The 134,971-nt window shown below is 43.8% G+C and overlaps 3 protein-coding genes across 6 annotated transcripts in view; 2 read left to right on the top strand and 1 right to left on the bottom strand.

Annotated features, from left to right (window-relative positions):
• The window catches only part of LOC311224313 (transforming growth factor beta-1 proprotein-like), a gene marked incomplete at its 3' end in the record, with an annotated part of 8,022 nt that extends 4,528 nt beyond the window's left edge, over positions 1-3,494 (bottom strand). Inside the window, exon 1 of the mRNA XM_084309251.1 lies at positions 1,081-3,494. Coding sequence (XP_084165377.1) covers positions 1,081-1,411 — 331 coding nt within the window. The 5' untranslated portion in view covers positions 1,412-3,494. The remainder of the gene's footprint in view (positions 1-1,080) is intronic.
• A 23,817-nt stretch (positions 3,495-27,311) lies between these two features.
• Positions 27,312-78,718, top strand: cfap61 (cilia and flagella associated protein 61; the record flags this gene model as incomplete). The annotated part of the gene is made up of 24 exons (XM_084309239.1): positions 27,312-27,457; positions 42,955-43,105; positions 43,214-43,290; positions 46,853-46,920; positions 47,037-47,129; positions 47,765-47,853; positions 48,090-48,296; positions 50,027-50,130; positions 56,605-56,644; positions 56,773-56,912; positions 57,281-57,407; positions 59,542-59,619; positions 60,498-60,701; positions 62,826-62,954; positions 64,496-64,623; positions 65,001-65,093; positions 65,352-65,520; positions 69,574-69,808; positions 70,936-71,228; positions 73,715-74,042; positions 76,397-76,458; positions 76,648-76,853; positions 77,434-77,530; positions 78,521-78,718. 24 exons carry the CDS (start codon positions 27,312-27,314, stop codon positions 78,716-78,718), a joined length of 3,462 nt encoding a protein of 1,153 aa, XP_084165365.1.
• Positions 78,719-83,223: 4,505 nt separating this feature from the next.
• LOC311235064 (uncharacterized protein) lies at positions 83,224-124,691 on the top strand. Of its 4 annotated transcripts, none has more exons than XM_084322394.1 (12): positions 83,224-83,485; positions 87,592-87,763; positions 87,979-88,130; positions 89,652-89,982; positions 101,341-101,397; positions 108,106-108,168; positions 108,627-108,637; positions 113,653-113,710; positions 121,543-122,077; positions 122,501-122,739; positions 122,937-123,903; positions 124,082-124,691. In XM_084322394.1, the coding sequence occupies exons 1-12, from the start codon at positions 83,360-83,362 to the stop codon at positions 124,458-124,460; spliced, it is 3,090 nt and encodes a 1,029-aa protein (XP_084178520.1). In that variant the 5' UTR covers positions 83,224-83,359; the 3' UTR covers positions 124,461-124,691. The 4 variants fall into 4 exon arrangements, with proteins under 4 accessions (XP_084178520.1, XP_084178519.1, XP_084178521.1 ...); XM_084322393.1 differs by having other exon boundaries at positions 108,106-108,180; XM_084322395.1 differs by lacking the exons at positions 87,592-87,763; positions 87,979-88,130 and having other exon boundaries at positions 108,106-108,180.
• Positions 124,692-134,971: the final 10,280 nt, after the last annotated feature.

Below are 134,971 nucleotides of genomic sequence, written 5' to 3'. Positions count from 1 at the left end.
GGGGGGGGGGGTGCCCCGAGTCGTGAGAGAGAGGGCAGCGCAACGGAGCGGCGCAGAAATCAGTTATCATAACACATGGACAGCTCATTTCACAATTAAGAGCCAAGAGAAATAGCGCTTTGGCCCCGGCGTCGACGCTAGCCGAACAAACAACAGCGCAGTAAAAATGCCTTGGATACCAATTAAGACAGAGCATCATAACAGATGCAACGCATGCAAGTCCCGCTAACTTATTAAACCTGTGATCTTACAAGCTGCCTGGAGACGTTTGCCGGAGAAGGGAAGGGGTGCTGAGGGGATTTATGGGCATATGAGTTTGAGAGCAGTCAATCACTGTGGCTGAGACCGCTGGTTCAAATTACAGGTTGCCTTTCAGCATTTGGTTAACAGAGGAATTGACCCGTGACCACGTTTTTGGTTCAAGTACCGGTACGTGTGAGTGTGTGTGTGTGTGTGTGTGTGTGTGTGTGTGTGTGTGTGTGTGTGTGTGTGTGTGAGTGAGTCTTGAGCAGTGAGCCTTGATGTACTTCATATAGGGAAATACTTATTATTAGTTAGTAAATTAAATAGCTAATAGTAATATGGTTGTCCAACGCAGCTAAACCATCAGCTATTGAACCACAAACCACATGCATGACTCGACTGTGTGTGCGTGTTTGCATTCACGCCGTGTGGCTTTATGTGTAACGTATTTATAGCTTAAGACAAAACACATTATATCCTATATAATTTGATATGAATTCCGCTTGTTTCTTTACAGCTTGTTATTATGTTTTCTTTTGTGGCCATCTTTCTTGGTCTATATGATCACTTACTGTTTATGCGTCTTGTAAGCCCATATGGGCTACAGATACAAACATCTGTATGTAAGACACAAAAATATCAATCAATCAATCAATATATAGTACTATGTAGAGTACTATGTAGATAGCTATTAATATTTATTATCGTTATATTGTAGAAATGTGTGTGTTGAAATGTCTGTACAGTCTCGACTACATTGAAAATGAGGGTGACCTCAATTGTAATTTCGAGAATAAATAAAGGTTGATGATGATGATACATCTCTTCTCCACTCACCTCGCTTCATGAGGAACCGGTGCAGCTCCTTGGCGAAGTACTCCTCCTCCTCCTGCTGCGTGGAGATGGGCTGCGGCAGGGAGCGCTGCTCCTTCAGCATCTCCTCGGTGCTGTTGTAGAGCGACAGCAGCGGCGCCGGGATGTCCTCCTCCTCCCCGGCCTGCTCCGCCTCGGGCTCCTTGGGCAGCCGCAGCTTGCTGAGGATCTGGCCCCTGATGGCCTCGATGCGCTTCTTCTTCACCAGCTCCAGGTCCAGCGTCTTGCAGGTGGACATGCCGCGCGCGCCGCTCGCCACGCACAGAGCCGCCAGGGCCAAGCACAGCAGCCTCATGGTGCCTTCCGGGACGACCACTTACAGTATGCGGAGTGGTCGGCGAGTCCTTTCTCCCTCTCAGGTCTCCCTTCACTGGCTGCCTCCCTTAGGGAGGAGTGAATCACTCTGCGGAGAAGGTGCGACTGACGCAAGGTGTTTACAGTCTGCAGGACAGTTGGAACAGTGTGGAGAGAGTCCTGGAGGTTCAGTGCGCTCCGCTCAGCTGCTTCTGGCACTACTGCTGTCACTGCTGCTGTGAGAAACCAGCTAGTGCTATTGCTTGCTCTGCAGAAGAACAGGAAGGGAAAATCCCAAGGAGCCTCTAGACGGCCTGAGATGAGCCAGCCTCTGACTCAGCCACAGGTAACAACACAATGTCGTCCCAGACACCCAAAGCCACGGCAAAACAGAGCTGTCAAATGTAAACACAGCCTATACACAGCGCCCCCGACACCCAGGGGGCCGTCACGTCACGGTGCCCAGAGGCCCCCGAAAAACAATCCACCGCAATCCGTCCGCCGGCACCGCCGTGAGACCGCTCCGGTTTCGATATGATTTCGAGCCTAAAAGAAAATGACAGTATGATATCAATCCTCTCGGTCAATGTGCACAGTTCCACTTAAGATCGTGGAGCCGTTTCCCTTTACGCGGCTCCAGAGAGCGGCAGAGTGAGTGTGAGGGGAGCAGCCTCTGCACCAGAGTGTGTGTTGGCAGAGTCCGGCCTTCACCGACTAAATGACTCCAAGGCTTCTCTAACTGACACTACTTCCCTTCTTGTCTCAAGCCACTCCGGTGCCAGATTACTCTTTTGAGTTATTGCAGCCTCTTAACGTGTCCAAAACAAAACATATCCTGTGTGCATATGTGCTCTTAAAGTATGCCCTCTCGAAAAACGCTTTCCATCGGAGGGGAAATGAACTGGGCTGTGTCCTGTTCTCAAAGTGGAAAAAAGGGGGCCTTCCTATATCTTTGTCTCTGAAGTTTGATCAGATGACCTCTGGCTTCCTTTGCAGGCCAGATAAATCTCTCGGTGGACTTGAGTCGGCCCGGAGTGAATCAGATAGTGGAGGTAGAGGCGGACAAAGTACAGTAATTCTGACTCCCACTGACTCTGTCTTCCTATTCTACCACGGCACTCTCACAACACAAGACCCCACGGCAGTCAAGCAAGTGAGCGAGGAGTCGAAGGCGGAGATCGGAAAACATCTGACAAACATTTACAGTTCCCTGCTCTGACTACCTCTTTTTAACAATACCAGCATGTGATCCACACAGAGCGGTGCTTCAACAGAAATGCCCTTCAACGCCTTAGAACCGCACATTTACTAAAACACAATGCACAAAACATTGAACATCTCTCTCTCTGTAACTACGTCTCGGCTCTCTCACACACACATGAAAATGTTTAAAAGTCTATTGCCAGAGCCTGAGGTGAAAACAGTTCAAACAGGTATGCCATCAGGAAATACAACAACAACAACAACAACAACAACAACAACAACAACAACAACAATGCACTCCTTTAGTCACTAATAACTAAATGAAAGGAGCTTAACAGACTACGTCCATAAATGAGGGTACCAACCAGAGCCTCGCCTGACAGCCGCAGCAGTAACAACAGCAGTATCAGGAGTAACAAGTCCTCTCAACTCACACTGCCTTGGGGATCGGATTGCAGTCGCTTCTCTACACTCTCCTCTATCCATCCATCGGAATCTCCTTCTTTACGCCCTCGTGTCGTTTCCTTCACACCTTTCCTATCCTCCCTGATACAACTCTTCTCCCCACTGCCCCTCTATTTAACTGTCTCCCCTGTTCCCCTCTCTCTCTCTCCCTCTCGCTCTCTCTCTCACTCTTCTGTGAGCTCCCTCTCTCTCTTGGTGCTTGTCAGAGCTTGCTGGTGACAAAGTGATTTGTGGGAGCTCAGCTAACTTCTCTCTCTCTCTCTCTCTCTGTTTCTCTTTCACTCCCTCCCTCTCTCTTTCTCTCACTCTTCTTTTTTTCTCTGGTTCCTGTTACTCGTCTAATAGAGCCGAGAGCTCTCCGCCCAGGAAATGAGGGTAACGGCCGCAGTGTAAAACATCTGCTGTTAAACAGAGCTCTATACTGCCTGCTCTCTGGCCACAGCAGGAAGCCAGGAGCTCCGAGCACGCGGCTGAATGACTGACTTAGTGCCACCGGCTTCCCCCCCACGCTCTCCCTCTCTCTGGCCCGTCTGGCACTCTCCGGCTGCGATGACTGACGTGTGTCAACAAGCCCTTGCACGGCACCAGTGTCTCGCCGACTGACCGCCGCATTCACCTGGTGCCAGCTGAAGGTGAGCGGCTGCCAGGTGGAAAAGGAGCCCTGGTGCTCCGCTCCTCTGCTGGCAACGGCGGGTCTATAAGTAGAGCGGTGAATGTGACAGGATGGAGAGAGAGCCAACAGGGCCGTTCTGTGTACGGGATTCCTCTGTCTAAGGTTGGAGAGGTGGAACTGTGTTTTCATAAGGGAAGGGGGGGGGGGGGTAAATAAACTATATATAAACCATATAATTTATGTTTAAAGGATGACTCAACACCTGAGGAAGGAACGACGGTATGATGAGGTTGAAAATCCCCTGTAATACATTAGGGCCTGTGACTGCTTTATGGTTTACACGCAGATTAGTGCCTTGTATCTACAGTCTCTGTTCAGTGAGAAACTAATGACGTGCCAGACACTCATCAGGCCTCTCGAATGATCTGTCAAAGAGGAACAATAGAACTTTTAACTGTGACAGGCAGAGTAAAATCCCCTAAAATACCACATGACAGAGTTCTTTTTATTTATTTTTTTTTACAATTGTGCCATGATACCATAATATAATCCTCCAACCATCCACGACTATGCAATTCAGCACTGATTGACATGGATGGTTACATTTAAAGAGGGTGCTTATCAAATAACAACAGTTTACTTGTCTTGGCTTGTAAACTTGGCATTGAAGAGTTTTAATTGGTGTGCAGTGCCTCCTGGTGGTGAAAGATAATATACACTGCTATTATTGAGAAGGCGGGAATCTGAAGCGTTTCTAAATGAATGACACCCATTCTTTATTCTCAGCAGATGGGCATATTTGGGTCACCCATGTGATGGAGGGAAAAAAACTATTTATTTTATTGTACAATGTGTAGTAGCCTAAATGTCAAGTGGGGTAACCCATAATAATAATAATAATAATAAAGATGATAATTGTTACGAAGGATCAGATTAAACCGAATATATATATTTATTGATTGATATATATTGCATAATATTTGTATATCGTTTGATATCCCTTGTATATTCCTTGTACATATACACGGAATATCCCTTTAGCCTAGTACAGACCATAATATTTCATTCTCCTATTGGACAGCGGTCCACAGGCGCCATGGCCATACCTTCAAGGTCTGGTTCAAAGTCACCGCCGGGGACATGCCTGGACATGAACGGTACTGCGCAAGGATATGAGACAGGAATAAAGCTGGTACTAGTTTATTCATCTAAGCGTATAAATACGGTGCAGGTGAATACAGAAGTAGAGTTACCCAATAAGTTGAAGCCTCACCCACGATACGACGTGCGGTGCAGTATGGCCTGTTTGGCCCCAAATAGAGCATTGAGACCGCGTGCGAATTAATAACTGAAGTGTCAGAGTTTAACGCTGTACCGTCGAGTTCGACCTATTCTATTAAGTCAGTAATAGTCTATTCGTGTATAGTGTATCGTGCGGCTAAAGTTCTACAGTGACCAGCATCACCAACGTTTCCTCGTATCAGCTAGAGTGCTTATCCAGGCTGGGCTGCTTACCATGGCGCTTTCACCCGAGGGGCCCTAGACGAGGACCGTGTGGATTATGTACACTGGATAACCTACCGACGACTGCATAGCCCTTTTCGGCTGGATTATATTTGCCTTTGGTCCTGTAATTAATGGAGCGGAGAATCGCCGACACCCACAAGTGTGTGGGATTTAACCTGTGAGGAGCCACGTCGAGTCTGCCTCTCAGAAGTCTGAGGCCGGCTAGCTTTCTTCCATGTGGAGCTACATGCTACGGAGAACAGCTGTATTCGTCTGCGGATCAAGATCTTATTGCACCGTCTCCTGTACTTGGAGTCTCCTTATCATCGTTGACCCAGACTCTACTACCGACAAATCCTCTACCCTTGCTGGCTTACAACCGGGGGACCCTTCCAGTATCTCCCGCTATATTACTAGTGTACCATAGATATAATTCCCTAAGATTCAGGTTGTATGATTATCTCCTGCGTAATATGAGAATGGACATTCGTTATTGATTTGCCTACGCACATTCCTTTGCCTTATAAGCGCATCCAAAGTAAAGTAAAGTAAAGTATATTATGTACCTTTTGCTGCTAATAAATACTTAAATCCAGTTTTGTGTGGAACCGAGTCATTGTGGGAAATGTTCATCATTAGATACCTGTGTACTGTATGGCCAGTAGGAATGTACATAAGACGGTAGTGGTTTAATGATACCATACTTATCAATACAGTCAGGGAATTGTACCCCTCAGTTACAATTGGTCCTTCGAGCCGGAGGGTAACTAGCGTAATATTAATATAGTGGTATTAATATTGACATGGCCAATGATGAACACTCCACAAAACGGTTCTCCTAAAATAGATCGCCCGCAGTGTAGACGGCAGACACCTCAGTATTTAGAGGATTACGTTGCCAGTATACTACCTAGCTTTCTACAGACGGTAAACGCGGAAAAAGTAGATAGTAAAATTATGTCCGACCCTACCGACCAGGCTACCCCGCCAATAGAGACCCTAGTGGGTTCTAACGTAACTGACCAAGCTCACGGTGGGGACCAGGAGGGACCTGACATGACTTTACCCCCCGCCAAGACCGAAGAAGTAGTCCCCGGAGAGCTCCAGGATAAAGAAAGCCCTCCAGGGATGGAACTCGACCCACTACAAGAAGGGACGAGCACCCCGGAGATGGATCTCCTCGATTCGCCACAGGAGAACGGATCTCCAACGAGTACTACCAGGAGCGGATCACCTCAACCAGCGTCTTCCCCCAGCGAGGCGGACAAGATGCTGGCGCAGGCCTTCCTCGCCAGCCTGGCAGCCTCAACCGAGCGCGATCGACTCCAAGCACAGACGCTTAGTGAGTGCGAACATTCTTCCATGGAAAGAGAACGCCTTCAAGCGCAGCAACGGAGTGACGAAGACCGTATACGTCTAGAGATTAGACGCCTCCAGACGGAAGAGAATATGGGAAGAGACCGCGCCGAAGCCCAGCGTGCCGCCGCCGAAGCCCAAAGAGAAGCAGAGCGCGACCTCGCTCTCACCAAGCGCGAAGCCGAGCGCGACCGATTACAAGCGCAGATAATGGAGCAGCTGATTACCAGGGCAACCCCCCCTCCCTCCGCACGGGGCTCCAGGGCCTCGTCAAGACAAGGGTCAAGGGCACCCTCCCCTACCCGATCAAGCGACCCTGAGCCCGACCACCAGAGAGAGCCTATACCCCTCTCCGAACCCCTTCCCCGACTGGTCCAAGCGAGACCCAGCTACAGGGAAGAACCGGTCTATACCGCGGAGAGGCTAAATAGACGACTACAGGATCTAGATGACCTGCCAGAGGAAGAAGAAGAGGGAGAGGAGGAGAGTCAAGCCCAACAGCAGCACAGTACTCCACAGGACCAGGAGGTCCAGTACAGCCCAGGCTTTACCCCCGCGGCTCTGCGCTACAGACCCCCGACTCAATTCACGGGTGAGCTTGACGCACGACCAGCCCCGAGGAACAGCACCTGGGTACGCGGGCCATGGTACCCAGCAGGTACCAGCCCACGAAGACACGTAAGAGGAGACTCGCCTAGGAGGCCTCTCCTCCAACGCTCACCGATGTGCCAGCCATCCATGGCATCGTACCTTGGCACACCGACGTTCCCGGACTTCACACATGAGAACAGAGCACAGTACACAGAGCTACGAATGTGCTTAGAGACAATGATGTCCGATGTAGCTGATGAACCGTACAAATATGCTATCCTACTAAAGCACCTCAAGGTGCCCCGAGCGCACAATATAGCGCTGGCATATTCCACCTCTACTACCCCATACACCGCGGCTCTAGCAGCACTCGACCAAAGATATGGACGCATATGGGACTACGTAATACAAGAGATAAGGAATATTGACCGTCTACCCCCAGCCACAGACAATCGCTCACTAGATGACCTGTCTATCAAGGTACAATCCCTGGTAGGGATGCTGGGGGCGCAAAAGGAAAAGGGTATGCACGAACTGTACGTGAACTCTAATGTCGAGAGGATTTTAGAGAAGCTTCCGCCCGCCCGACAAGAGCGATTCAGGCGGCAAAGAGACCACCGTGATCCTAACGGTCCCGAGCCATCCCTCCTAGACCTAGCCGACTTCCTGGCGAGAGAAGTCAACAGCCTACGGTTGGATACGTTCGTGCGGAGCACACCAAGCTCCAGAGAGGGACCTAGGAGAGCAAACAATGGCCGCAGATTGGTGACCGTCATGCACCAATCAGAATCAGTACCGAGCAACAAGAACCACAGTACCCCCTCGATGAAAGAGAAGTGGAAGATGGTGTGCCCGTACTGCGAAAAGGAACACTGGCTGTCACACTGTGACACGTTCAAGAAGATGACCACCGACGAGGTGAGTCAATGGATAAAGTCCAACCGACGCTGTTACCGATGTGCGCGCAGTCACATGGCAGCCGATTGCCGCTTAAAGAAGAGGTGTAGTCGGTGTGACGGAGCCCACTTAGACGTTCTACACGACAGTAACAGAAGAAAGTCTGCACCCTCAAGCAGCACAAAGGCAAGTGTTATGTACATTGACCCCGCCAGCAGCGGGGGCGCCCGGGTGCTCTTAAAGGTGGTCCGCGTAACATTGAGTTACCAAGACAAGGTCATGGACACTTACGCCGTCCTTGACGACGGGTCAGAGAAGACCCTTCTCCTCGCGTCCGCTGCGGCCCAGCTGGGGCTGCGGGGGAGCGAAGACCAGATGACGATTCGGACAATAAGAAGAGATCTAAAGACGATAAAGGGCGAGAATGTCTCCTTCACTATCGCAGCAAGCGGGCAGCCAGAGAGACGGTATAGGATCACTAACGCTTTCACCAGCCAAGACATAGGCCTGTCGCAGTACACCTACCCCATCGCCAAGCTGATGGATAAATATGTGCACGTCCTACGTCAACTACCTATACCGCTCATAGATGGTGCCACCCCGACCCTGCTGATAGGCTCCGACCATGCAGACCTCATCGTCCCGATGGACCGGGTCCACACAGGGCCCAGAGGCTGTCCTGCAGCAGTCGAGACCCGCCTAGGATGGACACTACAAGGCCTCCTCGCTAGGTCTCTTAACCGAACAGCAGCCACTAGCTGCCTCCACTCCAGAGTGACAGAAGAAGACACCACCCTCCTACAGCATGTCGAGAGGCTATGGACACTAGAGACAATGCCCTTTAAGAACTAAAAGAAAGACATTCGTTCCAAGGAAGACATTTACGCTATAGCCCTCCTCGAGCGGGGGACAAAGAGAGTCAAAGTCAACGGAGTGATGAGATACGCAACTCCACTCCTGAGGCGAGAGGGTATGCCTACCTTCCACGCCCCAAAAGAAGCGACGGAGCGGTATCTATTGAACACAGAGCGGCGCCTAGCCAGAGACTCCGCTCAAGAGACTGTGTACCGCGCTGAGATTGACAAGCTAATCACAGCGGGACACATAAAGAAAATTGACATTAAAGAGGCCGATCAGACGACCGAATCATGGTACGTGCCGCACCACAAAGTCCACCACAACGGCAAGGATCGTATTGTGCTCAACTGCAGCTACCAGATCGGATCACAAAATCTGAATAAAGAGCTCTTGCCCGGCCCAACACTCGGCCCCTTTCTACTAGGCGTGTTACTACGTTTCCGCCAAGACAAGGTGGCCATCAGCGGCGACATCAAAGGGATGTTCCTGCAGGTGCGACTAGTGGAGGAGGACAAGCCCCTGCTGCGGTTCCTATGGAGAGAGAGGATCGGGGACGAGCAACCAGCCATCTATCAATGGGAAGTCCTCCCTTTCGGAACCACATGCAGCCCATGCTGTGCTACGTTTGCACTGCAAAAACACGTCGCAGAGGACCCAGCAGCTGATGAAGAGGTCCGACAAAGTGTAGGAAATAGTTTCTACGTGGACAACTGTCTGCAAAGTGTCTCGACGCCAGAAGAAGCCGAGGCCCTCCTACTCAAGCTCCGCGCCTCCCTGATCAAAGGCGGCTTTGATCTCAGGCAGTGGGCCAGCAGCGACCCTCAAGTATTACGCAGCCTCTCCCCCGAGGACAAGGCAGCAAGCAGCGAGACCTGGATGGCGACCATCCCAGGAGAAGCCCAAGAAATGACATTAGGACTAGTCTGGCGCTTCAAAACAGACTCGCTCCATTATAAACACACACCCCTGACCAAGGAGCAGGGAAGGTCGACTGCACTACCGACCACAAGACGGAGTGTATACAGAACACTCGCCAGACAATATGACCCGTTGGGATGTATTCTACCTTACACCACCAGGGCAAAGATGATTGTAAGAGCGTTATGGGACAAGGACAAGGGCTGGGACGACCCCATACCCGAACACCTTGCCTCCACATGGAGAGAGTGGGAGACAGAACTCAGCTCACTCCCAGGTGTCAACATACGCCGCAGCTACTTCCCACCCACAGTGAGGCCGGAGACGTGCCAGATGGACCTGCACGTCTTCAGCGACGCCTCCGAAGTAGCCTACGGTTCGGTGGCCTACTTGCGTGCCCGAGAGGAGGGAGGAGAAATACATACTGCTTTCATCCTGGCTCGCTCAAGAATAGCCCCACGCAAGCAACAATCTATCCCGCGTCTAGAGCTCTGCGCAGCCCTAGCAGCAGAGTCACAGAGATCCAAGATTTAACAGAAGCAGCAAGCTGGAGGTATGTGGACACAAAACACAACCCAGCTGACGTCATCACCCGGGGAATGTCCCTGGATGACCTCACCCGTCACAATCTATACAGTGACGGGCCAGAGTTCCTCAAGCTCCCGGAAGAAGAGTGGCCTACACCCACCCCACGGGAGGCGAGTAAAGAGGAGGCAGAGAACAAGAAATCTATGTTCTGTGGGTTGACCACACTCGTCTCCACAGACCCCAACATAGACGATTGCCTCACCCTTGAGAGTGCGCAGCTAAAGACATTCCTGTGGCACCACCCAGAGGTTCAGCTCACTACTGACATTACTGCAGCTAACTACGAAGAAGCAGAACTTCTTCTCCTACAGCGAGCCCAGAGAGACTCGTTTCCCGATGAGCTAGACTGTCTACAGGGAGCAAAGCCCGTCCCGTCAGACAGCAGATTGCTCCACCTAGCCCCCGAGAGCGACGCCCATAATCTCATCAGAGTGGGTGGTCGTCTGCGGAGAGCTCCAGACTTACCGGATGACGTCAAGTACCCGATAGTCTTAAACAGCCGACACAAGGTCACAGAGCTGATCATAAAGAAATACGATGAGGACGTGCATCACGCCGGGGCAGAGAGAGTCTTCGCGGAGATCAGACGTCGTTATTGGATACTGCAAGGGAGAGAAGCAGTACGACGTTTCCAGCGGACTTGTCTAGACTGTCGTAAATGGCGAGCACAGCCCAGTATACCCCGGATGGCTGACCTACCTCCCTGTCGCCTCCGACTCGGCGACAAGCCTTTTCACTCCACCGGTATGGACTGTTTCGGCCCGCTGTATGTAAAGAAAGGAAGAGGGACCGAGAAGCGGTGGGGTATTGTATTCAAATGCATGACCACCCGAGCGATGCACATAGAACTCCTTCCAACCATGAGCACAGACTCATTCCTTATGGCCTTCCGAAGATTCACATCGCGGAAAGGCAAACCGTCTATATTATTGTCTGATCACGGGACAAGCTTCAAAGGCGGAGAAAGAGAGCTGAGAGAGAGCTTCCAAGCTATGGGCCCAGAACTTAAGACCCACCTCGCTCCATACCAGATTGATTTCCAGTTTAATCCCCCGAATGCACCTCACTTCGGTGGAACTTGGGAACGAGAAGTACGTTCAATAAAGACAGCCCTGTACGCCGTGCTTGGGGCCCAGACCGTGGCGGAAGAAGTCCTAATGACAGTCCTCACGGAGATCGAGGGAGTATTGAACTCAAAGCCCCTCGGTTACGTCTCAAGTGATGTAGCAGATGTCGACCCAGTCACCCCCAACACTCTCTTGATGGGGCGGCTGGACCCCGCGCTACCACAGACAGTGTACAGGCCTGAAGAAGCGAACGGCCGAAGAATGTGGATGTACAGTCAAGTATTGGCTGACAAGTTTTGGAACAGCTTCCTACTCCACTATCTACCGTCTCTACAGACCCGCCAGAAATGGGTGAAAGAGAGGGACAATTTGACAGAAGGAACAGTCGTCATGATTATCGACCAGTCACTACCCCGAGCTATGTGGCCGGCTGGCCGCGTAAGCAAAGTGATCACCGGTGCCGACGGAAAGGTCAGAGCGGCCGAAGTGCTCGTCCAAGGGCGGATCTACACCCGACCCGTGGCGAGGCTAATAGAGTTGCCAAGGCTCCCCGATACTATTGATGACGACCATGACCCCATGACTTTGTGAACTGCCCTACCCTCACAACAGACATTGAGTAGTGGACAGTGCGGTTAATCTGTCTCTGCTTATCTAATTAGGTGGGACTAATTAGGAGGCGGCTGTTACGAAGGATCAGATTGCTTATCCAGGCTGGGCTGCTTACCATGGCGCTTTCACCCGAGGGGCCCTAGACGAGGACCGTGTGGATTATGTACACTGGATACGACGACTGCATAGCCCTTTTCGGCTGGATTATATTTGCCTTTGGTCCTGTAATTAATGGAGCGGAGAATCGCCGACACCCACAAGTGTGTGGGATTTAACCTGTGAGGAGCCACGTCGAGTCTGCCTTTCAGAAGTCTGAGGCCGGCTAGCTTTCTTCCATGTGGAGCTACATGCTACGGAGAACAGCTGTATTCGTCTGCGGATCAAGATCTTATTGCACCGTCTCCTGTACTTGGAGTCTCCTTATCATCGTTGACCCAGACTCTACTACCGACAAATCCTCTACCCTTGCTGGCTTACAACCGGGGGGACCCTACCAGTATCTCCCGCTATATTACTAGTGTACCATAGATATAATTCCCTAAGATTCAGGTTGTATGATTATCTCCTGCGTAATATGAGAATGGACATTCGTTATTGATTTGCCTACGCACATTCCTTTGCCTTATAAGCGCATCCAAAGTAAAGTAAAGTATATTATGTACCTTTTGCTGCTAATAAATACTTAAATCCAGTTTTGTGTGGAACCGAGTCATTGTGGGAAGTGTTCATCATTAGATACCTGTGTACTGTATGGCCAGTAGGAATGTACATAAGACGGTAGTGGTTTAATGATACCATACTTATCAATACAGTCAGGGAATTGTACCCCTCAGTTACAATAATAATAATAAAGATGATAATAATAATAAATGTCATTTATATAGCACCTTTCATACAAGAATTGCAGCCCAAAGTGCTTCACAGCAGTGATGTAGATACAAAATAGACATAGGCATAAAATTTGCATAAAGTTGGCATAATTATAGATGGGCACAAAATGAGCAAAGAATGAAGGTTTGAGAATGAGCAAACTCCCTGAAGGTTTGTAATATATTTCTGTCATTAAAATCTATGGGGGGGAAGGGGAAAAAAGTATGTATTAAGAAAAGATTGTAATAGATTAATGTCATTAATATCTATCAAAATGATTGTGATAGATTTTTTTTTTATCCACTTTTTCTCCCATTTTCTATATTTTCTCCCATCCCAATTTCGTATCATCCAATTCAACCCTCCCCTGTCACGAACGCTGTTTCTTGCCTCCCACAAGCCGGCTGCAATGTGGACTAAGTCATTCATAGCACAAGTCCCCTCCGGTACTTGAGGTAACAGCAGTCGCATCTTTTCACCTGCGCAGCTCGATCTCTCAGTGGCGAGGAGTAACGCGTGGGAGGCTCACGCTGCCCCCGACACTTCCTGATTCTACTGCGCAGGCGCACCAACCGACCTGTAGGAGTCGCTGTCCACAACGCCCGATCCCCACCCATCAGTTTCCCACCCCCTAATACGGCCAATGTGTATTAGTACGGACGACCAGCTAAACTGAAAGCAAATGTGGAGCGCTGGGCTCGAACAGGCAAGCCCAGCGTCTCCAGATTTCATGGCAAGCGCCTTGCCCACTACGCCATGTAGCCGCCCATGATTGTGATAGATTTATGTGTTAGAAATAAGCATTTCATATAAAGTATTCTGTATTTTGTTGTGACATAATAAACAAACTTGAAACTTGAACTTGAATGTCCAACCCCAAGAGGGGTTCCTGCACATGGTGGTATAACCCAAATGTTTACATTTAAATACTTCCCTTCTCAATACTGTTGCAAAATAACATACAAAAATAACTAACAGTTAATTTCCAAAGGCAAAACACATTAATGGAAGGTTTTGATTCTGCTCACCACAGGAAATTGACCAGTCTCAAACCCCACCCACGTTTCTTGATCTTCCAATCACAACTGTTGCTTTCCTTGGACAAACGAGCAACAGTTGTGATGGGAGGATCAAAGAAAGATGGCAGAGCTTGAGATAGGTCAAGTGTAGCAGGAAAATGTATATTATAATCACAATATGGTTATTATGTATTTTCTTTGACTTTTGTTTAACTCTGTGTTAATAAATAAATACAAATACAAATATCACTTGACAATTTTGTATGTGATGGAAACCACCACACCTCACAGAGGACATTATTGAACAAACAATATATATTTTAAATATTTAAAACCTTTAGAAAACTTTATTTCTCACTGAGCCATCTAGCCTACACACCGATTGGCTACCCCATCAATAACCTCAGACCATTGTGAACCATTCTGTCTGCTCACCATTTGCTAGCTTCTGGCCGCCAAGTGCACCATGCTACCTCCGCCTCCACGCCTTACCGCACCTGTTGTGCAGTAGCCTGCATCACCTTGTCTTCCGTGTCCATGATGGATTGTTTCATAAACTTCATCGCAGAGCCTCTATGTCAGTTCCTCGTGGATTCCACCAGCTTCTGAGGTTGAAAGGGCAACCTTGTCCACTTTCCCGTAGTTTACGGGAGAAGCTCAGTGTCAGTGATTCTACAGTTGTTAAACAGGGAACTGTGCCAACCCCCTCCCCCCCCCCCCCCCCCCCCCGGACTATTGTAACTGGAGCCAGAATAGCAGAAGGGTGAAATTGAGACAAAACACATTCACAGTCAACTGAGAAAATAGAGTATCCATTAATCAGCTTACCACTCCAGAGCTGGCTATACCTGTGTGTGTAGCGGGTTTCACTCTGTGCTGTGTTAGTTATTGTGTAGCAGGGTTCACTCTGTGCTGTGTTAGTTATTGTGTAGTAGGGTTCACTCTGTGCTGTGTTAGTTATTGTGTAGCGGGTTTCACTCTGTGCTGTGTTAGTTATTGTGTAGCGGGTTTCACTCTGTGCTGCGTTAGTTATTGTGTAGCAGGTTTCACTCTGTGCTGTGTTAGTTATTGTGTAGCGGGTTTCACTCTGTGCTGCGTTAGTTATTGTGTAGCAGGTTTCACTCTGTGCTGTGTTAGTTATTGTGTAGCAGGTTTCACTCTGTGCTGTGTAGTTCTTGCGTGCGAAAGATGATGCTGCAACGACCAGGTAAGCTGATCATTATATATATTTATAACAGACCCACATGCAAAACTTAAAGGAAGAAAGGACCAGAAAGTTACAGGTTGAAAAAACCCTCAGCTCAGAACTCGGCAGAATCTGCACCTGGCTCACTGATAACAAACTATCATTACACCTGGGTAAAACAGAGTCCATTCTCTTCGGATCAAATAACAAACTCAGCAAGACCGACGGCTTCTCAGTTACAGTGGGTGACAATATTGTCACAAGGAAAGATGAAATTACCTTACCTGGGTTCCATCCTAGAGGCAAATCTTTCCTGTGACAAAATGGCATCCAATGTAATCAAAAAAGTCAACCAACGAACTAGATTCTTGTACCGGATCTCCTCTCTGGTAAACAAGAACACCCCGAAGACTCTGGCAGGAGCACTCATTCAAGGGTACTACGACTATGCTTGCACCTCATGGTACCAAAGCACCTCAAAGGCACTAAAAACAAGATTACAAACATCACAAAACAAACTGGTCAGACTACTACTTGACCTTACTCCTAGAACCCACCTCACCCCTGCCCACAAATCATGTTAAACCCAGATTCGGCTCAAACAAGGGACTAAAAACGTTTAGCAATTATGCCACATCAATGTGGAACGCCCTACCCAAAGCTGTAAAGGAATGTGAATCACTACCCACTTTCAAAACTTCTCTAAAAGAACACCTACGGGAGACTGCAATTCGAAACTGGCCCCTGTAAATGTACAGTAAATGTCCTAACCCAATAATACATGTGTACAGTTTCTATGTCAAATGTATATACTCTCTTTTTTAGACTCTTTTTGTATCACAAACAGTAGTGTATTTGTAAATCTGGTATGTCATAAAATGTAGTACTGTCTATAATATATGTCATATATGTTATGATGAATTGAAAATGGGGGACCCTGATGTAAACAAGACGAAAGTCTTTCTCTGGTCTGCATCCCCTTAACAATTGTGTGTATTGGGCGGCTATGTGGCGTAGTGGGCAAGGCGCTCGCCACGAAATGCTGGAGACGCTGGGCTCGTCAGTTCGAGCCCAGCGCTCCACATTTGCTTTCAGTTTAGCTGGTCGTCCGTACTAATACACATTGGCCGTATTAGGGGGTGGGAAACTGATGGGTGGGGATCGGGCATTGTGGACAGCGACTCCTACAGGTCGGTTGGTGCGCCTGCGCAGTAGAATCAGGAAGTGTCGGGGGCAGCGTGAGCCTCCCACGCGTTACTCCTCGCCACTGAGAGATCGAGCTGCGCAGGTGAAAAGATGCGACTGCTGTTACCTCAAGTACCGGAGGGGACTTGTGCTATGTATGACTTAGTCCACATTGCATCCGGCTTCTGGGAGGCAAGAAACAGCGTCCGTGACAGGGGAGGGTTGAATTGGATGATACGAAATTGGGATGGGAGAAAATATAGAAAAATGGGAGAAAACGTGGATAAAAAAAAAACAATTGTGTGTATTGAGCTGTACTGTATTGTACCCATTCTGCAATCTGTTAATAAAGTTTTCAATCAATCAATCAATCTGAAGGTCAATTTATATTTTGTCCTCTGCCAGCATTAAAACAATCAAATAAAAACAGTGGTGAGCAACACAGGTCTCGCTCCACCACACCTTGTCACTCTCAACGTCTAGAAGCAGAGTGAACACATTATGGGAACACTCACACAGTGTAACAACTTTTACATTACATGTAATTTTCAATTAAAATAAATATGTACTATAAAATAGTGTGCAAAAAATAAATAAATAATGCAAATCCATATACCTGCATTGAAATATCAAGGCCTCGCTCCCGTAAGTGTGCTCCACTGCACCTGCCAACCACCAACACCACTTTCAACACATAACAGAGGTAGAAATCGATAGTTATTAACATAACACTAGTTATATGATTGCTGGCAAAGTCTTGCCCTTTGGCTGAAAGACTTTTATGCAGTGCACCTACAGTATCACTGACCAGGGCCACGCCCACACCTGTAGCACATAAGCACGTGCTGGCCCTGCACTCACCCTCCATAGCTTCTTTCACATAAAAAGAAAACTAGGGCCAACAGGGTGGTAAAAGAAAATGCTAAACACACTGCCAGCAATCATATAACTACAGTTATGTTAATAACTATCATTATATTTCATGCCAGCTGTGCTTCATCTATTGGATTATATGGTGAAGTGAACATGTAACCCTGATCCATGAACCATGAATGTACCCCCTCCAAATGACCAATTAAAGAGATAAAAAGCTCAAACCCTGCCACATTTGGAGGAATATTCAGTAGACAGAGCTGTATTACCATGCGTAATGCGCACCATGTGTAAAAACTCACCAGCCATACAACAAATACTGACAGAGTCAGAGGAAAAGGCTAAGAGAAAGGACACAAAGGGGATTCCAGTGCATAGTTTCCTCCTACACAGAAATTCTCTATTGGAAAACAAGGAACCCAGACAGCGTCCCCAGCTAGACGGAGATAGTCTGATGATGAGGGAGGGTTCCAGAAATGAGGACAGTGTGCGAGAGAGAGCTCCCAGGTTGACTGCGATGCTGGCATTCTACCACCAAACTGTGTCGGTGTTTATGACTGGCTGAGTGTTTATGGCAGCAGGGGAGTTTGGTTGGAAACCTTTGCTCTTTCGTGGACCATGTAACACCGTTCGGTCGAACAGACTTTATTTTTCTCTTTACTGAACACATCAACATATCTCACCGCAGCATCGACAGGGTGGAGGCGCGGGTGTAGCTGGCTCGATCTGCCAGTCACTTGCACCTCTTGGGCACTGATGGATGGCTCTAACCAGACTGACCTGAAGAACGTTGGTCGCCAGTGATCGGACCAGGCACACTGGAACCACTGGCCGGCGGGGGCTGAGACAGTAGCGGATGCCGCATCGGCGCTTGTGAGTCTGGCGGTGCTGAGTGAGCCTGTGGTGTCGGAAAAAACAAATGGCTTCAGAAAATAATGGAATAAAAATCAAGGGGAGTAGGTGGAACAAGATTAATAATTCGTATATAAATGAAATAAAACACATTTATAGCAATATATTTGTACCTATGTGTGAAGTTTTCTTGTTTCTGAACAAAATTGTGATGGGAAACAAAGAGTGAATGGACTGCATTTATATAGCGCTTTATCCAAAGCATTTAACAAGCCTCACATTCACACACAGACGACGGAGGCGACCATGCAAGGTGGCACCGACCTGCTCATCGAGAGCAGTTAGGGGTTAAGTGTCTTAAGGACACTTCGACACAATGCCCAGGAGGAGCTGGAATCGAACCAGGAACCTTCTGATCTTCTGATTACCAGATGACGGCTCTACCACTGTCGCCCTGTACTAAAATTATTATTATTATTTTCTTAAAACAGGAACGGGACGGAGAGGAGTCATTTTTGTAACTTACACCGGGATCGGGACGGAGGAATTTCTTTAATTGAATCACAGGGACAGGAGTGAAAATACACTGGCATGCAGTGGTCACCTCCTCAAGGGAAGAGACTGTCCTCAGAAATGGGAGCGCATATGAGAGCTTTTTTCCTAAACTCATCAAGGTTGGACTGACAGACAGCCATATGTTTCTCTAGGAAGCTAGAAAGAGCCATAACATTCCCCGCAGCGAAAAACCTGAACCTGAGGTGAAGAACGGCGCCTGAGGACTGAGCCAGGATTTCCATATCCTTTGGTTCCAGCTGAACTTTCCCAGCTGCCGCTTTGGACAGGAAAGATGAGAGAAGAGCGATATTACTTCTTGTAGCGGCGCTCTGTGCAGGAATATAGCTCGTCTGCTAACTCACACAGATGGCGATGGAGACGCTGTTTTGGTTTCAGTATCACACCCGGGTGCCAGATGGTATCAGGGCAGAGGAGGGAGGCCAACTGTTTATCCAGCCGCGGAATGCCGCCTCTCTGCTGCCTCGCACGGCCCTCTATCTGTGTGAAAGGTAGATAAGCCCTGGTATTGGGTTCGACACTGGACGTGTCCAAGCCTCAGCAGTGTAAGGACCAATGGAGGGAAACCGTGGGCACAGAAAGGACTGTCGCAGGACCGTGAAAATACTCGCCCACCATGGCACCGAGTGTGGGAATTGGAACCGCAGCTTTGATGAGCCTTGGGACTCGGTGACGTTTTGGCACATGCTTGGCTCTCTCATCCTGAACGCCGCCGTCCCGGGGACACAGGGGGAGGGGCCTCGCTCACCGGCGCTCGCCAGGGCCTGCATGGCACACTGGTCGTCCGCCTCCAGCTGAAGCGTCAAGGGTGATGGAGAGGGTAGGGCCGTTCCACATTAGTGAAGCGGTACTCCTACTCTGCTTCTTCAGCTTTTTCCAGGCGCTGAAAGTAGGTGTTGGTTTGGAGCGGTGGACGCCGCCAGGTCTCGCCTCGGTTAGTCTTGAAAAAGGACCGTTTTGGTGCTGGAATCTTGTCCATGTGCATCGAGGAGACGGTTTTCTGTTGTTTGAAGGTGTGCATAAGCTATCTTTACAGCGTGAAAGAAGCGAGAGGGAGAGTTCGGGGTCAGCACCTGTTTATATGCTGCAGATGGGGCCGTGGCCCTGGCTAGTGTGTTTTAAGGGACATTCTAGATCTAGAGCAATAGGTGAAGCTATTATCTTTATCTTTATTACGGATCCCCATTAGTCATCACCGCAGCAGCAACTAGTCTTCCTGGGGTCCACACACAACAAAAACAGTACATACATACATAACATTATAGTAGCATACATTTAAAAATATATTCCAATATTCCTACATATAAAAATAATTCAAAATAGCATTACAGTACACACACAGAGTATCAGATCACAGAAAATACAATAAAAGGGATTCAACTCTCAGACAGTCATATCTTTACAGTGTAAACTACAGTATCTGTGTTTTTCTTTAATGTAAACTAATTTCTTTTTCTCTCAATGCTCTTTTCAAATTATTTTTAAAGCTTATCTTACTGGTTATCTGAGTAAGATGTACTGGCAGTTTATTCCAATATGACATGGCTCTATATAACACAGTTTTCTTTGCTGCATTGGTTTTTGGTAGTAGCAGTGTGAACGTTTCCCTACAAGCATGCCTAGTATTATACTTATGTCGATCATGTGTACATGTTAGCTGTGAATACAAACAGTTCTCTTGAGATATATATATTCCTCATGAACAAGATCAGGCTGATATTTACCTTGGAATGAATACAGGACATCTCTTTTGGTAAATAAACAACAGGCAGAGCCTTAAATAAATGTAAAAACCAAGTTATCCCAATAAATGAGAAGTCAAACTTGCCCCCTTTCGCTCCTTCAAAATAAAGGCTATCAGCATATCTACTAGTTCAGGTCAAAATAAAGTTTGTGTTTATAATCTACTAAATCTAGTGTAACAATATTTCCCTGCTCAACATGCATGCCTGTAGAATATTGTCACTTGATGATGCTGTAGCATCTCCAAACAGATGGAGACAAAATGGAGGACAGACTTCAGAGATTTGGTCCAAAGTAGAACACCGGAGCATACTGCCTTCAAACGGAACTTGTGAGTTCGGGGTCTTAACATGGGAAGTACACAATGCTTGCAAGGAACCTATAAAAGAAGGAAGGGTCATCATCACGTCAGAATACCAGCATTCTATGCTCTCCTTGGTGCCAACCTTTGGTGCCAAGAACACTCATAAAATATAAAATTCTAAATATATAAACTAGCTGAAGAACCAATATATTAAATGTTAGCTAGTTAAGAATGCAACAAATGTCATGATTCTTACATCCGAGGTAATAACCTGTTTAAATGACTGGTCATAAGCAAACTGTCAGCTGAACTGAAAGTTTCCATACTTGGCACCAATATGCGTTCACACACTACTCGTTTTCTTCCTTCTTTTATAGTTTCCTTGGATGCTTGGTGTTCAATCGGTTGATGTCGTGACTTGTGAGGACACGGTTGCTAGGCAACAGGGCAATGCGTCTTGAAGCCACTGAGGCTAACGATGTAGCTAACTAAATGCAAAGTCATAATGACGGAGGAAAAAGATGAGACCAGTTGTAATATGTAACATTTTCCAAAAAGATATTATTAATTTTAACTTCCATTGGCTCACCACATCATCAAGTTGTGAACTCAGAGCTTTCAGAATGTTTCCACTTATTTATTTTCCTATGGTCTCTTGGGCCCTGGATGGGCCTACAGGGTTGGTTGGAGTGTGTTAAAATTTGTTTTAAAATATTCCGACAGTGTAGCCTACAGCAGTGGTTCCCAAAGTCGGGGTCGCGACCCAAAGGTGGGCCGCGAACAGCCACGGGTAGGCCGCGAGATGATTTAAAAAAAAAAAAAAAAAAAAAAAAATTGTCAGGCCACTGAACTTAGAAGCAGGCCAGGACAGTGTTTCTAGTTGTATTCTAAAATTCTATTCTATTGTATTCTAAAATGTGACTATATAGTTTTATATTAACTTAATAAATAAACAAAAACGAAAAATCTACTTATTTCAACGAACATTTCAAACTAAATAACAGATTATGCACATAAAACGCTGAAAACAACCGAAGCAACAATAGTATTTTAATGAGGCTATTATTATTATCATTATTATTTTGCAACAAGTTAGCCCTCTCATAAATAGCACATATAAATGAATAACTAACTTGAACTAACTTAATAGGATTGAAGTGATATTTGTTGGCTTAAAAAATCGGTCGCCTGGCAAAAAAAAAAAAAAAAGCCTGACGATGTGCATTGGGCCGCGGCTCTCTGACGCCTTATTTTCTGGGCCCTGGCCTGAAAAGTTTGGGAACCCCTGGCCTACAGTACATAATGTAGCAACTAATTGATTAATTTGGAGGTTGAGGTGGGGGTAACCGGTTTTAAATAAAAATGTACAGAATTAGGGGATTAGAATATATATTGTTTTTGTTGTTTTTTATACATCAAATGATCTTTCAGGATTCTGCCTCAAAGTTTCCAAGACCTTTGCTACTGATTGCAAATTCCGCCTGTTTTTTTTTACGCAGAAGTCAGAAGCCCATAGTTGCAAATGTTCAGGACCCTTTCTTCCCACAAAATGTAGCTCCTGAGACAATTTAGTTAAAAATAGCATTCTTAGGGCGGCTGGGTAGCGCAGTGGACCAAGGACTCGCCTACCACCGCAGAGACTCTGGGATCGAATCCAGCTGTCAGTGTCCTGGTTGTTCCTACTGGTCGGTCGGGCGCCTGTTCAGCAGGGAGGGGATCTGGGGGAAATAGCATGAACCTCTGCACGTGTTAAGTTCCCCCAGTGCAACTCCTCGCTGTCAGGTGAAAAGAAGTGACTGGCTACTCCACTGTACTTCAATTCTGTGACCTGTATGTCTTCTACTACCTGTACCTCCCCTCCCCCTCCCCCATGCTGCTATGATGCCTGAATTTCCCCAAGGGGATCAATAAAGGAATATCTTATCTTATCTTATGTATCGGAGGAGGCATGTGGTACAGTAGTTCTACACCCTCCCCAGGCCACCAACAGTCGGGCAATGCGCACAGCGACCAGGAAGGGAATTGGCATAACGACTAAATTGGGATGGGTGAAAAATACAGAAAGCTCAAAAATGTATGGAATAAAAAATAAAAAATAAATTACATATTAATGAGACAAAACAACAACTACATTTTAAGTGAGAGGTTTGCCTAAATCAAAATCCCCCCAAATCTGCGAAAGTTACATAATGCACCCAAAGACAGACCCTTGAGCACGTAGCAGGTCCATCACTGCCTAATGGCTGGCTGAACCTGCCTGAACCTGCCTGAGAAGTGGGTCACCGTAGCATCTGCCAAATGGAACAGTGCTGACACATGTGGTTCCTGCACTGGTCAAGATGCTGACTCAGTGATCAGTCGGTTGGGAAAAAATATTTTCTCACCACTGGGGCGACAGTGGTAGGGCGGTCGTCTGGTAATCAGAACGTTCCCGGTTAGATTCCGGCTCCTCCCGGGCAGCCTGTCAAAATGTCCTTGAGCAAAGACACTTAACCCCTAACTGCTCCCGATGAGCAGGTTGGCACTTTGAATGGTTACCATTCAAATGTGTGAGTGAATGGGTGAATGTGAGGCACAAGTTGTAAAGTGCTTTGGATACAAGCACTATATATCATAATGCAGTCCATTCACTGGGCAGATAGTGTCAAACCGCAAAAGAGCCTAATTAATAGTCTTTAGAGAATTGGACCCAATACTGGCTTTTGAAAATATAAGAGGGGTGGAGGCAGGGGCGGAGCTTCCTATAGTTTCAAGTTCAAGTTTATTTAATAGTTGTCATACAGAAGTACAGAATACTTTTATACAAAATGCTTCTTACTGTTACGCTCCAGAGACTGTGCTAGACAAGATAAGTATGAAATAAAATAAAGTAGCATGTAAAAAGAAGTAAAAATAGAGGTCCCAGTGTTCAGTATAGACATATGTACAATGTTCGATGCAGACTAGAAGTAACTGAGTTACCATACAATATACAATATACTATGCAATATACTAATATACAATACTATATAGTGCAAAGCAGAAATGGGATGAGGTACAATTTAGGTACAATTTACAGTAAGGTGTACGAGTTGTAGTGCAAATCCTTTACCAATAAATATAAAGTGTGTTTAGGTGATCTAAAGTGTGGAGAGTGGGTGCTGCAGTGTGTTGTTTGTTTAAAGTGAGTGTGTGCATGTGGATGTGTGTGCTGTGTGCATTTGATGGTTGTTGCATAGTGTTTATTGTTCGTTGAGCAGCCTGATGGCCTGGGGATAGAAGCTTCTTCTGAGTCTTTCTGTGCTTGCCTTGAGACTCCGGTATCGCTTGCCTGATCGCAGCAGTTCAAAGAGGCAGTTGTTCGGGTGGCTGGAGTCCTTGATGATTCTCTTAGCCTTACCCCTGCACCGCTTGTTGTAAATGTTCTGGAGGGTGGGAAGCCCCCCTCCAATTGTGCGTTCCGCTGAACGTGTCACTCTTTGTAGTCTGCTTCGGTCTTGTGTGGTGCTATTCCCAAACCAGGAGGTGATGTTGCCAGTCAGGATGCTCTCTATTGTACATGAGTAGAAGTTCTTAAGGATCTTCTGACTGACTTGGAACTTCCTTAGGCGCCTGAGGAAGTAGAGGCGTTGTCGTGCCTTCTTCACAACACTGTCAATGTGTGTGGTCCATGTCAAGTCCTCGGATATGTGGGCTCCGAGGTACTTAAAACTGTTCACTCTCTCAACCGGTGCCCCGTCGATGCTGAGGGGGCTGTAGTCCTTGACCCCCGACATCCTAAAGTCCACAATCATCTCCTTTGTTTTGCTGACGTTCAGGGAGAGTCTGTTCTCCTGGCACCATCCCGCCAGGACCTTGACCTCTTCCAGGTAGGCCCTCTCGTCGTTTGCAGAGATCAGGCCCACCACTACTGTGTCGTCAGCAAATTTGATGATTGTGTTGTTGCTCCGCTGAGCCACACAGTCATGTGTGTACAGGGAGTAGAGGAGGGGACTCAGAACACAGCCCTGTGGGGCCCCTATGTTGAGGGTGATGGATGAGGAGGTGCAGTTGCCTGCTCTCACCACCTGGGGTCTGCCCATCAGGAAGTCCAAGACCCACTGGCAGAGGTCATAGTTCAAGCCCAGGTCCCTGAGCTTGGCTATGAGTTTGGAGGGGACTATGGTATTGAATGCTGAGCTGTAGTCGATGAATAGCATTCTCACATAGTTCCCCTGCCTCTTGTCCAGGTGTGATGCTGCTGTGTGCAGCACATGGGCTATGGCGTCCTCCGTGGACCTGTTGGGGCGGTATGCAAATTGCAGGGGGTCCAGGTTGATGGGGAGGGAGGAACAGATGTAGCCCTTCACTAGCTTCTCAAAGCACTTCATGGCTATAGGCGGTTGCCTAGAACTGCGGCAAAAACTGAGCCCAGAAAAAAATATATATAATAATAATATACTGTATATATATATATATATTAATGTTTTTTTTATAATATTCGTTTTTTGCGCCCCTTTCTATATCTGCAACCAATATTTTGACATGTAAAAAGAAGAATCTAACATAAGGGAAAATTGTGCCAAAAATGTGAAATGCTGATGGTCGGTCTGGAAGAAGTAGAGTTGTCAGAACATGCCGGCTCATTGATGGGAACGGTGGAGTGTGTGTCGAAGCGAGCATCGAGGCAAGACTAGAGAACTATGAAGACGCAAAAGCCATCCGGGGCGCCAGGGGTGATGCTTGCCTAGGGCACCAAATGTACTAGGTCCGGCCCCGGGTGGAGGGGAAGTTGTGGTTATAATCATCCCTCTACAGCAGATAAACTGATACATTTGTATTTACAAAGCCATCGTTGGAAAACGACACTCTTACTTGACCACTCTCCAAATATCCACCAATGCCTACAGATTAAGATCACAGTCCTGCATTCTTCTCAAAGTCCCCAGAGTCAGTGTCAGAGTGGTTATTTTGCACCCTGGTCCAGGAAAACATTCAGTCAAAGCTCCAGCTTGATCACTTTGTTCCTTTAACTCAGTTCAAACAAATCATTGGCAGATCGTATGCAAGATGTTTGCTCCTGTTCCTGATCCATAGCTGTTTTTCCGATATATGCAATATGACATTTTTACTGTAAGCTACTTATTTTTACCACTTTTTATTTCTACTTTGTATTTCTACTGTATTGTCTGTTGTACGTGTTCATTGTGTAACCACTGCTGCCAGGTTTAGCCAGGTCTCCTTTGGAAAAGAGATTTTGAATCTCAGTGGGACTTTCCTGGTGAAATAAAGGTTAAATAATCAAATAAATACAGTATTTTCCTGGAACGTCTGGCTATGAAATGAGGCTGTATTCATTGTAGCAGATCAGCAGGTGCCGCTATTCCCAAGGTAAGAAAGAAGACAGGTAACTCCTGGTTGTTGATCACAAAAATCTGTAATTATAGTTGAATTATTATTATATAAGTCATTTGGGAGGGCCCCATTTGTGATAAAGGAAATCCTTAGCACCTAGAACTTAAGCCTACTAAAGATATACTGTTTCTTTCAGGGGTCAGGGGTCATTCTATACGGTCAGTTGTAGTCTATTATGCTTAGAATGTCTACAGTATGTCACCTGGCACCATGTGTGGTCCTGCACCCCTGTAATCATTTCATTTCTGAGGTGTATTCTTAAATAGTTTCTATAATGAAACTACACGTGAACATCTGAAATCTGATCAGATTTAGGTTTATTTCTCTAATGTTAATACTGATTTATTTTCGAATTATATGTCTTACTTTGTGATAATTCATTAGGCTCAGGGACAAGTGTCAGTTCAATCATTATGTCAGGTTACTGTCATTCTGTCAAACAATGATCCTACAACATCTCCTTTTTTATGCTTTATATTTTCTCTTATGCTCGTCTTTTCTGCTAAATCATGTTTAGGTAGGCTATGGAAAACTATTGAACACTTATTTTATATTGACCTTATAACCCTAATTGATATGGTTAATAATTTGTTTAGGTCAATAACTTACCTTTTTATTGATTTTACTTGAGGTGATTTGAGTTCACATTCTTCATAGCAAGATCGCTTGAATGTGTAATTGTTGATAAAAAAAACATAAAACATCAATAAAAACACGATCAAATGTTGAGACACTTGACTTCCAGAGCCATGGCTCTGTTGACTTCATGGTATCGTGACGTTACCCAGCATGCTTTGAAAATGACGTTTCTCCCCGCGACGTAATTCGACGTTATGTTGCTATGGTTACTAACTAACATCCCCATCGACACAGTAACGCGAACTGTCTTTTTCTAGTTAGCTTAATTAGCTAATGTCAATCTGTAGCTGTCTGGCCCAGAAGTGTTACTTTGAATATTAGTTCGCAAGCAGTAGCAATAGCATGTAGTGGAAACGTTAAACACATTCACATATCCAGTGTCGTAACGTTAGACATAAAGAACAGGTGAGTGGGTAACGTAACGTGACGTTAACTGCCGAAGAGGGACACAGTTGACTGAATTATTCGAATGCCATACCACGCAACGTTAGCTTGTCAAGATGTGTTGCTGTTGTTTGTTTTAGCTGCAGTTGTTTGTTATTGTGTCGGCCGCCTGTCACATGTTAACGTTACCGATTTGTATCTTACCTCTGTCAATCAGTCCATGAAGATGAAGAACATAACATCGACCTGTGGTACAATAATCGAAGCAGTAACTGTAAGGAGAACAGAATCAGCTGATGCCCAAGAGATCGATAGCCTAATCAATCCCACCACAGTTGCAGTTTTTGGGAGAATCAATGTAATACAACTTTTGTAAGTACTGGAAAGTTGAAAACGGCGATGTTTCAATGTCACATACGTGAATATCTGGATGTTAAGCCAGGTGTGTTGTTTAATTTGACAGAGTACTTAAATGTTCTTTAATTGACAGAGAGAAAGCCAATCTGGCAGTAACCCTGACCAGTGCAAGGAATGAAGTTCTGGCCCATGCAGCGTTCTTTGATTATCCCATCGGAGACATTGTAGATCAAGCTCACTGGGAACCTTTTCTACATGACAATTTCAGCACTGAGAAATGCACGGTTGGTATCATCAATCAAGGCTATTATAGACCCATTATTTTATGTTGTAATTACTATATACTCTGTGTTGACTGGTGCAGTAGTAACTTTTTTCCCTCTTCATTGCAGCCTCTGAACACACTTTTCCTGCACCTTTTTGTGGCACAGTCAATTTTTGCTGATGGAAGTCTAAAGGAGATTATAAGGTATGGGAATATTGGTGCTGGGCAGTCCGATTGGCGTGTAGCTTTATGCCAAGCAAGCAGTGCAAAAACTTACCGTAGTGGCATGCAGTAATGCGCCTTTCATTTTCCGCCGCCCAGCGCCCAGGTCGCGCGGAAATAGGCTGTCTATTGCCATTCTCTTTGACAAACTCTAACCTTAACCAGCTCCTTAACAACGCCTAAACTTAACCGTTCTAACCTTAACCAACTCCGAAACCATGCCTAACCTTAACCATAGAAATTATATTGCCATTCTCTTTGACAAACTCTAACCTTAACCAGCTCCTTAACAGCGCCTAAACTTAACCGTTCTAACCTTAACCAACTCCGAAACAATGCCTAACCTTAATCGGCGAAAGAATACACGTTAAAAAAAAATCACGTTAAAAAATATTTTCGATGGGATTCGAACTCGCCAGCAAACAAGCCATAGGATCCACAGCCATGTGTCCTTGCCAATTGAGCTATTGCTAGATACTGAATTTAGGGGCGGTGACTTATATATATTGAGCTCCGCTCGTGTCGCATGCGCGGGCACCTCGCGCGAGCACGCCGGCGCACGCACGCACCTACCTGAGCGAGCACGCCGCCGCCGGTGCACGCACGGTAGCATTTGTCTGAAAAGAAGGGCGCTTTACCGCACTAGCGTGCGGTGACGAATGCGGAAGCATTTTTGCACTGCTTGCTTGGCATTAACGTACAGGCGTCCGATTGTGTGTGTGTGTCTGTCTGTCTGTCTGTCTGTCTGTCTGTCTGTCTGTGTGTGTGTGTGTGTGTGACAGTGTGTGACAGTGTGTGTGTGTGTGTGCGTGCGCGTGTCTCTAGTCTATGATCATTTAGTGAAGCCTTGGTTTAAGTTTGCATCGCTGCTTCACTCCATTCCAGTGCGCACCTCACGGCCCTCAGAGTTTGAATTCCAAGCAGGAAACTCGGGCATGACCTCTCAACTATGACTTCACTGAGATGCAGTGATCTGACATCATGTCACAATGGTGGCATATACTATGTAGACAACATCGTTTTAATAATCTAAAATGTATAAGACAATAGATTCTCTTCAGCACCAGTGTGGTAATTCAACACAGTTTCTCTGCATGTATTGTGCTCAGGACACCAGCAACGTTCTCCCATAGATAATCTAAGATAAGATAATATTGATCCCCTTTATTGATCCCCTTTACACATCTTAGGGAGCAGCATGGGGAGGGGGGAGGGGAGCTACCGGTATGGGCAGGGTAGTAGTAGAAAGACATAAATATAGGCAATAAATCTTTTTCTGAATATAGAAATATGAGAAAAAATAAACAGCATAAATGTAACTGAGGGGTACAATTCCCTGACTGTATTGTTAAGTATGGTAATATTAAACCACTACCTCTTGTACTTTAACTTCTGGCCATCCAGTACATGATATAAATATGATGAACACTTTCCCACCTGATGAAACGAAGTCCACACAAATGTACAAATCGAATATTTAATATAGCAAAAGGTATATACAACGTTCACTTGTTTACACTTATGATTTGAAATATGCACTTGTATGGCAAATGAGTATTCGTAGGTAAATCAACATTGAATGTCCAATCTCTGGTTACGCAGGGAGTAAGTATACAACCTGGTTCTTTAGGAAACTATAGCGATGGTACTTAAATGATTATAGCTGGATACACTAAGGGGGGGGGGGGGGGGGTCCCGCTGGTTGTAAGACAGTAGGAGGGGGGGGTTAGAGAAGCCGCTGGCGGTATCCCATCTGGCCGACGGTTTCTTGGGAGAATTCAAAGTCTTGAACACGGTGCCCACAGAACCTCGGTCCGCAGACGAATACAGCTGGACCCTCTGGTGGACGGTAGCTGCCGGTCCACAACGGAGAGACGTGAGGCGACCTCACTGGTGTAGAGCGCCGTCTCACCTGGAGTCCTCTCCGGGGGGTAGTTCCAACACTCCGCAGTGTTGGCCGTTATCCATGGAATAATCAAAGCACCCAAAGCATAATCCAAGCCGTGGAAGGCTCGCCGTCGTCCGGGTAGAGTAATCCAATATACAGGTCCAGTCGCCCTGGCCCGGAGCTCCTCGGATGCAAGCACCACTAGTGGTCTGCCCAGCCTGGTTAAGCGTCCAGATAACGTCAGGAACGATGGGGGTACTGATAACTTTATAACTCTAACCGAACGATGCACCATACATAAATAGACTATTATTAGCTTAATAGAATACGTCCAACTCGACGGTATAGTGCCAAACTATGACTATTCAACTATTAATCCACACGATATCTCAATGCCTATTCTGAGGCCAAGTAGGCCTTACTGCACCACACGTGCGTCGTGGGTGAGGCTTCGCGTCTGTTACTCTGTTGGAGGGTAAAGAACTGGACTAAAAAGAAAGTTCTACTTTACTTGCGCCATATATATATGCGCTGTGAACAAATAGTACCATTCGTATTTCGCCAGACGTATTCCTACGCGTAACCGGGCTTGCCTCGGCATGTTGGGCGGCACGATTGAACTTGAACCTAGGGGTATGGCTGCTGGCGCCAGGTTCTCGTCCAATGGTAGAATGAAACTATTATGGGCTGTTTAGTAGACTAAAGGGATATTCAGTGCATATTGTACAAGGAATATACAGGGGATATCAAACGATATACAAATACTATTTAAGTATATATATATAAATAAATACATATATTCGGTTTAATCTGATCCTTCACAACAGCCGCCCCCTAATTAGTCCCACCTAATTAGCTAAACAGAGACAGATTAACCGCACTGTCTACCACTCAAGGTCCGCTGTAAGGGTCAGTCAACTCACAAAGTCATGGGGTCATGGTCATCATCGATAGTATCTGGGAGTCGGGGCAGTTCTATTAGCCTCGCCACGGGTCGTGTGTAAGTTCGCCCTTGGACGAGTACTTCAGCTGCTCGGACCTTGCCATCGGCACCGGTGATCACTTTGCTTACGCGGCCAACCGGCCACATAGCTCTGGGTAGTGACTGGTCGATAATCATGACGACTGTTCCTTCTGTCAAATTGTCTCTCTCTTTTACCCACTTCTGGCGGGTCTGTAGAGACGGTAGGTAGTGGAGTAGGAAGCTGCTCCAAAACTTGTCAGCTAGTACTTGACTGTACCTCCACATTCTTCGGCCGTTCGCTTCTTCAGGCCTGTACATTGTCTGGGGTAGCGCGGGGTCCAGCCGCCCCATTAAGAGTGTGTTGGGGGTGACTGGGTCGACATCTGCTACATCACTGGAGACGTAACCGAGGGGCTTTGAGTTCAATACTCCCTCGATCTCCGTGAGGACTCTCTCTGCTCCTGCGTGGTGTACATCCTCGTCGTATTTCTTTATGATCAGCTCTGTGACCTTGTGTCGGCTGTTCAAGACTATCGGGTACTTAATGTCATCCGGTAGATCGGGGGCTCTCCGCAGGCGACCACCCACTCTGATGAGATTATGGGCGTCACTCTCGGGTGCCAGGTGGAGCAGTCTGCTGTCTGATGGGACGGGCTTTCCTCCCTGTAGACAGTCTAGCTCATCGGGGAACGAGTCTCTCTGGGCTCGTTGTAGTAGAAGAAGTTCTGCTTCTTCGTAGTCAGCTGCTGACATGTCAGTGGTGGACTGAATCTCTGGGTGGTGCCACAGGAATGTCCTCTGCTGCGCACTCTCTAGGGTAATGCAGTCATCTATGTTGGGGTCTGTGGAGGCGACTGTGCTCAGTCCACAGAACATAGGTTTCTTGTTCTCAGCCTCCTCTTTACTTGCTTCCCGTGGGGTGGGCGTAGGCCACTCTCCTTCCGGGAGCTTGAGGAATTCTGGTCCGTCACTGTAGATGTTGCGACGGGTGAGGTCATCCAGAGACATTCCCCGGGTGATGACGTCAGCTGGGTTGTGTTTGGTGTCCACATACCGCCAGCTCGCTGCTTCGGTTAACTCTTGAATCTCGGTGACTCTGACTCCCACGAAGACTTTGTATCTGCATGAATCAGACTTGATCCATGTGAGTACTGTCGTGGAATCTGACCACAAGATTGTTCTGTGCACCGGAATGGTGAGTTCACGTTGGATTAACGTGGCTAGATGCGCTCCTGCTAGGGCTGCGCAGAGCTCTAGACGCGGGATAGATTGTTGCTTTCGTGGGGCTATTCTTGAGCGGGCCAGGATGAAAGCAGTGTGTATCTTTCCTCCCTTCTCTTGGGCACGCAAGTAGGCCACCGATCCATAGGCTACTTCGGAGGCGTCGCTGAAGACGTGTAGATCAATCTTGCATGTCTCTGGCCTCACTGTGGATGGGAAGTAGCTGCGGCGTATGTTGACGCCTGGGAGTGAGCGGAGTTCCGTCTCCCACTCTCTCCATGTTGAGGCAAGGTGTGCGGGTATTGGGTCGTCCCAGCCCTGGTCCTTGTCCCATAGTGCTCGTACAATCATCTTTGCCCTGGTGGTGTAAGGTAGAATACATCCCAACGGGTCATATTGTCTGGCGAGTGTTCTGTACACACTCCGTCTGGTGGTCGGTGTAGCCGTCGACCTTCCCTGCTCTGGAGTCAAGGGTTTGTGTCTATAGTGGAGCGAGTCTGTTTTGAAGCGCCAGACTAGTCCTAGTGTCATTTCTTGGGCTTCTCCTGGGATGGTCGCCATCCAGGTCTCGCTGCTGGCAGCCTTGTCCGCGGGGGAGAGGCTGCGCAATACGTGCGGGTCGCTGCTGGCCCACTGCCTGAGATCAAAGCCGCCTTTGATCAGGGAGGCGCGTAGCTTGATTAGGAGAGCCTCGGCTTCTTGTTGAGTCGAAACGCTTTGTAAACAGTTGTCCACGTAGAAACTGTTCTTCACACTGTGTCGGACCTCTTCATCTGCTGTTGGGTCCTCTACGACGTGTTTCTGTAGTGCAAATGTAGCACAGCACGGGCTGCATGTGGTTCCGAAGGGGAGTACTTCCCACTGGTAGATGGCTGGGTTCTCATCTCCGATCCTCTCTCTCCATAGGAACCGCAGCAGGGGCTTGTCCTCCTCTACTAGTCTCACCTGCAGGAACATCCCTTTGATATCCCCGCTGATAGCCACCTTGTCCTGGCGGAAGCGCAGTAGCACGCCTAGTAGGGAGGGGCCGAGTGTGGGGCCGGGCAAGAGCTCTTTATTCAGATTTTGGGATCCGATCTGGTAGCTGCAGTTAAACACAATGCGGTCCTTGCCGTTGTGATGGACCTTGTGATGCGGCACGTACCATGATTCGGTCGTCTGATCGGCCTCTTTAATGTCAATCTTTGTTACGTGTCCCGCTGTGATTAGCTTCTCAATCTCAGCGCGGTACACACCCTCTTGAGCGGGGTCTTTGGCTAGGCGCCGCTCCGTGTTCAATAGATAGCGCTCCGTGGCGTCTTTCTTTGCGTGAAAGGTGGGCATTCCCTCTCGCCTCAGGAGTGGAGTTGCGTATCTCATCACTCCGCCGACTGTGACTCTCTTTGTCCCTTGCTCGAGTAGGTTGATGGCGTAAATGTCTTCTTTAGAACGAATATCTTTCTTTTCGTTCTGAAAGGGCATTGTCTCTAGTGTCCATAGCCTCTCGACATGCTGCAGGAGAGTGGTGTCTTCTTCTGCCGGTCTCTTGCCATATTCTCTTCCGTCTGAAGGCGTCTCATCTCCAGGCGTGTGCGCTCTTCTTCGCTCCGTTGCTGTGCTTGGAGGCGTTCTCTTTCAATGGTAAAATGTTCGCGCTCGCTAAGCGTCTGTGCTTGGAGTCGATCGCGTTCGGTAGAGGCTGTCAGGCTGATGAGGAACGCCTGTTGTAGCATCCTCTCCGCTTCGCTGGGGGAAGGCGGTTGTGGAGGTGAGCCGCTCCTGGGTGAGCCGCTCCTGGGTGTACTCGTTGGGGAGTCCTGGAGCTCTATTTCCTCGGCGCTCTCCTCCTCTTCTTCCGTGCAGAGTTCTCTCTCTGTAGGGTTGTCTTCCTCCCGGGGCTGGTCGGGGACTACTTCTTCGGTAGTGGCGGGGGGTAAAGGCATGTCAGCTCCCTCCTGGTCCCCACCGTGAGCTTGGTCAGTTACATTAGAACCTACTAGGGCCTCTGTGGTCGGGGAAACCTGGTCGTTAAGGTCAGACATAATTTTACTTTCTACTTTTACCGCGTTTACCGTTTGTCGAAGGCTAGGTAGTTGACTGACAGTGTAATCCTCTAAGTACTGAGGTGGCTGTCGTCTGCGCGGGCGTTCTAGGTTAGGAGGACCGTTTCGTGGAGTGTTCATCATAGGCCATTTCAATATTAATAACACTATATTAATATTACACTAGTTACCCTCCGGCTCGAAGGACCAATTGTAACTGAGGGGTACAATTCCCTGACTGTATTGTTAAGTATGGTAATATTAAACCACTACCTCTTGTACTTTAACTTCTGGCCATCCAGTACATGATATAAATATGATGAACACTTTCCCACCTGATGAAACGAAGTCCACACAAATGTACAAATCGAATATTTAATATAGCAAAAGGTATATACAACGTTCACTTGTTTACACTTATGATTTGAAATATGCACTTGTATGGCAAATGAGTATTCGTAGGTAAATCAACATTGAATGTCCAATCTCTGGTTACGCAGGGAGTAAGTATACAACCTGGTTCTTTAGGAAACTATAGCGATGGTACTTAAATGATTATAGCTGGATACACTAAGGGGGGGGGGGGGGGGTCCCGCTGGTTGTAAGACAGTAGGAGGGGGGGGTTAGAGAAGCCGCTGGCGGTATCCCATCTGGCCGACGGTTTCTTGGGAGAATTCAAAGTCTTGAACACGGTGCCCACAGAACCTCGGTCCGCAGACGAATACAGCTGGACCCTCTGGTGGACGGTAGCTGCCGGTCCACAATGGAGAGACGTGAGGCGACCTCACTGGTGTAGAGCGCCGTCTCACCTGGAGTCCTCTCCGGGGGGTAGTTCCAACACTCCGCAGTGTTGGCCATTATCCATGGAATAATCAAAGCACCCAAAGCATAATCCAAGCCGTGGAAGGCTCGCCGTCGTCCGGGTAGAGTAATCCAATATACAGGTCCAGTCGCCCTGGCCCGGAGCTCCTCGGATGCAAGCACCACTAGTGGTCTGCCCAGCCTGGTTAAGCGTCCAGATAACGTCAGGAACGATGGGGGTACTGATAACTTTATAACTCTAACCGAACGATGCACCATACATAAATAGACTATTATTAGCTTAATAGAATACGTCCAACTCGACGGTATAGTGCCAAACTATGACTATTCAACTATTAATCCACACGATATCTCAATGCCTATTCTGAGGCCAAGTAGGCCTTACTGCACCACACGTGCGTCGTGGGTGAGGCTTCGCGTCTGTTACTTTACTTGCGCCATATATATATGCGCTGTGAACAAATAGTACCATTCGTATTTCGCCAGACGTATTCCTACGCGGAACCGGGCTTGCCTCGGCATGTTGGGCGGCACGATTGAACTTGAACCTAGGGGTATGGCTGCTGGCGCCAGGTTCTCGTCCAATGGTAGAATGAAACTATTATGGGCTGTTTAGTAGACTAAAGGGATATTCAGTGCATATTGTACAAGGAATATACAGGGGATATCAAACGATATACAAATACTATTTAAGTATATATATATAAATAAATACATATATTCGGTTTAATCTGATCCTTCACAACAATAAACAAAGGTGCAGACAAGTGCACACCAACCAGTGGTGCTGAAGGAGGCCATTTCCACCCTACATTGTCGGGAGCGCTTTGAGTGTCTAGAAAAGCACTATATAAATGTAATGAATTATTATTATTATTAAGTGTCTGTATGCCCTATTGGTTATATTATACGTTACAATACATATAGGCAATAAATAATTAGAACCGAATGTATACTATGAGTAAGAGTAACAGTAAACGGTAAACAGTATGTACAAGGTGCCGTATACACTAGGTATTGTTTCTCCCTCACTATTTCCAAGCTGGCCATTGGAACACACTGAGGTCATAATTCCAACCTCCCAACTGGAAGCTTCCACCCTCTGTGTTTGAACGGAACATGGCATAATTACTTGATGGGTGGGGGACTGAATGATGGGTGGATGATGGTGGGGGACTGAATTATGTGTGGATGATGGGTGGGGGACGGGGAAGGAATGATGGGCAGCCCGGCTAGTTTCAGGGAACTCAAACTATTCTGAGCTTTCTGACTGGAACTCATGAGTGGGAGAGGTTAAATTATATTTTACCACTATGTACTGTTGGTATCGGTACGTACTGTCGTGGAAATTACTAAGAACATCTGATGAGCCCAGTAAATCATTCTGAGTCGAGTTATATAAAAAAAGAAGACAGGGTTTCAATTGCCATTCTAGGCATGTGCAGTTTTCCCAGCCTCAACCTGCATTGGTCCAAATTCTACACCATTACCATTCCAGCACATGGAATCAGACGAATGAGATGTACCTGATTGTGTTTTCGTTTTTTTGTGCTGTGAACAATTTTGATTATGATTGAGCATTTGATTATGAAAGGGTAGGCTGAATCTTCATGCATCCTTCTTATAGGACTGTGTTCAGTGCCGTCACAGAGCTACAGTACATCTGTCTGGTGAGCCCAAACGCCAGTGATTTAGGTAAAGAGTTGGTTTTGAATGCAATACATGGTGGCACACCTTTCAGCTAATTATTTACTGTTTATTTCATGACTGTTATTGTGAGGGTTTTAACTGGATAAGCTCTGTGTTTCCAGAGCCTGCACTGGGTGAGATCTTCAAGCCTCTGAAGTGCCTCGCTGAACCTACCCCCCCGTGTTTAGCCTATGTCTGCCACAGAAACGACTATTGTCCAACGCTGCATGTTCGCCAAGCCAGGTCCTCATTATTATTATTCTCCACGACATCTAGTTGCTTATATATAGACAAAACATTTCTGTGTACAAACTGTGTTTCATTATTCTACTATGGTGCCACCACACCAAATATAATATCAAAGTGATAATGTATAATTATGGCACCTGCTTTTAAATATATCTCCCACAAGCTTTTTAAGATTAGATTAGATTAATATATTGTTATTATAAAGCACAAGTACAATGAAAATAAGTTTGGCATCCAACCAGAGTGCAAATGTAACAGTAAAGTGCAACAGCAATGTACAATGTACAGGTGATTAAGCTGGGTATAAAATATATAAATTAGTATTACTGAGTAATAGTGCTAATCACTTTGATATTATATTTGGTGTGGTGGCACCATAATGGAATAAGGAAACACTGTTTGTACACACAGACATTTTATACAGACATGTCTGTATTTATTTTTGTGTTTGATAGTCTTTTTGTATTTTGATAGTTTCATATTGATTTACTGTATTAAGCCTGGATACTTGGTTTGTCGGTTTACACTTCAAGCTCACATTGTATGTTACAGGGTAACAGATCGCGATGACATCACACCCATAGTTGCAGAGCAGGTAGTTGTGTCAAGCTCCCAGGGACCATACTTTCTAGCTGAACTCATAGAGGCTCAAGACCATGCAGCTGTCTGTGAGGTTAGTTCTTTGTTTTGTTTATTTATTGGCTGAATACACACACACACTCACTCAGACACACACACACACACACTCACTCACTCACTCACTCACTCACTCACTCACTCACTCACTCACTCACTCACTTGGACGGTCAGGGTAACTGAAATAGCTAAAAAAGAAACACTAAGTGTGTGTGTGTGTGTGTGTGTGTCTAATGATGAACCTTGTTTTCACAGAGTGATGGTGTTGCTGCTGGTTTTATCACTGTTAGTAGCGCCATTAATCTGGAGCTGTTGAATGAGGGCTTTGAGCTGGGCATGTTTAATGGTTTATATAAACCCAGTGGAGCAGATCTGTCTGAGCCTGGCCCTCAGTGTGACCTAAAGAAAGACGCTGCCCCCAGTGCAACCCACGCCTCAGCTCAACAGGATGGAACTGAAAAGGTCTTGTCCAAAACCCTCAATTGCCACAAATACTGTACAACATCCTGCTCTGTTATTTCTTTATCTGAAACACCTCTATAATAATAATAATAATAATAGATTGAATTTATAGGGAGAAGCGCCTTTCTCAGACTTAAGGACACTTTACAAGAGAGAGAAGTTATATAAAGGGGGGGTAAAAATATGAATATATATATATAAAAAGAAATATAGGAAAAGATTAATAATAATAAGGAGGCAAGGTGCTGTCCAATTGGACGAAACAGTAACAAAAAAAACAATGGGATCAGTAGCTTAAAAAGAGTCGGGGGGGGGGGGGGGGGGGGGGGGCTACTTGGGAGCAGGGCCATGTTGTGCGAAGGAGAGTGTGAACAGGTGTGTTTTTAGGTGGGTTTTGAAGAGGTTGATGGTGTCAGAGCCTCGGATGGAGGGGGAGTTCCATAGCCGTCAACGTCACTAACTCACTTTTTTGACCTCTGTTGTGCATTCTCACTCAGCTGCTGCGTATTGCTCTTGTTTCAGACGGTGAACGTGCAAGACGCAGAGCCCGCTATACCCAGAGAGTCTCCAGCGAAACCAAACACTTTCTGCATTATGTTTGCCATTGATAAGAAACACAAAATGAGGTACGACTGAAGTGAGACTCGGACCACGTGCACAAGAAAGTAATTAGTCATGCGCAGTGGTGGAAAGTATTTTTATTCAAGCTACTTGTACTTTATGTGAGTATTTTCATTTTAGGGAACTTTATACTTTTACTCCACTACATTTCAAAGGAAATATTGTACTTTTTACTCCACTACATTCATCTGAACCCATCAGTTACTAGTTACTTTGAAGAAAAATATTTTGCATAGAAAACATGGTTAAAATGTATGAAGATTATATACCTTCACAGAGAACATAATCAGAGCAGCATAACTGCACGACGTACCTTTAAAGGAACACTCCAACATTTTGGGAAATTAGCTTATTTGCCATCTACCCTGGAGTTAGAGAAGAAGATACATACCTTTTTCTTCTCTGTGCATGCAGTAGGAGCAGGGGTGCAGTCGTAATTTCAGAAGTGGTTGTACTCTGTTTATAATGACGTCACGTGCACTCGCGCGCATGCGCATAAATGTTCCCTCGTGTGCGACAGAACAGCTCCGACCAGCATTATGATTAGAATGAGTATTATGCAGGGCGGTTAGGTGGCCGAGCGGAGATTGCGTTCGTCACCAGCCCCGGGGCTGTGAGCTGGATTCGCCTGTTCGAATCCAGCTCACAGCTCCGGGGTTGTCACCAGCTTGGCTGGCCGTCTGCACTAATACAATTGGCTGTATTAGAGGGTGGGAGAAGCTGGCGGGGTGGGTCCGGGTCGTTGTAAACTCCTACAGTTCGGTCGGGGCGCCTGCTAAGCGCGGATAGGACTCGAGGGGGATAGTGTGGTCCTCCCACACGCTACGCCCTCTCGATGAGAATCCGCGCTGCCAGGTGAAAAGAAGCGGTGATTGGCTGGACGTGTGTCGGAGGAAGCACGTGGTAGCCTCCACTCTCCCAGATGATCTGACTGTGGGGGGTAAGTGCGCAGCGACCAGGAAGGGACTGGGAATTGGCATACGACTAACATTGGGATGGGAGAAAATCGGAGGAAAATGGAGGGGGAAAAATAAAAAAAAAAAAAAAAAAAATAAAAAAAAATAATGAGTATTATGCATAAATAGTAGGAAACATGTTTGTGTGGAAATTACTAGTTTTAGTTTAGTTTTTGAAAATATTGCCTTGAAATAGAGAAGCTGAAAAAGGTAGCATTCAATATATATTTTTTTTATCCACTTTTTCTCCCCATTTTCTATTTTTCTCCCATCCCAATTTCGTATTTCCAATTCTTCCCTCCTCTGTCTTGAACGTTGCTAGACTATGCCTCCCACTGGTCGGCTGTAGTGAGGATAGAAGCCTTGCATCACGTGTCCCCTCCGGTACACGAGGAGGCAGCCTGTCGCATCTTTTCACCGCAGCAGCTCGAACTCTCAGTGGCGAGGAGTAACGCGTGGGAGGCTCACGCTGCCCCCGATACTTCCTGTTTCCGCCGCACCGGCGTCACCCAACCGACCAGTAGGAGACGCTGTCCACAACGTCCAATCCCCACCCACCGGCTTTCCCACCCTCTAACACTGCCAATTGTGTTAGTATGACGGCCGGCCAAGCCGGTACCAACGCAGAGAGCTGGGCTCGATACCAGCATCTCCTGCGTTAGTGGTGAGCGCCTTACCCACTGCGCCACTCAGCCGCCAGATAGCATTCAATATATAAAGAAATTATATTGTCAACAGATATGGTTGAAAAACAAACAATGTTTTAAATGTAATTGTAGATATCCTACAATATTGTAGTTACAATTTCTTTAATTGAATTAACTTAAACTAGAAAAGTAAATACAAACTAAATTAACAATGTAACTTACAGTTTCCTTCTGAAGCACAACTTAAGAAATGTCTCATCCTTCCAGTCGGGACCATTTGTCACAAACCCCCACCAATTGGTACAGGGCTTGTATTTTGGTTTGGCTCTTCTCGTTCTTTGTTATGCTATTGCTATGCTATTGTTATGCAAAGACTAGGTGATAGGTGAGTACCGGTACTTGGCGCACGGCACGTCGAGTGAAAGTTGTGAACGTATTTTTATGTGCATGCGCGTGCATGTGCGTGCTTCTGCTCAGAAAAGTTGTGGAACGCCGTGGTACCGCGTGGCATGAGCACTGCACCTCTGAGTAGGAGTAGGAAGACGCGCACCGTTAGCCTAACTTAGCGCCAGTCACTGGAAGTAGGTTCCTCCATTAGCCTAGTTCCCAACGTCTTCCTACTCCTACTGTATGCACAGAGAAGAAAAAGGTATGTATCTTCTTGTCTAACTCCATGGTTCCCAAAATGTTGGAGTGTTAAGATACATACCTTTTTCTTCTCTGTGCATGCAGTAGGAGTAGGAAGACACGCACCGTTAGCCTAGCTTAGCGTCAGTCACTGGAAGTAGGTTCCTCCATTAGCCTAGTTCCCAACGTCTTCCTACTCTTACTCCATGCACAGAGAAGAAAAAGTTATGTGTCTTCTTGTCTAACTCCAGGGTAGATGGCAAATAAGCTAATTTCCCAATTTCTACATAACCTATATAGGTCAATGGATCGAGGGTTGAATGCTCCCAAGCACTGGAACACAAACGTCATGTAGAATGCATACTTTTACTTTAGTTTAGATACTTAAGTAAATTCAATAAAAAATACTTCTGAATGGAGGACTTTTACCAGAGTACTTATTTATCTGGGTATTTCTACTTTTAGAAAGAACATAACATCGACCTGTGGTACAATAATCGAAGCATTAACCATAGCTGTCAACATTGGGATTTGAAAAAAACTGGAGATTTCGCCCCGCCCCCTCCCAATGTAGTCTCCTCCCCCTCGTATGTATATATTTTCTGTTAGGATGTTTGTTGACAGCTGCTCTCTGCTGAGCTGCCTCGTCGCTGCCATCTGCTGGTCAAAACCTGTATGTACCCAAGGACTGGGTGAACTACTAATTGCTACATTAAATTAATCAGATACCTGGTTGAAAGTGAAATGCTGTGTACATCCCTGCATTAAATGAATGGAAGTGTCAGTGTTTCTGTAGAGGAGATGGAACGCTTGCTCTTGTCGGCACTGCGCAGCCGTGGAATCGCAAGGCCATAGATTTAGAATAGATATAGAAAGGGCACATTGTGGTGTATCATAATTAATTTGTTGAATACAATAGGATTTTTATAACGTTGACACAAATTAAGGAATATTTACACTAAGTTCTCTTTTACCTCTTATTTAATTCATTCATTAATTTAATTGTAAGTACTGTTTATATTGTACATAGTCCTGTGTGTTGTATATTATGTCCTATGTTACTTTTGTGTTTATTGTCTCTTTCTATATACACCGTGGGAAGGGGGGCACGTAATCGATTTCTTCTGTATGTCTTGCACAAATTGGAAAATGACAAAGTTGACTTTGACTTTTAACATGTGTCTATAGTGTCAGACACTAATTGTAATGTTAAAAACGGATACTGCTGTAATATAAAGTGAAATACTACCATGCCTCAATGTATCAACTTTAAACATACACTAAATGTTCATTTCCATTATTTCCACCATGTGCAACATTTCCTAAGAACAGCAATGTCCATTTTATCAACTCCAAATCTGTGTTATGAGCTCAATTCTCCCGGTGCATGCAGAAGTAGAATTGCTGTCTTGTTTTGGATGAATGAGTGGAAATGAAAAACGGAAATCTTGTTTTATTAAAGTAGTTTTGACATGTGATATAGATAAAGATATTGTTTCATTGTGTATTGATTAACTTTACATTTGCGCTTCATTACTTTGCAAAAGTTATACTGGCACATGGGTCTAATACAGCAATGGTTTATGGGTAAATGCAACATTAAAGCAGTGCCAATGTAAGACTGACTTTACATTAAACGAATGACAATAATATAGTATAAAGTAGGGTATTATTTGGACTAAAGAATGGTGTTGTCTCACCCTACTTGCATGTTGAGGGAGAGCACCATACATTATACACGGAGAAACCACGGCAGAGAGTGAGCTCTCCGGGAACAACCCCACTTTGCCCCACAGTTTTTTGTCAACCGTCTTCCGGTCTGACTTCCTGTGCTAATGGTCTAATCTACACTCCTGCCACCTGTCGTCACGGAGGGGAATTGCAGCCATTTTGTATAAATAAAAAAATACGTGAAAATATTTTAACGGGAGGACGGCGGGAGAGAAGGTTGAAATACGGGAGAATCCCGGGGAAAACGGGAGGGTTGACAGGTATGGCAGTAACTGTAAGGAGAACAGAATCAGCTGATGCCCAAGAGATCGATAGCCTAATCAATCCCACCACAGTTGCAGTTTTTGGGAGAGTCAATGTATTACAACTTTTGTAAGTACTGGAAAGTTGAAAATGGAGATGTTTCAATGTCACTACGTGAATATCTGGATGTTAAGCCAGGTGTGTTGTTTAATTTGACAGAGTACTCTTAAATGTTCTTTAATTGACAGAGAGAAAGCCAATCTGGCAGTAACCCTGACCAGTGCAAGGAATGAAGTTCTGGCCCATGCAGCGTTCTTTGATTATCCCATCGGAGACATTGTAGATCAAGCTCACTGGGAACCTTTTCTACATGACCATTTCAGCACTGAGAAATGCACGGTTGGTATCATCAATCAAGGCTATTATAGACCCATTATTTTATGTTGTAATTACTATATACTCTGTGTTGACTGGTGCAGTAGTAACTTTTTCCCCTCTTCATTGCAGCCTCTGAACACACTTTTCCTGCACCTTTTTGTGGCACAGTCCATTTTTGCTGTTGGAAGTCTAAAGGAGATTATAAGGTATGGGAATATTGGTGCTTATTTTGAGTAATTTCATCTAAATGAATCAAACCTTTTGGAGTTTTTCTGGTTGTTTGTCTTGGCTTGAGCTCCCGGCTCCCCAAGCAATGTCACGTGGCTCGTGAATAGCTTTTTAATGCATGCTACAGTATTTATGTGTGTGTGTGTGTGTGTGTGTGTGTGTGTGTGTGTCTAGTCTATAGGTTTTGATCATTTAGTGAAACCTTGGTTTACGTTTGCATCACTGCTTCACTCCATTCCAGTGCGCACCTCACGGCCCTCAGAGTTTGAATTCCAAGCAGGAAACTCGGGCATGACCTCTCAACTATGACTTCTCTGAGATGCAGTGATCTGACATCATGTCACAATGGTGGCATATACTGTAAACTAGACAACATCGTTTTAATAATCTAAAATTTAGAAGACCATAGATTCTCTTAAGCACCAGTGTGGTAATTCAACACAGTTTCTCTGCATGTATTGTGCTCAGGACACCAGCAACGTTCTCCCATAGATAATCTAAGATAAGATAATATTGATCCCCTTTATTGATCCCCTTTACACATCTTAGGGAGCAGCATGGGGAGGGGGGAGGGGAGCCACCGGTATGGGCAGGGTAGTAGTAGAAAGACATAAATATAGGCAATAAAATTTGTTCTGAATATAGAAATATGAGAAAAAATAAACAGCATAAACAAAGGCGCAGACAAGTGCACACCAACCAGTGGTGCTGAAGGAGGCCATTTCCACCCTACATTGTCGGGAGCGCTTTGAGTGTCTAGAAAAGCACTATATAAATGTAATGAATTATTATTATTATTAAGTGTGTATGCCCTATTGGTTATATTATACGTTACAATATAAATAATTAGAACCTGAATGTATACTATGAGTAACAGTAAACGGTAAACAGTATGTACAAGGTGCAGTATACACTAGGTATTGTTTCTCCCTCACTATTTCCAAGCTGGCCATTGGAACACACTGAGGTCATAATTCCAACCTCCCAACTGGAAGCTTCTGTGTTTGAACGGAACATGGCATAATTACTTGATGGGTGGGGGACTGAATGATGGGTGGACGATGGTGGGGGACTGAATTATGTGTGGATGATGGGTGGGGGACGGGGAAGGAATGATAGGCAGCCCGGCTAGTTTCAGGGAACTCAAACTATTCTGAGCTTTCTGACTGGAACTCATGAGTGGGAGAGGTTAAATTATATTTTACCACTATGTACTGTTGGTATCGGTACGTACTGTTGTGGAAATTACTAAGAGAACATCCGATGAGCCCAGTAAATCATTCTGAGTCGAGTTATATAAAAAAAGAACATAGATTTATTCATTGTGGCCACAGTGAAAATGATCAGTTTATAGAGAATGAATGAATGAAAACTTTATTTAACAGATTGCAGAATGGGTACAATACAGTACGGCTCAATACATACAATTGTTAAGGGGATGCAGACCTGAGAAAGACGTTTGTCTTGTTTCCATCAGGGTCCCCCATTTTCAATTCATATAGACATTTATGACATACACAACATACATGACATTTATGGCATAGGGACATATAGGTATTTAGTACTGATACATTTGTGACATAACGGTATTCAAATATACAGTACTGTTACCCTTAGATCCTGACAGAGTATATACATATGATGGGGAGGGGACTGTACATTAGGAGGGGGTGGGTGGGTGGGAGGGAGGGAAATATACATACGGCGGGGAGGGAATATATACATGCGGTGGTGAGGAGACTGTCTATTAGGAGGTGGTGGGGGTTTTGGGCATTTACGGTGGCCAGTTTCGAATTGCAGCCTCCCGTAGGTGCTCTTTAAGAGCGGTTTTGAATGTGGGCAGGGATTCACATTCCTTTACAGCTTTGGGTAGGGCGTTCCACATTGTTGTGGCATAATTGCGAAACGTGTTTAGTCCCTTGTTTGAGCCGAATCTGGGTTTAACATGATTTGTTGAGCTTCCTCTGGTGTAGTGGTTGTGGTATTCACTGACCTTTGGGAAGTATTTTGACATGTACATGGGCACCCCGGTCGTATAGTGTATCTTGTAGACCAGGCCCATTGCAAGTTGCTGTACTCTGTCTACTCTAAGCCATCCTAGGTTGGCAAAGTGGGCAGGGGTGAGGTGGGTTCTGGGGTTCAGGTCAAGTAGTAGTCTGACCAGTTTGTTTTGTGATGTTTGTAATTTTGTTTTAAGCGCCTTTGAGGTGCTTTGGTACCATGAGGTGCACGCATAGTCATAGTACCCTTGAATGAGTGCTCCTGCCAGAGTCTTCAGGGTATTCTTGTTTACCAGAGAGGAGATCCGGTACAAGAATCTAGTTCGTTGGTTGACTTTTTTTATTACATTGGATGCCATTTTGTCACAGGAAAGATTTGCCTCTAGGATGGAACCCAGGTAGGTAATTTCGTCTTTCCTTGTGACAATATTGTCACCCACTGTAACTGAGAATCCGTCGGTCTTGCTGAGTTTGTTATTTGAACCGAAGAGAATGGACTCTGTTTTGCCCATGTGTAATGATAGTTTGTTATCAGCAAGCCATATGCAGATTTTGCCTAGTTCCGTGCTGAGGGTTTTTTCAACCTGCAATTTGTTCTTGTCAGAGACCAGCAGGGCTGAGTCGTCCGCAAACAGGAACAAGTTGCAGTCACAGGCTGACACACAAGCGTCTGACCAGAATGTGACACAGCCGGTCAGACATACGATTAAATGCATAATTGAAATTACGTACATTAGACATCCAGATATGACAAAGTATAACCAAAATATGAACAAGCCTTGGCTAGGCGGTGTTATTGTTACGTCTCTAACTGGAGTGGGAAACAACCTTGGACCTCTCCTATCTCCTCAAACCTTGGTTCGCTGTTAAAGAGACAGTCAGACTGTAGCCCAGTGTCTGCTAGTCACACTAGTTTACTAGTTGGTCATATTAAACTAGTCAAGCTGTACAGAGATTTAACACAGATGGACATAGATAACATTTTCATAACAGTACCAAAAATGTAAATTGATTAGTTAAAAATTATTTGTTTGTTTATTTTCACCTGGCACTGGGAAATATATGGGTATGGAATGTGTTCAAACTGTATGAATTGATGGAAGACATGGTTTCAATTGTCATTCATGGCATGTGCATTTTTCCCAGCCTCAATCTGCATTGGTCCAGCACATGGAATCAGACGAATGAGATGTACCTATAGATTGTGTTTTCGTTTTTTTGTGCTGTGAACAATTTTCAAGTCAAGTCAAGTCAAGAGTTTTATTTGTCACGGCATACAAGTATACAATGAAATGCGGGTGGTCTTGCCCGCAACGATGTGCATAATACAATAGTAATAACATATAATAGAATCCAATAGAACGACATTGTGCAATAAAACAAGTAAACAGAGTAGGGCATATCGGTATATGTACATAAGTTATTTAATTACAGAGCATGGTAGGACATGCTAGGTCCTGTGGTAGTGCATAATTTTGATTATGATTGAGCATTTGATTATGAAAGGGTAGGCTGAATCTTTCATGCATCCTTCTTATAGGACTGTGTTCAGTGCCGTCACAGAGCTACAGTACATCTGTCTGGTGAGCCCAAACGCCAGTGATTTAGGTAAAGAGTTGGTTTTGAATGCAATACATGGTGGCACACCTTTCAGCTAATTATTTACTGTTTATTGCATGACTGTTATTGTGAGGGTTTTAACTGGATAAGCTCTGTGTTTCCAGAGCCTGCACTGGGTGAGATCTTCAAGCCTCTGAAGTGCCTCGCTGAACCTACCCCCCCGTGTTTAGCCTATGTCTGCCACAGAAACGACTATTGTCCAACGCTGCATGTTCGCCAAGCCAGGTCCTCACTATTATTATTCTCCACGACATCTAGTTGCTTATATATAGACAAAAAATATCTGTGTACAAACTGTGTTTCATTATTCTACTATATAAATATAATATCAAAGTGATAATGTGTAATTATGGCACCTGCTGGCCATGAGCGGTACTGTCTGTCTTTTAAATACATCTCCCACAAGCCTTTTAAGATTAGATTAGATTAATATATTGTCATTATAAAGCACAAGTACAGTACAACGAAAATAAGTTTGGCATCCAACCAGAGTGCAAATGTAACAGTAAAGTGCAACAGCAATGTACAATGTACAGGTGATTAAGCTGGGTATAAAATATATAAATTAGTATTACTGAGTAATAGTGCTAATCACTTTGATATTATATTTGGTGTGGTGGCACCATAATGGAATAAGGAAACACTGTTTGTACACACAGACATTTTATACAGACATGTCTGTATTTATTTTTGTGTTTGATAGTCTTTTTGTATTTTGATAGTTTCATATTGATTTACTGTATTAAGCCTGGATACTTGGTTTGTCGGTTTACACTTCAAGCTCACATTGTATGTTACAGGGTAACAGATCGCGATGACATCACACCCATAGTTGCAGAGCAGGTAGTTGTGTCAAGCTCCCAGGGACCATACTTTCTAGCTGAACTCATAGAGGCTCAAGACCACGCAGCTGTCTGTGAGGTTAGTTCTTTGTTTTGTTTATTTATTGGCTGAATACACACACACACTCACTCAGACACACACACACACACACTCACTCACTCACTCACTCACTCACTCACTCACTCACTCACTCACTCACTCACTCACTCACTCACTCACTCACTTGGACGGTCAGGGTAACTGAAATAGCTAAAAAAGAACCGCTAAGTGTGTGTGTGTGTGTGTGTGTCTAATGATGAACCTTGTTTTCACAGAGTGATGGAGTTGCTGCTGGTTTTATCAGTGTTAGTAGCGCCATTAATCTGGAGCTGTTGAATGAGGGCTTTGAGCTGGGCTTGTTTAATGGTTTATATAAACCCAGTGGAGCAGATCTGTCTGAGCCTGGCCCTCAGTGTGACCTAAAGAAAGACGCTGCCCCCAGTGCAACCCACGCCTCAGCTCAACAGGATGGAACTGAAAAGGTCTTGTCCAAAACCCTCAATTGCCACAAATACTGTACAACATCCTGCTCTGTTATTTCTTTATCTGAAACACCTCTATAATAATAATAATAATAATTAATAATAATAATAATAATAATAATAATAATAATAATAATAATAATAATAATAATAATAATAATAATAATAATAATAATAATAGATTGAATTTATAGAGAGAAGCGCCTTTCTCAGACTTAAGGACACTTTACAAGAGAGAGAAGTTATATAAAGGGGGGGTAAAAATATGAATATATATATATAAAAATAAATATAGGAAAAGATTAATAATAATGAGGCAAGGTGCTGTCCAATTGGACGAAACCGTAACAAAAAAAACAACGGGATCGGTAGCTTAAAAAGAGTCGGGGGGGGGGGGGGGGGGGGGGGCTACTTGGGAGCAGGGCCATGTTGTGCGAAGGAGAGTGTGAACAGGTGTGTTTTTAGGTGGGTTTTGAAGAGGTTGATGGTGTCAGAGCCTCGGATGGAGGGGGAGTTCCATAGCCGTCAACGTCACTAACTCACTTTTTTCAAAAGCACAATAACCACAACTATTATATAACATGTTATACTGAATATGTCTTACCGATATGCCGTCGCTGTGTCTCATTGCATGTGTTCAAAGGTCTCCATCCAAGATAAAGCTGAAGACAGTGAAGATACTGAACTGGGGCGGCTGATTGGCGCAGTGGGCAAGGTGCTCGCCTCTAACGCAGGAGATGCTGGGTTCGAGCCCAGCTCTCGGCGTTGCTACCGGCTGGCCGGTCGTTCATACTAACACAATTGGCAAGTGTTAGAGGGTGGGAAAGCCGGTGGGTGGGGATTGGACGTTGTGGACAGCGACTCCTACAGGTCGGTTTGGTGACGCCGGTGCAGCGGAAGCAGGAAGTAGCGGGGGCAGCGTGAGCCTCCCACACGTCACACCCTGTCCTGACATAGAGCGACGCGAGCGAGAAAAAGTGATTAAAATGTATTCGTTTCAATCAGACTATCCTGACATGCCGCGAGCGACGGCGAACTGAGCAGCGATGTCGCTCACCCCTCAAATATTCGCTCGCTGTGTCTAGTTGAGCGATTACGCGGCCGAGTCCCGCCCCTAAACACTTTTTATTGGTCGAGAATCGCAGGCTGCTTTGCCCCCTGTTCCAGGTAACACTCACACACAGACACACTCGGACACGCGCCGCATCATATCAGGACAGTGTCGCACGTGATTTCGTCTCGAAAGAGTGCCTAAGCTTAACCGTCGAAAGAACTTGCCTAACCTTAACCAACTTCGAAGATTGCCTAAACTTAACCAGTGTAGAAACTGACGTCGGCTAATCAGAGAGCGTCTGCCAGAAATGCGGCTACGGAAAAATATCACGCCTCGCTGCACTCCTCGCCACTGAGAGTTCGAGCTGCTGCGGTGAAAAGATGCGACAGGCTGCCTCCTCGTGTACCGGAGGGGACACGTGATGCAAGGCTTGGTCCTCACTACAACCGACCAGTGGGAGGCATAGTCTAGCAACGTTCAAGACAGGGGAGGGAAGAATTGGATAATACGAAATTGGGATGGGAGAAAAATTAAAAAATGCAGAGAAAAAGTGGATAAAAAAAAATATATATACTGAACTGAAATCCGACAAGGTGCTAAAGGTAAACGGTGAATATTGGTTTGACTAGATGTTGACCTCTGTTGTGCATTCTGCTGCGTATTGCTCTTGTTTCAGACGGTGAACGTGCAAGACGCAGAGCCCGCTATACCCAAGTCTCCAGAGAAACCAAACGCTTTCTGCATTCATATGTTTGCCATTGATAAGAAACACGAAATGAGGTACGACTGAAGTGAGACTCGGACCAAGTGCACAAGAAAGTAATTAGTCATGCGCAGTGGTGGAAAGTATTTTTATTCGAGCTACTTGTACTTTATGTGAGTATTTTCATTTTAGGGAACTTTATACTTTTACTCCACTACATTTCAAAGGAAATATTGTACTTTTTATTCCACTATATTCATCTGAACCCATCAGTTACTAGTTACTTTGATGAAAAAGATCAGAGTAGCATAACTGGACGACGTACCTTTAAAGGAACTAGCTTATTTGCCATCTACCCCAATAGTATCCAGCTGTAGGCCCGCAGAACCATACGAGGCTCCTCCCACTGCCACACTGTGCGGACCCACGCTTTGTGGACCCACACTCTGCGGCCCCTCTCTCCCAATGGCTGATTTGGGTCACGTGACCCAAGGACGCGAGAAGGGGGGGTGCGGCAGGGACTGCAGCACCCCCTGCTGGATGGGAGTGTAACTGCAACTGCAAGGTTGTTTTGGATTTTATTCCAAATTTGTAACCGAGGCTACTCATGTCACAGAGCGGAACGGCACTGCAGATTTACCCTACTCTTGGAATTCATTCAGATCGTCATAGGGGCGCTGTCTCGATAATGCAGTATTATTATCAGCGTGTAGCCGACGCATGAACCGGTTGGGATTCGAATAGACGCGGCCTGGAAGCGTCAACGCGGAACTGGAAATCCGTTGGTAAAAAAAATAGACACAGCGGCTGCGCCCTGCCTGGGATAGTTAACTTTTGGGACGCTGAATTCGCAGTAAAGGAATTATATGAACAAGCCAGCAGAACTATCCGAGCCCCCGGGAGGGTGATCGAACACCTTTTGCATGTCGGCGAATCGGCGATCATGTATGCGGGGAACGAATTGCAGACTCAGAGGGAGGGCGCAACAGCCAGGTCGGGTAAGCTGGGCTGTGATGTGTGCATCAGAACGCTCAGAGCGCGGAGTTGGGCAGCGGTTTTGATTGAAAAGTTTGATTGAAAAGTTTATTAACAGATTGCAGAATGGGTACAGTACAGTACAGCTCAATACATACAATTGTTAAGGGGATGCAGACCAGAGAAAGACTTTCGTCTTGTTTACATCAGGGACCGTCCGTCCCCCATTTTCAATTCATCATAGTATCCTCTAGTGAACGAGAGTGTTGGTTATGACGTGACAGACAGTGGAGCTGTTTGCAGATAGCGAGTATTTTGACGTGTTGCGTGGTGGCGATGTCTCGCAGACAATACAACTACATGTATAATTATATAATATATATATTTTATATTAAAAAAAAATTATATAAAAAAAAAAAAAATTATCAAAAACGATCGATATCTCAGCACCCCCACTCCCCACGGACTTCTCGCGTCCCTCGTGACCGTCACAGGCCCCCTCTCTCCCAATGGCTGATTTGGATCACGTGACCGTCACAGGCCCGCTCAGCAACGCCACCCACCCAATGGCTGAATTGGAGTATTGCACTGTGCGGGATTGATTGATTGATTGATTGAAAACTTTATCTCAGACCCCACGCTTACCGGCCCCTCTCTCACAATGGCTGATTTGGGTCACGTGACCGTCACAGGCACGCTCAGCAGCGCCACCCACCCAATGGCTGAATTGGAGTATTGCACTGTGCGGGATTGATTGATTGATTGATTGATTGATTGATTGATTGATTGAAAACTTTATTAACAGATTGCAGAATGGGTACAGTACAGTACAGCTCAGTGTAATAGTGTAATAGTGTGTAATAGTGTAATAGTGTATAATAGTGTAATAGTGTGCTAGTGTAATAGTGTAATAGTGTGTAATAGTGTGCTAGTGTAATAGTGTAATAGTGTGCTAGTGTAATAGTGTAATAGTGTGTAATAGTGTAATAGTGTAATAGTGTGTAATAGTGTAATAGTGTGTAATAGTGTAATAGTGTGCTAGTGTAATAGTGTGCTAGTATAATAGTGTGTAATAGTGTAATAGTGTGTAATAGTGTGTAATAGTGTGTAATAGTGTAATAGTGTGTAATAGTGTGTAATAGTGTAATAGTGTGCTAGTGTAATAGTGTGCTATTACACTATTACACTACACTATTACACACTTAAACACTTACACACTGACACTACACTAGCACACTATTACACTATTACACACTATTACACTATTACACTAGCACACTATTACACACTAGTACACTATTACACACTATTACACACTTACACTAGCACACTATTACACATTATTACACACTATTACTCTATTACACTAGCACACTATTACACACTATTACACTATTACACTAGCACACTATTACACTACATTATTACACTAGCACACTATTACACTATTACACACTATTACACACTTACACACTATTACACTATTACACTAGCACACTATTACACTATTACACACTACACTATTACACTAGCACACTATTACACACTAGTACACTATTACACACTATTACACACTATTACACTGTTACACTATTACACTAGCACACTACACTATTACACTAGCACACTATTACACTATTACACACTATTACACACTATTACACACTATTACACTAGCACACTATTACACAATAACACACTATTACACACTATTACACTATTACACTAGCACACTATTACACTCTATTACACACTATTACACTAGCACACTATTACACACTATTACACACTATTACACTATTAAACAAACTGGTCAGACTACTGCTTGACCTTACTCCTAGAACCCACCTCACCCCTGCCCACTTTGACAAACTAGGATGGCTTAGAGTAGACAACAGAGTACAGCAACTGGTCTACAAGATTCACTACATGACCAAGGTACCCATGTACATGTCAAAATACTTCCCAAAGGTCAGTGAATACCACGATCACAACACCAGAGGGAGCTCCACAAATCATGTTAAACCCAGATTTGGCTCAAACAAGGGACTAAACACGTTTCGCAATTATGCCACATCAATGTGGAACGCCCTACCCAAAGCTGTAAAGGAATGTGAATCACTACCCACTTTCAAAAACACTCAAAGATCACCTACGGGAGACTGCAATTCGAAACTGGCCCCTGTAAATGTCCTAACCCAACCCAATGTACAGTAAATGACCAAGTATGGTTTTGTCAATATTCCAATGTACAGTTTTGCTTGTACAGTGTCCCACCCCACCCACCCAACCTCCTCCAATGTACAGTCCCCACCCCCCCACCTACCCTCCAATGTACAGTTTCTACGTCAAATGTATATACTCTTTTCTGGACTCTTTTTGTATCACAAACAGTACTGTATTTGCAAATCTGATATGTCATAAATGTATAGATGTAGCAGTACTGTCTATCTGTATGTCATGTATGTCATATATGTTATGATGAATTGAAAATGGGGGACCCTGATGTAAACAAGACGAAAGTCTTTCTCTGGTCTGCATCCCCTTAACAATTGTATGTATTGAGCTGTACTGTACTGTACCCATTCTGCAATCTGTTAATAAAGTTTTCAATCAATCAATCAAACCCATTCTGCAATCTGTTAATAAAGTTTTCAATCAATCAATCACTAGTACACTATTACACTAGCACACTAATACACTATTACACACTATTACACACTATTACACTATTACACACTATTACACGATTACACAATATTACACACTATTACACTAGCACACTATTACACTATTACACACTATTACACACTATTACACTATTACACTAGCGCACTATTACACACGAATACACTATTACACACTATTACACACCATTACACTAGCACACTATTACACTATTACACTAGCACACTATTACACTATTACACACTATTACACTAGCACACTAGCACACTATTACACTATTACACACTATTACACTAGCACACTATTACACACTATTACACACTATTACACACTATTACACACTATTACACTAGCACACTATTACACTATTACACTATTACACACTATTACACTATTACACTGAGCTGTACTGTACTGTACCCATTCTGCAATCTGTTAATAAAGTTGTCTATCAATCAATCAATCCCGCACAGTGCAATACTCCAATTCAGCCATTGGGTGGGTGGCGCTGCTGAGCGGGCCTGTGACGGTCACGTGACCCAAATCAGCCATTGGGATAGAGGCGTCTACAATTCGTAGCCGCATTTCTGCAGACCCCTCTCTGATTGGTTGAGCTCCATTTCTGCAGACCCCTCTCTGATGGGTTGAGCGAAGCCCCTCTCTGATTGGAAATGTACTACGTTATTTCGCGTGACTTCGCGGTTTATTCATAACGTTATGCACATTTCACAACACAGCCAGCTGTCAGAAACTGTACATTGTAACGTTGTTATTTCGCGGCCTGCCCATTTGATGTTCCCAAATCATGTTCAGAAAGTATCACAGAGACTTCTATTGACCAAGGAAGGAAGTAGTTATTATTAGTATGACACAACATTTCCGTAGCAATTGACCACCAGACTCTTTCTCTTAAGGCATTAACTGGGTTAATTAATATAAATGTTATATTGTAACTGTCTAGTTACACATTGGTTCCGAAACATGTGTGTTTCTGGCTGCAATTAAAACTTTGAATCTGAGAGAGCTCTGGTCAGCGAAGCAGGCGAGCGATTATTATTGGTTTTTAATGACAAACCAATTACATAATCCTATCCAACATATGTGTAAAGGCACACACAACATATTCCAGTTAACGGTATATTTTTTTAATGATTCGTTATGGCGTAATCAATACTTCCATGCGTATAAATTGCGTTCGCGACCTCCATGTTTTGGGGCTATTCATCAGAAAACTCGAATCCGGGATTCGGCTCCCATCCGTCGGGCAACAACTGTGGGTTTTCAGCGTCTCTCTCTGGAGCTTAACGGAATTTCGACTCCTGGCTAGAGGAGCTTGTCGCGGCTCATGCGCATGCGCGCGCTCGGCCAATCAGAGAGGGGTCTGCAGAAATGGCCTCAACCAATCAGAGAGGGGTCTGCAGAAATGCGGCTACGAATTGTAGAGACGCGGGATAGAGGGGGCCTGTGACGGTCACGTGACCCAAATCAGCCATTGGGAGAGAGGGGGCCTGTGATGGTCACGTGACCCAAATCAGCCATTGGGAAAGGGGCCGCAGAGCGTGGGTCCGCAAAGCGTGGGGCCGCACAGTGTGGCAGTGGTAGGAGCCTCGTATGGTTCTGCGGGCCTGCAGCTGGATGCATCTCATCTACCCTGGAGTTAGACAAGAAGATACATACCTTTTTCTTCTCTGTGCATGCAGTAGGAGCAGGGGTGCAGTCGTAATTTTAGAAGTGGTTGTACTCTGTTTATAATGACATCACGTGCACGCGCGCGCAGGCGCATAAATGTTCCCTCATGTGCGACAGAACAGCTCCGACCAGCATTATGATTAGAATGAGTATTATGCATAAATAGTAGGAAACATGTTTGTATAGGAAATTACTAGTTTTAGTTTAGTTTTTGTAAATATTGCCTTGAAATAGAGAAGCTGAAAAAGGTAGCAGGATGTAGCATTCAATATATAAAGAAATTATATTGTCAACAGATATGGTTGAAAAACAAACAATGTTTTAAATGTAATTGTAGATAGCCTACAATATTGTAGTTACAATTTCTTTAATTGAATTAACTTAAACTAGAACAGTAAATACAAGCTAAATTAACAATGTAACTTACAGTTTCCTTCTGAAGCACAACTTAAGAAATGTCTCATCCTTCCAGTCGGGACCATTTGTCACAAACCCCCACCAATTGGTACAGGGCTTGTATTTTGGTTTGGCTCTTCTCGTTCTTTGTTATGCTATTGCTATGCTATTGTTATGCAAAGACTAGGTGATAGGTGAGTACCGGTACTTGGCGCACGGCATGATGAGTCAAGTGAAAGTTGTGAACGCATTTTTGTGTGCACGTGCGTGCGTGCGCGTGCTTCTGCTCAGAAAAGTTGTGGAACGCTGTGGTACCGCGTGGCATGAGCACTGCACCTCTGAGTAAGAGTAGGAAGACGCGCACCGTTAGCCTAACTTAGCGCCAGTCACTGGAAGTAGGTTCCTCCATTAGCCTAGTTCCCAACGTCTTCCTACTCTTACTCCATGCACAGAGAAGAAAAAGTTATGTATCTTCTTGTCTAACTCCAGGGTAGATGGCAAATAAGCTAATTTCCCAATTTCTACATAACCTATAGAGGTCAATGGATCGAGGGTTGAATGCTCCCAAGCACTGGAACACAAACGTCATGTAGAATGCAATGGAAACAGGATATCAGAACATTTATTTTGTGTTTACTGCAGAGTGGAGGGACTGAGAGACCCATGTTACTGACCAAACCCTCTATATCAGTGATGGCTGTGGGAGTGTAGAGCTATTATTTGAACATGTAGACCACTTATTTTAACAAACAAAAATACCACTTACAGCACCTTTAACTTCACTTTGCTCATATCTTCTCTAGATCGGCGGACCTTCTTCCATATATATTCAAACTATTCCCTGTAAGTACCCTTACAGAAAGGATTTTTTAACCAACCGTAGTATGATTTGGATCAAAATAAACACACAACACAGATCATCTCACTCCACGTGAAGTGTGTGTCTGAGCCAATCCCTTGGCTTCCCTCAGGACCGGGACTTCTGTGTCATGCTGGTCCCACACCTGGCCCCTGAGTTACCCCTCCTCCAGAGCTTCATCAGAGTGGCGCCCCGCCCCGCCTGCATCCTGACCGAGGAGCTCTACATCTTCCACCGCTATGGACTGCTCACGTAGGTCACGTCCTCCTGCGCATAAATTAATTAATCTCACGGATCTGATTTGTTTACCATAGGTCACCCAGAGGTCACCAGTGCTATCACTTTAGCCGAATATATGGTCCTAAAAATATTTTTGATTATTCTTTTATTTTGTAGATTTAAGCTGCCTAGCAAGTTGGAAATGGAGTTATTTTAATGATATAAATGAAAGAAATGAATAAATAAGTTATTTCATACTCTCGAATGTTTTTATTGTGAGTCGGTGAAATTGTATTTGTTGTGATTTAAAAAATTGTAGGAGCACACACTCTACTCATGTTACCTGTAAATGTAGGTTCAATGGAGATGTACGGTGTGTTCTGTGGTTTCGTGTCCTTCAGGAGCTTCGAGGTGAGGACGGCGGTAACGGCAGACAGACCCGCCGTCAGTGCCATGGTGGAGCATCTCAGTCTGCATGAGTCTCTGCTGGAGGACCTGGACCTGTTCTGCCAGACTCGAAGAGACCCGGTCAGCCACAGCAGACAGCCACCACTATAACCATCAACACATCCATCAACACGTTGATACCTTAAAAGAACACGTCGACATTTGGGGAAATTAGCTTATCGTCGTCTCCAGAGAGTGACAAGAAGATAGATACCAGTTTCCTCTCTGTGCGTTCAGTACAAAGCTATCTGGTTGCATGTTAGCCTAGCTTAGCACAATGAATGGAAGCGGACATGACCGATTAGCCTTCGGGAGAGGTGCTAGTTGGACAATGCCTAGGCTAACCGGTCATGTCCGCCCGCTTCCATTCATTGTGCTAAGCTAGGCTAACATGCAGCCAGATGGCTTTCTACTGAACGCACAGAGGAAACTGGTATCCATCTTCTTGTCTCTCTCTGGAGAAGACTGTAAGCTAATTTCCCAAAATGTTGGCGTGTTCCTTTAAGTTCAAGTTCAAGTTCTTTAATAGTTGTCATACAGAAGTACAGAATACTTTCATACAAAATGCTTCTTACTGTTACGCTCCAGAGACTGTGCTAGACAAGATAGTATCAAATAACATAATAACATAATATAGCATGAATTTAGAAGAAGAAAATGAGGTCACAGTGTTCGGTATAGACATATGTACAATGTTCTGAGTTACCATATAATATACAATACACAATACTATGCAGTGTACTAATGTACAGTACTATCTAGTGCAAAGCAGAAATGGGATGAGGTACAATTTTAGGTACAATTTACAGTAAGGTGTACGAGTTGTAGTGCAATCCTTCATCCATAAATATAAAGTGTGGGGAGTGGGTGCTACAGTGTGTTTGTTTAAAGTGGGTGTGTGCTATAAGTGTGTGGAGTGGGTGCTACAGTGTGTTTGTTTAAAGTGAGTGTGTGCGTGTGGATGTGTGTGCTATGTGCGTTTGGTGGTTGTTGTTGTGTAGTGTTCATTCATTGTTCGTTTAGCAGCCTGATGGCCTGGGGATAGAAGCTTCTTCTGAGTCTTTCTGTGCTCGCCTTGAGACTCCTGTATCGCTTGCCTGACGGCAGCAGTTCAAAGAGGCAGTTGTTCGGGTGACTGGAGTCTTTAATGATTCTCTTAGCCTTGCCCTTGCAACGCTTGTAGTAAATGTTCTGGAGGGTGGGGAGCCCCCCTCCAATTGTGCGTTCGGCTGAACGTGTCACTCTTTGTAGTCTGCTTTGGTCTTGTGCAGTGCTATTCCCAAACCAGGAGGTGATGTTGCCGGTCAAGATGCTCTCTATTGTACATGAGTAGAAGTTCTTAAGGATCTTCTGGCTGACTTGGAACTTCCTTAGGCGCCTGAGGAAGTAGAGGCGTTGTCGTGCCTTCTTCACAACACTGTTAATGTGTGTGGTCCATGTCAAGTCCTCGGATATGTAGGCTCCGAGGTACTTAAAGCTGTTGACTCTCTCAACCGGTGCCCCGTCGATGCTGAGGGGGCTGTAGTCCTTGACCCCCGACCTCCTGAAGTCCACAATCATCTCCTTTGTTTTGCTGACGTTCAGGGAGAGGCTGTTTTCCTGGCACCATCCCGCCAGGACCTTGACCTCTTCCAGGTAGGCCCTCTCGTCGTTGGCAGAGATCAGGCCCACCACCACTGTGTCGTCAGCAAATTTGACGATTGTATTGCTACTCCGCTGAGCCACACAGTCGTGTGTGTACAGGGAGTAGAGGAGGGGACTCAGAACACAGCCCTGGGGGGCCCCTATGTTGAGGGTGATGGATGAGGAGGTGCAGTTGCTAAAGCCATTGGCATTAGTAGGCGTGTCCACACCGAGCATCTTTTTCAGTCACGGCTGCCACTGTTGCTACTGTAGGTGACTATTGAAAGTGGTTCGTTTGTAGATCAGATCAGAATCATAGATCAGTTCGACAGATTCTGACACATGAGAACGGAACCAATTCACGTGTATTCATAGCACTGGACTGATCCTAGTATTTGAGGATGTTTCCGCTTCCCAATAGACAATAACATTCTAAAAAGGATGCAACTTAATTTCCTGTTGTAATGTTTGCTAAGGCAATAACCGACAGGAAATACATTTGGGTCCAAACTTCCCCTGGCAACAGAACTCCAGTGAAACCGTCTGTAGCCTCATCTATCAACTTCCCTTTTCTCCTCTTCTTCCTCCTCAGGATGGAACCCCGGCGCAGGCTTTCGTGGCCCAGGTGCAGGGTGAAGTCGTTGGCATCGTAATCATTCGAAATGAGGAGGTAATAGTGTCGTTCTCATGTACACAGCGGTAGACAGACTTGAGAGTAACGGGTTGCTGTCGTACCGTTGATAGCGTGTCAGTGACTCTGTCTTCCTCAAGGTAACTATAAGAGAAGGAAGGGTCATCACGTCACTGTAGCGTGTGAACACACATTGGTGCCATGTGTGGGAACTTTCAGTTCACCCGACATTGAGTTGAATGGGATCGGCCATCTCCTCGTTTATGTCGTTTAAACAGGTTATTACCTTGGATGTCAGAATCATCTGCAATTCGTGTCATTGTTAACTAGCTTGATTGATTGATTGAAAACTTTATTAACAGATTGCAGAATGGGTACAGTACAGTACAGCTCAATACATACAATTGTTAAGGGGATGCAGACCAGAGAAAGACTTTCGTCTTGTTTACATCAGGGTCCCCCATTTTCAATTCATCATAACATATATGACACACACGACATACAGATAGACAGTACTGCTACATCTATATATTTATGACGTACCAGATTTGCAAATACAGTACTGTTTTTGATACAAAAAGAGTCTAGAGAAGAGTATATACATTTGACGTAGAAACTGTACATTGGAGGAGGTTGGGTAGGTGGGGTGGGGGGGGGGCTGTACATTGGAGGTGGTTGGGTGGGTGGGGGGGGGACTGTACAACTGTACAACCAAACCTGTACATTGGAATATTGACGAAACCATACTTGGTATCAAGCTAACGTTTGATAATTGGTTGATGTATATTTCCTCAGATAGCTTTTTTTTCCATTTAGGCTTCAATAGAACTGGCACCAAAGTCTGACACCAAGCAGAGTTGGTGTTCTGACGTGATGATGACCCTTCCTTCTTTTATAGTTTCCTTGGTCTTCCTCAGGATATAGAGTACATCCGCTCCCACTACAACATAGAGAACTTCATCTACTTCAGCCATCACCGCTACGAGGAGCACGGACAGCTGTGCCACTTCGCCATCAACCCCATCTTTCAGCACTACACCAAGTACTTCCTCAAGGAGGTCCTGAGGCACTCCCACAAGTCCTGCCTCTACTACCCCATCCACCCCCCTGACAGCCAGAAGGTGAGCACAATGACCCACTAGTCCTGCCTCTACTACCCCATCCACCCTCCTGACAGCAGCCAGAAGGTGAGCACAATGACCCACTAGTCCTGCCTCTACTACCCCATCCACCCTCCTGACAGCAGCCAGAAGGTGAGCACAATGACCCACTAGTCCTGCCTCTACTACCCCATCCACCCTCCTGACAGCAGCCAGAAGGTGAGCACAATGACCCACTAGTCCTGCCTCTACTACCCCATCCACCCCCCTGACAGCAGCCAGAAGGTGAGCACAATGACCCACAAGTCCTGCCTCTACTACCCCATCCACAGTTTACAACAAGCGCTGCATGGGTAAGGCTAAGAGAATAATCAAAGACCCCAGCCACCCAAACAACTGCCTCTTTGAACTGCTGTGGTCAGGCAAGGGATACCGGAATCTCATGGCGAGCACAGAGAGACTCAGAAGGAGCTTCTATCCCCAGGCCATCAGGATGCTCAATGAACAATAACAAACCATCAAATACACCCACCACAGCACACACATCCACACGCACACACTCACTTTAAATAAACAACACACTGTAGCACCCACTTTAGACACTAACACACTTTATATTTATTGGTAAGGAGATCTGCACATCAATCTCATACCTCAGTGCACCTCATTGCACCTCACCACCACAAGGTGGCACCACAAGCTAAGCTATACCTCACCATTTCTACACTACTGTATCTGCATTGTATATACTGTACATATACTGTATATATGTATATTGAAAATGTTTGTTTTGTTTACACTTGTTTACGTACTTGACTTTCTATTTTATACTTATATCATACTTATTTTATACTATCTTTTTATTTTTGTATCTAGCACACTCAGAAACAGAAAAGCATTTCATGCAAAAGTATTCTGTATTTCTGTATGACAACTAATAAAGAAACTTAAAACTTGAACTGACAGCAGCCAGAAGGTGAGCACAATGACCAGAGGGCCGTCAAGCCCACCCTTTACTGTGTATATTTCACTGGGTGTGCTTGATTATAGATATCCATTGATCCGGTGTGGTCCATGCCTGCCCCCTCGCTCCTCTTAACTCCTTCCCCAGCCCCACCTGTCTAGAACCTAAGATATCTTTTCTAAATACCTTTTGCAAACAAGCACCAGATTAGTAGATGATGAGGTGTTCAAATTACAATAGCTCGAGGTGACTTGAAAGGCTAAACCTTAGCGGCCAGAGCCCTGAGGCCTAGCCCTGAGGTTCAGCCCTGAGGTTCAGCCCTGAGGTTCAGCCCTGAGGTTCAGCCCTGAGGTTCAGCCCTGAGGTTCAGCCCTGAGGTTCAGCCCTGAGGCCCAGCCCTGATGTTCAACCCTGAGGTTCAGGCCTGAGGTTCAGCCCTGAGGTTCAGCCCTGAGGCCTAGCCCTGAGGTTCAGCCCTGAGGTTCAGCCCTGAGGTTCAGCCCTGAGGCCTAGCCCTGAGGTTCAGCCCTGAGGTTCAGCCCTGAGGTTCAGCCCTGAGGTTCAGCCCTGAGGCTCAGCCATGAGGTTCAGCCCTGAGGTTCAGCCCTGAGGCTCAGCGCTGAGGTCCCTACACCAGGGAACTGTATCCCCACCCAGGATTACTCCCCACAAAAGGCAAAATGATAAAAGAACGCCCAATGTAAACGCTGACACTCACCTATCTATTCCAGGAAGCCGTTTAAATGCTTAATGAAGACTAGGCAATGAGACACCCAGACACCAATACTCACCGTGATGACCACCGGAGATAATACCGACATTAACACTTGCTTTTACAAACCCATATCCAAGCTCCATTTTCAGAGGCAGAGGAGAGGAGAGACACGGGAACAGAAACATATACAATACACAACTGCATCCATAACAAAATGCTAATTAGAGGAAACAAGAAGCTGAAATTGGGTCATGGAGAGAGTACGTTTCGCTGACCATGAATCTGGTGCACTTTTTAGCCGGTGGCAGTACATACTGATGATGTAAATCATACACCCCAACCTTTTGACCAGAGATACAGTAATTATCATGTTGGAACCAGCCTGCCACCCTCATCAATTTCTCTGTATAATGGGATTTCTCTCTCTCTCTCTCTCTCACATTGTGCCCTTCTCCTCTCCACATAGAGCTCCTGTGTCCACAGTCTGCCCTCTGTCCTCAGCTGCATGGTGCTTGTGAGGCCGCGACGCCAGATTATTTACCCCGTGGAGGAGCTCGGCATCAACGCTCCGTCTAAGCAGATCACCAAGGACCAGGTGGGCACAGCAGCAGCTGGTTAAGAGGGTGAAAAATTCTCTGGTCCAGAGAAGGAAAAATTATTTCTAATTAGCAATGAAGGGGAAACTACCGTCATCATGTGAGGGCATTCATTCAAAGAGGATACGCGACTGTTTTTCTTTTCACATAAGGGTTTGGACACAAATAGAGTTAAGTGTAAATGTATGTCTGAGAAGAAAATACAGCATACTATGTTGCAACATTAGGCGGCACGGTGGTGTAATGGTTAACACTGTCGCCTCACAGCAAGAAGGTCCAGGGTTCCATGATGCCAGTTACCCAGGTGGGGTATCTCCCAGGCCTTTCTGTGTAGTTTGCATGTTCTCCCCGTGCTCGCAAGGGTTTCCCCACCGATAAGAGAAACCCAATGTAAAAACATGCACAACAGACCGCTGACGCTGTCGCGTCCCTGACGAAGACGGGCAGGAGCACTTGGATTGGTCCCCAGGGCACGGTACCTCGCCGACGCCCCTATCTGCTCCCGGCTGCCCTTGGGTGGAAGGACGACAGGATGGGTCAAGCGCAGAGCTCAATCGCATCGGCGACCCAAAAAACAATGCATGTGTGTGTGTCGTTGCATGCCGAATAAAGACTTCTAAAAAAGTATTATTATTATTAAGTCCTTACAGCCTTACAGTCCTTAGTGTCACACCCACAGCCTGTTATTAATTAATGACATGGTTTCTATGTAGGTCAAGGCAGCATGCAGTTCTGCTGACAGATCGCAGGACATGTTCCTACACAGCTCTAGCCCTTATCATTTCCTGGTTTTTTCTTCTTTTGGTTTTAATTTCTATTACTTGTGTATTTGAGATATTCAGAAGTTTGTTTACTTGCTATAATTAAAAACAATATCATGTTTGTGCTCCTGGTCAGTATTTGACTGATGTAGAACATGTAGGTCCTCTTGGAAAGTTATATGAATATTATACTGTGGATAATTCCACCCCCTGGTTTCCCTTGTCATTTGCCAGGTAACAAGGTTATATTGCAGAACCAGTCTTCATAATTATGGACAGAGAGATCTGTTTACTGTTATGAAATCTGGAAATGTATTTGGGTTAGATAGGAACGGGTTAGAATAGAAATTGTTCATCTCTGTGCTCATAATTCACTTACATTGCACATGTAATTGAAATGTGAAATTGCACATGTTTTCTTTCAATATAATAATTGTATTGAATGTAATACATCTGTTAAAGTAATTAAATTGCTTAAAAGCCGGGGCGCCCCAGTGGCGAACCACATAGCGCGCTCAGCCGCGACACGGGCGACCCGGGTTCGATTCCCGAATCCGTCGTTATTTCCCGAATGTCTTCCCCCCACTCTGTCTCCCGTTTCTCCTCTGTCTCTCCCTACTGGACTTCCCAGTAGCAATAAAGCGATAAAACGCCAAAAAATTAATCTTTAAAAAATTGCTTAAAAGCCAGCAGCCATCAGGCAAATTAAACATTGCTTTGTGTGTTTGGATCCATTAAACAAAGTTCATGTTATGGTTTTCATTCTCTTCTCCTGCCAGACACCATATGCTCTTTACCACATCAGCAGGAAGCTAACCATGGAACCAAAAGTCACCATTAATGCCAGGATTGTGGTGGTGGGAGCATCAGACACTGGTGTGTCCTTCCTTGAGGTGCTCGCCTTCTGGTGAGGAGACTGGACTTCAATGCCCCAGATGACATCACTGGTGGCCATATTCAAACTAATTTACTCTCAATAACTGTCAAACTAAAGGAACACGTGCAAACGTGTTTAGAGTTTTTGGAAGTGTGTGATTATGTGCAAAATAAATTTGATTACATTAGATAAATGTATTGTCATTATACAGCACAAGTACAGTACAACGAAAATAAGTTTGGCATCCAACCAGACTGCAAATGTAACAGTAAAGTGTGATAGTAATATACAATGTACAGATGATTAAATGGGATATAAAATATATAAATAATACATTTAAAAAACGAAATAAATCACCATTGTTTTTGTACAGACAAGTATTGATGTTGTCTATTCTATGTCCTCAGCCCTCACCTGAAGTTCAACAACATGACTCTGATCTCAACTCATGGCCTCGCAGGATTCTATAACAACGAGAATCTGGGCTTTTTATCCACAAGGTGAGAATCTCAAAATTAAATATTAGCCCATTTGAAGTCTGTGTAACTATATACCTAAGCAGTAAATTACAAAGTAAATTATTATTCTATAAATCATCAAATGATTATAGAAGTTATACAGTAGAATTAATTATAGGATCCCTATCAGTACAGCTCAAATCTATCACATATATCACATTCATGGATGGTAATATGTCAAATGAGGCTTGTTGTTGATTACGCCAAACTGACCGACTCTTCTCTACCGCACTCATGTAGCCACGGTTACGACGACCGAGACCACGTCCTGCTCTCTCTGCGCTCATGTGTCAGTGTGGTGACGGCCAAGATGGTGGGCATCGACAGGACAGACAAGTATGTTCTGTTGTCTGGGGACAGAAAGGTACCCTATGACCACCTCGTCCTGTGTACAGGCCTGCAGTACCAGGTAAGAGAAACTAACACTGCTGTTGCCATTATACACATTGGGGGCGACAGTGGCTAGGGAGGTAGAGCAGTCGTCTGGTAATCCGGAGGTTCCCAATTCGATTCCCGGGCAGAGTGTCAAAGTGTCCTTGAGCAAGACACTTAACCCCTAACTGCTCCCGATGAGCAGGTTGGCACCTTGCATGGTTGCCTCCGCCATCGGTGTGTGAATGTGTGCATGGCCGCCTAGTTATAGTTGAAAGTGGAGGTGCAATATTATTATATTTTTTTTTTTATATTATTTTTTTTTAATTTTTTTTACATGCAAGGGGTGGTTTGGAGGGTGTCCGGCACGACCCCCTCCATGGCAGATATTTTTTTCATTTAATGAACCTGTACGTGCAATTTCCTCCAATATAGAGCCTTCAATCTTGACCAATAAAGCTGCTCTTTTCACTATAAAACTCAGTTTATATTGCAGTATGATAGCCAATTACTATAATAATAATAATATATTAATATATATATATTTATATACTGTATATATACTGTATATTTTTTTTTGCTCTTTTATTTGTATTAAATCAATCTCCTTTCAAATAGGCCAAGTTTTAATAAGAAAGAGAGAAAAAATACCAACAAGGAACAATAACAGGGTCTGCTGTAAATATAGCCTATTTTGTGTCTTAATTTGTTATGTTATCCTACACTTTAAGCTGTCTGATATTTCCATTACCTGTAACTCTTGGGTCTCTTTCTCTCCTTCTCTGCCTCCTCCCTGAGTCTGCACAGTCACCATATCATTCTACATTAAGGAGAGCAATACACTTATGAATACACTGAACCGGTTTGAATACACAATCTTTATGCTACTCTGTAAAGAAAGGGAGAGAGGGGGGGATATATAATCCAAGTATTTGTGTCTTAATTTGTTATGTTATCCTACACTTTAAGCTGATATTTCCACTACCTGTAACTCTTTGGTCTCTTTTTCTCCTTCCTGAGTCTGTACAGTCACCATATCATTCTACATTAAGGAGAGCAATACACTTATGAATACACTGAACATCATTATGAAACATTTCTATTGCACCCTTACTTACAATTCATTATGAATTGAAAATGGGGAACCCTGATGTAAACAAGACGAAAGTCTTTCTCTGGTCTGCATCCCCTTAACAATTGTGTGTATTGAGCCGTACTGTACTGTACCCATTCTGCAATCTGTTATTGATTGATTAAAAATGTTATTAACATATTGCAGAATGGGTACAATATAGTACGGCTCAATACACACAATTGTTAAGGGATTGCAGACCAGAGAAAGACTTTTGTTTTGTTTACATCAGGGTCCCCATTTACAATTCATAATGAATTGTAAGTAAAGGTGCAATTAACACCGTGCAATCCATTATTTGTGGAGCCCGCCCTTTAAGTCTTTGAGCTATTAGGCTACTAGGGTTCTTACTTTGCGTTTTGGTGTACTGAAAAATGCTCCGATGTCTGTATTCTTTCTTTTTTCTGCCATGTTACCTGGTTGGCTGGACACACACACACATTTTCATTTCAGGTATTGTACCTTAACACTTTGGTTGCCTAAGGTTAAATTAATGATATACCATAGATTGCCAGCGCTATTTGTCTATGGAGAAAGTCCCCTTCTTTGCAGGGCTATAACTTTTTAAATTCTATTGCTACATTGCCATTATTAGGGCCCATTCAAAGTCCTATATGTATTGTTCATTGTGTAGCAACGTTAAACTTTTTCATTCACATATTCATAGTAAAGTATGGTCTAATGTATAAGTATGTTTTCATCTCTTTCTGCAGCTTTCTCCAGAACGTGATATATAGCCCCAAATGCATTATATTGATGATGAAATACAGTTTGATGGCAATCAGCGCGATATAAAAAATTCCAACTAGACGTACTTCTAGAAGTTACTACACGTCATCTGATGTTGACCGGATGGGCGAGGGGGCGTTTATAATTCCGTGGGCAGCGTTATACCAATCATCTAATGTGGGTCAAATGTTGATAATATCAGTTATTATCGAAGACGGTAACGTTACACGCTGAAACTCACCCCAGTCTCCGCGCGCCGTTGGGCGATCATCGTCGAGTAGAAATTTTATCATTATGGGATATATTATTACCCGGTCCATCTCCAGCTTGTATAATGGTATATACGTCCAAATCATGTTGTTTATCGAGTTATTGGCAATCGATCGCTATGTAGTGTGACGAGCTAGAGTGCCGGAACCTATACCGAGTGCCCGGAAGTAATATGGCCGACCAGCAAAACCTCTACTGCGCTTCCTGTTAAGCGGTTGCGCCGATCGGCCACCAGATGGCGCTCCTGAACCGCCAGAGAGCTCAGTGGGTCCTGCTGGTGGATCTCAGGCCAGCGGAGGGACATTATGAATCCGATCGCAGATTTTTGAAATATTGATATAGGGACGCTGTACAGCGTCCCCCGGCAACTTTAGCATGGCCAGGAAAGACGTCTAAAGACGGGTCCCGGCACTCAAAGTGTTAAGATAATTGAACATCTTGATTTACCGTAAATCCTCAAATATAGGACGGGTCTTCTATTTACCTCAGCTGCAAAGAGCACCAGGCCTTTATTAGAGAGGCTTATATAAGTGGCAGGCCTTAATTTCTAAAAATGACACTCATGGACATAATCCCTTCATTTTCAGACTTTTATTGCATTATTATTATTATCACTAATAGGCCCACGGGCCGCGGCCGTCGTTAATCCGGCCCTGCTCGCGAACGTTAAAATTTGCAAACGAAGTCAGCGTTATCCAGCTGACGACACCACATATCTAGATATATGACAACGTTAGCTAGCGGCTAGCACTAAAGCTAATGCTAACCAGAGGGACACTTTGTTATTATTATTATTATTATTGGTATGACCAGATGGCATTTCGGGATGTGAAACACTTTTATTGTATTGCGTGGTAGAACCTCTACCACTCAATAGTAAACGACATGTCTAACATAAATAATCTTAACAATCATAAACAACTTACTGGAAAATCCTACCTGCCACCAAATGACACACTTCTGTGGCCTTTGATATTTACACTCAGCCTACCTGCAGCGCCAGCGCCGTGCGCCACTGCTCTGCTGGGGGTTGGACTTGGAGAGGCACTGGATCAAACCATATGGGGGAGCAGGGGGGGGGGGTCGCAATCTTTGGAAACTTAAAAACTTGCTATTAAGTGTCATTGCGTATTATTAATTTGATTGAAATTACGTAGTTATGGTTAGATTTATATATGGGAGGGGGGGGGGGGTATATCATATTTTTCATATGATCAAAAAGTGGGGGAGCAAAATCAGACGTTTGCCCCCCCATGTTCAATAGTCGTAGAGCAGCTGCTTCGCGTGCTCAATTGCGCAGGCGTCTATGAATGTGTGAGTGAATGGGTCAAATGTGAGGAACAAATTGTAAAGCGCTTTGGATAAAAGCACTATATAAATGCAGCCATTTATACACTGCTGTATGAAGTTGTAGAAATGCTGCGTTTATTTGCAGATTTGTCTGGCTCCAGAACACCACAATGTTCTCTAATCATGCTATATTATGTAATCATAGTATCATAACTACATATCTGAATATACCTGCATATAATCCTTCTATACACCTACTTATACCCTGCATATAACCCATATAACTGTATGATAGCATGTACAATAAGGCTCTATACCGTATATAATCCTTTTTATATATCTGTAGATACTATATCTATATCCGTACATATCCCTTACCTACTCTTACTAGTTACACAGCTGGCCAGTATGATTTACATTGTGTCTTTTTACCTGTATCACTGTACATATTAATATTACAACTGTACATATATCTGATTAGTTAGCACTATACTCATTTATATATTTTATACCCAGTTTAATCCCCTGTACATTGTATATTGCTGTTGCACTTTACTGTTATATTTTCTCTCTGGTTGGCTGCCAAACTTCTTTTTGTTGTACTGTACTTGTGCTGTATGGTGAGTGACAATACATTTTAATCTGATCTAATCTAATGTGACGCTGTAGGTCCCCTGTCCCACGGGTGTGAACATCAGCCATCCTGTCACCAGCAGCCAGCCTCAGCCCCAGCTCCAGCCTCAGCCCCAGCCTCAGCTCCAGCCTCAGCTCCAGCCTCAGCTCCAGCCTCAGCCCCGCTGCAGGTTCACCGGTCATGTGCCGTCCAACCTCTTCACCCTGAACAACCGTCATGACTGCGTGGCCGCTCACCGCTGGCTGCAACACAACTTTGTGGAACTGGAGGGTATGTGAGCACAGTCTGCAAAGGCCTCATGACCCCCTGACCTGCAGTGTTCAACTGTCTCTGAATAAGTTGAATGGGAGAAAGCAAGTCTCCACAATGAGAAGAACAATGTATTTTTTATAACCAGAATCAAATCAAATAAAAACAACTAAAATAGCAAGGTGCGGATGCCACCAATTTGCACATTAATTAACACTTTTAAATTGTCTTTTTTTCACACAGACATTTTAGATTAGATCCATTTATCAGAGACGGGTGAAAGAGAGGTCACTTCCAGGAAACAACCCATTCAGCATGAATAAAAGCATAAGAAAAACGAACAATTGGTAGATTTACTCTACGCTAAACTAAGGAATACCTTCATATTTCCACTGTTGCATTTTCATCAAGATGTTTGCTAGTGTGACGGATCATACTGGGTCTGCGTTGTGTTTGATGTTAAATGTGAATGTCCCGAGGGGGAGTCGAACAGGGGGCTCCCGCGTCCGCGGGCGACGACACAGGCCACTGCACTAAGAAGTGAATTCACTCCTAACTACCGTACCTATGCGTCTGTTAACCCTGTTATGGGGAAGTGAGTTTAATTTACCAGCCCGCACTGCCACAGTCACTCGTCAACACACCTGTTTCCGTGACTGTGGACATACCCACGGGCTTCCCTGTTATACTCACCTCCCTAAACTCACGCCCCTCAGGACATCCGGGTCATGGCACCACTGTGACGGATCATACTGGGTCTGCGTTGTGTTTGATGTTAAATGTGAATGTCCCGAGGGGGAGTCGAACAGGGGGCTCCCGCGTCCGCGGGCGACGACACAGGCCGCTGCACTAAGAAGTGAATTCACTCCTAACTACCGTACCTATGCGTCTGTTAACCCTGTTATGGGGAAGTGAGTTTAATTTACCAGCCCGCACTGCCACAGTCACTCGTCAACACACCTGTTTCCATGACTGTGGACATACCCACAGGCCTCCCCGTTACACTAGCTCCAATGATTTAAGCTGTAGTAATCTGAAGGTCTGAGTTTCTTCCATTCTCCACCAAAGTTCTTCACTAACACGAGTGATTAAACACAAGATAAAATCATTATGTCTTTGCCTGTCTTCCTTTTCCCGCAACATCTCAGAAAGCGCTGTCGTCTATGGAAACACCGTTGATGCGTACACCTGTGTGGAGGCCTTGCTGTGCCTGGGGGTCCGTGGCCCTCGGATCCACCTCGTCATCCCCCCCGCTGAGGGCCACGGCTCCTGCTTCAGCGACCCCACCGTGGAGAAGGCCGTAGAGAGGGCTTTGGAGAAGGCTGAGGTCCATGTCCACCACAACTGCATCCTGGCCCAGATGAATGGCGGAGGTCATCCTGAGCCACTGACCTCAGTGTCCTTCACCACAGACAGCCAGCCCCTCCTACTTAACTGTGGTGTAAGTCTTGATCAATTCAACAACACCACAGGAACGAAAAGACACTGAGTATATCTACTGTGTACCGTGCTACTGTAAAGTACTGTCAGTTTCAGTATTCATTTTAAGATCCTGATGTTGGTATTTAACATACCCTCAGTACCTGGTTGAACTCCTTTGAGACACTCCCCTCTGGCAGGAGGCTGCGGTCCATCAGGGCCAAAACCTCACGCCACAAGAACAGTTTCTTCCCCTCTGCAGTGAGCCTCATCAACAAGGCTCGGGACCCTCACTGACACCCCCCCCCTCACTGTGTTACATTAACTCATTGACCGCCACGCTCTAAGTGCGCGAGAGGGTTAGGGTTAGGGTTAGGGTTAATCAATGGGAGGACGGGGAGATTTGCGAGTGCTTAAAATATATCTTAAATTATGGCTATGGGTCTAATACACCCGTCGCTCATCGGGTACATTTCCGTTTTATACCGTTTTGAATACGAGTATAGTTTTGGTGATTTCTAGTAATTCCAGAGAAAGACGCGATAATAGCCCTTTAGTGGAATACACAAAACACGTTGTCATTTTTCGGCTGATTATCGAATCTTCCTGAAATCAATGCTAGATCACCATTATTATCCTTCCTCGTGCATACATGAAATGGCCGTCGTAGCGCGGCGCCCCCCCCCCCCCCTCCACCCAACGGAAAACAGCCACACATACACACACAGATACAGCGTCGATCGGGGTAGAAATACATATCAGATCAACGATCAAATTTATATATAATCTTCTTACCTTGTATCTGATGTAATGCAAAAGAAATAATCCAATTATCTCATCGCCATTTGAAGTACTGGGCGCGGAGCTCTGTGCCACGTTCAACAGCATTGCATATTGAAGGGGGGGGGGGGAGCCTCGCAGATGTATGTATGAATCAGGTTACCTGCCTGAGTATTTAAACCACGCCTGCACGGCTTGGATCATCCCAGAATAGAAACTAGACCATTCCCAATGGGGTGCAATACCAGCTGGATGGCGTAGGCGGCGGTATTTGCCCTTTTGCGAGCTCAGACCCATTCCCAACGATAACATCAGGTTGGATGGATGAAAATTAATGGGTATCGCTAATAAAATAAATAACGATTAAAACCCGACTATACTCGGGTCTGGCGCTCAAGCAATGGCGAGTTAACCCGACTATCATCGTGACTGGCGTTGAATGAGTTAACACACCCCTACTGGACTAAACCAAACATACCTGTTCATACTTCACTGACTCATACTCTTTGCACATAATTGCCCAATTGCACAGCCCTGGCCTGGCCTGGCCTATTCCTATTTATCTTTATTGTAGATTCTGAGATTCTATTGTGCTATATTTAATTTAGTTTACATCCCATTTAATATTATTTAACCTCTTATTTAAAGTTGTACAGCCCTGGCCTATATTTAATTTTATTTCATAATTATATTCTATCGTGCTCAACTTAGTTCATATTTAATTGTATCTTACTCCACCTCTTTATTTTATTATCAGTCTGTTAATGTCTGTCTGCTAATGTTGCACCGAAAACGACCAAAGCAAATTCCTTGTATGTGAAAACTACTTGGAAAATAAAGACCTTTCTGATTCTGATTCAAATAAAGCAAAATTAAGCACTCAAAGTGAAGCACTCAAATCCGCCACTGCTAGACGAACAATATCACTGACCACTAGCCATAGGGAGCACCGGGAGTTTTCCTGGCCTGGCAGACTGGCATGGCCTGGCTGCCTTGGCAGACTGGCAAATGCTTTTTTAAATGTTTAAATTTGTATTTTTTTGTGCCCGCAGTCAGGCCACTGAACTCAGAAGCAGGCCAGGTCAGTATACGTGTTTCTATTTGTGCAGAGATGTGCTCTCTATATAAGTTCAGGCAAGCAGGCAGGAATGAGTTAACTTGTTATTCACAACCCAGCGGGCCTGCGCAGGCCTCGCCAATCTCAAACAAGCCTATTGATTTAAATCATGATGAGATCGACTGCCGAAACCCGGGAGATATGAACATTTTGGATAGCTCTAGAATGGGTGAAGAGTTGAAGACGAACGTCGGACTAAAATTGAAAGAATGAGACGAAAGCAGATTTTGTCCCGGTATTTCAAAGCAAAATTTTATACTTTTTATCTATTTTATCTAGCACAATCCCAGGAGCTCATACAGAAAAAAGTATTTCATGGAAAAGTATTCTGTATTTTACTATGACAACTAATAAACAAACTTGAACTTGACCCTTAGCTGCCATAGTTATACCCCTCCTGCTGACTCATACACAATTTGTAAGTCGTTTTGGATCAAATTAGCATCAGCTAAATTACTAAATGTAAATTGTGAAGAAACCTCTTGTCCTCAAGTATCAAACACATTTTCCCTGGGTTTCGCAGCAGCAACCCAAAGTGTGAGATATTATAGGCTTCAATAGATATAGAATTTCTTAAAATATTTATTTAAAAGTGTGTTCATTTCTTGCAGGTTTTCATCAACGTCTCATCCAGAGGGGTAGATTACGACGCGTTCAAGAGTGTCAACAGTGCCCGCTTGGTGTTCGATGGTAGGCTAGTTATAGACGCTACCTTCCACACCAACGACCCTGCCGTCCGGGCCGCCGGCTCTTTCACAAAGTTCTCCCGGCGCTACCACGCCGAGCCGTGGACCCACCGCAACTTCAACTCCCGGGAGGTGGGCCGGGAGCTGGCGGCGGCGCTGCTACCCCTCTTTGACCAGACCCTGGAGCCCGTCACTAGCCCTCTACCCGACGAGGACCGCCTCATCCCCATATACGAACAGGCCAAGATTCAAGGTCAGAGTTCACATCGTGAAAGATTCTCACCGATAGGGGGGGGGGGGGGTGACAGTGGCTCAGGAGGTAGAGCAGTCGTCTGCTAATCCGGAGGTTCTCTGTTTGATTCCCGCTCCTCCTCCCAGGCAGGACACTTAACCCCTAACTGCTCCCGATGAGCAGGTTGGCACCTTGCATGGTTGCCTCCGCCATCGGTCTGTGAATGTGCGAGTGAATGGCTCAAATGTGAGGAACAAATTAAATTGTAAAGCGTTTTGGATAAAAGCACAATATAAATGCAGTCCATTTACCATCCATCCAGTGGCCAACCATTAAGGGATCTTCAGTCTGTGGTTATGCCAGGTGTAGCTTTCTGTACTATTGCATTCTTTATCCAGATTCATTCACATGCTGATGTCTGGCCCCGTGGTTTGTTGCTACCCACCTCCACACAGCCTACTTTATTAGATTAGATGCACATTGATTGATCTTTTTTTAAATGTAAAATTGTATTTACCGGGGCCAGTTTCTAATTGCAGCCACCCGTAGGTGCTCTTTGAGAGCGGTTTTGAAGGAGGGTATGGATTCACATTCCTTTACAGCTGTGGGTAGGGCGTTCCACATTATTGTGGCATAATTGCGAAACGTGTTTAGTCCCTTGTTTGAGCCGAATCTGGGTTGAACGTGATTTGTGGAGTATTTCGACAGGTACATCGGTATCTTAGTTGTGTAGTGTGTCTTGTAGACCAGGCCCATTGCAAGTAGCTGTACTCTGTCGTCTACTCTAAGCCGTCCTAGATTGTCAAAATGGGCAGGGGTGAGGTGGGTTCTAGGAGTAAGGCCAAGCAGTAGTCTGACCAGTTTGTTTTGTGATGTTTGTAGCCTTGTTTTTATGGCCTTTGAGGGGCTTTGGTACCATGAGGTGCAAGCATAGTCGTAGAACCCTTGAATGAGTGCTCCTCTTAGAGTCTTCAGGGTATTCTTATTTACCAGAGAGGAGATCCTGTACAAAAATGTTGTTCATTGGTTGACTTTTTTGATTATATTGGTTGCCATTTTGTCACAGGAAAGATTTGCCTCTAGGATGGAACCCAGGTAGGTAATTTAATCTTTCCTTGTGACAATATTGTCACCCACTGTAACTGAGAAGCCGTTGGCCTTGCTGAGTTTGCCATTTGATCCAAAGAGAATGGATTCCGTTTTACCCAGATAACATGTATTGTCATCATGCAGCACAAGTACAGAACGAAAGGAGGTTTGCCATCCAACCAGAGTGCAAATGTAGCAGTGACGTGCAATAGTAATATCAGTGTTTCCCACAGGATTTTGTGAGACTGTGGTGGGTGAACCTCTGCCCATCTAGGGGGTTCCGGGGGCATTCAATGTATTTGTTAAATTCCCCCACCAGCACACCTGATTCAACTTAACTAGCCCTTTATTAGTTGAATCAGGTGTGCTGGTGGTGGAATTTAACAAATACATGGAACGGCTGGGGTGTCTCGAGGAGAGGTTTGGGAACCACTGGACTAGAGCATACATTTGAGCCATCAAAGAAATGAAGCAAACGTGGTTACCTGTTAGAAAATAAACAAATATACTGGATTACTATTACGACTACTACCACTGCCAATACTACTGATACATCCCTATTGGCAAACTTTATATTTAAAAAAATATATAATTTACATTTCTTTTTTTTGGTTCATTATAAAACTGTGGCGGGCCGCCACAGTCTAGGTAATTAATGGGAAACACTGAGTAATATACAATGTACAGGTGATTAAACTGGATATAAAAGATATGAATTAGTACTACAGAATATAGTGCTAATCAGATGTATGTACAGAGTTGTAGTATTATTATGTACAGAGATACAGGTATAAAGACACTATGGTAGTAAATCATAATGACCAGCAGCGTAACTAGTAAGAGTAGGTAAGGGATATGTACAGATATAGATATAGTATCTACAGATATGTCAAAAGGATTATAGGCAGGTATGTACAGACAGATGTGAATATATATATATATATATATATATATATATATATATATATATATATATATATATATCTATATATATATACCATATATATATATACCATATATATATATATGGTAAGAACAAATATGTATATACACAGCATTATTGTACATGCTATCATACAGAGTTATGTGTTATATGCAGGTGTTATTATGTTTGATAATGAACAAGGACACACAATGTCATCGATGCAAAGCTAATTAGCCGTACACCCAAGGCAGAGCAGTGAGTGAATGTTTGAGCAAAATGAACTTTGTTTAGGGCCATGTCTCTTGTTACAGCAATTTAACACCTATCAATTATTGCTCATTCAACATGTTTATTCTGCTAGGTGGGAGACTGCCTGGAGGATACAGTTATCTACATGTTACCAAGCCATCCATCCCTGATCCTGTGAGAGGGTCCCCTTTTCGTCAACAGGTAGGTTGTTGTTTCTTTCTTTCGGCTTTTCTCTTTGGCCCTACATTTACAGACACATCTCAGGAACAAAAAAGATTTCTGACAAATTTGTTCATTCATGAAGGAAATTCCATTGTTCAGATTCCTTGAAGCATTTCGGTTTGATATGGCTTGTTTTCCCAGGGCGGAGACATTTTGACTGGCGGAATGGAAACCGGGAACTATTTCTGCTTGCATCTGAACCAGTATGAAACAGTGGAGACCATCACCTGCCTGTCTGTGAAACCTATCCCAGTCTCCAATTACCTCTGTCTGTATGGGAAACACCAGGAGCTGCTCAACCACCTGTCCTCTCGCTACGAGAAGGGTCTGGTTCATGACCTCTACAGGTAGGAGTAGCTAGTAGGAGGGGCCGTCGGTATGGATGTGGAAATCCAACTGCATTGATCTCTAAAACCGATAAATCAATATTAATTGAAATGACTGGTAATGTGTATTAGTTATTTGTTTGATTTATTCATAAAGTAAACAAACTGTCCTCAGAGGAAGATTGGATTCCTGGAACACTGTTTGAAGTTAGAAAACTTTCTGAAAAGTTACTATTTCATTGCTGTCGTTTACAAAGGCAGGGCCCGCAATTTAGTTTATAAACATAATTCTAGGTTCACAGTGGCAAAAGATTATTTTGTTTTCAAGTTAGAATAATTCTAAGAATTACAGCAAATGTATTTTGCAATTACAGGCTCTGCAAACTAATCCCCCCATAGTGCACATTTATATGTCCTGCCATATTTTCATAAATATTTCTTAAAAGTATACAAATGTATCAAACCAAACTTGTGTGTGTGCATGCAGGGTGGGTTTGTTGGATGTTTCTTGTTTCATCTCAGTTGAAAACTATCATTCAGTGAGGGGAATAATAATTTGTTACAGATTCATTTAATTAAAGATAATTTCATTTCCCTGCAGTTTTTTCAAGGAGAATTGGTGTATGGCTATATATCACGATCGATTTGCTGACTTTGAGATGGAAATCCAGCAAATCATGCAATCAACAAAAGTGGAGGTTGGTTTCACCTTTTGTCATTATGAATACAAAATCTCCCCCAAAAAGCATAAAGGTATATCAAAAAAGCTTTGGAAGGGAAATCACTTGATGCAAAAATTAACAATTAGCAATAGGCCACTCCCATTGCCATGCCGTCTTTTAGCCAATTGGCATGAACACACACACACACGGACACATTTGACTTTCATGCCCAATTTCAGCCTCCTAGGGCGAAACCTGTGGCCGCTAGAGAGTGGGGAAACTTGCTTTAACAAGACGAACTTCCCGAGAAGCAAGGCTTCTCAGCTTATCCTCTCATCAAAACATGTTCCCATGCTTTGTGGCGAAGCTAGCAGCAAAACAAAGCAACAGGGTTTATGTGAAATGTGGTCTTTAGGCTACCTGTTTCAGCAATGATCTCATTTGTTTACTTCATATATATATATATCTATATAAGGTATCACAACCAGTATGACAATGATATATTTAGTTGAGAATTATCCTTGTAGCTGATGACATTTTTGCATGAATCAGATCTGTACTCAGTATCATCTAATTCTCTGTCTAATCCATTTTTTTATTTACCTGTCCTAAAATTCTCCTCCTGTCGTCTATATGTCTGTCTGTCTGTCTGTCTGTCTGTCTGTCTGTCTGTCTGTCTGTCTGTCTGTCTGTCTGTCTGTCTGTCTGTCTGTCTGTCTGTCTGTCTGTCTGTCTGTCTGTCTGTCTGTATGTCTGTCTGTATGTCTGTCTATATGTCTATCAGTCTATTTGTCTATCAGTCTGTCTGTCTATCTGTGTATATCTGTCTATCTGTCTATTTGTCTATCTGTCTATTTGTCTGTCTGTCTATCTGTCTGTATGTCTATCTGTATGTCTATCTCTCCGTCTATCTGTCTATTTGTCTGTCTGTCTGTCTATCTGTCTATCTGTCTATCTGTCTATCTGTTTGTCTGTCCAGATATTTTTTACTAAAGGACATTTCAAACATGACTCTTCTCTGTTTAGGCTCACGACTTTGTGTCCATGCCAGAGCTCATTCAGCAGGTGGTGGAGAATAAGCTGGACGTTGCGAAGCCAAAGCTGTTCATCAAGAAAGTATTTGAGAAGACTGATGGGCTGACTGCTCTAAAGACTAGCGCTATGAATTACCTGAAGTACAACGAATACCACCTGCCCATGTATGCTAAGCCAGGCTCTGTGTGAAGGCCTCATATTGGCAACATTTCCAAAACAACTCTTAGTGGTTTACTGAGGATGAATGTGGAAATGGTATTAAATAAATAAATAAATGGTAAATGGTGCATTTATATAGCGCTTTTATCCAAATCGCTTTACAGTTTTTCCATACAATGTATTGTCTTCTTTGGCATACCGTTTCCTGGTTTGGACTGGTCTGGGCAACTGCCTTCACTGCAGTCAGCAGATGACCTGTCATTTCGGGATCAATTATGTACTATTATTGTTGGGTAGGAAGAAAATGCCTAAAACTAGGATTTGTAATAAATGGGGTATTGACACATAAACAAAATAAATAATCACTTAATTCTTAAGAAGTAAGAAAACAAGCCTACCTGTCTCTGCACTGAGGACTTACATGTCTTGATCCTCTTCAGTGGTGGTGCCTCAGTCTGGTCTGGGTACCGGATTGGATCAAAGGTTGATTAGATCACTTCCTGTTTGGGCATTCTTGCAGCATCCATCGTGAGCATGAACTTCAACAAGTTGACAGACTCTAGGACATCCACCATCATTTGATCTGTATATGAAACAACAAGCAAGGTTTGACGGCAACTCCGTTGAATCCCATTCCTGTCACATGGAACAGGTCTACATTAGTCGTCCAATTTAAACAAGATCGTACCTTCTTTAAATCACTCAGACTGCTAAAGAGTTCTGAGTTCCTCAGCTGAACCATTGTCCTCTGAACATCCTGAAACATGAATACGCTTGAGATACTTCTAATTGTCACCGATTTAGGAACAGAATCATCCTATTATATGGAATATGCTGAAATTAATATTCAGTTGATAATTTAGGAAACAACAGGGTTGAGGATACCCTGAGATTCCAGATGTTGCCTCCAGACGTCTTGACTTTTCACTCCAGCATTCAACGGGTGGGCTGCGGGTTGACCCTGTGCCCGGACGATGCCGTAAAGCTGGAGGGAAAACACAACATGACATCAAGAGACATTCTTTTCCCTACTCTTGTCACCTCCATTCATAGGAATAGTATAGTATTTCTATTATATTCTATTTATGGCTGTAGGAGTAGTTATTCGGAATGGTATTTTTTTGGTATCAATATATATCATGACAAACACAAAGAAAACTAAAGTAATGATCATTGAAAAAACACCAGGAACTGTTTGTAAAATACAGGTGGATGGAGAAAAACTTGAACAAGTGAAGGAGTACATGTACCTTGGAAGCTGGATCAGTGAAGGTGGAAGAGCTAACATGGACATTAAGAGAAGAACCGGAATTGCAAAGGGCGCATTCTGGAATCATAAAGAATTATTGAGAAGAAACATAAGTTGGAAAACGAAGACCAGGATTTTGGAAACTTATGTTATGTCAGTCTTTTCATACGGAGCAGAAGCATGGACGCTGAATGAAGAGGCAAAGAGGATGATAGACTCAGAAATGTGGACGCTGAGGAAGATGCTGAAGATAACATGGAAGGATAAGATCAAGAATGAGGAGGTACTGAGAAGGGCGGATATGCAAGGAGGACAGCTGCTGGAGAGGTTGAAAAAGAGAAAGATGGAGTTGTGCGGGCATGTTCTGAGAGGATCCAGCGGGGAGATGTTCAAGAAGGTGGTGATGGGGAAGGTGGATGGAAAGAGGAAGTGGAAGACCAAGAAGAGGCCGGGTAGACGACGTCTGTGATTGGAGCAGAGTGAGAGGCGAAGTCACGGAGTTGGAGAGAAGAAGTGGGGACAGAATGGGTTGGAGAGTGATAGGCAACCTTCGGAACGAAGAAGCCACCTAATGATGATGATGATGAATTAGATCATCCACGCTCACGCCCTTAGTTGTAACCTTTTTATACATGCCTTGTGTTTTATCCCTTTTTTTAATGCTTTTATGTCTTGTTTTTTAATTGCCTATCTTTTTAAAGTCTGTTTTTTGTTACGGCAGCGGTGGCTGAGCCCAATAGCAGAACACAGGGAGAGCGAGAATGGAGCGTTTTAGGTTGGTTTTAATTCCTTTGGGTACCAACCAGACAAGGCAACAGAGAATATACGAGAATGTGCGACTTTGGACGAGCAGGGGCGCTTGCTTGAGGTTTCCAGGAACGTCAGAGCGGGCGGTGCATCAGGAGACAACGTAGGCCGAGAGTGATGGTCCTGGACACAGGGAGAACAGAGCTTAGGACAAGGCAGGCATTTATAGACAGCAGCAAGGTTGGGTACGTCCTCGTACCTAGGTTGATAGGATAACACTGAGACGATCAGGAGCAGGATCCGTAGGGTTGATATCAGGATTGGTGATGAGCGGATGACTCAGCTGTGCTGATTGCAGGCAGGTGACAGCGTGGGAACGCTGGGGTCGGAAACTGCCCATATAAGGGCATGGAAGAAGGAGGAGAGAGAGAAGCTCTCGCCGTGATTGTGACATTTTTACTCTCTAGCACTGAGATTTGGTTTCCAAATATAGAGTGACTATAAATCGAATGTATTATTATTATTATTAGTTCTCGAGATGTGCGCACCACAGACACGCAGATATTCCTTCCTTTATAGTTAAGATATCTTGTATCTGTCCTCTTTTTAATCACTTTTTGTAAGGCCTATGCATGTGGCCCGTAGGCAGTAACGGGACCTATTTTAAACATCAGTCACCACCATAATAGTTTCGCAGCTTTTTCCACACTCTAGGTTTAACGTAAAGGTTCCCCAGAATATTGTGATATGATTGTTATTGTGCTGTGCTGACAATATGTCAATTTGATACAGCCAGGTCTTCAGCTTGTGACTGCAACTTGTTCCTGTTCGCGGACGACTCAGCCCTGCTGGTCTCTGACAAGAACAAGTTACAGGTTGAAAAAACCCTCAGCTCGGAACTAGGCAAAATCTGCATATGGCTCGTCGACAACAAACTATCATTACACATGGGCAAAACAGAGTCCATTCTCTTCGGTTCAAATAACAAACTCAGCAAGACCGACGGCTTCTCAGTTACAGTGGGTGACAATATTGTCACAACAAGGAAAGATGAAATGACCTACCTGGGTTCCATCCTAGAGGCTAATCTTTCCTGTGACAAAATTGCATCCAATGTAATAAAAAAAGTCAACCAACGAACTCGATTCTTGTACCGGATCTCCTCTCTGGTAAACAAGAATACCCTGAAGACTCTGGCAGGAGCACTCATTCAAGGGTACTACGACTATGCTTGCACCTCATGGTACCAAAGCACCTCAAAGGCACTAAAAACCAAATTACAAACATCTCAAAACAAACTAGTCGGACTACTGCTTGACCTGACTCCGAGAACCCACCTCACCCCTGCCCACTTTTGACAACCTAGGATGGCTTAGAGTAGACGACAGAGTACAGCGACTTGCAATGGGCCTGGTCTACAAGATACACTACACAACCAAGGTACCCATGTACATGTCAAAATACTTCCCAAAGGTCAGTGAATACCACGATCACAACACCAGAGGGAGCTCCACAAATCATGTCAAACCCAGATTCAGCTCAAACAAGGGACTAAACACGTTTCGTAATTATGCCACATCAATGTGGAATGCCCTACCCAAAGCTGTAAAGGAATGTGAATCACTACCCACTTTCAAAAACACTCTCAAAGAACACCTACGGGAGACTGCAATTAGAAACTGGCCCCTACAAATGTCCTAACCCAGTTGTACAGTATGACTTTGTCAGTATTCCAATGTACAGTGTCCCCCCCCCACCTCCTCCAATGTACAGTTTATACGTCAAATGTATATACTCTCTTTTTCTGGACACTTTTTGTATCACAAACAGTACTGTATTTGCAAATCTGGTATGTCATAAATGTATAGATGTAGCAGTACTGTCTATCTGTATGTTGTGTGTGTCATGTTATGATGAATTGAAAATGGGGGACCCTGATGTAAACGAGACGAAAGTCTTTCTCTGGTCTGCATCCCCTTAACAATTGTATCTATTGAGCTCTACTGTACCCATTCTGCAATCTGTTAATAAACTTTTCAATCAATCAATCATTTGAGTAGATTATTCATGGAGCCAGAGTGTGTTAAGGATAGAGTTTACTGACAGAATGACATGGAGCCCTAGCCTAGATCTCTATAGAATGGCAAACTAACAAAGTATCTCTACACGATAGTAGATAATAAATGGAGTGTACATAATATGAGATATATATATGATTTACAGAATATAAGAGAATGAGGGAGATGGATATGAATGAGACAAGTTGAAGACTGTGATAGAGAGAAAAGTGTGTTGGTAAATGTCCCTGTCACTCAGTAGTAACTAAAGACTGTGTCTGTATAGTGAATGCATAGAAGCTGATTTAAGGGTAAACTGAAAGGTTTCTACCATAAAATTGTCCTTTTCGACCAAATGAACAATTTTGTGTTGTCAGTCATTTCATTTACCAGTGATTTCAAGTCGCTTTTATTTTGAAAATACATGACCGGAAGCGTTCTTATTCTTTCAAGCGGTGGAACTGATTGGTTTGGGAGAAGAGAGTTCCAGCATTACTGCAATACTTAACGATAACAATATCAACAATAGTGAATCCGGTAACGATAGGTTACCTAGTAGGTACTAGCTAAGCCTAGGTATATTAAGACTCTTGTACCAAATCTGCAGTGCTGCTGACAATGGCAAAAGACGCATTTTACTCGGAAACAATGGCTATTATGGAGGTTGCCATTGAAGCCACAGTTGCGGTAATCAAGAAATCAAGAGAAGAAAACTCCACGACGGCGCCAGGCAGCAGATGCCAGGTGAGCTGCGGTGTTAGTTTGGGGAAAATACCAAATATATATGAACCTGTAGACACGAGGAGGGACTGAGGGACTTTGTCAAACCGAAGACTTTGCATATATGCTATAATATTATTGTTAGTGCATAGAATCTAATTAAAGTACGCATGCGTTATACTTATAGACTAGTCCGTGTCTCGCCGAATACTAATGTTGTTGCAGTACCGGAAGCTGCAGTTTCAGTTATTTGCGACAGCGCCACCTAGCGAATTGGATAACAGCATTTCTAGGACCCTGGTTTGTCCAACTACTTATAGTTTTAAAGGGACACACTGATGTGACTCGGATGTTATTTTTGTATTATATATATAATTAACTCATTGACTGCCGGGGATTAGCCATGGCCCTGTGGTAGCATTAAAAGATGGGACTGAGTCACCTTGTTTGTAGAGCTATAACTATATTCTATATTATAGCTATGGATACAATACTATGGCCCATTTGACATCACTTATCTATCGTTAAATATGTGAAAAATAATAAATGTTTCCATCCATAAGTTCCTGTGTTATACCGTGGTGAATATAAGTATGGTTTTAGAGCGGTCTAGGGTAATTCATGAAATTAGTTATAGACCTACACGTCAATTCCACTATAGATAGATGTTGCCATTTCTTTCCTGTATACGCTATTATCTCAAAATCAAATCTATATCATAGGTATTATGTTCCATCATGAATGCATGAAGGGGGGGGGGGGGGGGTCGTTTCTGATTATTTGATTGTCGGTAACGGCATTCGTATTGAACACTAAAAATGGTTATCAGCCCGATCTGTGTAAAAGCATTGCAGGATCAAGCTAAAATTGATGTCAGATCATTCTTACCTGTGATCGGGAGTATTCCAAAAATAATATTCCAATTGTTTGATAGCCATCTGGTACATCCAATGTCCATTTGGCCCACGGCATAATCCACCACAACATATGGATCGGGAATATTTGACGTGCTTCAATGGAACCGGCAGAACGGCTCCCCTCGCCCGACAAGGAAACATGAAACCGGAGACGTTTGGCCATCCCACAGGCGAAGATAGAAGGGTACAAAGGGTGCTCGATACCGCCGTCTAGCGGGATGCGGCCGGTATTTTGCACTTTTACATTCTCAGGCTGATTCCCCGTCGTTGGCAGTGAATGAGTTAATGTTTTCATGCATTTGGCAGACACTACACATTTGGCAGGTATAACAGACACTGTTATCCAGAGAGATGTATAAACTGCAGCGCGGCGGTACTGCAGCAACATGCTACTCGTTTCAGGGCTACAGTCCTCGGACGTGGGACCACACATGTCTAGGACCCTAGTTTTTCTCAACAGCACCACCTATTGAATTGGATAACCATGGATGACAATCGGAGTGTGAGTAATGAATGTGGATCAAGTTTTATTTTGTTTAACGTTAAAAACAATTCTGAGGTGCGTCCAACTTCAGCGAACAAGGCAAACTATTTCCGTTAGATTTGTGTTTCCGCAAACTTTTGCAAACAAACAAAGCAAATGGTCTGAAAATGTAGTTTGCTGTGAACAAAAAAGACACTGGGCTGAGGGAAATGTACCAGCTAAACTAGTATGATGGTCTTAAAGGCACTACAAACAATCATCTGTTGGCTTATGATAGCTTGCTGCTAAATTAACTGTTAGCCTATTTGTTTAATTAAACCATAGTGCGATTTTGGCATGCCCAACTTTAATTAAGTCTTATATTGATTGTTGACTTAATGACTATGACAATTGATTCTAGCCAGCACATGAATTAAACTCAAGAGATGATAACATGTTGATATCTGTTAGGGATGCCCCGATCGATCGGCCACCGATCGTTATCGGCCGATAATCAGTATAAATATGCGATCGGGGAATTCCGATAATTAGTCATATTCGCCGATCGCGGAAACTGATCAAGTGGATATCTCACTCGCTTGTCTCAGACGCACAGGACCTGCAAACTGCTCCTCCTCCCTAGCCCCGCCCGTACCCGTGTAGAGTTTGTAAACACAGAGGAGGCGGACCTCCTCTGCTGAGTCTAGATAGTGCATTCGACCTGAGCTAACGTTAGTTACCTAGCTATCGTTACTGTTTAAACAAAATTACCCAGTCAACTATTCACTTTTAGTAGGCATTGTCTAACGGTATTTAGCCGGCTAGCTACTGATAGCTCCGGATATCAACAAATGCCCCAGGAAGTCTAGTAGCCCATGTTGATATCTCCGTTAGCTTGCGTTAGCTTGCGTTAGCTGACGTTAGTTCACGGTTCAAAACGAAATGTCCGATTGAACTAAATAGTTGTCTTAACGTCATCTAGCCGGCTAGCAGTAGCTACAGATAGCTCCTGATATCAATGTCTTATAACATTGATTGAATGCGTATTCGAGCTGAGGGCTTGCTGAATGTGAAATGACCAAAGCATAACGTTACCAAGGCAATAGGGTCCCGCTGCAGCGCCGGAGAATCCTTTTTGGAGCTAGGGCTACTAGAGTACACACAGACAGTGGAGCTGTTTGCAGATAGCGAGCATTTTGACTTGTTGCGTGGTGGCGATGTCTCGCAGATAATACAAGTACAAGTCTAATTATATAATATATATATTTTATTAAAAAAAAACGTTTTATATAAAATAATTTTTAATTTCTTTTTAATCAAAAACGATCGGTATCGGATCGGTATCGACCGATATGGCTCACGACGATCGGTGATCGGTATCGGTGGCAAAAAACGTGATCGGGGCATCCCTAATATCTGTGTCTGTCAGCTACATCAAATCAGCAGTAGCCTACTGTCTCCAGTGTAAATGTTTAATACCATTTTAAATAATCTTAATAATGAAACTGTTTGCTTGCCCCACAATAAGCGTTAGCCAATCCAATCCAACTGTATTTGTATAGCACATTTAAAAACAACATGTTTGACCAAAGTGCGACAGTAACCGTCAGTAGTGTGATAGTAAAGGGTTAACCATACAAAAAAAAAAAAAAAACGCATATCACAATACAAAGTACACAGAACTACAAACAAAATTACGGCAGTTATCAGCCAGTCTCTTCATTCTGAGATTGTTTTATAATGTTGGACGAGACATTTGGCATTTTTAATAGTCTGTAGTAGGGGTGTAAAGGTACACGTATCCGTACCAAACCGAACAAGTTTCAGTGTGTATCGTACCGTACCGAACGGCTGTGTAGTTAGGGATGGGTACCGAATTCGGTACTTTTGAGGTACCGAACCGAAACACGTCGGTACTACAGAGTATCGAATCAAGTGAGAAACCAAAAAAAAAAAAAAAAAAACTTTTTTCTTTTCATGTCAACGTTCACACGCACAATATATGCTTACCTAGGATTTTACTTGATTCAACAACAAAGCAGTCGGAGCAATGACAAGCCGAAAACTGTCGAAATTGTAGTTATTTGAAGTTTGGATTTTTTTTTCTTCGACTGAGGTAGGTAAATAAAATTTCCTGACTAAAGTACCGAAAAAAGGTACCGTTGGGTACCGGTATCGATTCACAGGTACCGGTACCGGTATCGGTTCAAATGTGAAAGGTACCCTTCCCTATGTGTAGTGTACCGAACGAATACAACGGTATGTTAACTAGTACTAACGACCGCCCACCGGGGGCTGTTTTTTTCACAATCTAATATAATTTTTTTTTTTTTTTTTTTTTACAAGTCGATTATTAATTTCAATATAGAATATTCGTTGACAGCCCTACAAGTACAATTAGTTACTGCACACTACATCACCCCTGAGTGGAACATGTACCGAAAACCGTACCGAACCTTGACTTCAAAACCGAGGTACGTACCGTACCGTGGTTTTTTTGTGTACCGTTACACCCCTAGTCAGTAGGCATATTCTGCATGCCTACACCACGCGTTAGATTCTGTAATGTACTGTACTGTAGAGCCTAATTAATATGAAGTGATTTCATGCACACAGATTAAGCTCAATCCATGACAGAAGATAGTAGATACAGAAGAGTCTTTTGGTCCAGTACTAGGCTATGGCCTAATTTATGTCTGTGAAATGATTTCAAAATGTTCAATTTGACCAATTAGTCTCTTTTTGTCAAGATGCATATAACAATCCAAGAAGGGAGATCCTTGCCTGCGTTGAAAAGATGCACCGCATGCTGCATGGACTTTCACTGCCCGTTCTGTCGCTCAACTCTCTTCCAGCCAGCAAAGTTGAGCAAGGTCAGAACCCATCTGGAAACCCATTTCAACCGAGCAGTTCTCCATGAAGGTAACGTTTGCAAACATTATCTCTGGAAATGTAAATGGGAGCTACTATGTGCATTAAAAGCAGCGTGAATGTTCCATCTGAGCAATGCATCAAAGTCCCTCTCTGATTTGTTTGTGGTGACCAGATTGCTAGATTCAGATTTGGGGTATTCATAATTTACACTTTAAAAAATAATATGATCATAAAAATAATAACACTACAATTCTATGTTTTAGGGTATACCATTCACAGATGTGGGTTAGATTGCCGACCACAATGGCATTACCACTGCATCCACTGCCAGTCAGTGCAGTTGCGTAAAACGGACTTCATTAAACACCTGTCATTGTGCAACAAGGAGAAGCACCCTGCCTTAACCACCTGCCCGGTAGGTACAGTAGCGCTGTTACCTACTTCACAGTCTGGGGGTTGAATATTGAAGGGTTGGCTAAAGTCAAATGTCAATAACATGTTATTTCTTTTCAGTTTTATTGCATTTTGCAATTTGTTTCTCTGTCTGTCCGTCTCTGTTTGTCTCTAGTGCTGAACTTTGTCTAAGTATGCTTTTGTTCTAAGGTGGTTTTCTTGCCGCTTGATTTAATTAGTGGTATTATGTGAAGAGAAGCGATTTGTCATTTGAATGCCACATTGGGTGACGCTGACGCCACTTTGGTGCAGAGAAAATGTGCCTGTAAATTGTTTATCTTGTTTTTAATAGTTTCTTATATAATTTCTTATAGCTTGTTTTTAATAGTTTATGTTATACATGTTATATTGTTATACACTGTTGTATGTCTCTCTGGATAACAGTGTCTGCCAAATTCCTTTGCATGAAAAAATAAATTATACATTGAAAACAACCTGAGTCACATCTGTGTTTTCCTTTAAAACTATTGTTAGATAGTAGTTGGACAAAGTAGTATTTGGGTGGAATAAATCTTTAAAACTAGGGTCCTAGAAATGCCGTCATCCAATTCGCTAGGTGGTGCTGTTGCAAAAAAAGATTTATAACAAGGGTCCTAGAAATGCGATCCTAGGACTGCAGAGTATAGGGGAAAATGTGATGGATAATGAGAAGACTGTTCTGAATGGAGAAATCCTAATACTTGCTACAAAACAAACCCATTCAGAGAAATAATTAAATGGAGGTGAAATGTAAGTTTTAAAGGGATAGTTCAGATTTTTGGACCCCTGACTATTTCTTACTTGCCAAGTAATCAATAGAGTCCTTCCTTTCTCAGCACAAGCCATACTTTTCCTCATCATGGCTCTGGATAATTAGCCACAAACCAATGCAAAGTCAATGGGGTCGCGCTCCTGTCTACAAGCTGACTGAGGCTCACTGAAATCTCAACAGTGCACACAAAGTACATTTCAGTGTGTCTCGGTCAGCTCGTATAGACGGGAGCATAATATCTCAAGACAAATCCAGCAAGACATGACAATCTAAAGTTGCACAAAAAGTGAAGCCCAATCAGTAAGTTAAAGCAAAAAATTATAATAATAATCCATCAGTGTTGACTTGGTTCTTATTTATCTTAAAGAATAATAATTATATTTCTTTATTTTAAAGTTTAGATTTTGCAACCATTTAGTGGCATCATTTTGGAGTATCGATTGTATCAAGTATGAATTATTTTAGGGTTGGATTCTGTCTTCAGGCCATCTTTTACCCATGGCTGTTCAACATACTGTGATGTGGTGTGGATGCTTTTATCCAAAGCTACTTGTTTGAAGTATCATGAGTGCATACATGTTTTTAGTATGGGTGGTTCCAGTATGAATTGGAACACCTAACACCCATGCTGCACCCACTGAGCTACACAGAACCACACAGGTTTTAGAGTCTGTGCGTCCGTAAATATTGACTAATAGCCTCGCTCCTTGCTCTTTTTCTTATCTTTCTCAGTCTGCCAGCATCATGCAGGTGCTGGCGAGGGAGGCAACTCGGAAGATCAACGCCATATTCAGCCAGTTGTCCGCGTCCATGATGAAGGAAATCGAGGTTCTGACGGCTAAAGTGGGCCAGTTGGAGAAAGAGATGCAGACCTTGAACGGCAAGGCTGGAAATGCGATCAAATTTAAAGATGTACTGAAAGGTCGTCCAGTGACAGTCCTCACTGAACAGGATGAGTTGATCGTTTCAACGATGGAAGTCGGGAAGCTTCAAGAAGCGACGGATAAAGACGGAGAAGTGGTCACAGCGAGAGCTCTCCTGCCGCAGAACGGACTGGTAGCAGGTATGTTTCTATCCACTCTCATGGGGGTTTCACAAAGGATGTTGTCTGAGCTGCGCTCGCTGAAGGGTAGAACCGTCACCTTTTCCCAAAATAAGATAAGATATGGTATTCCTTTATTGATCCCCTTGGGGGAATTTGTGTGTCATAGCAGGAGGCGGGAGGGGCGGTATGGGCAGCGTAAAATGAGATATTTTTTGATTGATCCCCCTTGGGGAAATTCAGGCATCATAGCAGCATGGGGGGTGGGGGGGGGGGGGGGGGTTATAACGATCAGATTGAGAAGCGGCAAATGCTCCCGATGCGTGATGTGTGGTGGATTATGTTGGCGACACGATGGACACCAATACTTGGAATCGCGATCAGATAATTGGAATATTCTTTTTGGGGTACATCCTAGTGAAGTTAAGGACTATAATGATATCAATCCTGCGTTGATGCAACCATGTCTTCACCTTGATCGCAACGCGTGTGTGTAACGTTACTCTACAACAGGGGTAGGCAACCCTAGGCACACGGGGGCATTTTCATTGGCACAGGGGGCAGCAGTAAAAAAAAAAAAGTGTATATATATATATATATATATATATATTTTTTTTTAAGTTCGCTTTGAAATATTATAGTGAGATATTTTGCACTGTTGTCGCATTTATCTTGTTGAAATCCTCCCACAGGTTCTTTTTTGTAAGTCGACTGTTTTGCACACCCCTATGACAGCTATACAGCTGTTCCCATGGTGCTCAGCTGTCAGCAGTCAGCTGGCCTCCCGCGCCCGCGCGCAGTTCCCAGGTAATCACACAGTGCTGCGGTTGTATTCTGTATGTGCCGTCTTTCATGATGGCAACCCCCGCTAAGAAAGTTAAAGCAAAGGAAATTCGGGCATTCCAGCCCTCGTGGACAGACAGACGACTACGGGTTTGTGTGTCAGAAGGACCGTGCTGTGTGTACTTTATGTTTAGAAAATGTAGTTTGCAGAACGTCAGGTGTGAAACGCCATTTTGAGACGAAGCATCAAAAAAGTTAAGGCAGAATCGATTAAACGTGCCGTGGCCAGGTATGGAAAGCAAGCCAGCACCCTCAAAGTGTTCACGACCGCTAAAAACCACGCAACTGAAGCAAGCTATCGCATTGCGAAATGTGGAAAGCCATTCACTGATGGCGAGTATATCAAGGAGGCTTTTCTCTGTAGCTCAGATGTTTTGTTTGAAGGCTTGCCAAACAAAGAGACAATCAAATCAAGGATAAAAGATATCCCCATGTCAGCTCGAAGTGTCGAGCGACGCATCAACGAAATGTCAGAAAATATCAGAACAGCAAACAGCTGGATTAAAAGATGCTCCGGTGTGCAGCTTAAAGTGACCAACTACAGCCCCCAGATAACGGAGCTCAGTAAAGCAAAACTGTTTGTCTGCATTGCACCCCCGCCCCAACTCAGATTTAGGGTTGATACAACCATCATAATAATATTGTTAATAATAACGATAACAATAATGATGTAATAATGTAAAAATTATCATTAAAAATACCTGATTATGAGAAAAAAAATTACGATGCATGGAATATTGTTGATATGGCACAGGCACACTAGTTACAACTATATTTCAAACTGGCACTTCATGTAAAAAAGGTTGCTGACCCCTGCTCCACAACGTATGGGAGCCTCCACTCTGGGAGAGTGGAGGCTATCACAACGTGCTTCCTCCGACACACGTCCAGCCAATCAACCGCTTCTTTTCACCTGGCAGCGCGGATTCTCATTGAGAGGGCGTAGCGTGTGGAAGGATCACACTATCCCACTCAAGTCCTATCCGCGCTTAGCAGGCGCCCCGACTGAACTGTAGGAGTCGCTGTTTACAACGACCCGGACCCACCCCGCCAGCTTCTCCCACCCTCTAATACTGCCAATTGTATTAGTGTGAACGGCCAGCCAAGCTGGTGACAACCCCGGAGCTGTGAGCTGGATTCGAACAGGCGAATCTAGCCGCTCCGGGGTTTGGTGACGAACGCAATCTCCGTTACACCACCTGACCCCCCCCCCCCCCATTAGTACAGGGAAGCCTAGGGCTTCACTCGATCGCATTGAATCGTTTTCGGGACAATCGATGCATGTGTTGTGCCGTATTATGTCGTGGACCAGATGGACATCAGATGGACCAGATGGCGATCAAACAATTGGAATATTCTTTCTGGAATACCCCCGACCACAGGTAAGAACTATCTGATGTCAATTTCAGCTTGATCCAATAATGTTTTCATACAGATCCAGCTGATCAGCGTGTGTTGTGGTAATAACGAATGCCGTTACTGGCAATCAAAGCATCAGAAACGACCCCCTCCCCCTTTCATGCATTCATGATTAAACATATTAATACCTATTATATACACTTGATTTGGAAATAGTAGCGTGTCCAGGGACGAAACGCCAATGCTTTTAGTAGAATTCACATAGCGCCCTATAACCAGCCTCCCAGGAATTAGCCCGGATCATTCCGAAATTATACTTATATTCACCACGGCATAACACACAAACGTATTCATGAAAGAATTTATTCTTTTTTTGCATCTTGGACAGAAGATGGTTACTGTCAAATGATCATAGTATTGTATCCATAGCTATAATATAGATATAGCTCTACAAACAATGTGACGCACTCCTATCTTTAAAGCGTGGCCTAGCTAGAACAGGATGAGGAATATCCTCAGCCCTGAATAAGTTAATATACGTTACTCTCAATAAATTTAGGCAATAAAGAATTTGAATCTGAATTTACACTTAGTAAGAGTAAAATGAAACGGTATACACAAGGTGCAGTATACACAAGGTACCCTGACTGGCATGATAAGCGCCATACGTTGTAGTCTGTGCAGGTTTTGTTGGTTATATCAGATTTAGAACGAATCCAAAGTGAAACATTTGAAGTAATACAAACATTTATGTAATCGGAATCCTCTAGTCGAGACAATGGAGTCAAGTCCAAGCAGATTTGTCATTGTGCTCTCTCTACATAGGCCTATGGCGTGACAGTGCGGTTTGTGGCAGGCATCATTAAAATGACCTTTTGGAATATACAAGGCACACTACTCTGAACTCTGGAAAGCTCTGAACTCTGGAAAACTCTGAACTCTGTTTTTATTTTGTTATTGGTGTATATGTGTATGTATGTGTGTGTGTATATATATATATATATATAGGAGGTAGAGATGGTGGAGTCCTACAAGTTTCTTGGAGTTCACATGAACAAAAATCTGGACTGGTCAGACAACACTGAGGCCCTCTACAGGAAGGGACAGAGTAGGCTGTTCTTCCTGAGGAGGCTCAGGTCGTTCGACATGTGCAGCCGACTGCTGCTAACGTTCTACCAGTCGGTTGTAGCCAGTGTCCTCTTTTTTGCTGTGGTGTGCTGGGGGGGGCAACATCAACTCGAGGGTCTCCAGCAAGCTGAACAAGCTGGTGAAGAAGGCTAGCTCAGTAGTGGGTGGTGAGCTGGATAATCTAGAGGTGGTGGCTGACAGGAGGATGAGGAAAAAGCTAGAAGCCATCCTGGAGAACCCCTCTCACCCCCTCTACGAGGAGCTGGCCAGAATGAAGAGCACGTTCAGCCTAAGACTCATCCCCCCCCGACACACTACAAACCGCCTGGGCCGGTCCTTTATACCGGCAGCCATCAGGCTCTACAATAAAGGGCTCGGGCGGCCGGATCTGCTGCCAGAGTTATCACTGTCTCAACTCGGGACATGAGTACTAGAGACTCGCATCAACGACTATCTTGGTTCTATCTTGATTATTTGCACTAGAGACTCATAACACTGGTCTATCTTGTGTTTGTACTTTTTATATTACTATTTTATATTTATATTACTTTATTTATTACTTTTTATAGTACTTTATTATTATATATTATATTACTATATTGTACTGTACTGTGAATCTATGCATCCCCCACCCTGTACCCCCCCCCCCCCCATGCTGCTCTGACACCTGAATTTCCCCTAGGGGATCAATAAAGGATTATCTTATCTTATCTTATTAGTGCTGTCAATCGATTAAAATATTTAATCTGATTAATCGCATGATTGTCCATAGTTAACTCGCGATTAATCGCAAATTAATCACATTTATTTTTTTATTTATTTTTTGTATCTACCGGTACCTTAAACGGATCTTTTCAAGTTCCAAGTTTTTTTTTTTTTTCACTTTTTCTCCTTTTTCAATTTTTCTCCCATCCTAATTCCATTGTGCCAATTCTACCCTCCCCTGTCTTGAACGTTGCTCGCATATGCCCCCCACTGGCCGGTTGTAGGGAGGATAGAAGCCTTGCATCACATGTCCACTCCGGTACACGAGGAGGCAGCCTGTCGCATCTTTTCACCTGCCAGCGCGGACTCTCATTGGCGAGGTGTAACGTGTGGGAGGCTCACACTACCCCCGCCATTTCCTGTCTCTGCTGTGCAGGCGTCCACAACCGACCTGTAGGAGTCGCTGTCCACAACGTCCAGATTACCTCCCATCGACTTCCACCCACTGACTCTGCCAATTGAGTTAGTATGACGGCTGGCCCAAGCCGGAGCCAACGCCGACAGCCGGAGTCGAACCCGGTGTCTCTTGCGTTGGTGACAAGCGCGATGTCCGCTGCGCCACCCAGCCGCCATCAAGTCGGGACGCATCTCTCCTCTCTCTCTCTCTCTCGCTTGCTCGTTCTCACTCTCTCTTGTATGTATCACGCTGTGTGGGTGACTCAAAGCGCTTATGGGCGGAGCCCATCCAATAACAGCCTGAAATCCTGAGGCTGAAAAATGATGCTTTTGAGTACTTCGATGCTTTTAATTACTTCATTAGAAATGTAAAACAATGAATTTTTTTGAAAACCTACAGATGTCTTCCATAGACTCACAGGAATTGTGTAAAGTTGCCAAAATAGTGCAAGGAATAGCAATGCATGTCCCCTTTAACCCTTTTTGTGGCTTCTGTGTACTGCTTTTGTGCTTTGATTTTTTTTGGCTCTTGTGCCACTGTTGTTGATTAGTGCCTTCTTCCCTTTCCTCTCCTCTATCTTCCTCAATGACTGCTGATATCCACTCCTTATGGTTGTGTTTCTTTGGGCCCAGTATTTCTTTGCACGTTGTACTTACTGCTTCCTTGTCGACTTCTTTTCCTCCTCTTCTTCCATCAACTCTTGCAGGGCTTGAAACTTGTTCCTAAGTGTGAGTTGGTATTCTTCTATCTTGGTTGAGTCTCTCAGAAGTCCTGTGTTGAATGTTTGTCTCAGATTCTTCTCCCCTGTCCAGTTTTTCTTAAATTTTAGCTTCACCCGGGCAACCAGGAGGTGGTGGTCTGAGGCAACATCAGCTCCTCGCCTAAAGCATACATCTTGAAGGGCCCTCCTGAACTTGCGATGCACACATGGTCTATCTGGTTTTCGGTGTTGAGGTCCGGTGAGACCCAAGTAGCTTTGTGTATCCTTTTGTGGGGGAAAATGCTTCCGCCAATGACCAGGTTGTTAAGTCCAATGCACACGGCGGGCGACCGATGTCGCCTGGCGATGCGATCGTCTGTCGCTCAACGACAATCGCTTGGCACCCCACACTAGATTCGACCGTTAAGGTATAATAAGCTATATGTGTCGCTCTGTTTAGCTGGGGGTGTGGTTTCCCCCCGGGAGATATGAGAGGACGGACCGGACGCTAGGTTGTCGTGAAGCGAGCATATTAGCAGGTCGCTGTGTTGTGCATTACGAGGGAAGTATTAACACTTTAATCGCCGGAGACGCCTAAACTCGTCATTCCCCGCCATGCTCATTCTGCCAATGACGCCGTAACACGTCTTTGATATCAATATTTCAAAAATCTGTGATCGAAATCATATTTCTCCCCCGGAGACCTGATATCTACTGCTGAGCACCTCTCAACTCCAACGGTTCAAGAGCGCCATCTGGTGGCCGATCGGCGGCTCGCCCAAACAGGAAGTGACGCGGAACAGGAAGTGCTCACCCATATTTCGTCCGGGCACTCGCGATCGTTAGCAGGACTCCATCTTGATAACACGTGACATCGATCGGTTGCAAATAACTCTATAAACAACATGATTTGGACGTATATACTATTATACAACCTGGAAATGGATCGGATATTTCGACATCCCATAATAGGAATATTTCAGTTCCACGCTCATCGTCCAACGGCACGAGGAAGATACGGTAAGATCCAGCGTTATTTTCCAACGTGTTCTTTACTAACTGTTCTGATGATCATATCACCCACACTAGATGAATCATATAACGTTGCCCACGGAATTATAAACGACCCCCGCCCATCCGGTCATCATCAGATCATACTTAGTAACTCCTAGAAGCACGTCCAGTTGAAAATTTTTATCTCGCACAGATTCCTATCAAACTGTATTTCATCATCAATATAATGCATTTGGGGCTATAAATCAAGTTCTGGAGAAAGCTGCAGAAAACGATAAAAACATACTTATACTTTAGACCGTATTTTAGTATGAATATGTGAATGAAAAAGTATAACGTTGATACACCCTGAACAATAGATATAGGACGTTGAATGGGCCATAGTAATGTCAATTTAGCAATACAATTTAAAAAGTTATAGCCCTGCAAAGAAGGGGAACTTCTCCATGTTAAATAGGGCTGGCGAGGGATGGTAAATTATGAATTTAACCCCGGCGATCAAAGTGTTAACCTGTAAACCCCATATTGAGCTGGAATTAAACCACTATATACGAATACAACCTCTCTTCATTCTTCCTGACATTACTGCATGACTGATCGCTACAATACGTTCACTACCACCGATTGGACAAGTATTGTTATGCAGCTGAGAGAGAATGTTTTTTCACTGAAGACGCTGTTCTGTTCTCAACCATCATTTTCTTTGGACAATAAACCTTATAAACCACATCAGCTGCAGCCTGGACATTAAACTCTGTCAACATCCACAACTTATTTTGTTACCCGAGTATAAAAACATCTAGTAGGTGCATCGTGGCGCATTGTCAATTTATTAGTTAATGACAAACGGCCACTATAGCTTCTCCAACTAACGTTATTTATTTAAATTGTTCCTGTTAATAATAAGTAGCATGGTAATAATAGGTAGGTTATTTATCAATTAATGTATTGATAAATTAATGGTGTACAAATGATACACCAGTAGAACCTCGCTACTACTTCTACTGTAGAAGTCATGTTATTTCCTCATTGTCCTTGCTGTGTCGCCTGCCATGGCCTCAAAAAATAGGATTGAGGCGATATTTAGCCAGGCGCCAGAAGTTGCTGCGCGATCGTCGCTCGAAAATCTCCTGCCTTGTGGGTTGTCTCATTCATAACAATGGACGCGATACAATTCTGTCGGTCGCCTCGCAAAAAAAGTAGGTCGCCTGGCAAAAATCGGCCGCCGTGTGCATTGGACTTTAGTGGCGCATAGGTTTGTGAATCACTCCCCGTTGTCGTTCATCTCTCCTATACCTTGCTTTCCCATTGTCTCCTCGTAGCCTCTGTTGTCACTTCCTACCTTGGCATTGAAGTCTCCCATTATGATGTTGATGTCTCTTCCTGGGTATTTCTGAATGAATTCCTGTAGTCTGCTGTAGTATTCTTCTTTTTTCTCTTCATTGCTGTCATTTGTAGGGGCATAGCACTGGATAATGTTCATGTTGATTTTTGCCTTCATAGTTCTAAAGGAAACTGCATGATCCTAGGACCATGTGCCTCCCATCCAATGAGTGTTCTCTGGGCAGCCTTGGACAGCATCAAGGCCACTCCCTGGGTATGGTGTTCATCGTCCTCTTCATGGCCTGAGTACAGTGTCATCTCGCCTGTGGCGAGCCTCATCTGGCCGGATCCAATCCACCTTGATTCACTGATTCAGAGTATGGCAAGATTGTAATTCCTCATCTTGGCAGCCACCTGCGCAGTCTTTCCGGCTTCATACATGGTCCTTACATTCCATGTTCCGATGGTGGTGATAGCCCTGCTTGAGAGAATGGTGGTCGACAGGGTAGCTTCCTGCTTTCACCACACTGCATCATATACTTCCTACCTGAGGTCCATCCTCTCTCAGGGCTGAAGATTCTTGGTTTTTCTTTGTTGACGTTTTTGTAGCAATGGGGTTTTTACAGGATGGGGTCGCTGGCCCCAAGCCCAACCTTCCGCCATTTCTGGCTTCTGGTGTTTTGGAGTTGGTTTGTTAGTCCCCTCCCCTGACCTATTGTCTTCCAGGTAATGGATTGCAGCCTCATACCACGTGAGGCCAGACAGGTGTCGTGTTGTGTACAAGCTGTCTCGGCACGTCAAGCCCAACCAACTCCCGCTACTGTGTAACGAAAGCTGTGACCAAGCAAGCGTTTTCGTCCCAGCAGCAAGAGACGGATGTGAAAAATAAAAAAAAAAAAAAAATAAAAAATAATTATGGTTAAAAGGCTGGGTGACAGTTGCAGGTGTGTGTAAACAACTCAGCGATAAGAGTCCTTAACTCATTCCCTGCCAACAACGATTTAATACATGTTTGTAAACCGCTCTAAAACCATACTTATATACACCACGGTATAAAACGGGAACGTATGTATGGAAAAATGTTTTCCTTTTCACATCTTGAACGATGGATACTCGATGCCAAATGGGCCATATTATTGCATCCATAGCTATAATATATATATAGTTATAGCCCTGCAAACAAGGTGAGCGACTCCATAGGTTTAATGCGTTGGCAGCACATAGTCATATCACACTTTGACTGCCACGCATATTGCTTATCCTTACCCTTAGAATGCCAGCCTTCTAGTCATTTCCGTGGTCGTTGCACTATGTTTGCGAAGCTGTGTGTGTGTTCTGTATTATAGCTGTAGAGACACGGTGTGGCTCATTTTGACAAACATTACTTGTAGTCCAGCATGGGAATAATAGTTTGTTTCCACACACTGTAGTTTGTAGTTTATTACACGCTAAACATTGCGCATTTCCAAGATATTTCATAGATTGTGAGATTTAAAAAAAAAAAAAAAAAAAAAAAAAAAACGCGTTATGTGCAATAAGCCCAAACCGTTCTGGCTGATCCCCTGAAACCCTGAATACTCCCAAACAGGGAAGGAAACAAACTTTTTGGCTTACCAGCCAACTGGCGAGTAGATGATTTTTTTTACCAGCCAAACTGATTTTTTACCAGCCAAAAATAAATCCCTAATTGTGATAATTACTTCTTTGTATGTCTTCGTCTAAATTGATTTTCAATCATAGTAATAATCACACGTGTCTTTACTCTTTAAAATATTTATTAGCATAAAACATTAACTGTCTCTACTCTTCACAATATTAGCATAAAACATATTAACATGAAAGAGGGAAGTATTCTGGACTGGGTTGGGCTGAAGATCTAGATCTGGTATGTCATAAATGTCTGGATGGAACAGTACTGTCTACCTGTATGTCATGTATGTCATATAATGATGAATTGAAAATGGGGGACCCTGATGTAAACAAGACGAAAGTCTTTCTCTGGTCTGCATCCCCTTAACAACTGTGTGTATTGAGCTGTACTGTATTGTACCCATTCGGCAATCTGTTAATAAAGTTTTCAATCAATCAACCACCGTAGCTGGCGTTGGTAACGGTTAGCAAAGTTAGCTAGCTAACTTGCTTGTCGGGGAGCCCAGCATCTAACGTTAGTTTGCAAGCAAGCTACAGGTTGACTAGCCATAGATATATATCACTAGATGGTTTACCCGCCCTGCTGGCCAACGGAGACTAACGTTGCCACATGGTGGCCATCTTGCAAGGGTGGAGCACACCCACTCATAACATGCATGTCTATGGTGCATGTACTCTCGCAAGATGGCCGCCGCTGAAGTACGTGGGAGACTCCGCCTTGAGCCATCTAGTGTTTTATGTTTGTTATGTTTAGCTATGACATTATGTAAAACAAAACAACTTACTCGCACATCCAAGTGAAATCGGAGAAGGGTCGCGCTTGCTTTGCTATGGCGTGGGCACTGCGAAAAAGAATGGCCTTTTTTCGCTGAGTAGCAGCCGAAAGTTGGATGAGAGCACGAACAGTCGGAGATGCCTGGGCAGGCTGGGATTTGGCTCTGGCGATTGTCACACTATCACGGTGTGATTTGGACGTCTCGTGAAACTTGATGCTTTCCAACTTAATTGTTGAGCATCCAACGATAAAGGAGTTGCGTTTCTCTTTGGAATGTGCACAACACACTGTATAGTTCATTGTGCCCTGCTTAGCCCGATACTCCAGCCAGATACTTGTTTTCTTTACTCGCCAGTGTGGCGAGTGGTCTTCATGAATCACTCACCAAAAATAAAAGGTACTCTCATTTGGCGAGTAAAATGGCCTAATTTCCTCCCCTGCTCCCAAATCAAAGGTATATGACATGTATATATATATATACCATCACAAAATCATCAAGGGGGTTGGTTTTAACTCAAAACTATGATCGCGTTTGCCGAGCATGTTTTTTGTCCGGTGAAACACAGAACTGTGATCGTTAGAAAAATACGCTTCAGATTCGGTAAAATAGACATAGAATGTACCTTACCTTAGCCAGAATGTATTCCAAGAAGAAGAATTCCAAGTGATCGCATCGCCATCGCGATTACCACTGTATATGTCTATACACGTTTCGATGGTCAAATACGCTTAGGCGATGGAATTTCTAGGCGATCAATGTGAATCTATGTCCCAGCAGGAGGAGTGGCCACTGGCCAAGCAGAAATGAAAGTTAGAGTGTGATTCAACCCAAGCCATTGCAGTTCAGACATGGACGATACCGCCACCTGGTGGTGATAGTCGATCGGCATTGCAGTTCTAATGTTTGGGGATGGTCGCAGATCGCTCTGGGCAAGTCTGTAGAGCGGGGATCAAAGTAAAAAGATCAAACAATCCAAAAACGTTTTTGGCACTCAATTGTTGGTGCCCAATAACGACCTTTTACGTTTTTGGCACAGAAAGTGTTAAAAGTAGTGAGGCGGATCAATTTGTCTGTTTTCAAAGTCTTTTGCATCTCGTTCCAACTGCTGGGAGCAGCAAATTGGAAGGAGGATATTTATGTTTTTTGTTTTTTAAATGTGCTCTTAATTGTTCTGATTGTCTGATGTTTCTGTATTTATTAACGCACTATGACACTTGTGAATATAACATCTCGACTACAATGTAAATTAGGTTAACTACTCAGTGTATTCATCGAGTATAAATAAAGATTGAATACATTTTGTAATTGTGAATATTAAACGGGGGTAGAGGTTGCACAAGTATGAACTGAAACTAGATCTGGTCTTAGAACCTCTCGTCCAATAATGTGTTTGTTGTTCTTATCTTCTCACCCTTTACTTTCAGAAGCTGAAAACGAAGAGAATGAGGGGAATTCCGACTCTGAATCAGTCGATACAGGAGGTAAGATTAGTGACTATCAAAAAAACATAAGGTCCTATTAGAGGTGTACTGTGATAGAAATGTAACTGCAAATGGATGTGCACAGAAAATCTTTTCGCATTAGCATGTAGCATAATATTAGTTACCATTTGGTTCCATTAAACTAAAATGGGATTTTAGGTTTTTTGTATGTCCTCCGAAAAGAGTTGGCTGTCCTTGTGCGTAATAGGGAATGTTGAGGTAGATCTATTAACCGGTTTCGTCGATTAATCTGCGCTAATAGGACGTTTGACAAACTATCGTTATAGGTAGAACTTTGCTCCAATAGTAGCAGATGCCTGCGCAACCTCCACCTCCCCTCACGCAGGGACGAAGGCTCCACACACAAGGGTAATGTCCTTGTGTACGCCTGAGATCATTTATATTTTAAAATTAAAGTTAACTTAATATAAGTTTTATTCCTAAATGACATTAGACTCAACATACAGTAACTGCTGCTCTGCCGAATGCATGGTCGCTAAAATCTTGCAGAACTATGGCCATGTAGACACATTTTCAGTGTATGAAACCTCTTGGACCGTTGCCTAATTAGCGGTTATTAATAGAACACCTGTGCGGCGGAGTGATACATATAGTTAAAAGTCCCAGTGCTGGGACAGAGGAAAGCTCTCCGACTTGGTTACAAAGGGCAGTCTGGTTACAAATAAGCTCCAAGGCATGAATTCCTGGTGAAAGAAAGTAAATTGACTTCATGCCTTAGAGCTTATTTGTTCATGCTAAGATGGCCTGGGAGCCACACAAAGCTCCAAAAACATGGGTTGCTAATCACTGACCCACTGACATCTGACATTGAACGATTCAAACTGAAATATTGTTATTTGCACCACAAATGAGTGAGTTGTTTCTCTGGGCGCTTGGGTTGGCTGCAGCTCATTCAACAGTGTGTTGTGCATTGTGTTGTGTGTGTTGTGTTGTGTGCCTGTTGCATTGAATTGCAGCTGGGAGAGGTAGGTTTGGGTGCAGAGCACAGAGAGGCATAGATTCACAAAGAGCACATTCAAACTAGTCGCACAGCTGGTGGCAAAATAAGTATGAATGAGCCAAACTACTGTCGGCTGAAATAAAAAAAGATTAAAATGAATCATTAGCATTAGTTATATAGTGCGAAAGCTTGAGACAACCGTTACATCGATTGGTAGAATCCATACAATGTTTGCTGTTAAGTTTATATATTTAGTATATAACAATATAGTGAGTAGCTCACATTCACTTTTATTTATATATATTTTTTAAAGGAGCTCTCAGTTGGAGAGCTCTTGCCCTAGAGCAGGGGTCTCAAACTCAATTTACCTGGGGGCCGCTGGAGGTAGAGTCTGGGTGAGGCTGGGCCGCATCAAATATTCCACAAAAAAAGGGTTTCAAGTATATAGAAAACCCGCCCTACTCTGCTCTGATTCGCAGACTGTGGTTGGGGGGGGGGGGGGAAACGCTGACGGGACACTGAATGTGATTGGACCAGAGTAGACAGACACAGACAGGCAGAGCACTGCTTGCAGAGGAGAATTTCGAGAATGCCTGCCATACGCACTGGATATATTTTCCTTCCACTTGGTATCACTCCGAAATCGCGTTTCAACCAAGTCACTAACGTAACGTTGCTGTCATGAGCCTGCGCCAATGCGCCATGGTAGCCTACAAGTGATAAAATAAATAAAACATCCAACTCGCACAACAACTCGGCAACAAGTTGCGCGCGGGCCGCACTAACACTAAACTTTGTCAAGTAGGGGGCCGCAAAATATCATCCAGCGAGCCGCAATTGGCCCGCGGGCCGTGAGTTTGAGACCCCTGCCCTAGAGGCTGTCCTCCTGGTTGCAGGTTTTCAGAGGCAGGTCGGAGAACGGAACAAGAGTTACAGATGTAACTACAGTTCTCTGACAGACATAGATGTCATGCACCAAGTTTGCATGTCATTAAATGGTATTGGTATTCAGTTTTGGCACCAGAATTCTGAAAAATGCAAACGACACCCAACAGGGGTGTGCAAAAAAATCATTTCACATAAGATTCGTGATTCTATCTCTACAGATTCAAAATCAATTCACAAATTTAAAAAGTCGATTCAGAATTTCTTTTATATATATTTATTTTTTGCTTTGTTATTGAAGAAGACTGCCAGTCTGTTCAAATTATTGCATTTCTGTTTCATATTGAGTGACTAAACTGGAAAATAAATCTTACTCAAGGTTTACATTGAGTAAAGGTTTACATTTGATTCAGTGTGATTTATTTTCTTTGAGACTTATTAAAATGTCTACCGCAGTCACATGGGAAAGGTAACTCAAAACAATCATCTAGAATCAAGAATTCTCATGAGATTACGTGAGAATCCATCCTCTCAGGCTTCAAGTTGTGCGCTTGTTGCCGAACCAGTTTCCTACCAAACGGCTTCCAAGAGGAACTACTACAGCGTGGTTTAGCTGAGACGTTTGCTACCTTCTTTAAATCAAATGTTTTTTAGTATTCGTTTTCCTTACAAAGACAGCAATAATTGTTTACCTACATAGCTAGCTTCCTCCTTAGCACTCTTCTACTACATCATATGGTTTGTTGATCCGATTGGTTGAAGTTATCACGCCCGTGATCAGGGTGTAAAAAGTACCCATAAAGTATGGGCACTGTCTCAAAATCTTACTAAAGTAAAAGTCAGAGTATCTGGCTTAAAAACACACTTTAGTAAAAGTTAAAAGGTTTCTACTTTTAAATGTACTTGGGTACTAAAAAGTAAAAGTAAAAACTTGTTTTTATTGCAAGGGATAGAGGTCTCAAACTCATTCCATCGTGGGCCAAGTTTTCACTTTTAACTACACATTGCACCAGGTGAGTTACTGTAGTTGAAGAGGTGAGCCAATTAGTGAAATCATCAGCTGGTGTTTAGGCAAGGCTGGAATGAAACCAAGCATACACTCTGCCCTTCTAACAGAGGACACTTTTTTGCATTAAAATGGTTTAATTAACTTCTCCATCGAATTTGAAAAAACATGTCAAGGTAAACTCACATGGACGGCATTCACAGCATCCAGTTGTAAAGTTGGCCAAACTACAGCCTTGGAAGAAATTAAGGGTTTAGTTCTTTTTTAAATTTGTATACGTGGGTTCAACATTACACATCCTAATGTTCATTTTTAAATCGGCACTGGTTAGTGGTTCATGAAAATATCCACTGAAAGCTTGTTAGCATTTTGTAGCAATGCTAATGGAGACAAATGGTTCAGCTTGCCAGTTTACCAAACCAGATACTGGCTAGCTGACCCCATTCGCTTCCACCACTAGCATTGCTACCAAATGTTTACAAGGTTACAGTGGACATTTCTCAGTAAGCGTAGTGCAGAATTTAAAATGATTTTCAACTATTTTACCTGATTAAGTTGAGTCAAGTGTGCTGTTGGTGGAATTTAACAAAAACAAATACATGGGGTGCCTGGAAGACAGGTTTAGGAACCACTGCCATCGAAAAATACACATAGAAATAATTGCTCACAACTGCTCACAAGACCAGAACGTTCCCCGTTAACTTCAGCAGTAGCTGTATTTACTCAACTGTAAAACTTTTGGTTTAAAGGTCCCATGTTTTGCTATTCCTTTCACTATTTGGGCAACGTTACACAATTCCTGTGAGTCTATGGAACACATCTGTAAGGTTTTTATTTCTTTTCAAGAAAATTCATTGTTTTGTATTTCTAATCAAGTACCGTACTCTAAAGCAGCATTTTTCCACTTCAAGATTTCAAGCTGTTTTGGGCTGGGCTCCGCCCATACTCGCAAAGCACTTTGAGTGACAGTCACCCACAGTCTGCACTGGCAGACAGAGAGAGACATAGAGAGATTGAGGGAGATACTAATTAATTTCGCCGCGGGGGGCATAATCCCACGGGACAATGCATTGGTAACTTGTTTCAAATGACAATATATACCCGTGTGAATATTATTGCACGGATCGGAATACGGGCGCGCGTGGGAGCGTGCGCAATGATATTTTGCAGGTTGACAGTGATATGCGAGTGCTCTCGACTGCGTGTGTTTCCCCGCGCGAGCGGTCGGGAGTGTGTGTGTGGGGTGCACGGTGTCTGTCTCTCTCTCGCTCGCTCGTTCGTTCTCTGCTCTCTCTGTCGGCACCCGCACCACATCAACCCGTTTGAGGAAGTGTCAGTATTTCCACTCGCTCTGTTGTTGAGTGCGCTACAACCATAGAGGGGGCGTTAGTTATGCAGATCAGCAGCACCTACTAACGTCAGGGAGCGAGTAAAATCAGAATGGCTTAGTTCAATGAGGGAGGATCTCGTGAACTTGAGACTGGACTGATGAGCCAAAATGAGAATTAGGCCTTGTCCAGACGAAAACGATTTAGATCTTTTTCGTTTTCATTTCGTTTTCATTTAAAAAAAGGTTTCCGTAAAAACGAAAACGTCTCAAGAAATAAGTGCTTGCCACAAATCTACAAAATAAATGTCTTTCCTGTTTTAGACGTCGCTCTTTTATTTTGAAAACCCCCGACCGGAAGTGTTGTCGTTGTTTTCGATAACTTGAACTAACGTAACGTTACTTTTCCAAAGGAGTGGAGCGAGAGACAGAGACCGCGGCTCAAACTACCTGTGTTGTATTAACACATTGTCTGCCACGCAGTTTGCCCATCTTATACCACTCTCTGCCAGTGCTGTAAGCCTATGGAGTCGCTCGCCTTATTTGCAGGGCTATAACTTTTTTAATATTATAGCTATATCGACATTACTATGGCCCATTCAACATCAGGTATCTATCGTTCCGGATGTGGGAACGTTATATTTTTCCATTCATACATTGTCGTGTTAGTACCGTCGTGAATATAAGTGTTTTTAGAGTGTAGAGCAGTAATTCCTAGAACGCAGATATTATACATAATCGATTGGTGTTTCGTTCCTATACACGCTATATAAAAAAATTCAAATGCATATGATCGGTATACATTATGCTCCATCATGCGTGAAGGAAAGGGGGGGGGGGGGGGGGGGGCGTTTATGATTCCTTGATTGTCAGTAACGCCTTTCTTTAGTACGACATCATACGTTGATCAGATGGATTGCAATGAAATAAATGGACAATCGAGCTGGAATTAACGTTAGATTCCTCTTACCTGTGGCCGATGAGTCTGGAGAAAAAATATTCCAATTATTTGATTTCGATCTGCTAGATCCATTTTCCGTTTGTATGATGCAATAAACGCCGAAAGCATATTGATTCTTGCGTCTCGAATGTTCTGCCGGAACATTTTCCCTGATGCACAGAGCGCCACATCCGGTTTAGAGTGGAGTGCAACTCGCTGAGTTTGCACACGCGGGGTAATGGAGAGGTGGGCTATCGCGTCAACGGTTCAGGAAAAGACTCGTATCGTTTGTAAAGACGGCCACGCAAGGGGAGCGTCTTCAGAATTGCGCACTCTGGAAGCCGGTTTCAGAAAATAGCGTCTTCAAATACTTTGCCTGATACGACCGAAATCGGTTTCGTCTGGACATGGCCTTAGAGACACGGACCCCATTGATACAACCCCACATTGCTAGAAAACAATGCTAAACACTGGAAAAGGCCATTTATAAGACATGGGACCTTTAACTTCAAAGATCCCCGCTTTCTAGTCTTGCACAAGGACCAATCAGCATGGGTATGGGCGGGTTAATTTTCCATTGATGGGGATTTGATTGGCTGTTTTTAAATAAAGTGCGGCCGCAGGATTAATAAGTTAATAACGTTAACGTTAGTTTGGCCAGAGAAACAAATATACTAATTAAAATGGTTGGACCTGCGATATTTGTACTTTGTAGGTCTGCATTTTAAATGTAATTGAGTAAAAGTACAAGTATACAAACCTAATAATACTCGAGTAAAATACAAATCCCCAAAAACAGTACTTGAGTATTGTAACTAGGGATGGGTACCGAATTCGGTACTTTTGAGGTACCGAACCGAAACACGTCGGTACTACCGAGTATCGAATCAAGTGAGATACAGTTTTTTTTATACTTTTTTTTTATATATACTTTTTTTTTTTTTTTTTTTTTTGTCAACGTTCACACGCACAATATATGCTTACCTAGAATTTGACTTGATTCAACAACAAAGCAGTCGGAGCAATGACAAGCCGAAAACTGTCGAAATTGTAGTTATTTGAAGTTTGGATTTTTTTTTTACGACTGAGGTAGGTAAATAAAATTTCTTGAGACTAAAGTACCGAAAAAAGGTACCGTTGGGTACCGGTATCGATTCACAGGTACCGGTATCGGTTCAAATGTGAAAGGTACCCATCCCTAATTGTAACGAAGTACAATTAATCAAGTACTTTACACCCCTGCCTGTGATAGACAGAGGGTTCGTCAAATCGCCTGCCAAGTATTTTTTCAAAGTTTTCCGAATAGTTTCCTAGGACGACTTCTCAGATGGCTCTGTGTAACAAACCATCTGATGCATCAGGTTAGAATCGTGCACCCAAACATAAACGCACACACCCAGAACAAGACGACTAGCTCATTTGTGGTTCATTTGACATGATTATGGTCAGAATTGATTGGTATGATGCCTGATCCTTTAACTGTGTCTCATAATTCGTGGCTTACTGGATGTCAGTGGATGGCAGTGGCTGTACACAAGTATATACTGGATGTGTTTGTTATACTTCTTTCTTCTCACCCTTCCATTCAGAGGTGGAAAAGGAGGAGACTAAAGGGGATTCCAAAACTGAGACGACCTCAGTCAGTGGAGGAGGTAAGAGTTATGGTAATCAAGAGAATGTGTATTCTATTAAATCATGTTGTAGTCGGGTCAGGTCAAGTGAGTGCCTTTATTAATCCCCTTGGGGAAATTCAAATGTCATAACAGCATGGGGGGTGGTACAGGTTGGATAGGTAGTAATAATAATAGAACAAAGTGCAAGTAATAATAGTGATAACAGTAGTGGTAGTGAGTGGCAGGATTCAATCAGACAGTAGTAATAGTGATGGTGGTATCCGTAGGTTTGCTGTAAGTAATGGATTTGTTTTTTCAGTCCCTAAAATGTGCTTAGGTTGTTTGTTCTCGGATAATGTTTGGGTTCTATGCCTTGTCACATACAGTATGTGAATATAGATTATTATTAATCTATAGACATAGCTGTGCACAAAACAATCCAATAATTAGATTTGGCCTTTTCCATTGTAATGGTGTTTTTTTCCTCTCACTCCTAGGCCCTGCAGAGGTTGGTACCACAGCAATGGAAAATGACAGACGGAGCGCGAGAATAAAGATAGAGGAGAAACGTTTCAAATGTCAGATTTGTGGAAAGGGCTTCAATCGGAACTTTCATTTGCTGAGACACACGAACACTCACGCCAAACCAAAGAAACCGTTTGCCTGCAGCCAGTGCCCCAGAAAATTCACTGATCAGTCAACGTTTGAGAAACACCTGATGCGCCACGAAAATAATCGATCCGTAACGTTCAAGTGTCAAAACTGCGAGAAGGTGTTTCAAACAAAAAGGCAACTGAAAGGCCACCTGATTGTACACACGGAAGACAGGCCGTTCGGCTGCTCGACTTGTGATAAGCGTTTCAAAACGTCCCAGGATCTCCGTTCCCACCAGGTGGTTCACGCCGTCGAGAAGCCCCTCAAATGCACGGTGTGCGGAGACCGTCTGAGAGATTCTCGTGCCCTGAGAACTCACATGAACATTCACACCGGCGACCGTCCGTTCAAATGCTTAAAATGCGACAAGTCGTTCGCATCAAAGCCGATGCGCACGTCGCACCAGTCAGTCCATGCAGGGAAAGTGTTTACGTGTGAGATATGTGGAGCTGGCTTCACACAAGCACACAACCTGAGGAGACACATGCGCATTCACACAGGAGAGATGCCGTATAAATGCAAAGTCTGCGGCAAGAGTTTCATCCAGAACACCAGGTTGAAATACCACATGCTTGTTCACGGCGCCGCAAAGCCGTTTATGTGTGACCTGTGTGGAAAGACCTTCCTCTACAACTGCCAGTTACAGAAACATCAAAAGTTGGTACACGTTGAGCCAGAGCAGGGTAACGTAGGAAAACAACGCAGTCACTGCGGTAAACGGAGAGTCATCTATCAGAGAAATAAAACCACAATAGACATGACGCCTCTCGGCTGCAAGATTTGCCGAAAGAGTTTCAGCAACGCCTACTTGCTGAAAAACCACGAGAAGGTTCACACAGGTCCGAAGCAATTCAATTGCTCCCTGTGTGGAAAATCTTTCTTCTACAAGGTCTCTTATGACTACCATCAAAGAGTACACTCTGGAGAAAGACCGTTCAAGTGTGGCGTGTGTGGGAGAGGATTCATAATGCGTCAGGCTCTGAAGACGCACGAGTTGATCCACTCAGGAGAGAAAAAACATAAATGTGAAGAGTGCGGGAAGGGCTTTACAAACTATACAAACTATCATAGACACTTACGGATTCACACAGGAGAGAAACCGTATGAATGTGAGGTTTGCGGGATGAAGTTTCGACAACTCGGTCATGTTAAGTTTCACATGCAGGTCCACACTGGAGTAAAGCCGTATGCATGTGCAAAGTGCGGACGGGGTTTCACTGATTCGAGACAGCTCAAGAAGCATAACTGCTGAGAGTTGTAGTTAACTGCTTGGCCTGAGACTGAGTGCCTTTCCAGAATGTTCATTTTTACTTGAGTGTTCTAAGAAATGTTTTGTTGTAGCAACTCGGAGAACATATCTGGTTGAAAGATGCCATCTTGGTCACAAGACACAGCAGCCTACCTATAGCTGTGGCTTAACAGTAATCAATCCCTCAGATGAAGAAACATATTGGAAAGTCTATTGTGTTTTCAGATGACATTTTTTTTCAAACCTAATTATCCAAAGATAGTAAGTTGGGAGTGTTGTGTACGTTCATAGCTAAAGTCAGTAGAGGTTGAGTACTTGTGTGTGATGACTCCTTTGCGTTGACTTTACAATTGTGAATGTATACTGTCCAAAAATTGTAAAACGCTCTTATATGGTTCTTGTATATGGTCGTCTTTTTAGTCTAGGTTATTTGGTCATTAAAGACACAAGATTGCAGTGTAATGCACAAAAACGATAGAGGGAAAACACAAAATTGTCCAAGACTTATTTCCATTCTGGTCCTCTGAAGGTCCAGAATATCAGAAACAATGGTGACAGTGTTGGAATCAGCACTCTGTGATGAAGATGATTGTTTTGTTATGTAATATCTCAAGTACCTACTAGGGCTGACCCCGATTAGTCGAATAATCGATCGAAAGGAGTTGTAGTCTACTGCCAACCTCTTAGTCGAATGCAAAGAAAATATATAATAATAATGTATAATATATATATATATATTTCACTAATACAAATAATAAAAATAGAATAGATAGAGTAAAAACATACAACTGAGCAGTCCATCGCTCTTACATACAACAGAGCAGTCCATCGCTCTAACATACAACATAGCATCGCTCTAACATCAACTTAACAACAGAGCAGTGCATCGCTCTTAACTTTGAGTTTCTTTACAAAGTTCAGTTTTGAATTACAACAGAGCAGTGCTCTTAAAATGACATAGGAGGTAGTGAGATATAATTAGCATAGAACCGACACATGAATTTGATAGGAAGTGTATGAAAGTAGGTAGGGTAAGAATAGTGCAGGTAAAGTACAATTTGTCAGGATATCCCTGATGTTTAATTGAAATGCCTGAGCAAAGAGATTTTTTTTAAGCCGTCTTTTGAAGATGTCTAGCGAGTTGGCTTCCAAATATCAAGATGTATCCATCAGTGGACCAATTGCATGCTTTCGCTCAGGACAAGAAGCCTTCAGTCGACTCCTTCAGACATTAAGCACCCCCACAGGCCAAATGTAATGATAAAAAAATATATATATATTATTATTAAGAAATCATTTGCAATCCTTAGTCGGGGACAGCCCTAGTACCTACATTCTGAATACCAGTGCTGTCCGACATCAGAATCACATGGTTTGGAATGAATAAATGTGGATCTACCAGCCTTGTGGAAGACTCAATCATTTAAAATCAGATGTTAGATGTCGTGTTAGAGAAGGCCTTGCACGGAATGTTTATAGATGTCTCTCTTCCAACATTGCTATCTAACCACTTTTAAAAGATAATGCTTAATTTCTGTGCAATGGTAAGAGCAGTGATGCCACAGATTACTTGTAAAAAATAATCTGATTACTCCTTTAAAAAGTTATCTAGTTACTTTACTGATTACTTGAGTAACTTAGTTACTTTGAAAGTAACTAGGTTACGAAGTCGTTATCCCCCCTGCTGCTGCCACAACATAAGAATGACAATTTCTTTTGTTTTCTCTCTACCAAATCCATTCTGAGACAACGGACTCAGTGCGTACTCCGCAAGTTGCGCGTAACATGAATCTCACTCTCTCTCAAGTAGCCAAATTACACTAAAACAAACTCGATAGTTGATTTAACTTAATGCTGAAGCCATTCTAAAATCAGCTAAAAACGTAAACATGTGTGTGGCTGTGTGCGTGCGCGAGCGCACGTCCCATCTCCGGTCTAGCTGACTGTACCCCTGGCTCTCTTATCATCAGCATTATGAGATAGTAACTAAATAGTAACGCACAGCCACTTGGAAAAGTAACTGTAATCAGATTACTGGCTTGTAAAAAGTAAGTAAGTTAGATTACTATTTACTGAAAAAGTTATCAGAGAGTAGGTTAAACATTGGAAAAGCATCTTATTATTATTCATATTTGGTTGATAGGCCAATATTTCTCATCAACACATGGCAACTGTTTTGCACATACCAACCATTCTCTCGTCCAACATGGAGGCAGAATTGGCATTCCAAACATTCAGTGAAAGGCGTCTATTCAATGTTTAATTTTTTATAATTTTTTATTATTATTATAAAAGAAAATTAAAAAAACATTGTAATCAGCCACTAACTGGGCTGATGCCGGCACCCTAGCGTTTTGTATTTGTAAACATTTAAATTGTAAAAGAGTTTTCGATCCCAGACAACATCAATTTGATCTATATTCCTTGAAGAAATTACAGAATGGTTAAGGAGTCGGCGGAAGGCGACTCTTGCAAAGAAAATAATCTTAGCCCAAAGAAACTTTGCAGCCTGTTGGTAGAGATTACTTCAGTTTTACAACATGGTGACACTGCAGAAGAAACTGACGGGCAGAGAAGGTTGTAAGTGTTTCAAGCACATTTAGCTAGAATATCATTGCCCAACAATGTAGCTGAACAACCACTGAGTAGCAGAGGCCCTTAGCACATAACAATATAGCTGCAAGCAGGCTATACAAGGGTGCAACCAAATCACTTATATTGATTGAAAGAATAAGAACTTGTTAAGAATTACCATAAGATGAATGGCCTCTGGGGATTCATGTCAAAATGTAAATTGTCTCAGCTGATCTGCGAACTGTTTGTGTCATTGTAATTGACAGACATTATTGAACAACATCCGTATTGGAAACAGTCATGCGAGCAACTTTTGATGTTAATTTCTACAGAATTAAGTTTGTTCACAGCACCCATGTTTTTCAACTGATTCAGCTGGGTTAGACACAAAATGCATAACTATGTTCCCTATAGATATGCTGCCAGTTTGGTTGAAATTAGTGCAGGAACAAGGTCAGGACATTTTTTTTTTTTTTTTTTTTTTTTTTTTTTTTACTTTATTTTTTAGCGTTTATCGCTTTTCTGGTCAAGCATGACCGACAGAAACAGGTTGAAAATGGGATGTAGAGCAGGGGAAGACATTCTGAGAAATGACGGCGGGTCCGGGAATCGAACTCGTGTCCCCCAGATCCGTGACGAGCACGGTTTTCCCCGACGCAGAAATAGCGCCGAGATATGCGGTGAGCTACGGGAGCTCCCAGGAAAAATATTCTTAAATTGCGGAAAATCCAATATGGCAGACTTTATGGGTCATCTTTACTTTATATGGTTATTGAGATAGGGCCATGGGGTTTGTTCGTTCCACTTTTTAAAACCGCCACCCTTCAGTGCTTGCACCTTAAATGTTACTGTCAATTTATTCCAGCATCTTTGATGGTAAACGATCATATTAAAAGTATCAAAAGTGGCTAGGCTCAAAATTAGCTGCCATTAGCTGATCTCTTCTCAAAAGATGCAACTAACTAAAGTAATGTTAGCTGAAATTGACAATTGATTTGCTCGTTTTCTGCGTACTCATTCTAGTCTCCCATTCACTCAAATCTCAGGTTGTCTCCACACGCGTCAACAGCTGTGATCAAGAAGCAGCGACAAGCAGCTACAAAGGTTAGTCATCTGGAGTTGATTGCCGTCATGTTTTCATAGACTCAGGGATGTAACTCAAACCCAACTCTTTATTTGTGAAATACTTTACCTACCTTTTTACCATTTGTGAAATGTGTATATATATTAGGGGTGGACGATACTGTGATGAATTTGACCTTCGATACATGATACACGATATCGGCGATAATCAATATATTGCAAGAAACTCCACATGCTTGGTGTATAAACATTACGAAAGAAAAGGTTGAAAATAGACTTTGCAGTGGTTATATGAAGGAAATGTATTAAAGGTCCCCTGTCTTATAAATAGCCTTTTCCAGTGTTTAGCATTGTTTTCTAGCAATGGGGGTTTGTATCAATGGGGTCTGTGTCTCTAATACTCATTTTGGCTCATCAGTCTAGTCTCGAGTTCACGAGATCCTCCCTCACTGAACTAAGCCATTCTGATTTGACTGCTTTGCTGACGTGTGTAAGGCACTGGTTGTAGTCACCGCCCACAATCAACAATTCGCTCAACAACAGAGCGAGTGGAAATACTGACACTTCCTCAAACGGGTTGACGTGCGCGGGTGCCGACAGACAGCAGAGAGCGAGCGAGAGAGGGAGATAGAGTTGAAGTTTCAAGTTTCTTTATTAGTTGTCATACAGAAATACAGAATACTTTTGTATGAAATGCTTCTTTCTGTTTTGCTCCATGAGTGTGCTAGATAAAATATATAAGTATAAAATAGAAAGTCAAGTACGTAAACAAGTGTAAACAAAACGAAAATGTTCAATATACATATATACAATGCAGAGTAGAGAAGGTAACTTGAGTACAATTATAATACAAATTATTTTTGGAATCTTTGTCAAATTAGTTATTTCTTTCTCACTTTTTACCAAAACCGCTTCTAATCATTCATTTCTGAACGGATTTTTATGAAATTGTACTACACAAGACTTCAGGCTATGGACCCAGGGTGTTTTTTCAGCCATACCAATTTTTCTTGGAAATACTACTTCTGGACTAACTACTACAGAAAAACATGAGTAACAAGTTTTTCTACAACTCAAGTTCAGACCTATGTTACTTTATTTCATTAGCACTAAAAGTGAACTTTCTTTATTGTATCAGAAACTTCAGAATGTCATCTTTCAAAAGAGACCAGACTCACGCATGTGCTAAAAGTATAAAGTAGGGATGTCCCGATCGCATTTTTTTGCTCCCGATCCGATCATGTGATTTTGAGTATCTGCCGATACCGATCTTTCCAGATCCGATCTTCCACATTAGTAACCGATTTGACGCATTTTTGTCAGAAACTGGCGAAGCGCGGTGGCTCACATTACATCCACCCTGAGCCCCTGAGAATGTGCTTCATACGAGAAATATTAAAAGTTTCAATCTGTTTGCACATTATTATACATTCACAGTGTTCGACTTACGTAATGCTTTGCTCCATTTTGGTCTGAAACGCCGACTCTAATCCTCACAAAGCGAATGTTGACGTTATCCAGGCGAACGTTAACTTCATTCAAGCTAGGCATTGCAATCAATACAGCTGTTTGGCAAAGCACCAGCCGCCTCCCCCATTCCTTTGTTGTTGTTTGTGGCTGTTTCTCAGGGGGCGTATTAGATTGGTCGTGTTGAACCTGTTCTTTCCCCCACGCGGAACGTCCGCCTTGCAAACATTGCAACCGACTATTGGACTGGCTTTGGTTTCAATTTGAAAATGCTTCCAAACTTCTGACATTTTGTCTAGCTGCTCCGAGTCATCAGGTGGACATAACCTGCTGGTGTTGCGGGAGCGACGCGTTGTGAGCTTGTAGGTCTGCTATTTTCGGCATGAGTCACTGTCGTGCGACGGTGTAAATCAAAGGAAATGCGTTTGTTTTGGCAAATTCTTCTGCTCTGTGCGACAATAAATAAATTAATGATATGTAATTTAAAGGTGACATGCATTATAAATGTCATTTTTCAGTCTCTAGCATTGTATTATAGTAATAGGAGTTAGTATCAATGTGTTTCAGTGTCTAAATACCATATTGGCGGATTGCTCTGATTCAGCTCAGACCATTTCCTGCTCCAGTAAATTAGGCCATCCTGATTTGAAGACCTGATTGACGTCACTCAGGCTCTGGGTAGCGGACAGTGATGTGATTGGCTCTGTGGTTGTAGCTAATGCCCGCCCACAATCTACCTAGACTGACTACACAACGAGTGGAAACCACTTCCTCATACTGCGGCAGAGTGAAACCCACCTCTGCATGCACTCTGGAGAGAGAGAGATGGAGAGCATTCGGTAGCACTTAGGGGGGGGGGGGGGGGAACTGCCGCGCGGCACACACCCCCGAACGGGAGAGGGAGAAAGTGAAAGGAAGAGAGGGAGAGAGGGGGCCTTATCAATAATGGCCTGTCTTTTTTTTCTCTAACTCTCTCTCTCTCTCCCACCCCCCTCCTCTCTCTCTCTCTATCTCTCTGTCTACCAGTCGCAGACTGTGTGGACTGACTGTCACTCAAAGTGCTTATGGGCGGAGCCAGGCCATAACAGCCTGAAATCCTGAGGATGAAAAATTGTGGTTTTGAGTACTTGATTAGAAATATAAAAAAACAATGCATTTTTTTGGAAAAAAACCTTACAGATGTCTTCAATAGACTCACAGGAATTGTGTAAAGTTGCCCATATAGTGCTAGGAATAGCAATGCATGTCCCCTTTAAAACCAAAACTAAGGCCTCAGTATGAGTTTAAGACGTGAACATGGTCATGTTTGTTGAATAAAATAAAAATGTTAGTTTTGAATACGTTTTGAATACTACATACGTTGATCGTTGCGATCGATGTGAAATCTACATCACTTGCCCGGGTCCAAATTCTCCGCCCGGACCATATACAATGTAACACACAGTGTGAAATAAGGTTTCAAAGGGTAGGCGATACTGCCACCTAGCAGGATTCGGCCGGCATTGCACTCTCGAGGTCTCAGAATGAGTTTTAATGATACACTGAGGTCCGTGAGACTGCATAGAATATTAAAATCGAAAAAAAGAAAAACAATCCAATGAGTATACTCATGATTGGTGCAGAACGTGTTAATACATAGGACGAGGGGAGCTCCAGTAGCTCACCACGTACCGCGAGTGCTATTTCAGCGCCGTGGACAACCGTGCTCGTCACGGATCTGGGGCTGAGCGAGTTCGAATCCCGGACTGCAGCCGTGCCTTTCCCAGAGTGTCTTCCCCCCCATCTGAACCAATACGCTCAAATGATAAAATTTCAATCAGGACACAACAAGGAGCCATCGCCACTGACTCAAAAAAGATTAAAGACATTTTTAGATCATTTTACTCAACTGTATAGCTCAGAGGTCAACTTTGATCATATTGAATTTGAAGCGTTTGTTGAAGGTATCAAAATACTGAAATTATCAGAGGAAGAGGCTGGGGAACTGGGGAAGCCAATCACTCTTTTAGAACTCAGAGAGACAGTAGCTGAAATGCAGAGAGGTAAGGCACCAGGATGGGATGGGATCCCGCTTCAGTTTTTCTTGGCATTCTGGGACCAGTTGGGCCCATTGTTGTTCGAGATGATTCAACATGCTATTGAACAGGGGGGATTCTCGAGAGACGTGAACATGACCTTGATCTCCTTGTTACTTAAAAAAGACAATGACCCTAATGACTGCGGTAGTTATAGGCCCCTGAGTCTTCTCTGGCCGATCTTAAAATGTTTGCCAAAATACTAGCCCGTCGTCTGCATGACTGTGCTGGTACACTGTGATCAGACTGGATTTATTCAGGGTCGACTAGCCGCAGATAATCTTAGGAGACTGTTGCATGTAATTGACAACAGTAAGAGAAATGCAACTCCGGCCACGGTTCTGCCTTTGGATGCCATGAAGGCATTCGATAGACGAATGCTCATATCTTTGGACGGTACTGGAGGCCATGGGACTTGGAAAGGGATTTATACACATGATCAAGGTTCTCTATGCCTCACCTTCAGCAATGATAATGACAGGCAAACTATGCTCCACACTCTTCCCGGTGTCTAGATCTTCCAGACAGGGTTGTCCTCTGAGCCCCGTACTATTAGCGCTTTCCCTTGAACCATTGGCCCAATTCAATCAGAAGAAATCGCCCCTATAATAATCAATAAGACACCACACAAAATGTCTCTATATGCAGATGATTTATTCATTTTCATGGAAGACCCCTCCCAATCGGCCCCAAAGTTACTTAATATAATCAATGACTTCGGCAAATTATCGGGCTTCAAGATTAATTGGCCCAAATCAGCTTGTCTACCTCTTAACTCATTCAGCGCCAACCACGTAATATTACATGTTTCCGCGCCAACACTTGAGCGCCAAACACATAATATGTTTTTAGATCCTTTGATCTTTTTTCTCTGATCCCGTTCTAAATCATCATCCGGATCATTCTAGCTGTCCCTGGCCCATTTGCCCATGTTGGAATTGCAATGCAGATGGTGGCAGTATCGCCTACCTTTGAACTGGAATGGCTTGGTGTTGATACACGTTTAACTTTTCTTTTTTTCTTTTTTGTAAGGGCTCCTCCTCCTGCTTGAACAGAGATTCACAACGATCGCCTCGAAATTCCGTTGCCGAAGCATATTTTCCATATTAAAATGAACATTTTTTTTTTTTTTTTTTTTACCTTTATTTAACCAGGAAGTCCCATTGAGATACAAGATCTCTTTTGCAAGGGAGACCTGGCCAAGATGATAGCAATAACACCCGAAAACATCAGACAGCAATAAAATGTGCGGTACATCACACAAGAACATAATAAAAGTGCATGTACACAATACACAATACATCACACGTAAACATAAAAACACAAAACTAACTACCTAGGATAAATTGTCAGCTCAATGCTTCCCCTTCCTCCTCCAATAGACCACTGGCGTAAGACTCAAACTATGATATCCAAATTAATTTGGAATAATAAATGCCAGAGAATCAAAATAACTACCACTCAGCGTAGGAAACAGGATTGGGGCTTGGCAATCCCCGATTTTAAGTTATATTTCTGGTCCTTCTCGCTGAGGCCCTTGATAAGTTGGGTGGACCCTGAAATTGCTGTGTCATGGCGCTCCTTAGAAGCAGCAGCGGTCTCGCCACAAAGACTACAGGATGTAGTATACTCCACTATTCCTATATCAAAATGCCAACTAAGATATGGACCAATCATATCCCACAGGATTTCAACATGGCATAATGTAGAGAGGTCCTGTGCAGTTAAAGGCCTGTGGCACCTCAACTCTCCCAATTTTTCATAACCAGCAACTACTTGTTGGGCACAAACCTGTTAATATTCGCTATGAGCTGTTCCAGGGTCAGTTGAACTGGTCCAGAGGACTGCTCCGCTATAAGCTGCTCCAGGGTCAGTTGAACTGGTCCAGAGGACTGCTCCGATATAAGCTGCTCCAGGGTCAGTTTAACTGTTTTAACTGGTCCAGAGGGTGGCTCCACTATAAGCTGTTCCAGGGTCAGTTTAACTTTTAACTGGTCCAGAGGACTGCTCCGCTACGAGCTGTTCCAGGGTCAGTTTAACCGTTTTAACTGGTCCAGAGGACTGCTCCACTATGAGCTGTTCCACGGTCAGTTTAACTGTTTTAATTGGTCCAGAGGACTTCTCCGCTATGAGCTGCTCCAGGGTCACTTACTTACTTACGCCTACTACCCCTTCTGGGACATAGGCCGTCAACAAGCGATCTCCAGGCATCTCTGTCTTGAGCTGTTCTCTCCAGTTGGTTCCAGGTCATCTTTGCGGTCTTGTTGTCTGCCTCCAGGTCTCTGCGCCAGGTGTTTCTTGGGCGACCCCTTTTCCGCTTGCCCTGCGTGTTCCATGTTAGGGCGTGTCTGGTGATGGTACTTGTGGGATTTCGCAGGGTGTGGCCTATCCAGCCATCTGCGTCTCTTTATTTCTTCTTCTGCGGGCAGCTGGTTTGTAGAGTTTGCTGTTGCTGATGGTGTCTGGCCATCAGATGTGGATGATCTTCCGCTGGCAGCTGTTAATGAAGACCTGCACTTTCCTGATGGTTGCAGCTGTAGTTCTCCACATCTCTGCTCCGTATAGGAGGACTGCCTTGAAGTTGGTGTTGAAGAATCTGACTTTGGTGTTGAAAGTCAGTTCTTTTGAGCTCCAGATGTTCCGTAATTGCACGAATGCTGTACGTGCTTTCCTGATTCTGCTCTAACGTCAGCATCTGTGCCGCGCTGCTTATCGATAACACTGCCAAGCTTCTAGCCTGTGTGCATTATGATATGACAATTGTAACAAATTGTTCCTGTTCCACCCCAGGTGAAAATCTGCATAAAATGTATACCTAGGTAAATGGAATATTGCTCCACTTCTACAAGGGCTATTTGCATATTCTTGGTATCTAGGAACATCTATGGACCTCAATGAATGTATTCTCAGTGTCAGAAATATTGTGTCTATTACTAGGCTTGCTTAAATTGTGATGAAACAAAGGAAAATATGAAGTATGATTTTTCTTTTCATCTTTGACAGTGAATAAAACCATGATAATAATGACCAAACTTAAAAAACGGCCACTGAGCTCATTCAGTACCCTCTTGAGATCATGTGTACAAAAGATCTAAGGAAATTAATAAAGGGAAGATGATCAAATTGAAGGTTTTGTATATACAGTACTGAATTCTCCCATCCGGACCAATGCAATTTGAAATATTATTATAGAATATATGCTTATACATTACCTTATTATAGCCAATTCGCACATTTATATATATATACATATAGTATCTTTCAAATGGCCGAGTTCAATTTGGATATAGTATCACCAGGCGTGCATAATAATAACATATACTGATATTTAATGTAATCGAGTGTACTTTTTTATTTCCCCCACAGTGTAACCATTTTGTAACTAATTTCAGATCTAATTCGTCCTACATGATTACAATAGTGTGGAGAAACTGACTGCGTTTAAATATTTGTCAAAAACGTTACCTTCTGTAGCTTATTATCGCGAATCATAACAATTATTGATATGATTCATTCAGAACGCTGAACTTTGAAACACCATAGTGGACCACAGGAAGTGTAGAACGGAGAAATTCCAACACTGAACGATAGCTAGCGATCCCCTCTTCAAAATGGCCGCAAAAAGATTCCAATTCCCATGGTTCAACATTTCTATTTCCGCTTCCGGGTCAAAAAACGAGTGGAAAATAAAAACTTAAAATGATATAAATACACTTTTAACCTATTGCTAAACTATTGCCAACCTAACGTTTTACATTCTACATGTATTTGTGACATAGTAGTGATAATAATACTTGAAAACGGTTGATTTTAAAATCACAAATTATTTTGCATCTTTATAAAAATATTAATATATGATAATAATGTCAAAAGGGGTCGGTATCGACCCTGTCGAGTGGAACAGGTTAAGATAAGATGAGATAAGATAATCCTTTATTGATCCCCTAGGGGAAATTCGGGTGTCAAAGCAGCAATATTTTGTCTCTGTATTTGGTTTAAGTGATTCGTCAAGAGAGATTCTTGCCATGGTCTTAAGTTCATTCAATATTTTTTTATTTGCTGTACTAAATGCATGAAACAACATACTACAACAACATTTCCTAAATAGTATCCCTCCATTAGAATGTAGGCCATGTCTCATGTCTGTCGAAATGTATTTGTGTTTGCAGTTTTGGGATATGCGAGATTATTTTGGTGAAGTGCCCCTTGTCTGAATCGTATTCAGTTAGTACGACAGTTATTTGACGTGACCAAGTGTAATTATCTCTGTATTAAAACCTGTTGTTTCTGCTATTTCTTCCCGGTTCACAGTCAAGCCGACTCCGGAGCAGAATGTTGTCAAGAGGAGTCTGCCTTGGTACAGAAGCACAGGTAGCAGGGAATCCCAGTCCTCCTCCCAGGACAGACTCTCCCCGGAAGGGATGAAAACCACCGAGCAGGAGCCTCCTGCGGAGCCCTTGGTGGACAACATCCCTCCCTCCCCATTCACCCTCAGGGCTTCTAACTGCAAGCAGTATCTGTGGCCCAGCCGGCCCGACAGAACCTCCCCTGACGGCGCTGATGGTAGCAGCAGCACGGTTCCTGCAGCCGCCAGCGCTGAGGTGAAGCCCGACAACATCTCCACCGCTAGCGCCAGTACTGTTGCTGCCAAAGCAGCCAAACCGGCAGCGGGGAGGGGGAGGTTACGGGACGACACGGCGCTGCACCCGTCCTGCCTTTCGGTGCGTAGCATTACCATGGAGCGGAGCTGTGATGAGCTGGCCCTCCTAGTTTCCCCTGTAGACCTGGGAGACGCAGGACACATGAAGAAGAGGAGGAGGAAGAAGAAGCAGAAGAAACCCACCAGGTACAGTAAATTTAATTAGTCTGTAATGGCGTATGCTTCAAGTTTAAGGTGGTGCTGAATCGCAACTAGGGGGTGGTCTGGAGGGGGGGCCGTGCCCCCCAACCGGGAAGTGAAAAGAATTGCAATAAAGAAAGCCATTTGCTGTAATTTCCTGCAAATGAAATACATAATATACATAATTTCAATAAAATAGCATACACAAGGGTAAGTTCCAAATAAGTCATTTATTTAAGTACAGTGTACTGTATACGGTTGCACAATAGTTTAACATTAACCCTTTCACTACCACACTACAGACGGTGGAGTGGTAGTGAAAGGGTTAACCTTCTGTAGTGTGGTTGCGAAAGGGTCAACCCGTTGGTAGTGAAAGGGTTAACGTTAAACACGAAAACACACAGAAAAGCCCTGACTATGTCTCCCCAGGTTCCGACCCACCCAGCCCAAGACCAAGAAGGAGATGAAGCTGGAGTTCTTTGGCTTCGAGGACCAGGCGGACCAGAGAGGAGAGGAAGTGTCGGAGGGTGGCGCAGCAGGTGGCAGCAGCAGCAGCTACAACATCAAGTACGTTGGATTTGATGACGTGAGCGACAGCGGCAAGGATCGCTCCCAAGCTTCTTTGGGCTCCAGTGTGGACGACGGCTCCCAGCCCAGCAGCGACACAGGTGGGCTGGCTCTACTGCAGTGTAATGACTTTAACATCATGTCACGTCTTGTCATACTGCGATGAACCTTCATAGAACTTCTTCAGTGTCCTGCGGATGTTTTAATTGAGCATTCTTGACATTTTCTATGGTTTGACTTGGTCCAAGGACCTTGTGTAAAAGAAAACACCTTTTGTATCCTTCTTTATGTCCTACAGATGAAGATGGTGAACCTCAGGAGAGTCTGGCCAAAGGCCCTTCAGGCTGGAGAGAGGAGGAGGGAAACCTACTGGTTGACACTGGAGAGAGGGTAGAGCTTGAGGGAGAAACCCTGCTGGCAGACACCGGAGAAGTCTATGGGAAGGCTTTCTGCCATAAGAAATCGTTGAAGTGCCACAAACCTGTTCATACCGATGCTAAGCCATTATTATTCATCTGTAAGATCTGCAGCCTGGGAGTCACGACGAGAAGAGGCCTTCTGGATCACGAGAGGATCCACATGGGCGAGAGGCCCTTCAGATGCTCAACCTGTGGTAAAGCCTTCTCCCAAGCCAGCAACTACAGAGAACACAAGAAGATGCACTCTTCAGACAAGCCATTTCGGTGCAGTCAGTGCAACAAGGGCTTCATCACCGAACACGTGTTAAAACAACACCAGGTGGTTCACACGCGGGTGAAGGCGTACAAATGTGACGTGTGCGGCAGCAGGTTCGGCCATCTTGTCAATCTGAAGAGACACAGTCTAATCCACACGGGGAACAAACCCTTCCTGTGTACCGTGTGCGGGAAGAGCTTCAATCAATCCAGCATCCTTAAAGCACACATGCAGGTCCACGCCGGAACCAACCACGTGTGTGACACCTGTAGTAAAGCCTTTGTTCACAACTACACTCTGGCGAGACATCAGCGGTGTCACCTGGAGGACAGGGAGCGGAAGGTCAGCGAGAAAAGACCTCAGAACTGTGAAACCTGTGGTAAGGTGTTTTCCCGCTCGAGTTCTCTGAGGAAACACCAGCTCCTCCATACAGGACAGAAACCTTTTAAATGCGACACCTGTGGGAGGACCTTTGTGCATAAATCCACCTGTATCCGTCATCAGATTGTGCATACGAAGGACAGGTCTCACATCTGTAATGTGTGTGGGAAGGGCTTTAGTCTTTCCGACAGCCTCAAGATCCATGTGAGGTATGCATTATTATGTGTGTATTTTATATACATTTCTTTGTGTAGGTTGTAGACTTGAATCTGTATACTTGCCTGTTTGGAATTGTTGTAAATGTTCTCTGCACACACTTGGTCAACTTCCTGGCACACTACTGAGAGGGTTGGGGGAATTAATAAATTTCTGGTTATGTTTTTTCAGGATCCACACTGGGGAGAGACCCTACGCCTGCGAGGTCTGTGGAGTGGCGTTCAGAAGCAGTGGGCCGCTCAAGAGGCACACGCTTATACATACAGGAGAAAGACCCTTCAGCTGCGAGGTCTGCGGGTTGAAGTTTAGTCAAACGGGCAACCTGAAAAAACACATGCAAGTGCACTCTGTCAGCGAGAAAATACCTCAGAACTGTGAAACCTGCGGTAAGGTGTTTTCCTGCGTGGGGTCTCTGAGGAAACACCAGCTCCTCCATACAGGACAGAAACCTTTTAAATGCGACACCTGTGGAAGGACCTTTGTGCATAAATCCACCTGTATCCGTCATCAGATTGTGCATACGAAGGACAGGTCTCACTCACATCTGTAATGTGTGTGGGAAGGGCTTTAGTCAAACGGGCAACCTAAGAAAACACATGCAAGTGCACTCTGGAGTCAAACGTGCTCCAAGACCTTTGTCTATGCAAGGAACTTGAAAGAACTTGTGTCATTACTAATTAGCCATGATGTCACAGACCTTTAAGTTATTACATTTGCTGAATTCATAATGAGCTGCTCTCCTCTAGACTTTGCCCATTCTTATAACGTAAAAAGGACATGTTTGCGCAATTTCTATTAAGAATTAATACATTTGTAAATGAAACAACTTGACCTCTGTGATGAATTGTAAAATGGGGAGAGAAACTGCTTTTAAAGGGGAACTATCTTATAAATGGTATTTTCCAGTGTTTAGCATTGTTTCCTAGCTATGTGGACCTATATTAATAGGATCTATGTCTCTAATTCTCATATTGTCGCATTCTTCCAATTCTCATCTGACAATATTGTCCCTCACTCAAGTGAGTCATCTGAAATTTAGCGTACCTTTGACATAAGAGGTTTCTCATCTGCATAATAACACCCGCCCCCTCTGTTTGTTGCCACCAGGCGCACGCACTGTGGTTGGAGCCACTGCCCACAATCTACCTTTATTTAGTGCAGACCGCAAGGAAGGAAGTGCAGTGAGTTAGCCTAACGTAAATAGTATGAGCAAAACACGCAGGACATGTGCTGCGCCCGAAATGCTCCTGCTGTTTCTATGTGCAGTGAAAAGTGAAAGTGCTTTGCATCCTAGACTAGTCATTCATTTACATGGTAAACTAACGTTAGCGGCTAGCTAGCTAAATAGCCACGCTGATGATGACAGAGAGAGGAGAAGACTGGGCTGGCACGGGTGGGGGCTATCGGGGGAGGGAGCCGTCAGAGACAGAGAACACAGCTAGCACAAGTGGGGGCTCTGTGTGAGTGTGTTTGTTTGTGTGTGCGCGTGGCATATTTTTTTCTGTATCAGGTTCACTTTGACGATAGTAGAGTAGTATTGGCGGAGCTACAGGTGGGGGTCTGTCACTCGAATCGCATTCCGAGTATGGGCGGAGCCCAGCCGCGTGAACACTTAAGGTAACTAACTTGCGTTCAGCATTTCTCTGATTGGCCACGACGCCCACGTGACCGCGCGCTAGCACGCCCCCTTATCCACGCCGCTCTGCGTGTTGCAGCGCGCGGCAGAGCGGCACTCGTGGAAATAGGCTGCTGCTTGCGGAAATGTAATGTTATGTTCGAATCGCTAGAATACACAACATATTTATCAAAACAACTACCAGATTCACTCATAACGTTATTTCGCGTTAACGTTATACAGTATAATGTTATTTCGCGTTTTTATTCATAACGTTATTTTGCGTGACAACAGCACAGCTGTCAGAAACTGCACATTGAGGGGGTTTGAATCACTGTAGCAGTGGAGGCTGCTGACTGATTAACTACATTACCTGCTGTGCTGTAGGCCAAAGCAGAGGTACAGTAGGTTACATGTTTGATTGATTAACTACATTACAACGTGCAAGCCAGCGCATAGGTACAGTAGGTTACATGTTTGATTGATTAACTACATTACAATGTGCAAGCCAGCGCAGAGGTACAGTAGGTTACATGATTGATTGATTAACTACATTACCTGCTTTGCTGTAGGCCAAAGCAGAGGTACAGTAGGTTACATGATTGATTGATTAACTACATTACAACGTTATTTCGTGTGACAACACAGCACAGCTGTTAGAAACTGCACATTGAGGGGGTTTGAATCACTACATCAGTGGAGGCTGCTGACCAAATTTTTAGGTGAAGCACAAATTATTATATTATATATTAAATAATATTTTTTAAACATCCCCAACGCTGCAACACCCCCATTCCTCCCAGGTGTCAGGCTCCTCATTCGCTTCCATTCATTTTGGGGACCATGTTTAAATATCGGAGATGAACGTTATTTCGATTGATATGAATAGCTAGTTACGTTTATATAGAGATGATAAATTAATTAAACGTTAAAATTCAAACTTGTCACCAACTGACCATAGGCTCCACAGCAAGCTGACGAACGAGTTGAGCTAACCATCGATGTTAAAACTGAGTGACGAATGTATAATTTACACTTGTGCCAATTGCCTACTTATTATTAAGCTAGGTATTGTGCGAGCGTTGCTTGATTAACCTGCGTGGTTATTATGTACAGTAGGGTGGATTACGAATGCATAATGCCGCGGCAACCTATTAATATTACCTATGCGACCTATGTGACGAGAGGCGTGTCACTCGTTGGAGGCTCACGCCGAACGAGCGTATTCACGAAGAGCGCCTCTGCCGCGCGCAGGGCGCGTATAAGGGGGCGTGCTAGCGCACGGTCACGTGGGTGTCGTGGCCAATCGGAGAACCGCTGAACGCAAGTTTGTTACCTTATGTGTTCACGCAGCCCAGCCACAAACAGCTTAAAATCTTTAGGTAGAAAAATGCTGTTTTTTAGTACTTGATTAGAAATACAAAACAATGAATTTTTTTGAAAAGAAATGTACAGATGTGTTCCATAGACTCACAGGAATTGTGTAAAATTGACCAAATAGTGAAAGTAATAGTAAAATAGTTCCCCTTTTAAAATGGTTTATTCAAGATTAGTCTTGGAGGCTGCCACATACAAAAAATGCCTACAATTATAGTGCAGTAACAGACATAAAGTGCAGTAACAGACAAAGTGCAGTAACAGACATAAAGTGTAGTAACACACAAACAGATTTTTCGACAACTCGGCCATGTTAAGTTTCACATGCAAGTCCACACCAAGGAGGTTAAATAGAGATGTCGCTACCGTCATATTGCATCTCACCGTGAGAAATGGGGTATAATTGGGATGCAGATAATATTTGTCCATATTTCCATTGAGTTGGTCCCCAAACACTACACCAGCACGATCTGAGCATGTGCCATACCCCCATCTCCTATTGGGTGACTTAGCCTCCACTATATTATCCTTGCTCCCAGGCCCGCGTGAACACTTTCGGCAACCAACATGTACTTCCTCGTTTCTCTGATTGGCCAGCGATCGGCCAGCCCTCTACGCTCCTACGCCGGTAACATGCGCATTTCGCGCATTTCGTACTTGTCTCCCTGTGTACAGCTGAGAGCTCCAGCATAGCTTGCGAGCTAGGCACAAGCCAGAGTAAAACACAGTTTTCATTCAATCAATCAATAATAACATTAACGAGACTCTCGTTGTGTCTATTCTGCTAACGCTACCTCTCATTGCTTTAACGTTACCTAGGCTCTCGTGTCTATCTGCTAACGTTAGCATTAAGCTAACAAGCTGGGGCTGCTGGTGTACAGCTGAGAGCTCCAGCATAACTTATGTCCGCGAGCTAGGCGCAAGCCAGAGTAAAACACAGTTTTCATTCAATCAATAATAACATTAACGAGACTCTCGTTGTGTCTATTCTGCTAACGCTACCTCTCATTGCTTTAGCGTTACCGCGGTTCTTGTGTCTATCTGCTAACGTTAACGTTAGCATTAAGCTAACAAGCTGTAATGGCACCAGTCTTGCGTCTATCTGCTATGGGCGGAAATCTTTGGTTTTAGCTAATATTATGTGTTTTAAATATGTTGCGACTGTCGGATTGTTGTTAAAAACGGAGGGATACTAGCTAAGGTGTGGGGGAGTTGGCGTATATAAGTTGATTGCTTTAAAAACGGAGAGAAATGTCGTATTTACGCTGTTTAAAACGGGGTGATGGGCGAAAATCTTTGGTTTTAGCTAATATGTGTTTTAAATATGTTGCGACCGTCGGATTGTTGTTAAAAACGGAGGGATACTAGCTAAGATGTGGGGGAGTTGGCGTATATAAGTTGATTGCTTTAAAAACGGAGAGAAATGTCGTATTTACGCTGTTTAAAACGGGGTGATGGGCGAAAATCTTTGGTTTTAGCTAATATGTGTTTTAAATATGTTGCGACCGTCGGATTGTTGTTAAAAACGGACTGATACTAGCTAAGGTGTGGGGGAGTTGGCGTATATAAGTTGATTGCTTTAAAAACGGAGAGAAATGTCGAAATTTACGCTGTTTAAAACGGTGTGATGGGCGAAAATCTTTGGTTTTAGCTTAGCGATAGCCATGCTAAAACACTAGCACAACATTAGCACCTAACCTAACAAGCTTTACAAGTCAGCGATCTTTTTGTGAGACTAAACTCTCCGCTCGGTGGCAAATTGTGTTGATGTCGGTTTTGTTTCATCAATAAATGAGGCAGAATACACAGTGACTGTATCCTTTTTTGTTTATTGCACTTGTTCCTGCTGCAAATGAAAACCTATGCGAGACTTAAAGATGGCGGCTTTCTGTTTTTCTGGAGACCCTCCAACGAGTGACACGTCTCTCTTCTGACCAATCAGTGGTCTGCAGTGTTTCACATGACTCATGAGAGGGTAAACGAGCGTAGAGCGGCTGGTATTCACGAAGGAGAGCGCTGGCCAACGCTGGCCAATCAGAGAAACGCGGAAGTACATGTTGGTTGCCGAAAGTGTTAACGCGAGATTCTGAAAAGCGCCCCTTGTGCGCCGCTGAAACAGTCTTAAGCACGGGCGCACAGCAATAAGTACAGTATTGTATATTTAGTTCAGCGTAAAGCAGGGTTTTTCCTGGCTTGGACTGGGGCTTTGGTGGGTGATAATAGGCGTGTTTGAGATTGGTGAGGCAGGCGCAGATCTGTGTAGTTTTTACTACGGCCTTGCCAAGCTCGTTGCTTGACGGTTAGAATGTTGTCCGACTAGGCGCCACTTACCTCTCCAGCGACTGCTCGACGCAAATGCATGATGGGAAACGACTTGCTATCGTTGCGCAAAGCACCCATTGGCGAAAAGTTGTCACCGCCCACAAGAGGAAGTTATGAGACGTTTGATTGAATATTTTATTAACAGATTGCAGAATGGGTACAATACAGAGTATGGCTCAATACAAACAATTGTTAAGGGGATGCAGACCAGAAAAATACTTTAGTCTTGTTTACATCAGGGTGAATGAATGAATGAAAACTTTATTTAACAGATTGCAGAATGGGTACAATACAGTACGGATCCCGTCTATCAGATAGATTTTTTATTATTATTATTGGATACAGGAGTTTGGGTACCAAGAGCTTCTTCAAATAAAGTTATCTTATCCATCATTATTCCAAGACTTCATGAACTGTCAGACAGACACCAATTTATTTTGATCAGAGTACTGACATTCACAATTGAACGCTTTAAATTTTTCTCATGAATGCTGTCTTAATAACCATCTCTGCAATGGAGTTTATATCAAAATAACAATATATCAACCCCCCTGAACAAATAGTTGGTGATTGCTTCTTCAAGTCGATTCTACAGACGGACTGTTTCTATCATCGGAATTAAATAATTATAATAATAAATACGACAATTACGTTTTGCATTTATAGTCATGACTCAATGAGCAATCTGAGCATTACCGCTCTATGTACAGTACTTCACTAAGCCGTCTGGCTCACAGTTAACCGACTAGAATAGATTAACGAATTCCATATAAATCTATAGTTCATTAACGATGCAGCAGCTGATACTGTATACACACACACACACACTGCTGAATAATTATGTTTTGCCTCAATATATACTGTATATTGATGCAAAACAGAATTATTCAGCTGTGTGTGTGTGCACGCGCTGCGGTGGGCAGGAGCGCGCAACAAGATGGTATATAAATAGGGTATATTAATACAGTCTAGTGTGCTGTGTGATGACAATACATTTGAATCTAATCTAATTTTGCACACGGCCCTCGCATTATAATGAGCTGGACAGGTGTTTATGTGTGTGTGGTAACATGAACGCGATATCTGCCATGCGAGACTAGGCGAGAGGCTAGTCAAATCTGAAGTGTTCGACGTTCTGACTCCCCCCGGCTGCAATCGTCTACTTTCGAGGCAAGCCGAAATTAATCTCAAACACGCCTAATGTCCTTTTTTTTCTCCTCCCCTTCCAATAAACTGCTTTTCAGAGGTCATGTTTTGACAACGTTTACCATACAGACAACAGCGTTCAACTCGATTGCTTGCTGTTAAAGTCTTGACAACAAGTGGTTATACAAACCCAGAATGTATAAAGGCAATGAGTCTGTGTTACCTTATTTGACTGAGATATATGCTTTTTAAAAAAGTATTATTGACCATTTGATTAATAATGGAGGCTATGCTTCATCATGAGTAAATGAAACTCCAATGAACAATCAGGAGGTCTAGACGTTTGCAGAGTTGCAGAGGTCACATCCTGCTTCAGAGCATTTCACCCTCTTGTTGACCTGATAAAAGAATCTGACAAGGCCATGGTAGTAACATTTTGTACAAATAATTATTAGCAATTAGTAATTATTAAATGTACTGCACATTGTCAATTAAAAACAAAGGAACATTTTAAAATGTGTACAACGAATTATTAGTCATTAGTAAATGCACACTGTCACTGCCCCTTAGGTCTGGGATCTTGACCCTCTCTGTGTAGGTGTCCCACTCTGACCCTCTCTGTGTAGGTGTCCCACTCTTCAAGTAGAGCACACTCTTCCAGTCTGGGGATCTGCTTTTGCAAGCTCCTGCATCTCCTTCACACCGAGATGCATAACTCACAACCTGATTCCTCCAACACTGCCCCCCCTTATCAGAATATCACACCAACTCACATACAAAAACACAAACCACACTTGCTTTAGTTAGAATTCAACATGTTTTAATAAGTAGCTTCCACAGATGGAGGTAGAGAACACTTTTAAGAACGCACATATTGTGGGGCGCCCTCGTGCCTCGCACACATACGCGACCGTCCCGTGTTCGCCTCCCGCTCCTGGCGATATTTGTCGCATGTCTTCCCCACATCTCCTCCCGTTCTCCCTCTCCTCTATCGGTCCTGCGTGACCAGAAAAGCTGTAAGAATGCTAAAAATAATAATAAAAAAGAACACACATATTGTAATAATACAATTATGAATAAAAAATAATAACAATTACAATACACATTGTAATAATAAATAAAACAAATAAACAAACTGAAGGCCCAGAAAGCCCTTTCCACACATAATAAAAAATAAATAAACTATTATATACAGAAAAATAACTATTGGAATTTCTGTTTATGAACACACATATTGTAATAATAATAACTAATAACGAATACAAAATAAATAAACTTATACAAAAGAAAGCCCTTTCTGCTGAGGCCACTGTCACCGTAACCCCAACTCTTCTCCTTGAGGACAGCATGCACACCCATGTCCTCACACATTTAGCACAGATCTGAGCAGAGGCTAAATCAGTTGCTCTGTACTCTTCCAGGCTAGCCTTTGTCTTCCTCGGGTCAACTGCAATGTCAGGTTGCATTGACAGATTGCATGACCTAACTAACTGACTAACTCAGAGTTGTATTCGTCTAGACTTCTTTTCTGCAAAGTCATCAATAATATCATCATATGACAGCTGGCAAGAAACATCATGATTAATGCTAATGATGGCAAGTCCACTAAGGCGTTCTTGGACCATTGTAGACCTCAGGTATGTTTTAATTAACTTCAGCTTTGAGAAGCTTCTTTCTGCTGAAACCACTGTCACTGGCAAAGTGACTGTGATCCTGAGGGCCACCCACATGTTAGGATAAACCTCCCTCAGTTTCTTTCCTTCCAAGAACACCAACAGTTCCATAGTGGTCATTGGGGCTGAGGGGAGAATTGGAAAGTTCATTAGCTCCAGTGCCAACTCTTTTGCATCTATGTCTGACTGTCCCCCACAGGTCAGGGTGTCGCTCAGTGTTTGACACTGCTTTGTCAAGTCATTGCTGGCCAGTTCGGGGAAGTTAACAAGCACGCCAAACTTTGCCTGAACTTCTCCACGCTCATTGAGCGAAGTGATGCAACTATCAACCACCATGTTGAAAATTTTTATATTATTAGTAATAAAAGTGCTATTGTAATGGTGTGCTATAATAAACTGGACTCACTTGATGCAGACTGTGTTGCAATACGTGAGGTTGATGTGTCTCCTGCACACTGTGTAGCAGGTACACTTGGGGCAGGTGATGTATGACAAGTGTTCACCTGCAGGCACAGTCAAACATGCATGGGTACAGTTAGACACCCACTATGAGAGTGCGTGTATGAGTGGGTGGGGATTGACATAACTTAGTGGCAGTAAAAGTGCTACTGTATGGTACTGCACGGCAACGCATGAATGAATGAAAACTTTATTTAACAGATTGCAGAATGGGTACAATACAGTACGGCTCAATACACACAATTGTTAAGGGGATGCAGACCAGAGAAAGACGTTTGTCTTGTTTACATCAGGGTCCCCCATTTTCAATTCATAGTGACATTTATGACATACACAACATGCATGACATTTATGGCATAGGGACATACATGACATACAGGTATATAGTACTGTTACATTTGTGATATATACGATATGCATCGCATTGCGAAGCGTAATAGAGACTGTATGGATTACAGAATATTATTTAAAACAAAAAATTAAAGACTATGCCTATTGTATTCCTCCCTCCCTCTTGCCGAGAGCAGTCGCATTTTCTTTCCTCTCCCTAGACCTCCAAGGTCACTCCTATCGCCGGCCCTAACTGCCTCCCTGACGGTGTGGATTCTACTCTCTTCAACAGACTTGGCTCCCTACTCAACTACAATGGATCAACTAGTAAGCTGGTCATTTGCAGCAATTGATCGAATTTTCTCTTCAAGGAAGCAAAACGCAGCTGATCCGCTGTGTCTAATCGGGACATATCAAGCGGGCTTTGCGATTGACAGTTGGAATAAATGGCGATCAATATGCCTGTATTCTCTTGAAATTGAGGATGTTGAAGATGTGTACATCATCACAATCCTACTGATCGGCTTGGGAGCGATCGCAATCTGGATCTGGATTTGTACAAGAATAATCGGGAAAAGAGACGAACAAAAGGATGATAACCGTGTGGACCGCTGCCTGAAAGCTGTGGCCAGACTGGAAGTCTCCCACATGGAACTTATTAAAACCAACATGGAACTTGTTAAACGACTCGCTGTCCATTCATCTGACGAACAGTTGAGAGGTCAAGTCCTGCTGGGGGTCGCGCAGGACATTAAGAGCGCGACGGATCGAATTTGAGTCAAGAACGGTGCTTTTAGGGGTCATTGTCTTCTACTGCACCCCCCCCCCCCCCCCCCCCCCACACTCAAGTCTGGTGAAACTGTGGAATGCCAAGGTCTGCCTGTCTCGCGGCCTCGAAAAAGGGAGTCAGACGAGATAACAACTGGAATGCGGCGTCTCCCTTCCCAACACCTCACCTCCCCCCTCCAGATCTGGCTCGGCACTCCCCCCCCCCCCACCCCCAACCCCCACCCAGACCTCCTCCCCTCTTGTGTTTACGCCGAGCGCTGTAAGAACTGTTTCTGGACGGCTGCCACGTATGCGCGCTGTAGGAGTGGATCCTAAGACTGTCTCCCGACCCCCGCCTGTCCATCCCTCCCTCCCTCCCGCCCACCTGGCGCAACGACACTTTGTTTAACTACTCTGTTGTTGATGCAGCCTGACTATCGCATATGGCTTCTCAGGCATTCTGTAGATGACATGTGTCAACAAATGTACATGTCTGTTTGAATTTATGCTGTGCCATTGTTACTGTAAAAAATGTAATGATTGTGATGTTGTTATTATTATTAATGAGACGATGAGCTGTATGCGTGTGTCGCTGGAATTTCCCCAAGGGGATTAATAAAGGAATATCTCTTAATCTTATTGTCTGTCTGTCTGAGGTACGGTAAACTCATTACATTATCTATTTGATTTTCTATTACAATTGGTTTTAGACATGGATTAACCCTTTCACTACCAAAATGGTTAACCCTTTCACTGCGACAATGCAGAAGGTTAACCCTTTCACTGCCGCACGACAAAAGGTTAACCCTTTCACTGCCACACTACAGAAGGTTAACCCTTTAACTACCACACTACAGATGGTTAACCGGGTTAAAGGTTTAGGTCCAAATTCTAATCACACCAGTGTGATCAGACAACTCAAAGGGAAGGCACAATCTGTGATTGCAATTTTGCACTGTATGTTGAAACGATCAGCTCCACACTACCGGAGTTCTATGACTAACTGGATGTGACAGCTAAAAATGACTAACAGGACATGACAGTGTAAATGGTTTGTGGTTGGGAGCAAACATTGGGACTAAAACCGACCTGTATTTTGAATATGAGCTAACAAAGTTCTAAAGAAAAAAGCAAATTCTCATCTACTTCTAAGTCAAACCTTTCAAGTATATCATGTTCACCATGATAACTTAAACCAGGTATAAAGTTCACCATGATAACTTAAACCAGGTATAAAGTTCACCATGATAACATAAACCAGGTATAATGTTCACTATGATAACTTAAACCAGGTATAAAGTTCACCATGATAACTTAAACCAGGTATAATGTTCACTATGATAACTTAAACCAGGTATAAAGTTCACCATG

This window comes from Notolepis coatsorum (genome assembly GCF_963971535.1).
Source record: "Notolepis coatsorum genome assembly, chromosome: 1".
Taxonomy (NCBI): domain Eukaryota; kingdom Metazoa; phylum Chordata; class Actinopteri; order Aulopiformes; family Paralepididae; genus Notolepis; species Notolepis coatsorum.
Note: the sequence above shows the minus strand (reverse complement) of the source record. Positions and strands in the feature narration are given on the sequence as shown.

Bases quoted from the DNA above. Each gene is read 5' to 3' on its own strand.
- LOC311235064 (XM_084322393.1), top strand. From the start codon at position 83,360: ATGGCAAAAGACGCATTTTACTCGGAAACAATGGCTATTATGGAGGTT. The intron at 83,486-87,591 runs GTGAGCTGCGGT...CTTTTTGTCAAG, and splicing joins CGCCAGGCAGCAGATGCCAG to ATGCATATAACAATCCAAGA. The intron at 123,904-124,081 runs GTATGCATTATT...ATGTTTTTTCAG, and splicing joins AGCCTCAAGATCCATGTGAG to GATCCACACTGGGGAGAGAC.